The sequence below is a fragment of the Brassica napus genome, chromosome C1 (genome assembly GCF_020379485.1).
Source record: "Brassica napus cultivar Da-Ae chromosome C1, Da-Ae, whole genome shotgun sequence".
Lineage (NCBI taxonomy): Eukaryota > Viridiplantae > Streptophyta > Magnoliopsida > Brassicales > Brassicaceae > Brassica > Brassica napus.
The window spans coordinates 37,072,628-37,216,806 of NC_063444.1; the positions used below are offsets into that span (position 1 = coordinate 37,072,628).

General features: G+C 35.6%; 7 protein-coding genes, 1 long non-coding RNA gene and 1 other non-coding gene across 12 annotated transcripts in view; 4 read left to right on the top strand and 5 right to left on the bottom strand.

Annotated features, from left to right (window-relative positions):
- Positions 1–673, bottom strand: part of LOC106453499 (auxin-responsive protein IAA7) — a 2,152-nt gene extending 1,479 nt beyond the window's left edge. For both annotated transcript variants that reach the window (XM_013895747.3, XM_013895749.3), the window contains exon 1: positions 334–673. In XM_013895747.3, the coding sequence (XP_013751201.2) occupies positions 334–569 (236 nt within the window). In that variant the 5' untranslated portion in view covers positions 570–673. The remainder of the gene's footprint in view (positions 1–333) is intronic.
- A 5,412-nt stretch (positions 674–6,085) lies between these two features.
- LOC125580199 lies at positions 6,086–10,540 on the top strand. Its single transcript, XM_048744384.1, has one exon. It carries the CDS (start codon positions 6,086–6,088, stop codon positions 9,764–9,766), a length of 3,681 nt encoding a protein of 1,226 aa, XP_048600341.1. The 3' UTR covers positions 9,767–10,540.
- Positions 10,541–10,584: 44 nt separating this feature from the next.
- LOC125580198 lies at positions 10,585–14,176 on the bottom strand. Of its 3 annotated transcripts, XM_048744381.1 has the most exons (4): positions 13,431–14,176; positions 12,371–12,544; positions 11,723–12,294; positions 10,585–11,642 (listed from the first exon to the last, which is right to left on the bottom strand). In XM_048744381.1, the coding sequence occupies exons 3-4, from the start codon at positions 12,215–12,217 to the stop codon at positions 10,824–10,826; spliced, it is 1,314 nt and encodes a 437-aa protein (XP_048600338.1). In that variant the 5' UTR covers positions 12,218–12,294; positions 12,371–12,544; positions 13,431–14,176; the 3' UTR covers positions 10,585–10,823. The 3 variants fall into 3 exon arrangements, with proteins under 3 accessions (XP_048600338.1, XP_048600340.1, XP_048600339.1); XM_048744383.1 differs by lacking the exons at positions 12,371–12,544; positions 13,431–14,176 and having other exon boundaries at positions 10,585–10,915; positions 11,003–11,642; positions 11,723–12,219; XM_048744382.1 differs by lacking the exons at positions 12,371–12,544; positions 13,431–14,176 and having other exon boundaries at positions 10,585–10,921; positions 11,003–11,642; positions 11,723–12,219.
- An 11,418-nt stretch (positions 14,177–25,594) lies between these two features.
- LOC106453511 lies at positions 25,595–39,105 on the bottom strand. The gene is made up of 2 exons (XR_007317940.1): positions 39,076–39,105; positions 25,595–38,486 (listed from the first exon to the last, which is right to left on the bottom strand). It is a non-coding gene; the product is annotated as an uncharacterized LOC106453511 (long non-coding RNA).
- Positions 39,106–51,624: 12,519 nt separating this feature from the next.
- LOC125579981 lies at positions 51,625–52,839 on the top strand. The gene has a single exon (XM_048743907.1). The coding sequence runs from the start codon at positions 51,625–51,627 to the stop codon at positions 52,837–52,839; it is 1,215 nt and encodes a 404-aa protein (XP_048599864.1).
- A 1,899-nt stretch (positions 52,840–54,738) lies between these two features.
- LOC106453515 (auxin-responsive protein IAA2-like) lies at positions 54,739–55,869 on the top strand. The gene is made up of 2 exons (XM_013895760.3): positions 54,739–55,146; positions 55,231–55,869. The coding sequence occupies exons 1-2, from the start codon at positions 54,983–54,985 to the stop codon at positions 55,580–55,582; spliced, it is 516 nt and encodes a 171-aa protein (XP_013751214.1). The 5' UTR covers positions 54,739–54,982; the 3' UTR covers positions 55,583–55,869.
- Positions 55,870–76,265: 20,396 nt separating this feature from the next.
- On the bottom strand, positions 76,266–76,372 carry LOC125581009. The gene has a single exon (XR_007318720.1). It is a non-coding gene; the product is annotated as a small nucleolar RNA R71 (small nucleolar RNA).
- An 11,980-nt stretch (positions 76,373–88,352) lies between these two features.
- Positions 88,353–93,784, top strand: LOC111202623. Its single transcript, XM_022695467.2, has 2 exons — positions 88,353–91,544; positions 91,585–93,784. Exons 1-2 carry the CDS (start codon positions 90,924–90,926, stop codon positions 92,326–92,328), a joined length of 1,365 nt encoding a protein of 454 aa, XP_022551188.2. The 5' UTR covers positions 88,353–90,923; the 3' UTR covers positions 92,329–93,784.
- A 398-nt stretch (positions 93,785–94,182) lies between these two features.
- LOC106453673 (CBL-interacting serine/threonine-protein kinase 7) lies at positions 94,183–95,427 on the bottom strand. The gene is given in 1 exon segment (NM_001316087.1): positions 94,183–95,427. A coding segment is annotated over 1 exon segment (1,245 nt).
- Between the last annotated feature and the right edge of the window lie 48,752 nt (positions 95,428–144,179).

Genomic DNA, 144,179 nt, shown 5'->3' on the forward strand with positions numbered 1-144,179 from the left:
ACAATAGATGTAATGCTTTTGCGTATTTATAAATTAGTGTTTAAGAATCAACCACGCTAAATTGTTTTTTTTTTGTAATGGTTTTGTTTATAATTATGCCAGAAAACATATCTAACTTCAAAGTTATGGATAAATTGAAAGATATGTATATAGTATATATATATATATATATATATATATATATGTGTGTGTGTGTGTGTGTGTGTTACCAATTTCAAGATATGTTTTTTTTATAGGTTCACTGCATTAGTCACAATTGATAAAATAGTGGTTAAGCTTGTGGATACGTAATCCAAGAACTTATAGATATAGAGATGTATATGTATAGCTTACTTAGCAGGAGGTTTAACAGGGTCTTTGAGAAGAGCCTTCTGTTTAGAAGCTGTGGCGTTGTTAAGATCGATGGCCCTTTCTTTGTTGGACTGAAGATTGAGCATGAGATCAACGGTCTCGGAAAAGCCTCTCTTGTTCCCCACCGCCGATTTGGCTGGAGTATCGAGGGTTTCAGCGCCCCCGGGGAGGCTGAGACAAAGCTCTGTCGCCTTGAGGTTCATAAGCTGTCCGATCATGTTGTAGTAGATTAGAGATGTTGATTTGGTAAGAGGGGAAGAAGTAGGGAGAGGAAGGGGGGTTGATAATTATAAGGAGAGAGGATGGTGGTGGGGTGTATGAATTGGATGTGCATGTCCTTTACTCTTTTTTCTTCATGTGTTAGTGTGGAGTTTTTGACACGTGAGACTGATTAGATGTTAATAGATTACTTTTACTACAACAGCTGGGATTCTTTGTTTAATAATGGAAAATAATCTTTTCAGGTAAACAAATTTTGATTGGTGTTGGCAAGAGATAATCTTTTAGTAAGAAAAGAAAAAGTGGTGGAATTAAAATTTGCAACAGGTTTATACAATAACCAGCAGTTTAAAACTATTGGAGTCTTTTATCCTACAGATGTTTCTTAATTACCAAAAAATGGAAGTTGTGCTCCATAGTCTCTCAGTTGATCAAAAAAAAAAGAGTGGTCCATAGTCTCCCTAACCTTAGAATCAACATTTCGTAATACTAACTAGAATTTTACGTGCACATCAGCCCGAAATATTTTCATTTATAAATCTGAATCTAACTTTATATGAAAATACGAATGTAGTATATATATTGTGTAAGAAATAAGAGTATTCATTTGTTTGTTGGACTATATATTACACTACAAGAAAACGTGCCTATAACAACGAATATTTACGACGAAAATATTTCGTCGTAAATTTACATGGTGTTTACAACGCAGTTACGAGGAATCCAACTTTCGTCGTAAACGCCATGTAAATTTACGACGAATTGTTTTCGTCGTAAAATCCATGTAAGTTTACGACGAATTTACGTGGAATGAGAAATACGTCGTAATCATTACATCGACATTACAACGAAACATGTTACCGTTTTATTTAGGTGAAAACGTGTATTCAATGTGCTTTAACTTACCTAATTTCGTCGTAAAGTCGTTGTAAATATTATGTTAAAACGATGTAAATTCCATGTAAAATATTCCTTGTAAATTCGTAGTTATATTTCAACTACCCAACTCGAAAATTTCTCTATATATATGTCATTTCCCACAACTCTCTTCTTCACAACACACAAACGGAAAAAAAAAATCCGAAAAAAAAAATAAAAAAAAAAAGATATGAAAAAAAAATCTAAGAAAAAAATGGCCGGTGGCGGTAGTATTTACGAGTTACGGAGTTGGATGTATTTGCACAAAGATTCCGACGGGAGGGTGACGAACGCATTTCTGAGCGGGCTAGAGACATTCATGCACCAGGCGGGCTGTACACCGATCACACAAGAAAGCGGTAAGATGTTCTGCCCCTGTCGGAAATGCAAGAATTCAAAATTTGCACGTAGTGAAACTGTATGGAAGCATTTAGTAAACAAAGGATTTACACCACAGTACTAAATTTGGTATCAACCTGGAGAGGGTTATGGGGGAAATGAAGCTAGTAGTAGTAATAATAATTTTGAGGATGGTCATCATAGTGAAGAACCGAATCATTTGCATAATGAATATAATTATCATCAAGATCATGAGCAGATGGTAGATCATGATAGGGTTCAAGATATGATTAGTGATGCATTTTTAGAAACAACTACAACAATAGCTGATGGAACTGGAAATGTAGAAGAACCTAATTTGGATGCAAAAAGATTTTATGAAATGCTAGATGCTGCAAATCAACCAATCTACACTGGTTGTAGAGAAGGTCTCTCTAAATTGTCTTTAGCAGCTAGGATGATGAATATTAAAACGGATCATAATTTACCTGAGAATTGCATGGATGCATGGGCGGAGTTATTTAAAGAGTATTTGCCAGAAGACAACGTGTCTGCTGAATCTTATTATGAGATTCAGAAATTGGTTTATAGTCTTGGGTTGCCTTCGGAGATGATTGATGTTTGCATCGACAACTGCATGATCTACTGGAAAGCAGATGACAAGTTAGAAGAGTGTCGATTCTGCAAAAAAACCACGATTCAAACCGCAAGGACATAGGAGGAATAGGGTACCGTACCAAATGATGTGGTACCTACCAATTACAGACAGATTGAAAAGATTATATCAATCTGAGAGGACTGCTGCGTCGATGAGGTGGCATACGGAACATGTCCAGAGAGATGGTGAGGTTGCACATCCATCAGACGCAAGAGCTTGGAAACATTACAACAAGGTACACGCAGATTTTGCTACAAATATTCGGAATGTCTATCTTGGGTTATGCACCGATGGATTTAGTCCATTTGGAATGTCTGGTAGACAATATTCTTTGTGGCCAGTCATTCTTACGCCGTACAATTTACCGCCGGATATGTGCATGGTGTTGGACCCGAATATGACCCTCAGGTGAGGTACCGATAAGCGTGAGCTAGCATGTGGGTTGCGATAAGCCCATCATAACAAAGGGAGCTGAAAGCCGAGCTGACGACTGGACCTGGGAGACATCATAGCAGAGGTCACGACAGAAAGTGAGCTAACACCTTAAGAGACTCGGTCAAGAGGAGCCTAAAGCGAGCTCCGTAATTGAAGCCAAATATCTAGGAGAACAGTTGAAGGGTTGCCAACGAAACCTAGACTATATAAAGATGGAGAAGATAAAAGACAAGGCAGATCTCTTTTTTTTGATAGATGAACTTTTGTACTAGATTAAAAGCATTACGTATTCTTTAATCATCACAAGATATATTCCTTTGTATTCATCATCTTTCAACTCATCAATAAAATCATATTCATTCTTCAAGTTTATTTACGGGATTCAGCCCACGATTCTCATTCATCTCTCTTGACCTAACCTAAATCAAAGAGGTGAGACCTTGTCTCTCACAATTGGCGCCGTCTGTGGGGGCAAATAATCGAATCCCTTTCTCTAAAGCTTAAAGGATGAATCCATTAGATGGAACGAATCCATCTAACCCCGATCAATCGAACCAGAGCAATAGCTCACCGAACCGCACTGCTCCGGGGGCAAATAACCCGAGAGCCTCCGGAGGGACCAACTTTGGGTCCTCAGCCCTCAATAACCCATCGCATCAATCCGCTCCGAACCAAACGGAAGATCAGCTTTCTGAGATCCGTCGGATGATGCTCCAGTTAGTGGACAAAGCTCAAGAGACCGAGCGAACGGTGCAACAGTTAGCCGAACGGCAGCAACAGTTCGAAGAGATAACCAGATCTCAATCCGCAACGACCCAACCGTCCGTCCACCAGGGAAGAGGAGTCACTTTCCATGAACGGTTAGCCGACCCTTCCTTCCCTAGAGAGCGCCTGAACTTCTCCCCTGATAGCCCAGGTGCAGAAGGGCAGGAACCTGCTTTCCGAACGCCTCGCGCTAGGACAGCTCCTGCGTTTACCCCTCCTATCACCAGCACCATGGGGAGCAATGTAGCTACAACTAGCTCCATGCCTGATCGAAACACCGGTGGGAGCACCCGTTTGCCTCCACCGCCACCTCCTTCCGGGTCTGGAGCAGGAACCAACATACCGTCCGGGGCCAGAACATCAGCTTCAGTGTTTCAAGCTAGGGTTTCAACCCCAAGCACAGACGAATACCAAAGAACGGATGCTGATCCTGCAGCTCTCCGCACTAACCTCGCTCGGAGCCTAAGGACCAATGAGCGACCTATTTCGCCAGCTAGCTGGGAAGACGACCGAGCTCGGTCTCACCAGGAACCTGCTCGCCGAGTATCTGATAATGACCCAAATGTCCTTCCCTTCGAGGGACCTGACGCAATTCGCAGGTACATGGAGCGAACCCACGCAGCTCTCCAGAAATTGGGAGCTCAAGTTCACAAGGTAACGAGCTCAGCTCCCGAAATCGAGAGCTTAATTGAGGAGACTCGTGGAACTCCGTTCACCGATAGAATTGCCAACTCTTACATAAGAGATACTCGAAAAATTAAAATTCCTGAATACGATGGGAACGCAGACCCAAAGGCCTATTTAAGAGCCTTCCGATTAGCTATCGTTAAAGCTCACTTCACAAAGGAAGAGTGTGATGCAGGATATTGCAGAACATTTGCCGAAAACCTGATCGGAACAGCCCTCGAATGGTTCTCCAGCCTCGAGCCGAACTCTATAGACAGTTTCGATCAATTGGCTAACGCCTTTATGAAGCAATATTCAACTCACATCCTGAAACAAGCGTCTGAGGCTGACCTCTGGAAGATCAGACAAGGACTGGAAGACTCACTGCGAGTCTACATCGAAAAGTTCAGAGCAGTAAGAACTAAACTCTCGAATCCCAACGATCAGGTAGCCATTGAGGCTCTTAGGAGAGGTCTCTGGTATAAATCAGGTTTCTTCTCGGAGCTAACGCTAAATCCCCCTCCAACCATCGATGACGCCCTCCATAAGGCCTCTAGATACATTACCTTGGAGGAGGAAATGGCAGCATTAGATAAGCTCCACAGAAAACCCCAGAGTCACCCGAAAGGCGAAGCCTCCGATGGAAAGGGACCTCACAAAAGAGGTAGCTCCCGAAATAATCAGACCCAGGGAGAACATTCTTACGTAGTCGAGGAAGACAAGGAAGAAAAACCTGTCGCCGCGACAGCTAAAGCCCCCTGGTCCAAAGGTTATGACGAGAGCAAACATTGCTCTTACCACGATCGAAAGGGACATTCAACCGAAGAATGTTGGGACCTCCAACGACAACTGGCTGCTAAATTCGCAGCCGGAGAAATAAAAGATGTGGACCTCAAAAAGCCACAACCTTATCAGAAGAGAGGTCCCAGAGATAGCTCTCCGAAACGCGAGAGGTCACCTGAAAAAGAAACAGACTCACCACCCCCAGCTCCCAAAAAGAGAGTCGAGATGATCCTTGGAAAGTTTCCACAAGGAAAAAGCCTACAAATCGAGGCCCTCTTGAGTAAACCACCTCCCCAATCGAGCCCTGGCTCAAGGATCGATTACATCCTTGGAGGGTCCGGTGTGTGTCAAGACTCCGTTAACTCTATTAAAAGTCACGTACGGAAAGCTGTGTCAAACACTCAGTCCAAACCGACCAAGCCTGAGTCTAACACTAAGATCTCTTTCTGGGAGAGCGAGACATTAGACCTCGATAGACCTCACGACGATGCCCTTGTCATAACATTAAATATAGCAGGGTACGAGGTACCTAAGCTCATGATCGACACCGGAAGCTCCGTCGATCTTATTTTCTACAACGCACTAAAGGGAATGGAAATAGACGACTACGAAATTGTCGACCAGAAATCCAACCTCGTAGGTTTCTCAGGTGAAACAGCCACCTCATTGGGAACAATTAAGCTCCCAATTATAGCTGGCGGAGTCATGAAAATGACCAACTTCATAATTGTCGACAAACCATCCCCTTTCCACGCAATCCTCGGAAGGCCTTGGATTCATAAGATGAAAGCAGTAGCTTCAACTTATCACCAATGCGTGAAATTTCCAACAACCAACGGAATAGCTACCATACACGGTAGCCAAAAGATTTCAAGGATCTGTTACCTGGGAGGATTCGAAATCATAAAAGAATCCCCCCAATAGCAATTACAGATCCAGGAGAGTCGCGAAATGCAACGAAATATCCGAGGTCCCCCTAAGAACCTCACCGAAAAAGTTAGCATCGACGACTCAAACCCTGAGAAACAGGTGAGCATCGGATCCGAGCTACCTCTCGAAACCAAAAAGGAGCTCGTCGAATTCCTAAAACAGAATATCAAAACTTTCGCATGGACCACCAGCGACATGAAAGGCATAGATGCAAATGTCACCACTCATAAGCTCAATGTAGACCCTACTTTTAAACCGATCAAACAGAAACGTCGTAAGCTAGGTCTAGAAAAAGCCCAAGCTGTCAACGACGAGGTCGATCGACTAACAAAGGCCGGGTCCATCCGAGAGGTACAATACCCCGATTGGCTAGCTAACCCAGTGGTAGTAAAAAAGAAGAATGGGAAATGGAGAATCTGTGTAGACTTCACCGATTTAAACAAAGCCTGTCCTAAGGACAGCTTCCCGTTACCTCATATCGATCGTTTGGTCGAAGCAACGGCTGGACACCAGCTCTTGTCCTTTATGGATGCCTTTTCAGGATATAACCAGATTATGATGGATCCTGAGGATCAAGAGAAAACCGCATTCATAACTGAACGAGGAACCTATTGTTACAAGGTCATGCCGTTTGGTTTGAAAAACGCGGGAGCTACCTATCAAAGGTTAGTAAATAAAATGTTCGCTGGACAACTCGGAAAAACCATGGAAGTCTACATCGACGACATGTTAGTCAAATCCTCAAAGGGGGAGGACCACATCTCCCATCTAAGAGAATGTTTCGAAATCCTCAACAAATACGACATGAAGCTAAACCCAGCTAAGTGTACCTTCGGAGTACCTTCCGGCGAATTCCTAGGTTACCTCGTAACCGAAAGAGGCATCGAAGCCAACCCGAAACAAATAGCGACATTCCTGGAAATGCCATCACCTAAAACGACCAGAGAGGTACAAAGATTGACCGGACGGATCGCAGCACTAAATCGATTCATCTCCAGGTCCACCGATAAATGCCTTCCATTCTATAAACTTCTGAAAAATAATAAGAAGTTCTTATGGGATGAAAAGTGCGAAGAAGCCTTCAAACAGCTGAAGGCTTACCTCTCGGAACCTCCGATACTATCCAAACCTGTAGTAGGAGAACCACTGTACCTGTACCTCGCCGTGTCGGCAGCTGCAGTCAGCGGAGTGCTAGTACGAGAGGAACAAAACGAACAGAGACCTGTCTATTATACTAGCAAAAGCTTAATAGACGCCGAGACGAGATATCCCACCATGGAAAAACTAGCCCTAGCAGTCGTGACAGCCGCCAGGAAGCTGCGACCTTATTTCCAATCGCACTCGATCATCGTAATGACCTCACAACCATTACGGACGATTCTGCATAGCCCTAGCCAATCCGGACGATTAGCAAAATGGGCTATAGAGCTCAGCGAGTACGACATCGAGTACAGACCCCGAGCAGCAGCAAAAGCTCAGGTCCTCGCCGATTTCGTTATTGAGCTAGCATCCGGACATCTAGACCAGGAAACAGAGGCTCCGAAATGGAGCCTATACGTGGACGGAGCCTCGTCAAGGCAAGGCTCCGGTGTCGGTTTAAGACTAACCTCCTCAGCCGGAGAAACCATCGAACAATCCTATAGACTTGGATTTAACGCTTCCAACAACGAGGCCGAGTACGAAGCACTAATCGCTGGATTAAAGCTCGCCCTGAGCCTCGGAATTCGGGAGCTAAACGCCTACAGCGACTCGCAGCTGGTAGCTAGCCAGTTTCACGGGGAATACGAAACAAGGGACGAAAGAATGGGGGCATACCTCGAGGTCGTCCTAAACCTCACAAAGCAGTTTGACAAGTTCGAGCTAACGAGGATCCCACGAGGGGAGAACTCCTCAGCAGACGCGCTCGCCGCATTAGCTTCCACATCCGACCCTCTCGTAAAACGAATTATACCCGTGGAAGGAATCGAGAAGCCAAGTATCGACATAGCTACCAAGGCTGAGATGGATAGCAAACCAAAGGAAAAAATAGAGGATAACAGCCTCCCGACGGTAGCTACCCAAGTTTTCACGACATTCTGGTTCCCGAAAACTAGAACACGCAGCTTCAGAAAGCACACCTCCAGGAAAGCAACCCAGAACCCGGAAAACAACGACAAAAGTGAAGGTACTCACCGAAGTTCAGACTCCCTAGAGCCTAACTCTACGAGTACCTCCGGGGGCACCATCCAGACCTCGGAGCCACTTGTCTATAAAGTCCAAACAAGAAGCCGCACCGCTCTTAAAAACGCATCTAGGAACGCTACACAAACCACAGGGGATAACGAGGAAATTGGAGATATTCCTCAGAACCCAGAACCTACTCCAACAAATATCTCCGGGGGCACCACGGCACCAGGTCCCGAACAGGAATCTCCCTCCTCTCTTCACAACAAAGTTGTAGGAAGAGAAGACTGGAGAATACCGATCATGGATTACATCCTAGAGGGAAAAATTCCACCCAACAAGTGGGAGGCTCGAAAACTCAAAGCTTTAGCAGCAAGATACTGTATAATCGAGTCAGCCCTCCACAAACGAAGTGTCTCCGGACCTTACCTAAAATGCGTTCACGGCCTAGTAGCTATGAAACTCATGAAGGAAATGCACGACGGTTCCTGTGGAAACCATTCCGGAGGCAGAGCCTTAGCCATCCGAATAAAAAGGCAAGGCTACTTCTGGCCTACCATTATCGCAGATTGTGAGGTCTACTCCTCATCGTGCGACAAATGCCAAAGGCATGCACCGATCATACACCAACCAGCGGAAAAGCTGTCTAACATATCAGCTCCCTACCCATTCATGAGGTGGTCTATGGACATTATAGGTCCATTAGTACCTTCAGGGAAAGGAAAGAAGTTACTAAACCTCCTGGTCCTAACCGACTACTTCACGAAATGGATTGAAGCTGAAGCTTTCCAACAAATAAACAGATTCGAGGTCGAAGGATTTGTTTGGAAAAACATCGTATGCAGGCATGGCGTCCCATACGAAATCGTAACCGACAATGGAGGACAGTTCATATCCCACGACTTCAAAAGTTTCTGCGATAAATGGAACATCCGCCTCACCTTCTCATCACCTCGGCGACCTCAAGGGAACGGACAGGCGGAGGCTGCCAACAAATCAGTTTTAGCAAACCTCAAGAAACGCCTAGGAGCCCAAAAGGAGCTTTGGTCGGAAAAACTACCCGAAGTACTATGGGCCTGCCGAACCACCCCACGAAAAGCTACAGAGGAAACTCCCTTCTCCTTAGCTTATGGGATGGAAGCTGTCGTCCCAGCAGAAACCACCGCAGGTAGCCTCAGACGGGAGCTCTGCACCTCAAATCCCGCAGCTAATAACCAGCTCCTGATGGATAGCCTCGACTTGATCGAGGAAAGACGAGACCAAGCCTTGCTTCGCATTCAAAATTATCAGCAAGCAATGGCACGACACTACAATTCCAAAGTAAGGCCCCGACAGTTCGCCGTAGGGGACCTAGTGCTTAGGAAAGTGTTCGAAGGAACAAAGGAACCGGGAGCTGGAAAGTTAGGAACCAACTGGGAAGGACCCTACCGAATTATCCACATAGTACGACCCGGAGTTTACAAACTCCAGAAGGTACGAACCGGGGTACCTGAAATCCGATCGTGGAATGCCACGAACCTCAAAAGATACTATCATTAGGTACCTAAAACCCCTGAACTACGTTTGGCTTGATCCCTTGACTGGGTACGTAGGCAGCTCCGTCATGAGTGCAGCCCCAACCTCTTCTCACCAACCTCCTCACCTAAGCCAAAGGGGCAGGTGTTACCAAGAACACTTAGCCTAAAAATAGTTACTGTGTAAATAATCTGAATCATGTATTCTCTGATATCTGATATTAATAAAACGATTGATTCAGTTTCATAAACATCAAAGGTCTTAAAACCCTCCAAGAAAATTTAGGTCCCCCTAAATCGGGACCTAAGCTCAACAATCTCGAATACATTCAGGTCCCTGAAAACCTGAACCTAAGGTCTTAAAATCCTTAATACACCCAGAGGTCTTAAAATCCTTAACATAAACTAAGGTCTTAAAATCCTTAACAATCAGCAAGGTCTTAAAATCCTTAACAATCAGCAAGGTCCTAAAATCCTTAACAATCAACCAGGTCCTAAAATCCTAATCAAAACCAGAAGGTCTTGAAACCCTTATCAAAATCGAAAAGTCTTAAAATCCTAAAGAATCAGGAAAATCCCGAAATTCCTCAATTCCATCCGTTAAACTTCAAAGGCCTCGAAGTCCTTCGAATTAACTCAGGTCCCTATGAATCTAAATAAAGGTTCCTACGAACCTGAACAACCAGGTCCCAGAACCTTACGAATCGGACTCAGGTCCCCGAGCTAAAATCAAGAACTCCTCTTTAAGGTTATCACGACCGAATATCCATTAAGCTAAATGCTTATCATAAATAAAGACTAAAGGTCCTAATCCGACTCAACGATGACGGCACACAACTCATCTGAGATTCGCAATCACTATGATTAAATGAAACGAGGTTAAGTTCAAAAACTTAAAACAGAAATAATAGCCACGATTTAAACATAAGAAAGGGTTTAAAAACCTCCCCAGGCTATTGAAATCCAGCAAGCGTTAAGGTTTAAAGGCCTCCTCAGGCACTAAGTCACAAAACATAACGAAACAAAGCCCTTAGGCCGAAGTCTTAAAAACACAAAACATAAAGTTAAAAGAGCCGTAGCTCTCAATCTTCCTTCTCTTCCTGAATCGGATCACCAGCACCGGCAGGAACTCCCTCATCGACCACATTGCCGTCACCTCCTATTGCTGCCTCGACTGGAGCTAAGTCAGGAGCCATCAAACCCAAATTAGAGCCATACTCCCCAGAAAAGGATGGATTAAACATGTTAATCTCGAAAGTACCTGAACTCTCCGAGATCTGGGGAAGAGGAAGCTTGCTGACCGAGAAGTCAGAGACTTGAGCCTTCTCATACGCAGTTGTCGCTTCTGGTAATAAGGCCACCAATTGGTTGTACTCCTCTTCAACGCTTTGGATCTTGTTGTTCAGCATATCCTTCAAGAGGTCGGCATTAGCTTGGAGCTCCTGAGCGTACACCAAAGCGTCGACCTCATCTTTCTTCCTAGCAAACTTCTCCTTAACACAGACCAGGATCTTGCCGTAAGCTTCGGCGACTTCTTTCTTCCCTTCCCTGACAGCCAGCTTGACTTCAGCTTCCTTGTTCTTCTGGCTATCCCGGGATGAGGCAATGAGCTCACGTACTTGATGCTCAGCTATCTTTCGAGCAGCCTCTAAATCATTGATCCTCCTGCTCTTCACCTGGATATCGAGCTTTTGACTCTCGATCTCTCCTTGCTGAGCATCGGCCTTCGAGCCTAGCCTCGTCACTTCGGCTTCGAGTTCAGAAATTCGAACCCGGGCTTGGTCAAGATCGGTTTTGGCTGCCTTAACCATCTCGGTAACCTCAGCAAGTTCACCAGCATTGGGGGCAGCACACAGAGCATTCTCAAACCTGAGCTGGGCCCTGTTAACAGCCCCAGCCAACTGCAATAAATCCAAAGAAAATATATATATATATCATCGTCTCCAAAAATGTAAACAAATAACAGATAGAGATCACGTACCTGACCCATACAGTGGGCAATATCGAGATACTCATCTCGGTTAGTCAGGTCCTTGAGCGCTGGAAGGGGACATCCCACGCTCTTCAGGTGCCTCATTATCGCAGCTAGGCCCCAAGAGTCATCCAGGATCGACCCAGGCTTCGAATGGGTAAAGCTCCACCCAACAGTCCCTCCTCTAGAGGACGAGGAAGAAGAACGGATGGAAGCTCCGCCCTGATCGATCCTGGGCCTCTTGTGTCTCGACGGCTCGATCTCAGAGGTACCCTTCGGAGCCTGGTAGTCAGCCTCCGGCACCTGGACCTCAGGGAGAGGAGCAGCATCCTGAGCTACAACCTCAGTTGGAGTAGTCTCGACAACAGGTTTGGATCCTCCGTCGTCCAAAACTTCCTTCATTGAGATAAGGAACGATCCTCCTTGGTTCCTGTCGCTTCCACGAGAAGCACTGGCAGCTTTAGAGGGGTTACCCCTAGAACGGAATGACGGTCGCAGAGTCATGTCACCTGGCTGAGACTTTTCAGTTCCCGAAGCACTAGCACCAGTTGAGATCGATACAACCGAATCGCCTGCCGAAACTGGAACAATGGAAATCCTTAAGTTTAAAAACTTCAAAGCGATAAAATCATTGAAAAGGTTCGGACAAGAACTCACTCTCAAGGTTCTCAGCAGGAATGGGATCTTGGAAAGAGGCGTTGTAGGTATCTGGGAATCTGGCTGCACTTATTCGAGAAGTGGTGTAGGCCACCCAGGTACAGGGACTCTGTTGCAACTTGCGGTATAGAGCCCTGGTGAGCTTGGTAGAGAGCTTCGGGGGATCTTCGATTTCTGCAAGTAAATCAGAGCAAAAGGTTACTCGGCCATAAATGAATAAAACGAAAAAGCATATCCCTAGAATTCCTAACCAGATGGATTAGTCCAAGTGACCCTAAGGTTCCGACCCACAGGAACCGTCGAAGGATCAACTTTAACGTAAAAATACTTCTTCCTCCAGTCATCATCACTACTAGAGAATCTGAAGATAACATGATTGGGACGACTAGGGAGGTAGTAGGTCCCGGTACCACCCTCCTTAGAGGCGCTTTCCTTCAGGGAAAAGAGGCTCATAAGTTCGGTAAGACCGACGCTAACCCCCTCCTCTTTGGACCTAGTGATAAAGCCGTTTATCACCCGGATAACCGAGGGACAGAGTTGGGAAAGGGCTAACTGATAATGATCTAGTAGATCAAGCAGTAGGGTCGGAAGAGGAAATCTCAAGTGAGACTTGGAGATGTACTTCTCATGGCAACAGAACCAACCCTCCGGAGCGGTCTCGGGGGTTTCGTCAGAATTACAGGCACGGCCAAGCTCCTTTTGGGCGAGAGCTTGAACCATGAGGTTAACCACGTCTTGATTTTTCAGCAACGAAGGCGAGTGAGGACTGCTCCCACTAGAATCGTCTTTCTTCTTCCGTTTAGAAACTCTGGTCGCGATTGCCTCCCTGGCTGTCTTTTTCCCCTTCCTCATCTTGGCTCCGATTTCTTGCTTAACTTTCAGTAGTTTAGCTCCAGAAGCAGAGGGAGGCATCCCGGATTCCCCGGAACCTTCTTTCGGATGATCCATAGTATGGGAAGGTTAAGGAGAAAATCGATTGCAAGGTTTGGGAGAGAATTTGCAGAGAAAAGTAACGAGGAAGATAAAAAAAATCGCAGTAAAATAAAGAGAGAGAAGTTACCTTGAAAACCGAACGGAGGCGTGGAGAAAGTGGAAGGCTAGCAGTTAATGTTCACCGCTTTATATCCCATCACCTCTCGAGATTCGGAAAAGTCATTTCAAACCCTCTCCATCTGAACCATAGATTCTGCCAAACGTAATAAAGACCGTTAGATCGAGTAAGCTGAATCTAAATAGGATAAGAACTAATCATTATCTTAACGAAAAGATAAGATCGATAGCTAGATTCTAGCTTCCGAGACAAAGGATTTTATTCGGAAGCTGGGGGCAACTGTTGGACCCGAATATGACCCTCAGGTGAGGTACCGATAAGCGTGAGCTAGCATGTGGGTTGCGATAAGCCCATCATAACAAAGGGAGCTGAAAGCCGAGCTGACGACTGGACCTGGGAGACATCATAGCAGAGGTCACGACAGAAAGTGAGCTAACACCTTAAGAGACTCGGTCAAGAGGAGCCTAAAGCGAGCTCCGTAATTGAAGCCAAATATCTAGGAGAACAGTTGAAGGGTTGCCAACGAAACCTAGACTATATAAAGATGGAGAAGATAAAAGACAAGGCAGATCTCTTTTTTTTGATAGATGAACTTTTGTACTAGATTAAAAGCATTACGTATTCTTTAATCATCACAAGATATATTCCTTTGTATTCATCATCTTTCAACTCATCAATAAAATCATATTCATTCTTCAAGTTTATTTACGGGATTCAGCCCACGATTCTCATTCATCTCTCTTGACCTAACCTAAATCTAAGAAGTGAAACCTTGTCTCTCACACATGGAACAAGAATTTCTATTTTTGACCATATTAATCCCTGGGCCGAAGCATCCAAAATGGTCTCTTGATGTTTTTCTTCAACCATTGATAGAAGAGCTAAAGCAATTGTGGTCAGAAGGGGTGAGGAAGTACGATTGTTCCTTGAAAAAAAATTTTACGATGCGAGCAGTTCTGCTGTGGACGATAAGTGATTTTCTTGCTTATGGGATGTTGTCTGGCTGGACAACACATGGAAGATTATCTTGTCCATATTGTCTTGGATCGACGGATGCTTTTCAACTGAAGAATGGTAGGAAGAGTTGTTGGTTTGATTGTCATCGTCGCTTTCTTCCACTTGCCCATCTGTACAGAAGAAATAAGACATTGTTACGGCACAAAAAAATTGTCAGAGACGGTCCTCCTCCATATCTCACCGGCCAGCAGATCGAAGCAGACATTGATTATTACGGAGCTTAGGAAACAGTTAAAGTTGGAGGAAATTGGCATGTTCCTGGAAATATGCCTGATGGGTATGGTGTGTCTCACAATTGGAATAAGAAGAGTATATTTTGGGAGCTACCCTATTGGAAGGATCTTCTCTTACGCCACAATCTGGATGTCATGCATATTGAGAAGAACTTTTTTGAGAACATCATGAATACATTACTTAACGTCCCTGGGAAGACAAAAGATAACAAAAAGTCAAGGATGGACTTACCTGATATTTGCTCAAGAAGTGAGTTACATATCAAGAGCAATAGAAACGTTCCTGTTCCCATCTTCCGGTTGTCATCAGAAGCCAAAACAACCTTGTTTGACTGGGTTGCATCAGAAGTTAAGTTTCCTGATGGTTATGTTTCAAATCTGTCAAGATGTGTTGAACGAGGTCAAAAGTTCTCCGGAATGAAGAGTCATGATTGTCATGTGTTTATGCAACGACTACTTCCATTTGCTTTTGCCGAGCTCCTTCCAGCAAATGTCCATGAAGCACTTGCAGGTAATTATAATTTTATAATATATATACATATGTTATGAAATGTTATTAATTTGATTACTTTTGCAATATACAGCCATCGGCGCTTTTTTCAGAGATCTTAGCACGCGTACGTTCAAGGAAGAAGTCATCGAACAACTTCATCGTAACATTCCGATCATATTGTGCAACCTGGAGAAGATATTTCCTCCTTCATTTTTTGACGTCATGGAGCATCTAGTTGTCCACCTACCGTATGAAGCATTGCTTCGTGGACCTGTTCACAACGGATGGATGTATCCGTATGAGCGACTGATGAAACATTTGAAGGGGAAAGCAAGAAATCTTGCAAAGGTGGAAGGTTCAATAGTTGCGGGGAGTTTGACAGCCGAAACATCTAACTTCACATCATACTACTTTGCTCCTACTGTTCGTACGAGAAAAAGAGTTCCTAGAAGATATGATGATGGTGGAGTACCGACATCATATCCAATTGATGGTGTTCCTGACATTTTCTGCGAAATTGCACGGTTTGGTGGTAAAACGAAAGAAGTATGGTGGTCATGTGAAGAAGAAAAACATAGTGCTCACACTTATATTCTGCTCAACTGCGAGGATGCAGTGACCCGTTACTTTGAAAGGTAAATATTTTTGTGAATGTTAATTATATGAATTGAAGTTAATTATGTATGACTTGATTATTTGTTTAATTTGCAGCATGTTTGTATCTCAAGTTGAAGAAGCAATACCAGGAATATCTGCAACTGATGTGGACACACGTAAAGATAAGCACTTTGTCAAGTGGTTAAAATCACAGGTACGTAATATATCTCATACATTGATTAATTAAGTAAGTGTTTTGATACTTCAATATTAATTAAGAATAACTGCTTTTTGTAGGTTGATTATGACGATCCTTATTATCCCGTATGGTTTCACGAATTTGTTCAAGGTCCAGTTGCAAAGGTCACCACATCACCTATGTATTTCACACGAGGATTTACCTTTCACACATACGAGTATGGGAGACATCGGGCAACGAGTAACTATGGAATATGTGTGAAAGGTGAAACGGACTTTTACGGGATCTTGCAGGAGATTATTGAAGTGGAACTTTCCGGGGTTATTGAAGCTAAAATGCGTCCTCTTCAAATGTGAATGGTTCGATCCTGTTGTGAACCGAGGGATTCGGTATAACAAATTTGGTGTTGTGGATGTCAATTTTGGGAGAAGATACAACAAATTTGAGCCTTTCATTTTAGCTTCACAAGCCGAGCAAGTTAGCTTCCTTCTTTATCCTTGGCTTCGAACTTCCGGGATAAACTGGTTAGCTGCTATCAAAATTACACCTCGTGGACGCATTGTCGCTGGAGAAGAACCGCCCTTGCAAGAAGAAGACGCTATCAATGAAGTTGAGGTACCAGAACAACCAACTGATGAAATCCTTTTGATCGACCCGCAAAACTTTCAATATGAAGATATTCCCGAAGATGCGACAGATGAAGCACGTGAAGACGAGTTCGAGAGAAGCGACGATGATGATTGTAATGATAATGATGAGAACGAAAACGATTTAGAGTGATGTAATATTGATGAGAACGAAAACGATTTAGAGTGATGTAATATATGTAACAAATGTTGTATTTCTCTATTGTAACGTATGTTTAAAGAAATATTGTTTTTTTACCATCCTAATGTATGTGTAACAAATGTTGTGTTTATATAATATGTATTTCTTTAGTTTTTAAAAAAATATTTGGAGTTTTAGGGTTTTAGAGTTTAAGTTGGAGAAAGAGCACAAAGTAGTAGAGAAGAGATATAATGTTAGATGATATGTGACTTTGGGGTTTAGGGATTTCATTCTCGGTGTTTAGGGTTAACCGTTGTAAAATCGTCGTAAATGTATCTGTTCCACGTAATTTCGTCGTAAATGGAAAAATGCGGGCCTGGTAACTTCGTCGTAAATGGAAAAAAGCGGGCCTGGTAACTTCGTCGTAAACAAGGGTCTGGTAAATTCGTCATAAACCGACGTTTCGACGTAATTTCGTTGTAAACCGAAAAACGCGGGCCTGGTAACTTCGTCGTAAATGAAAAAACGCGGGCCTGGTAACTTCGTCGTAATATTACGTCGCGTTTACGACGAATCCTTTTCTATATATTGAGACGCCGAGACGAGGCTTCCTCGTTCATTCCTCCCTAACTCCTCTCCTCTCCCTCTAAGGTACACTCTCTTTCCTCCTTTTTTTTTTTAAGTTAGTTTAGGTGATTAGTTAGATAATTAGTTTAGGTGATTAGTTAGATGACGGAATACTATAGTTTAGGTGATTAGTTAGGTAACGGAATAATTTTTTAATTATGTCGTTATAATTGATTAAATTTATTTAAATTTTTTTTAGATGGCTCCTAAAAGGAAACCAGCAGCACCTACTTATGCCCAGTTGTTTGGCGATGGTTCCGGTACATCTTCTTCCGGTCCATCGTCTTCCGATGCAGTTCCAGACTCTCAGACTTCTCAGAGAGTTTTTTCGAGTCTTCCTCTTCCACCGCAGATGCCTCCACCTCCTCCTCCAGCGGCTGCACCTAAGCCTGTCCCAGAAGGTGCAGTTCATCCGGATTTGCGTGTGCCTTCATATGCTCCCTTCGCGAGATATACGGTGGAGGATTTGCTTGCCCAGCCTGGACGGGAGGGTTTGAATGTTCTAGACCCCGATAGACCCCGAGGAACTTATTGGTAAGTTATTAATTTTTATTACATTAAAATTTAATTAATTTTTATTTTCTAACGGTTAAATTGTTTTTTTTTCAGGTTTGGGGCTAACAACCGTGTTAGCCGGAGCGTTTCGGCGACGATTAAGGGTTACTACGACGGGGCATACCCGAACTGGAGCAAGACACCAAATCACGTTAAGATCACGTGGTTTAAATGTTTTACGGTTAGATTTTTAAATTTAATTAAATTTTCACTTTTAAATATATATATATATATTTTAATATTTATTATTAATTGTAATTTTTTCAAATTTTTTATGTTTCAGCAAAAGTGGCATTGGTCTTTGGGAATCACCGAGAGGGTGAATGCGGAATTCGTTGCAAAGGCAAAGATACGCCTCTGCAACACAGTCTCTGATTGGAAGGACAAGTGGGAGATCTACGGGTATGAGGGAAAGCCCACTGAGCTCACGACGGATGTGTGGGATGGCCTCATCGCCTATTGGGAGCACCCCTCTTCGATCAAAAAGGCCAATTCGTGCTCGGCTTCTCGAAGGACGAAGGATAAAGATGGTCATTTGCCCATGCTTCACAGAACCGGACAAAAACCTCATGCAGGAGTCCGTCTAGAAGCTGTAAGTTTTGTTTTAAATATATATTTTAAAATATTCAATTAATATAATTTATAATATTTAATTTAATTTTTTTTTTTGTAGTTCGAGAAGACGGGAGTCTTACCTTCTCTGTCTGACCTATTCAAGATGACTCATGCCACATCCGACGGAGTTTTTGTGGATCCTGCATCTGAGAAACTCTTCCAAACAGTGGCTGGTCGGATTGAAGAACGGGAGACGCAACTAACCCAGGAGTCTCCCGATGGATTACCAGTCACATTGTCCACCGAAGAGGTCGACAGAATCTTCGAAGAGGTACAACTTAAAATTTTTGTTTACATTATTTTAAATATTTTAACATAATTAACTATATTAATATATGTTTTGATTTTATAGGTGACTCCTAAAAAGAAGGGACGGATAGTCGGTATAGGCTCTGTTAACGAAGTTGCAAGGGCAACTTCGTCATACACTTCGAGACGTGATGAAGAGACTGCTCAGATGAAGGCTCGAATGGATAGCCAGCAGGTTCGTTTAGACTCTCTTGAGGATCTGCTAGACGTGATGGCCGTGGAAAACCCGGTTATGCAGAGAATGTTGAGTGAGAGACGAGCCGCTCTTGGAATGCCACCACGAGATCCCCAAGAGTCTGATCCAACCCGTCAACAGCCGAGCAACCCCACCAACTACTTCGAGAATATGTAGTTTTTTTTATTTTTCTGTTTGTAATATGAATTTAAATATTATTGTATGACTTTTTAAAATATGTTTTTCAATTTCATATTTCGTTTTAAAATTTAAATTATTTTAAATTCTGAATATTAAATATAAATTAAAATTTATTATAATTAATAATAATATAATAAGAAACGATGTTAACTCCTCGTAAACATTACATGGAGTTTACATCGAATGATTACGAGTGATTAACATCGAAATATTTACTAGGGTTTTACATCGAAAAGTTTACGAGTGATTTACAACGAAAGTATTTACGTGTGCTTTACATCGAAACAATTACGTGTGCTTTACGACGAAAGCTTACGTGTCGTTTACGACGAATCCTTTCCCTCCGCTTTACGAGGAATATATTTCGTCGTAAACGTAACGAGTCATTTACGACGAAACCTCCGTTACGACGGACGTTTAACAACGAAACGTCTTTCGACGTTAATTCGTCGTAACACCCCGTTTACGACGAGTTTACAACGAATACTGCCCTAGTAAAAAATATGTTTTCTTGTAGTGTTATTATGCATATCTTATTGTTATATTGCGTTTTTAACTTTAAAAGAATTTTTTTACTATTCTATAAAAATGTATATGTGAAGAGAATTATTAAATGATTTTTACATGTTTAGTATCCTATACTATTATATATTAAAAGAAAAATCACTTAATTAAATTTTGTTTCCATATCGCTCATAGGTGTACTTTCAGAATTTTTTTTAAATTTGATTGCATGAAATATTTTTTATTTATTTTAATCAAGAGAAAAAATAGTACAAAAACCAATATATAATAACACTTAGTGATTTATAGTAACTATTTATAAATTATGGAAAATGTATATAATCTCTCATCAATTCCTTTTAGCAATCAAATATTTATAACTCTACAAATATTAAAATAATAATTTATAGCAACTGATGTAATGACTTAAAATTTTTACATACATTATTGTAATATCTATTAACTTTTTAAAAAATCATCCATAATTCCTTCTTAATTTACCAGCTCTTATATGAAAACTAATTAACACTTAACTATTAATGTCCTATTTATCAAGATACAATAGTTAAAAAAAAAATATTTTCTTATTTTTTAGACTATGTGTTCATTTCATTGGTTTTGATGAAGTATATTTGATTCTATTGATATCAATTACTTGATTGATAAGAGCTAATATATATATATATATATATATATATATATTTAAATTTTACCTTTTGTGTATTTATATATTTACGTTTAAACATTTGATATTAAACAATTTTATTATTTTCATATTTAATCAAATGAAGGATGTCGGTGAGCTTACAACCGTTAACCAATTCCTATGTGAAACTTACACGAAAACAGTTATTATTCAAAATCTGTGATTTGTGCGGAAGAAATACATATTGCAGAGTAACTGAGATTTGTATAAAATAAGTGGTTTTAAAAAACATGTGAATCGTAACAAAGTAACATGCTTTGCGGGACAAATTTTTGAATGGTAAAAATACATTAAACGTAAATAATATATTTATATTTTAAAAACTAAATGTCAGTGACACTAATATAATTTTTTTAAATATGTATTTTTTAAAAATATTTTTTATATCTGAAATATGAAAATTAATATTCTATTACTGAAATTTTATAACCAATATCTTATTTTGTTTTTAAAATTATAATTGCGCTAATTGTTTTCATAAAAATAAATTTAATTTTTCATTTAAAAATAAAAAATGTTAAACTGATATCAAAATTTTACTATTGGATATTTATCATGTATTTATTATAAATACCAAAGAAATAAATAAAATTTGGATTTTTCAAAAGATGGTTTACTTATTGTTGAATAATTTTGATAGAGTTTTTTATATGCATTATAAGAAGGCATGAACTAAATACACATGTAGAAATATACATCTGTAACGTAATTATAATTTTATTATTTTAGTATAAACATTAAACTGGCAAAATTTCAAAGTACAAAAAAAGAAAATACATTTAAGAAAATAAGTATACAATAATTAATAACCAAAAAGGTAAACCGAATAATAACATAACTTTATCCCAAGTGTTTTCTCTTGTGTATTGTATTGATAAAAATATTAGTTTATGTATTTTGTTTTTTCTTATATTTTTTATAATCATAACATAATAAAAATAAATTTATCTACAATACCATATTATTTAACCACACCATTGTATCTTTCTTCCACTCGTAGGTGCGGTCCAAGAAGAAATTGATACCGCACTTCATTTTTACCTTTTTCATGTTTTAATTTAAAAAAAAAAAGAAGTTTAGTTTTTGTCCCAAAAAAAAAAAGAAAATAAGTTGAATGTATCTGGCGATACATTTAACGTCTCGTAAGCTAAGTCGTCTCGTGCCCCCTCTTTGTGGTGACATAATCTCGTGGACCTCTCAAATCTCTTATATCCTTATTATTTTAATAAAATATGAATATCCGATTTTATCTTTTTACATTTTCGAAATTATTAATTTAAATCATAAAAAAATTGAAATTCGAATTTTCAAATTTTCAGATTTTCAAATTTCGGACACTACATTATATTGTATAGTTTTACTGGGTTATACTTTGTTCTACTGGGTAATATTGATGTTAAGTTATATTAAGTTATACTGAGTACTACTGAGTATAGTTATACCAAGTTATATTGAATTATACTGAGTACTACTGAGTATATTTATACCGAGTTATACTGAATTATACTGAGTACTACCGAGTGTAGTTATACCAGATTATAATTAGTTATACTGAGTACTACCGAGTATAGTTTTATCGAGTTATACTGAGTTATACTATGTCATGCCAAGCTATACTAAGTTATACTCAGTTATACCAAGTTACACTGAGTTATACTCAGTCATACCGTATACATGAATTATACTGCGTAATACTAAGTACTAGTGAGTTAAACTGAATCTAGATCTAAAGATGAAATAAATACAAACACGAAAAATACTGTAAAAAAAGAATAATAAGAACAATAAGAATCCTAAATCATAGAAAACTTAGAATCTTACTAAATCGAAATCATCCTGAACAAAAATAAATTCTAAATCGAAACAAACACACAGAATTTCTCACCAAATCAGGCAGAGTCGTCGTTGTTCTGAATAGATCTGAATCGCGAAAAGAAGAAATCGCCATTGCTGCCGTTTTCGTCACCTTCAACCGTTGCTGCTACTGTTTTCATCATTTGCAGAGTTGTTGATTACGGTTTCCATCACTGCCTGAGTTCCATCGCCTGCGACAAATGGTAGAGAAGAAAGAGAGAGAAAAAAAGAAAGGAGAAGAGAGATCGCAGAAAACAGAGAGAGAAAAAAAAAAGAGAACGAAGAAAGTTCACAAAATTAACTTGCGGCGTTTCTTTTTAGTATTAAGGTAAAGTGTAAAGATGTAAATGACTTAATTTTTTAACTAAAAATAATTCAAAACAATATTAAAAATAGATTGGGTCTTTGGGGAGCCAACTCTCTGTCGCCCCCACTTGTGGTAGAGCCAATCTCCTATGGTCCTCTCAAATCTCATATACCCCTATTGCTTTAATGAAACATGAATATCTGATTTTGCCCTTTTGCATTTTCGAAATTATTAATTTAAATCATAAAAAATTCGAAATTCAAATTTCAAATTTTCAAAATTTTAAATTTTCAAATTTTCAAATTTTCAAAAATTTAAATTTCGGATACTACATTATACTGTATAGTTTTACTTAGTTTTACTGGGTTATACTTCGTTCTAGTGGGTAATATTGATGTTAAGTTATACTTGAGTTATACTAAGTACTACTGAATGTAATTATACCGAGTTATACTGAGTTATACTTAGTACTACTGAGTGTAGTTATACCAGATTATAATTAGTTATACTGAGTACTTCCGAGTGTAGTTATACCGAGTTATACTGAGTTATACTATGTCATGCCAAGTTATACTAAGTTATACTCAGTCATGCCGAGTTATACTAAATTATACTCAGTCATACCGAGTTACACATGAATTATACTGCGTAATACTATGTACTACGGAGTTAGTTGCACCGAGTTCGACTGAGTTAATAACACCGAGTTAAACTGAATCTAAATCTGAAGATGAAATAAATACAACCACGAAAAATACTGTAAAAGAAGGAGAATAAGAACAATAAGAACCCTAAATCATAGAAAACCTAAAATCTTATTCAAAACACTAAATCAAAATCATCAAGAACAAAAATAAACTCTAGATCGAAACAAACACACAGTATTCCTCATAAAACGAAACCCTAATCTGAAATCACAGATCCATGACTATAAATGTAAATAGACTTCGAGCTTTTTTTTTCCTTCAATTCCTTCATGTTCTTCGCCGTTTTCTTCAATTCCTTCATTAGATTGAGTGGCTATGGATAAGTTTCACGAAGGATTGAAGAAGAAAAAAGAAACAGAAGAACAGTTTGTAGATAGAAAGGAGTCGGGAAAAGAGAGAGATGCCGCTGCAGAGAAAAGAGAAAGCAAAGAAGAGAATAAGAAAATCAGAGTCGATTGTTGTATATAGTAGGATTAAGGGCATTAAGGTAATTAGTTTAATTTTTTGCAATAAAAAAATTCAAAAATAAAATAATTAGGGATCCTTTAAAGATTACACGATGAAATGTAGGAGTAGGGAAGGTGTTCCCTCGTCTTTGGAAGATTGACTCATGAGATATGGGGATAATAGAGGAGATGTTTCTCCTGAAATTAGAAAGATTCTTCAGGAAATTTCTAATCATTTAAAGCCACATGAAAAAATTCCTTAGTCCAACGGAAAAAGCGGATTACCGAAAATATTTATTTTCATTTTCTAATTGTAGTTTTGGTTTTGTAAGAGAATTTTAGTAACACTCAGTTTCATCCGCTTGTTTTCAAGTTTTTGTCAGTGTTTTTAAGATAAACTGGAGATTGATCTGTACATCTGGGCGTGTATTGATTTTTACTTTTTACGTTGATATTTGTTTTTCATAATTAATATCATATATTTAGATATGTCGTAATATAACTAATTGTAATCAAAAGACCTGGACCGAATCGGATAGTATGTTTATTTTTTGCTTTCAGATATATTTGTTATTTAGATATTTTTAAGTTCATATATATCAAAACCGGCCTCATCAAGACACAGAATGACCCTACACAAAACTCATACATAAATTTATAATATTCATGGGGGCCTAACTTCATAAAAAAAACCCGAAAAGAACAATCAATACATAAATGAATAGTCAATATGTCTAACTGATTTTATAAACTAATACAAAAAACTATTTCTATGTGTCTGGCTAAATTAAGTAAGTGGAAAGAATTTTTTTATTTAGTAAAATAATTATATGGAGTGAAAAATTAAGTGACAATAAATGTAATATATTTTTATTGTTTTGATTTAAGTTTTTTTTTTATTTATAAAAACATGTCTTTTGATTATGTTTTTGGCTACGTAAGTTTCCACCTATTGAAACTAAAATTAAAAAGAAAAATTTAGTAAAACAAACTAAACCAAACGTTTGACCATATGCAAAATACAGTTATTTTTTATTTTATAATTGGTACAAAATTAATGTTTATTAACTAATAAATAAAAATCTACCCTATTATTATTGTGATCTTATAATTGATGATGTGATATATTGTTAAGATAATATAATTAATGAAATTGTCAAACTAAGTGAAATATAAAAAACAATTAATATGATTATATTAATAAAATTACTTAAAATACACTATATTTAGTTTTTATTATTATTATCTATATTTCCAAATAATTCTCTTTTATATCGTTATCCATGTTTATAAACGGTATCAAAAGATACTTCAATTATAGATCATTGAATATAATTATAGTATCAAACAAGAGAAACGCTGAGACAAAATAAATGTGCCATTTAAAATTAACAAAATATTAATGGCACATGAGTTAATAAATAGGTAACGTCTTTTAAACTAACTATTCCTATGGTTTTGCGGTATTTGACTAGATCGGAAATATGAAGTCTAGTCAGCGCTTAATATCCAAAACCTTATAAAATCGCATGCTCGACTACAATCATACATAAAAGTAAAACTAGTTCACTATGTTTCTTTTTTGTTTTCAAACTGCTAATTTCGGAAATATGAAGTCTAGTCAGCGCTTAGTATCCAAAACCTTATAAAATCGCATGCTTGACTACAATCATACATAAAAGTAAAACTAGTTCACTATGTTTTTTTTTGTTTTCAAACTGCTAGTTCACTATGTTCCATGATATAAAAAAGATCAGTGTATATTACTATAAGTACCCTTAGGTATTTCCATTGCAGATCAGTATATATTACGATAAGTATCCTTAAGTATATCCATTGCAGATAAATTGTACAATCATATCATGATAAACTTGTTTTTGGTTATACCAATTTTTAAATTTGTGACAGATATTACATAGTAAACAAATAACGGAATGCAGAAAATGAAACTAAACAACATAACTAAACGGAATGAAACGAACACGAAGGTAGAGGGACAAAGACTAAGAACCAGGTTAGTTACGAGCCAAGCGCGGACCTTACAAACCGAGACCAGTCTATAATGAGAGCCGGGCGCGCTACCGAGAGAAATGTGCCCTTAAACCTTGAAGCTACGGCTATTACAGCTTCAGACCGCTCTGTCGAAACCAGAGCCGACAAAGAATCGGAACACGACCCGAAACACCCGGAAACGATGCCGTCGTTCATCGAGTCGTCCCAAAAATTGTCGTCTCCACTCCAACTCGTTGTGACCGTTTACACCCATTGAACTGGAACCCCATATAGAGATAGCGGATAGAAAGGTATCTAACCCTCCAGAAGCACAACCGCAGTAAGACGAGCCGCCCGGTAGACCAACAACTGCACAAGAACAAGGTCCAACCACCGTACGAGCTCATCCAAGAGCCGCAATACTTTATTCGAGAGAGTTGAGGCGTGGAGGCCTCGGGACACGGCATAGACCATATCCCCATTTCCACCATCTTGCCCTCCATATCCCCAATTTTCTCCATTATTTTCTTTTCTTCTTTCTTGAAAGTATTTCTCGATTATGAGTTAGAAATTAGTAGATTTAAATAAGACTTCTATTAGGTTTTAAGAGCATGCACATATTTGGTTATGTGTACTTTTTTAGGAAATACAACTTTTAGAATGCACATGGTCACTATCGTCCTGTTATATCTTTACAATGAGCAAAAGGATAAGGGCTTCATGGATTCTTGTCACAAAAGTGCAACTGCAAAAATATCTTTATCGGAAAAAGAACTTTTTATGTATTCACATATCCATGTAAATGCCAACTTGGACATAGAGATGCTTTGAATCGTCAACAAAGTTTAAAATATGGCACTGTTTTAGTCAATTTACGATATATTAGAGCATCATCGTAAAAACTACTAACTTTTAAGATGTTTGTCCCAAAAGACAACCATTAATAGAAAATAAAAATTTGTATTATGCATTAAGATGCTTACTATCAAAAATAAATAATTAAAATCATGAAATTTGTATTAATAACTGCAATCAAAATTATATACATCATTGTTCGTTAATTTAAAATTTTAGTTTCAAACTGAGCCAGTTGAAAATATAACACAATTTAATAAACAATAAAATGATATTTTTTTTAACAAAATATACAAATATATGATTCTATTAATAGGATAAAAGGAGCAGTACTTTATAATAACAAAATTTTAACTTTCTTATAGTAAAACTAAGCATATTTATTTTTAGTTATTTATTATTTTTATATTTAAATTACAATTTTTACCCATTTATTTTTTTCAAAAACTAAATAGTCTTTATTTTTATCATTTTCTATGTCATAATATAATTATTAAGTAATAAAACTAAAATTTATAATATTTTGACTGTAAAATAAATATATATATGTAAATTAAAAATACTTTTATAAGGTAATGGTTCTAAAATAAAGAACTCTGAAAGTCACTCCAAATTTTAAGTAACCTTCAGATTTTGTTTTGGATTGAGATATGGATTATCAAACAACATCTACCGGAAAATGTTATAATAAATTAATAAATTAAGAAATATTATAATTGCAAAACTATACTTCATTAAAATTATAGACTAAAGTATATATTAAATAAGCCCAAAAATATTAGTCTACAAGATGTTACATTACAATATAAAATTACACACACACACACATACACACACACACAGACACATATATATATATATAACTATGGTACACATAAATTTATTTTTAAATTTTTTTAATATATTATAATTATTATTCTGTATATTTTGTAATATTATTATGTAAAGTTGGTTTTAAAAGTCGCCAATTCTAAAAGCCAATCAAATTTAACACATAAAATATTTTGTACTAAGATTAATTTACAAAAAGGACAAATATTTTTATTTTTTTTTATTAGTTAAAAATAAAAATAGGTATATTTAAAACTAACTTACGAAGAGGTCTTTTCTTATAAAGTCAAACATTTTCAATTTCAAAATTATCCTACTCAGGTTTCCTGCGACATTTTGGAGATTTTGTGAAATAGTAAAAAATCCTTTTCAGAAATCTACTCACAGTAAATTTTTCCATAATTCTTCTATGAAAAATATTTTTTTGTAAAATTTTGGCTAATTACAAAATTAACATGATTATTAGAGAAAAATTCTAAAGATGTCTGCTCTGGTAAAATAAAAAAATTATCCAAATTCAAAAATTACCCAATAAATTAAAATAAAATATTTCTTAAGAAATATGCTAATTGAGCAGATTTCTTGAGAAGTATTCTTTCATTACTTTGTAACTGAATAAATAACATTAAAGTACACTTCTTGAGAAGTATTCTTTCATTACTTTGTAACTGTAAACTTACCTTTTTTCCAACTTTTAAATAAACTTTGAATATTTTCTTTGTTTATTCATGTGTATTTATTAATTTTAGACCTCCTAATCGAATTTTATAATATTATTGAATATAATGATGAGGTTAACCCCTTGAGAAATGTGCTCTGGTTTTTTTTGTTGTCAATAACTTATACATAGTCTTTGAACCACATCGGGAGAACTGTATCCATGTGAATGACGAAAGACGATTGCTTCTTTACACTGCGTGCTATGCTATCTGTTTTTTTATCAGAGAAGTGTGGTCTGATAAAAAGTTTGAAGATGATGATTTATATTTGCTAATGTGTTTTAATGTCATTTTTGCAGAATGGTTCAGTTTAAAAAGTTTAAAATATAAGTTTGACACATAAATATTTTGTTAAAATTTGCGATGTCAGATGTTTAAACTTACGTAAACACAAAAAAGTAATACGTCAGTTTAAACATATGTCATATTATAATGTGATATGTTTGACTTTGTTATATTGAACTTGTGTCGTGTCGTGTCAAAAGTAATACGTCAGTTTAAACATATGTGATATTATAATGTGATCATTTGAAGGAATTTGTTAAGTAGTAAATACATAACTTCTAATAGATTGAAGACAAAGTAGACATATTGTTTATAATATTATAAAAACATCAAAACAAAATCATCTCTTTACATTTTTTCTTACTATACAACCAATGGCTGAAAGTGAAATATGATTAAGAACACTATTGTCCAAATTATTCGAAAGCATCTCTTATAAAAGATTTCTTCGAAAAGTTTCGTAATGCATTATAGGTTAGAAAACTTCTTGAAGAAGTCTCCTAACCCTAAACGGGAAATTAAAATTTTCAATGAAATTTGATCCCAAATTAGTAGGCTTCTCCAGAAATCTTCTAATTTGCGATCAAATTTCATTAATTTTTTTAATTCCTGCTTAAATATTAGTTTATCAGACTTTTTTGGTGAAGTCTTCTCAAAAAATGTGTTAATGAAGTAAGATATAGTCTTCAGATCTGAAAAACATCATATCCGAAAATGTTTAAAATGGTTTCAAAGTAGAAAAAAACTTTGAAAAATAAAACTTTTAGAATTAAATAAGAAGAAAACAATTACAATAATTTTAATATATAATTATTTGAATCTAACATACAAAACCAAAAATATACTTCTTTTGTTTGAAACTATAACTTTTACAACAAAAATAATAAAATATATGATTACAATGAATTTGTATTTTATTTGATTTTAACATATTAAACACACACACTATATATATAGATATATATATCTATATATAATTTTTAAGATATGTATCTTAATTTATATTAATGTTTGACCCCAAAAAAAAAGTATCTTAATTTATACTAAAGGGACAACCATGCCCAATTTTGTTCCGTTTTGGTATCAAAAAAAATTTTGTCCACTTTTTCTCCTTTTTACCTTTTCCAATTCTAAAAGTTAATAAAATAAATAGTTTTAGTGAATAAAAAATTGTAAAAAAATGGAAATAATTGATAAAACACCCATATACACAAACTGATATTTTTTTTGTTGAAAAACTTGATAAATTAAATTTTAAAATTACCTTCTACTAAAAGTAGAATTCATCTTCTATAGAAAATGGGTTAGTAGATTAAACAAGTTCGTCTATTTTTTTAAGAACGAACAATCTAATTTTATTTAAAATTCTAATTAGAGGGAATGTGAATTCTACTAATTGTAAAGATAGCTACTCTTCAGTAGAATGCATCTTCTACTTTTATTACGTATTCTCCAATTCCCGGAATGTGAAATCTAAACATTACTTTGACGGTTACATGAGGTAGAATCTATTTATAGAATTTTTGTCTTCGCTCTACGCAGTGTAGAAAATGCATTATACAGATAAGAATATCTGATTTTTGCGAAAATTAAAGAATTTTCAGATAAGAAAATATTCTAAAAATATTTGAAATATTCTAACTTCCTAAAAGGTGTATATTTGGTCGCAAAAATATTCTAAACATAATTGTAATCTTTGTGCATGCCTAAAACGTTATAACCAAATATTTTTGATTTTTGATATGTTTACAAACATATATATATATATATATATTCAATGTTTTTGAAATATTTACAAACATATATAGACTAAAAATTATATATGTATATATTTTTTTATTAATATTTTTATTTATAGAATTATCTGAAATTCAATTGTGTATATCACGGGAATATATAACTGTTATTGTCCATGCTATGCATGATAATATTTTATTTTTAATTAACATTATATATTAAAAGTAATAATTGAATTTAAGTATATAAGTATCGAAAAAATATTAGTATTATTTTTTTGCCAGTAAAAATATTAGTATATAAGTGTTACTTATTATAACTGTTTAAAGTATAAAATTATTTATCAAATATGATTAAACATTTAAAATATTTAATAAAATTTTAAGATATTTAAATAATTTATAAAATAGTTAACATACACTAAATATTGTGGAATATCGTATAAAAACTTTTTGTCGATATTTTGGAAATATCTGTAAATTTAAATGTACAGTTTATAAAAAAATATTAAATTTTTTTTTGGGTTCTCTTTATGTTAATTAATTTTTATCTATATATTCATTTCTTTTTATTAATTAATTAATATATATAATTATTTTGAATTAAATTGTTTATATCAAAAAAATTATATTAATATAAAAACGTTAAATATATTATATTATTAGTTTTATTAATATATTCTATAATATTGACTTAAAATTATTTATAAATATATATTTTTTATTAATTTTTTATTTTTATTTCGTTTTTTAATATTTAAATACTATTAAAATGTATTTATTTGACTAATTTGATTAATCAAAGGTTACGTCAGTTTACGTCAGTTTGGGCAATGGAATGTATGAGGAATTTACGTCAGTTTCACCTTACGTTTGCAACGGATTGTTCTCAATTGGTGAAGATGGTTTCGGAACCAGATGAATGACCAGCTTTTGCAAATTACTTGGAGGATGTCAAGACCCTAAAAGAGAGCTTCACCAGATCAGAGATCATCTATGTATCAAGGACGCAAAATACAATGGCGGATAGACTAGCACGCAGTGCTAGGAAGCAACCGTCTTTTGTCGTTCACATGGATGCAGATCACCCGGTTTAGTTTACAGAGTCCGTATGAGTATGTAATAGTTGACGACAAAAAAAAAAAAAAGATTAATCAAAGGTTAGTTTTGGGATTATGAAAAAAATACATTAAAGAGAACAACCATGCTGAATTTTTGTTCCGTTTTGGCAATTTTTCCTAATTTTATTTAGTTTAACATACAAAACAATTGGTGAAAAATAAAATCTGACATATTTTGGCAGTTTGCATAACATGATTCTAATAATAAATTCTTATAAAAAAGTCTGAAGTATGATATATTGTTCTCAAATCGGAAAACTTGCAAATTCAAAAACATTAAAAATAGCTTCAAAAAAAAAGAACTTCAAAAAATTAAAATTTTATGCTTAACTAATAAACAAAACAATAACATTGGGATGAATCTATATTTTTATTAGAGTCTAACACGTAAAACACACCAAAATACATATTTAAAATTTATAAATTTACCTTTTCAGGAGGGGGAATGGAAATCATGGAATGAACAACTTGCAAAAGAAAAAGAAGAAGAAGATATATGGGTGAGAAAGACATTAAACAAAGAGACGAGATATTGATATAAAGTTTGGTGTTAAGAGATTAGAGAAAAATTAAAGAATTTTAGAGAAAGAAACTTTACACTTTTGTTACAACCATTTGAGAGAAAGTGAGGAAATGTGTAAAAAAAAAATTATATAAAAAGAAAAAAATTCCAATTATGTTAAAAAGTTGGGTGTAGAAAACTTCTCGAGAAGTCCGGTAATGCATTACAATTTACCAGCCTTCTCAAGAAATCTGCTAATGCATCACATGATAGTAGACTTCTCAAGAAGTCTATTCAACTCTAAATTTACCTTACGTTCCATAAAATTTCTAAAGAAGTTTTGTATAAGTTCTTGGCATACTTCTTAAGAAATCTTCTACTTTAAACTCTAAAATCAAATAGTTTAATTAGATAGAAATAACCACTTTATTAAGTATAAAATCAACTGATGAAATTTTTAATATATAAAAAACTAAACACTTACATCAAATTTTAATTTCAAATATATATATTTAAAATTAAAAAATCTAACCCTAAAATTTTCAACATTACTTGAACATTAGTTGCAATATATATTCACTTATCTATGTGAAAACAATTCAATTTTATTAAATTTAAAATTTACATGATATATAATTGTTTATATTTACATGATTTGAATTTATTTTTAATCAATAATTTTCTTAAAAAATTATAAATTAATTTTAACATTAAATACAAGAGTAATCTTCTTGAGAAGTCTTCTTGTAGAAGCTTTCATTGTCTCAAGAAGTATTTTTAGGGTTATAACAGTAAAAAAATGTATACAGTTCTTTTGTTTGGTCATAAGAGCATAATTGTATTCTTTCTATCTTTTAAGTTACTTTTTCATTTATTTTATTTTAGGGTATAGATTTGCATTCAAATTCAAATTTTGAGTCAAGTTCTGACAAATTGCCTTTTTGTCATTATCAATATTTCTATTTTAGTCTTAATTCATAATTTTTATTTTATTTTATAAAATAACAAAAAGGAAAAATAAAATATTTGAGATTCTTTTTATGAATCATGCTTAAGTTATTTTTTTCAAAACTCAATAATATAGGTTTATTTGATTAGTAATAATTATTTTGTGATGTGTAAAAAGTTTAATTCCTTAAACACTAGATTGCAAGCTCAATCAAGTCATTGTAGCGTGTAGGGAGTCAATCTAATCTAGGAAGATCACAAGCAAAAAGAATACAAACAATGACTTAATATAAACAATAAAGGTGATGTTTAGTAACTAAGTAACAATCCTACGGAATTTAAACAAATGTGATCTCAAATTCAAATACGAAAGAATAAAATTAAGTTTCAATCAAATGATAAAGGTGGATCCATAGGACAAATTAATCGATATATGATGATCAAGGTTCAATATGAGATGACAAACAAAATAATCAACAAGTTTTATAGGTTTAGATTGATGTATTGTGTTTTTGCATGTTCTCAACCATCATTTAGGGATCTTTAACATCATTTTGGACATCACTTTGATGAATTTAGAGAATTTTGCATTGCATTGGCCGTTATTAGGTGTTGTAGAGGCTAATTGGTGAATTTGGAGGTGAATAGAGTACTTTGAGTCAAAAGAGTAAATAATGAGGCGTAAACAGATTTATGGACTAAATATCAAAGCAACAAGACTTCAGGTGGTCGCTATCTAACAAGCAGAATCCACAGTGGCCACACGTAGCTACATGGTATGGTCGCTACGAGAAGGGAGCCTAGAAAAGACTAAGTGTCGTAGCGACCAGAGCGTAGCGGTCTGGAGTTGCTAAGTATTAATACAATTAGAGTTGCATAAGCCAATATATACAATAATATTCGAAAACTGATACACATATTTAAATATTCATATAGTAACTAAATCGTAATAACTGATTAATATTACTCTTTCATTTGTTTAGAAATTTTAAAATGCTTATAAAATTTATATCTATGAAAAATAAATAAAATTTTATTTAATTGTATATATTGTTATCATAGTTAGACATATAATTTTAGGTGTAAGAATTCAAACCAGTTTGATTATTTATTTTAACATATTGAATTATGATGAAGGACTTTTCAAGGGTTCAAGATCAAATCAATGTAGTATAAAAGATGTTAAACCAGTTCTAAGTGATTCTAAAGTAAAGGGAATGCAAGATCATGCTTAATCTAAGTGCTATCAATTGGTGAGATGATTTTGAACTAGAAAACTACTAAAATGCAATAAAAAATAAAACTTTCTTTTCTTATGGAATGGAAGAACTCATGGGCTAAGGGAATTGACCTTGGGTGATCAAGTTTCAATCTAAAGGTGATACTTTTCAATCAATCTATCAACCTTAGACCTAGACACAATCCTAAACAAACTCTATTTCTAGATGAATGCTCATTCACTAAGATAACTCAAGCATCAAATCTCTTTGGTTGAATATTATATAAGCAATCATTAAGTTCAAGTCTATTAGTCATCTTAACATCTTTAACATCAAATCTCTTTGGTAAAGAATGTTAAAAGCATAGTAGAGTTGGTTCATGCATTTCATCGAACACCTTTCGGGTGTGAAATGCTTAAAGCTCAACTTTAGAGAGGCCAACTCTAAAATTGCATTAAAAGCACTCTACTAGCAAAGAACAAGATGGATCTATACTAAAACACCTTAGATCTAGCTTAATCATTCTTAGTCTCCCTAATCCATGAATCTAAAGATGACTACTCACTAATTGTCATGATAAACCCAAGAATCAATAATGATTTGGTGTTAATCATAATTAGTGATCAATATAATCTAAGCAATCACAAAAGATAATGATCAAGATTAGATCTTTCGACTCAAAATTCTTTGTGATTAGATAGAAAATAAGATGATCTCCCCTCTTCGGATTACAAAAGTATTTATATGGCTTTGGTAAATCTAATTGTTTCTATTAAAAAAAATCTAAAAAGCCCTTTAAAAACATTAAAATTCGACTAAGGCAAAGATTCGACCCGGGTTGAAATCTCCAACTCCCACCCGAGCCACTCTCCCGCGTTGGACCGTCGTTGAAACTCTTTTGTCATGCGCGCGGGTAGGCGAACCCGCGTGCCCCAACCCGCTTTAGGCCGTCGATCGCTCCTCTTCGTGCGCGCGGTAAGGCTGTCCCGCGTGCCTTCAACCCGAGTCGAGACGTCGACGCATCTTCCTCTTCGTGCGCGTGGGTTCACGATCCCGCGAGCCTTCAACCTGCGTCGTCGAGCTTCATATCCTCCGTCATGGCGGAGACTTCAATCGTTGTCACGACGCGCCTCCACGATTCATGCCGTCATCATCATCATTCTGTGGCTGTGCTCAGAATCACCGTCTTGGTCTCAGATCGAGCCGTGACAGCTTGTCCTGAAGCCCTGGAGTGCTTCTCCTTCGTCGCAACGTCGCTGGAGCCAGCCATAGCCGTTGGCGCTCGTGGAGGTCTTATCTTCAGGCTTCGTCGTCACTGGCTCACGGCCTCTCTATCTCCACGTCTTCGTCGTGCTCTCAGCCACGCCGTCGCCTACAGATCGACCAAGAGAAAGCTCGTTCTCTCCAATGGTGATTTCTTCAGTAATTGCAAAACAGGTCCCCGGAATCTTGATTATTTACACATTCGCCCCAAACTCTTATAGTTGCATAAAGGACCTCTCGAATTGGCCCCGAATCTTTTGATTGTGAAAAATAACCCAAGCGAGTATTCTAAATTTGCAGAGATGGACCTTGAACTTCTGGATGTTTTCAATTCGGACCCAAACTTTGTAAATAGCAAGAATAACCCACGGTTTAGCCCCAAACTTCTCAAACGAGCATTCCAAACCTTATGATATGCAAATGAGTATGCATATGCAACACAAAGACCTAAATGCAACCTAAAATGATCATAATAAGGTAAAAGATGAATCTAAAACTTATTAAAATCATGAGATATCAAATTACAACAGTTACTCTAAATTGAATTAGCTAGTTTTTTAGATCTAGTTAGGCTAAAATATGGATTTTTTTTTTTCATTAGGTTTTTGATATACCATTGATTTTACCCATTTTTAGCCATGGTATATAGGTATTTTAGGAACTATTTATTATGTTTTGAAGTCTTTTTAACACATGTACATGTTCATGAGTGTTTTGTAAAAAGCGATGATTTGGATGCATTTTAGAGATAAAATGAGAGGAAGCTCGTAGCTGACCATCGAACATGTCTGAATGTAGACGATCAGAGACAAACATTGATCGACGCACACCCTGTACCGTCGATCGACAGCGAAACCGCGCAAAACTCAGCTAGGTTTCCAGCAAGCTAAAATCCCAAGTCACGACATGTTTAAAGAAATACCCCTTTCCGACTTTTAACCTAATATTTATGTGCTCTGTCATTGTTCTAGGCAAAACACGCTTTTTTACTTTCTACTTTTCACATCAAACAACACTTAGGGTTTTTAGTAGATTTGGAGAGAATATCCAAGACTCCTTCAGAGATTTGTATTGGAACTCCTGTATTTCTAACTTTAATCTGTTTATGCATTTTATTCAGTTTATGCTTATGAATTGTTTTGCTATGTATGAGTAATTCACTTGCTAGATTTAGGGTCCAAATCGGTTAAGAGGGATTAGCCCAAAATATAGAATTGCTAAGGTGATAAATATCCTTCAAAGAATTATGGTTAATTAATAGAACCTTGAACTTAGGATTGTGGACAACTACGACGGTAGGTTCTGCTACGTCGGTAGGTTCTGCACCAAAACTAATTCATTTGAGCTATTATTGCTAGAAACAAGCGGAAGCTGATTTAGATAATACTAGTGACCTATCGATCAACTCGCTAACGCACGTCTAAGAGAACATCGATCGACATTCTTACCATAACATCGATCGACGTTCAGTTCGTATCAACAAGCGGCATCTAAGATATTGGACTTAGTCAAAACATAAGACTCACATGCAAAAGCTGGATATCTTTACACTATAAGTCGAGTTCTAGGATTGACATTTAAGTATTATATACCTCTATAATGCCAACTACCTAAATAGAAACCCTAGATCTAATGCTTTCTAATAATTGTTTACAAAACCTTAAACCAATCAACTGAACAACTACCTTGTTCGCTTACTTGCAATTTACTATTTTCATAATTTACCTAGCTTAATCATAAACTGTTTAGATCTATTGTGTGTCCTAGTTCCTTGTGGATTAGATCCATAAATACAACAGTTGAACCTCTTATTTGAGAGAGTAAATCACTCCTTAGAGTAATTGAGTGATATCAATTTGATTTGTCTTCTTACATTTCTAAATACATATTTTAAAATTTCTATACAATGATATATGTTGTTTTACGCTGTTTAGATGTGTATTTAGGTGTCTACATTGCTTATATGTGTCCATTTTCTTTGATATAAAATAAAAAGGACAATGTGCAAATTAAAGAAATTTAGGGTCAACATGAAAATAGCTAAAATTCCAGGTACCTGTTCTGAAAATATCCAGAAAGTTGGTTGGAAACGAGCCGACCAACCAGATCGATCAATCCTGGTTCTGTTCGAGACAAAGGACAAAAGATGCGGTCTGACGTTGAGGGTGTTGGGATTTATTAAGCTCATGTCTAATTCTTTATTGTCTGATTAGTACGATATTTTCCACTTTGGGCATAAGAGACAAGTCCGCATGAATTTACTTTTGGGATCTTTCCCAAAAGGCATTCGTACTAATTAGAGTTTGACATCTCTTTGTATATCAGACACTCTTTGTCTAAATTTCCAATATGGGACCACACTCATCTTATGTCCCACAATTGAATTTCCAGGATCTTGTGACTTGATCTCTGCCATATACCTCTCATTCATATCTTGACGCGATATACTTCTTCATTTTCTTTAATCTCTAGAACTTCAGTGTCTGGCATGTCACCCCCTTTGAAATATGAGTTTCCATGTGTGGAATCATCAGCTCGTCCCTCATTCATTATCTCTTTTCTTCTTTGTCGCGCAGAATATTGTGGTTGCGAATATACATCATGTAATGCAAAATACCGTACCATTACATCCCAAAATTTTGGTGTCTCTCGGTTGAACGATTTTGTTATTTTACATCCATATAAAAGATATATATATATATATATATATATATATATATATATATATATATATATAATTTCAATTTAGTTATATGTGTCTTAATAGTTGATAATATAAATATAATATTTATTAATTATTACCGCCTCGTGATTATCCCACCACTCCGGAGATGCGTAAATCATAGATGTTTCAGGATCCACCGAAATGCCGGTGGATTTCATCAGAAACTTCTACATCTTGTATGATTTTTTGAACTCATCAAGCTTATTTTTGAAAAATGCGTAAGTTATATTCATGTTAAATGCAAGATTGAATTTTCAACCATATACTCTGCCATGAGCCTTAGGATCTTTGAGACTATAATTTGACATGGAAATTGCCTCATCAAACAATTCAATCAATTTTTTCTCTTGTTCGTACGTCCATTTAAATCTCTCTGTAGTCTACAAATTACAATATATATATATATATATATATATTAATTAATTGCATCTTTTGCATCTATATCATTAAGTAAAATATTTAACTTTCAAACTTACTCTAGTTCTAGTTTCATTAGAAGCATTCCGACCTCTTTGTCCCGAAGCACTTGCGTTCCCTCGACAATTAGACGTCATTCTGCATTATTATCATAATATTAATAATACTAAATTGAAAATTTAAATCAGAATTACACAATATTTTTATTCCTAATTATATTAGTATTAAAATTACTTTTCTCTCTCTTTTAAACCTACATATTCCTAAATGTTTATTTATCCAACATTATCTATGATAAAAATTATTTATTATGTGAACAGTATCATATTTTTAACAATAATTAATTTGATTAAAAAAATTAAAGACATTTGATAAACTAACTTATAAACATATATAATTTTCTTAACACATAAAATCTATGATTTGTTAAATTTTTCAAAGATATAATTTATAAGTAGAAATTAACATTTTTTACATTATATATTGTGCACAACTAATTTTTTTTCTTATATTTCTAACTTAAATAATTAAGTCTGAACGTATATATTAGTTTACATTGTCTATATTAAATTTATTTTATAAACTCTAAAATAATTTTTTTCTGCTTCATCAATGCAAATTAGATTAAATATAGTGTAAACATAATTATTTATATTTAATAACTTTTAAAAAAATGAAATGACAAAAAAAAATTGAAATGGAAAAACAAAATTGGATAAATACGTACCTTGAAATGTGTCAACAACTTCGTATGCATCAAATGAAAATGCAACAGCCTTATATAGAAGTTTTCAATTAAAAAAAATATCTCACCAACTTGCAATCAACACCCACTTACCCACCTCCCCACACCAACTTAGCTACTAGTGCATTTCAAACGTGTTTCTGAAACACACATATATTTTTAATTTTTTCTTTTATTTTTAAAATTATAACCACCTATGTGTTTTCTTTGTGTTTTGTAATAAATAGATGAGTTTAATTGTAACCGCATGCGCTTAAGTGTATACGCACGTAATATTCATAACCTTAGTCTTTATTATGTGTGTTCTTTCTATCTAAACGCGTTTTCAAACTTCTAAGCTAATCCTATTTAGAACAACTTCTAAGCTAATCTTTTACACTAAAAATCATTTTTATTCCAGTGCTTTAACCAAAAAAAAAAGTAATTAATCTTTTTTGTCATTAAATTAAACATACTCAACAATTAATTAATTAATTTTTTTGCACCAGAAAAATTGGGATTCAATCCAAAAAGAGGTGATTTCTGTAAATTTAATAATATGTTTATAAATATTTTTTTAGTGTAATGGAAGTAAAACCACTCTCCGTCATTATATGATGCAAATAGATTACAGTTATCTTGATTTTTAAAAAATTATTTATGATAAAATAATAATATATTTTTACGTCAAAAAAATCTTTTAGTCTATAAATCTTTAGTGATATTTTTTGAATATTTTTTATAAAATCCATATTTATTACAGAAAATATGAGAACATATAGGTGATGATTCATAAACTAACCGAATATAAGGATTTCCGCAAGAAATTACCGTCGCAAAGATACATGTATTTTCTTAAATTTTCATCAAGTATATTTTTTTGGATCAAGTATTTAAGATGTTTAGTACAGAGGTTTTAAGTATCACACGTGCATGTGCTAACGTACGGTATGGGTAACATGAATTGGTTTTTTTGTTTCTCTCCTCTGCGGTTGGCCTTGGCTTAACTCGTCACGTACGTCAGATGTTTGGGCCATATACATTCGCAACATTCCAAGATTTGTCGGGAGTCACACGAGTGTGTACTCGATACATATACATACATGCACACTAATAAATTCCAATAATATTCTGTTATTAGTTAGAACATTTGATGGGTACATCCGAGATATTGTGGAACAGATTATATTATATTATCAGTAAATGCAGTAAAACCTTTCAAGAGAAAACGTTCTACTTATATGGTGTCCTAGGTTGCACGGGTACGCCAACTTGGTGACGTCTCACGTACCGGGTTCGTTGGGGGGGGGGACGGGTACGGCTCGGGTACGCCTGGGAAACGTCCCCAACACATGTATGGTACCCGGGACGGCCTGACTCAACGGGGACGGGCTTGGTCAGAGATTAGAGACGTCTCAGAAACGTTTCCAAGCAAAATAGACGATTCCGATTGATTTTTTGTGTTACGAAGTCTAACGTTAAACCATATTTGTTTATTCTATTGAGTCTGAAAAGATTAAAAGATATAATTAAAACTTTTAGAGGGGTAGATGCCAATAGTTTAGAGGTGTAGATGCTAACACATAGTCAAATTTGTTCGTAAACTTGAAAACCAAGTTATTTTCAAATTTCTAACAGATAAAAGCTGTCGAAGAAAGAAAACATAATTTAGGTTTAAAGAAGAAGAAGATGACCTCATGTCATGTGACTTATACATGCTTTCACTAGCGTCTTTAATATCACACTTCTTGAAATTTTGATTTAGTGGTTATTATTCAGAATATTCAAAACGATAGAATAATGACATCAACTAAAAACCAGTTAAAACTTAAAACAGAACAAAACAATGTTTAGAATTAAACTTTTTTAAAATTTTGTATTACTTATAGATTTAATTTATGATTTGTATATAATATATGTTATATATAGAAATATTTTATTGCAGTATCCCAGCCGTACCCGTATTTTAAATTTTTGGTTTTCCCGTTTCCCGTGCCCGTTCCCGTACCCGTTTCCAGTCCCTGTACCTGTATCAGGGCTGCTTAGATGGTGTCAGAGCATTTACATTTATGAATCATTTAATCTCTTTCTTCTTCATCTTTTTTTTTTCTTCTTCTCTCTTAATCGCTTCCAATGGCTGCTGCTCCGAAACCAGCTTGAATGTGCATCCGGTGTTACCTACATCAAATCCCACATTTTCATTTTCTCAATATTGACAATCATAACTACGACTCTTAGACTGAACTCTTCTTTACACACTATCAGAGTTTTGATGTTTCCGATGAATTTGATGGTACATTGTTTCCGTCGAACGCAACTTACGAGGCGTGGATCAAAAGAGCTGGTCTTGTCAAGCTTTGGCTCTATAAAACACCGTCCAAAAACCTGTTTTGGAGTACTTTCTAGACAAAAAGAACATCACAAGATACTTGGGTCATAACTGATTTTTTTTCTATGACAACAAAGACGCCAGAACCATCAAACTAGATCACTCCCTAAAGACCAAGACAATCGGTGATCTCTCCATTCACACCTACTACCAAAAACTGAAATCAATTTCGGACTTGTTGACCAATGTTGATTCATCTGTTACAGAACGCACCTTGGTTACTTATATGTTAAAGGGACCAACAACCTTTTTCCAAATTTGTAGAGGACATATCAATTCTTATTCTTGAAGAAGATGGACTCAATTGAGGCACCAAAACCTCTCTAACACACAAGGATTCTTCTTCCTCTGAAAAAGTGTTACTCACATCTACTTCAAATACTGATCGGAGAAACACATAGCTAAATCAACAATGCTTTAATAGTAACATAGGAAGAAAGAATAACAATTGGTCGTGGAAAAGGCTTCTACAATCAATCGCGCCCACAGTTTCTAAATGGAATGCGCCTTTCGGGATAAATGGTTATGCGATGTGGCTATCTCAACAAATGCAACAATAGAGTCAACAACATAAACTGAAAGCTCCCCAACAAGTTCTTCTAGGCCCTCGTCCTAACATGTCTTCAGTTTCATCATTCTCTCATGCTCATGGACATCATGTTGAAAAATAGAAACTGGACCTTACTATGGACTTTGGCTTTGCCTTCAACACAATGACCCTCATTGATCCGTCTGACTCGCAACAATACATGGATATGGGCACAACATTACACCTTGCAAACTCTGCAGGTAACATGAAATCATTTTTTAACTATGACACTGGGAAATATGTTACTACTGCCAATGGCGCTTGCATTCCAATACATTCTTCTGGTTCCTTCTCTTTCCCTTCATTATCTCAACCTTTAAAGCTAAACATTATTTTTGTAACTCCATCAATCATAAAAAAACCTTGTATCAATGCGTCGTTTCACTAAAGATAACTCTTGTTCCATTGAGTTTGACCCTCTTGGTTAATTGCGAAGGATCTTCACACACGGAGGACTCTTCTCCGCAATGACAACAATAGAGATCTCTATCATGTTTACCTTTCTTCAAATAAGACTCAACGTTTCCTCTGTGAAGGATCTTCACACATGGAGGGCTTTTCTCCTTAGTGACAACAATGAAGATCTCTATCCTGTTTTTCCTTTTTCAAATAAAGACTCAACGCTTTCTTCCTCTTTTATGGCTACGTCTTCAAACAATTGGCCCATATGTCTAACTCATCCTAGCAATGAAACTCTTAATTCTCTATGATCTTCAACTGCTTTGCCTTGCAATAAAAAGGATTTAACTCCTCTCTGTAACGCATGTCAACTTGGCAAACAAATAAAGAAGCATTTTTTTCCTTCTGCCTCGACTGTTCATCTCCATTTGATATATTAAACTATGATTTTTGATATGTTGTGTTTTCAGTGATTTAATCATCCATCTAGCTTGCATATTGACCATTTTTATTAGCATATAGGCATCATTAGGTTGCATTTCCATGCATAAGTTCTTATCAGGTGTTGGAGTATCTTTGTGGAGCTTTTTGAGGAGTTTAAAGCCACGTTAAGCCAAAAGGGAATGTAAATTGTGCTTTGGTCGGAGCAGATTATCCAAGCTATAAAGCGAGTGGTGTAGAGTGAGGTGAAGTGATCGCTGCAGGTCATACGAGCACCAGAGAGATTATATGGACCGGATGGCAGAACCCGATTTGCTCAGGGCCTCATCGTCCAGCTCCGAATAAAACCATCAAGGGTTATAGTGGGTAATAGGCAGCTTGATGGAGAGCTCAGTGTGAACCTAGCGCATACTAGAGCTGGTACGTGAAGCGGGACATCGAGGCCATTCTATAACCCTCATTCTCGAAGATCAGTTGAAAACGAGTCAAGTAGCAGAGTGACTCAGAGGTCGCGGGTGAGCACGAGCGCTGCATCATGGTCTAACATCGGAGGGGGTGCATGTTACGGGTTAGTTACGTTGCACTGCACAAGACACCATCGTTTAAACCTCAGATCGTCACAAGTATTGGAGCGTGCAGGTTGGGGCGAGCTGTCAAAACCGCTGCAACTCAGACGGGCATTGGAGGGACGGACCACAGCGAGGTACGCAAACTGCTCCATGACTTGATCTCAGCACATCAAAGACCAAGCACCGGAGTGACCTTTCAGAGTGGAGAAGCAAGTAAACTATGGACCTTACGACTACTAAAACGAGTGTGTGGAGCGGGTTCATGAGACTACTCCTAGACTGTAGACATTTTGAACTTTATTTAGTATATGGATTTGTCCAGATATGTAGGGTTGGCCACTAGTTTTTAGAGACCTATAAATACTCTTTTAGGTCAAACTTTGGTGAAAGTTTGAATCTTTAGTAGTATAATCTTTCTTTCTTTCTTGAGTAAATCTGAGTTTATTTCATCTTCTTAAAATGATTGATCTTGAATCTATCATGGGTTTAAGGTTTATCACGAAGATTAGTAAGTAGACTCTTTTTGGATTCATGGGTGAAGGTGATTAGAGTGAATAACTGAAGATCTAGGATGTTTAGGGTTAAGATCTATGTGTTTCCTTTCTTATCAATTATTCTTAATACTAGGTTAGTTTTGATATCCCTAATCTAGATCTCTGGACACTTCATGCCTGGAAGGTATTTGATGAAATGTCTGAATCAAATTGATCTTCCTCTTTGTTTGCTTAACCAAGGTGAATTGATATTAGGGATGCTTAGATAGTTATTAGACATGTTCTTAATGATTGCTTGATTGAATTGAACCAATGAAAATTGATGTTTGATGTTTTGATGTTTGATCATTGATTGCAAATGAACACTCATCTTGGGAAATAACTTGTTTATAATTGTGATCTAGACTTAAGGAAACATATTGATTGATAGCTTGCCCCTCTAGATTGGATCTTAGTCACTAGAAGTCAAATGCCGATGCTCATGAGTCTTATTTCTCTTATTGATTGAAAGTTTCAGTTATTTCTCTTGTTTAGCTCTTGTTACTTGTTTCTCACAATCACTATACTGTTTGGACTTAGATTATAGAATGATTTGTATTCTCATTGCTTGAATAGACTTAGGATTGGATTGACACTCTTTATACTACTTTGATACTTGGATTGAGTGATTAGTCCTTATCAAAGGACATCCTTTGTCACAAGCCTCAGTGCCATCAAATATTATTGCCTTTTTTTTTACCAATTCTCTCGTTTTCTATGGGTTTACCTCTTAAGAGTCAAAAAGCGAAATACTTCCCAAATTTTAGCACTTTGCAAACAGTGTCAAACACACAATTCAAAACAAAGATCAAATCCTCCAATGTAATAATGGAAGTAAATTCAACAGTAGACAAGTCCATGATCTTTTTGCTTTAAGCGGAACAACTTTCCTGTTTTCATGTTCTTATACGTCCCAGCAAAATGGGCATTCTGAGAGGATGATACGTACTATAAATAATGACAGTACGAAGCCTTTTGTTTCAAGTTAATCTACCAATTAGTTTCTGGGTAAAAGCACTCCGCGCAGATGTATGTGTTCTTAACCTCCTCCCATCAAATTCTATCCAAAAAATCTCATTCACCATTGTGTTTCACAAACTAGTATCTTACTTTCACTTCAAACTCTTTGGGTGTCTTTGTTACCCCAATCAAAACCACTCTCACAACCCAAAACTCTATCTCTCTCTGTTTTGCTAAATGCATATTTTTAAGTAATCATAGGTTTACGCAGTGCAAAAGCGATGCAAGCCTATTTGGTTTCATGAAAGGGGTCCATCGTGCTTATATCAAGATGTATGTCAATGACATTATAATCATTGCATCCAACAAGTTCTTAAGGATGTCATCATTGCAACTTTAAAAAGAAAGAAATCTACATGATTAATTCATGCCAAATCGTCTCCTTCTTTGGCATGTCTGCAAATTTAATGATTGGGGTCTCTTCCTTAGTTAGGTTTGCGATGTCAAAGACATTTTTGAACGATCATGAATGGAGGACTGTAAGCCATGTATAACCCCCTCCCCTAGTTGACTTGGAATCTAAACTTGCAGGAAAAGAGGAAAAACATATTGATAATCCAGCAGCGTGTTGCAATTCTGCAGGTGCTTTGTAATACCTAACATTTACTAGGTCAAACATATCTTATGTAGTGCAACAAATATGTTTGTTTATGCATGACCCTCATGAGTCACATCTTCAATCTTTGAAGAGAATAATCAGTTACATACAAGGAAGCAAGTCACATGGTCTGCAACTCTTACATAATCAAAAGATGATAACGACTGCATATTAAGACGATGGTTGTACATTGACGAGAAGATCAACATCCGGCTACTGCATCTACTTAGGACACAATCTAGTTTCTTGGTCAGTGAAAGGTAACCAAGAGTTTCTCGCTCAAGCGATGAACCTGAGTATAAACGTTTCGCTAATTGTTGTTGTTGAAACATGCTGGCTTTGGAACTTACTACTAGAGATGTACGGGAAAAGTGCTAATTTCGACCCCAACAATTTAGGTCGTGCCAAATACGACCCGTACAATTGTTCAGTGCCAAATATGACCTCAACTCAATTATAATTTGAAAAAAAACTACTCAAACTTCTTAAAACGTGCTTAAATCTACATTGACTCTAACAAAAGTTAGTCAATCGTTAACGAGATAAAACAACGTTGTTTTGATATACGAGAAAATGTGTCAATTTCGACCACAACACTCTCAGTCGTGCCAAATAGGACCCGAACAAATGGTCAATGCCAAAATCGACCTCAACTTAATTATAATTTAAGAAAAACTACCTGAACTTCTTAAAATGTGCATAAATCTACATTGATTCTAACAAAAGTTAGTCAACCGTTAACAAGATAAGACGACGTCGTTTTGACATATATATATATATATATATATATATATATATATTTAAAAAAAATATATATGTTCATTCCGGAACTCAACCGTGCTGTGATACCTTTTAAAGAGGCACACTAACAACTATATAAAAGTAACTTTTTGAAATATTATTAAAAATTTGATATTATATAAACTATTATTCTTCTTCATCTTATCCAATTTAAAATTTTGGTGATAACTTTTTCTGATTTATATAAATACATTAACATGTTTTTTATTTTCATATCTTTAATAAACTTATATCTTACTAAAATATAAATAATAAAATATTTATTATCATACGATCTTAAATATACTTAAAACTTTGAATTTCTTGATAAAATTTTCTTATATAAATTATTTTTAATTTAAGTGGAAATTTTTTTATTTTTCAAAGTTAATATTATATATTTTTGATATTTTGTTCAAAAATACTAAGAGGCCTTTTTACCTTTCTTTAACTAAGATATCTTGTACAAAATATTAGACATATTAAACAATAACTAAAATATATAGAAGCAATCACCAAAGTTTTAAATTTGATAAGACGAAGAAGAATATTAGTTTATATAACGGGGAATTTCAGTTTGTAATAACATTTCAAAAAAGTTACTTTAGTCTAGTTGTTAGTGTGCCCCTTTAAAAGGATATCCCGGCACGGGTTTGAGTCCCGGAATGAACATATTTAAAAAAAAAAAAATATATATATATATATATCAAAACGACGTCGTCTTATCTCGTTAACGGTTGACTAACTTTTGTTAGAATCAATAAAGATTTATGCACGTTTTAAGAAGTTCAGATAGTTTTTCTTAAATTATAATTAAGTTGAGGTCGGTTTTGGCACTGACCGTTTGTTCGGGCCCTATTTGGCACGATTGAGAGTGTTGGGGTCGAAATTGGCATTTTTCCTCGTATATCAAAATGACGTCGTTTTATCTTGTTAACAGTTGACTAATTCTGGTAGAGTCAATGTAGATTTAGGCACGTTTTAAGAAGTTAAAGTAGTTTTTTTAAATTATAATTGAGTTGAGATCTTATTTGGCATTGATCAATTGTTCGGGTCATATTTGGCACGACTAAAATCGTTGGGGTCGAAATTGACACTTTTGTCCTGTCAAGCAAGCTACATTAGTCTATTGTAATAACGTTAGCGTTGTATACTTGTCCGTAATACCAACGGATAAAACACATTGAAATTGACATCCACTTTGTTAGGAAAAAGGTGAAAATGGGACAAGTTTGGTTCATCACATCTCTGCTTCATTGATTTACGTAGACATCTCTACTAAAGGGTTTATATATTCTTTATTTCTAAGTTTTGGTACCAGTTTAGGTGTGTTAAACCTCAACCTAGAACTGCGAAAATGTAATAGACTCCAATAATATTTTTTAGTAATTAGAGCATTCGATTAGTATATCCCAAATATTGTGGAACAAATTGTATTATTTATTTTCAGTAAATATAGTAAAACCTTTCAAAAGAAAAAAATTTATGGGGTGATTGATTAGGTTGTAAATACTTTTTTTAGTCTACATCCTTTAGAATAGCAATTATACTTTGAATTAATTTCTAAAGCTACAACCAAAAAATAAAATGGTTATAATCCCCTATTTACTAAAGTAATATTTTATATATTGTAAGAAAAATATACAGCTATAGCAGATATATCTACAACAGACATTATACATACAAAATTTTACAATACACAATTTAAATCTACATCTCAACACCCCCTACTTTCACACAAACAAATTTTACATCTAAGCATTTATGTGATTTGGATAATATGTCACGTACATATCATGATTCATTTAATATAAATGTTCTATCTAAGACTTGGCACATAGACTTTGAGACACTCTTTGCTTAGGCTAAGATTTTGATTCATAGAGGTATGGTTCGATTGGATTTTTTTCGTATTCACTTTAAAACACTTTCCAAATGATAATTAATTTCAGTAAGGAGAGAAAAACATTACAGTGAGGTGAAAACATATTCACTTAAACAAATCCACAAAGCACCGAAGAGAATAACATTACAGCAAGGAGAGGCAAGCTACAAGCGTGTGAATTTCAAGTTCATAAATGATTCAGACCACTTACATGTTTCTTGTTTGCCCAACGACTTCCAAGTCCCCACTCTTTCTCGTTTCCTTGCTCCATCCCATTTACTTTCCAGTTTATACGATCTTCGGTTTCATATTATACACGAAAATTCAAATTAAATTTTGTTGAATGTTAATTTTGATCTATACATTGAGTTATCATTTATACCCATAACAAGTTAAAACTAAACTTTTGTAGGTTAACCAAAAAAAAGAAGACTACACTTTGTAGATATCATCATGACAGGTAAATCTAGGAAGATCTAGTAAGGAACCATTCAGAACCAAACCGGTCAGAAACCGTGTCTCTCTCATGATGCACATTCATCAAGAATCTGAAAAAAAAAGAGATAAATATCAAAATCGATTAAATTGAGTCAGAAGATAACCAACACAAGATCATGATCGGCTATATTTCGTGCCACGATCACTGATACTCTGTCCACAAGTTTCCTTCTTTTAGATTTTAATTAGCTGTCGACAATACTTCGAAGTTGGTTCGATGTTGCTGTCCGAATGTATTGGCCCCGTCCCTACGTTGCCTTTCGAACAGCTTATGTATGATTAATGCTTCAACGAAAAGACAGTGAGACATATCCAGCAAATTAGGGTTGCTCTTGTTTGAGTGGTTTAAGCCCCACGAATATGTAATTAGAACACAAAAATATAACCAGAATCTCGTGAGATTCGGAGTAACTGTGAATTTAAAACGAGTCATGTCAATATTTCAAATCACTCGACATTTTGTGGGTTTTCAGTTTTGTTTGCACTAAATGAACTTGAAAACAACATTTTAGTTCTATTACATACAACTGAGTTTTCTTTTGGAGACCTGATGTCTGAAACAATGCTAAAGAAATTAGAAAGTAAGATGTTACGTCCATAGTTTATAAAAATCATGTACATATGATATAAATAAAAGAGAGAAGGTGGAGATAAGACTAAGATAGTGATGAGTCGAAAAGGGAACAAAGACTTTAATAATTTAAAGACCCAACTTTTTTGAGACACCCACGAATGCGATTTGCAAAAGACATGACTCTTTGGAGTCTAGCTTGTGTTTGCATCACAAGACAAGTTGTATGTTCAACACCATTCCTCTTCTCATTTTTAACTAACTAATTTTCTACTAAACATAGCATTTTTAAATATACGTATCTCTATAATATTATTTGAGAAGTCAGTTTCATATTAATTATCGCGATGGTTGATTACACTGATATCCTTAATCAATTAAAAATACTAAATACTATTATTTATTTTTTTATTTAGTTTCCTTTAAAAAAATTTCAAAAAACATATACATATAATAAAAAAGGAAAATTTTTATAGTTAAAAAAACGAATTGAAAACGAAATATATGTATATATTATATGATTTCATAAGAAAAAGGAAAGTTCACAGAATAGTAATATTACATTTAAAAAATATTTTTAAATAACATAAAATATACTTTTGAAGTAATAAAATACTTTCTTTATATCTATATTTTCTTAGATGAAAAATATAAATTTGTATATAATGTGATTTCATTAAAAACAATTTACACAGATAATCTTGATATTAGAAAAAGAAATAATATTTATTTTAAACATAATTTTAAACAATGCAAAAAAGTTCAAAATAATATAAATATTTTTATATATCTATATGTTTTCTTAGATGATTACATAAAATAATTAAGTAACATAAAGTGATATATGTTTAACTATCTAAAAATAGTTTATAATTAGTATTATTGAAGTGTTTTATTTATTTTTCATATATTTTGTTGACTATAATATCTTCCAATTACAGCAAAAAAATATTGATAAATTATATTTTATTATATAGTATTATTTTCAAATAAAATTACAATTTTGTTTACTGCTTATTTTACAGAGATATTAAAAAAAAAATTGTTTGATCAAATAGTTACAAAATAGTTTAATGAGGTAGATATATTATATTTTATCATTATTAAAGTTATTTGTTTTCTTAATATTAAATTTTCTCTTAAATTTTATGTTTTTATGTTTGTGGAACTTAATATAACCATAATCAAAATATCAAAGCAAATCTGAATTCTCATTTTTAAAATTATTTAAAATAAATTTCAGTTTCCATTCAATCAATCAAAGGCATAAAGTTATTTAGAATTTATAAAATATTTTAATTATTGTAAATATTAATATGTGTTCATGAGCTTCCAAAAATGTATCATCTACTTATGTATGTAACTTCCTATTGAGCATCGCTTTATTTTATAATATATTTTAAAAAACATCAACATATAATTTGATAAATATTATGAAAATACGTGCACATTTAAACGATAAATAAAATTGATTTGATTTGCTTAGTTATAACAAAAATTAATTATACTTCATTTTGAATTTGAAAGAATATATATAACTCAATATACTCACAACATGAGTGACTCGACTAATCTAACTTATATCTAAAATCATAGATTTAACTACGATAAGAATATATAATTTTATAAGAATGGTAATTTATTTTATAAATTTAAATCATAGGACAATTCAAGACATATTAAAATGAAAATAAAATATTAACCAAATGTTACAATTTAATTATTTCCTAAAATTTATATATACGCATGATACTTCAGAATATTATTGTTATATTAATTTATGTAATTTGGAATCAGACACTTTAGTCTATTTTTTTTATTCTAAGCACACTATATCTTAAGTTATACATAATCATCGTAAAATATGTTCACATATTTAAGACAACAACCACCTAAATTCAAATAAGAAATTAATCAAAATTTTAATATATTTAGAATAAAAAAAATTATAGTTGAATTTAGAGATGCAATCCAAATTACCCAAATGATAACTAAATCGACTGTAAAAACAACAAAATCGATTAGATATAACATATATAAAATCATATGTATTATTAAAATAATATAATATTATAAATATAATTGATGCATACAAAATTATAAATTAATTTAAAATTAAAAGTAAATAGCAATCAATTATTATAGTATATTTACTTCAGAAATATTTATATCCGAGCACGAGCACGGAAAAATCACCTAGTATCCGGTTTCCTTGGGCTGCAAGATTGAGTCCAGAATCTCGCAATCTGTACCGGGCTGCTTCACCCACATACAGACTAGATGGGACGCCTGAGGTATCAATCCCATCAAAAGTTCTTAAACAAGGATGAGTATATCATAGGAAAGTTTCATAAGTGCTCTTTACCTCCGGGTGGATTGGTTCATGCTGTTGCTAATAGGATTTGGGGAAGAAGCTGTAAGATCTCTTGCAAGAAGCTGAGTGATTCATCCTACATGTTTCATATCCCGCATCAACCTACTCGTCATTGGGTAATCCAAAGAGGAATTTGGCATATCGATGATTGTTTGCTCTTTGTTTTGCCATGGATTCCGGAGGGGTCTTTTAAAATACCTGAAGTTTCAACACTACCGGTGTGGGTTACTCTAAAAGAAATTCCAGATTGCTGCTATTCAAGACTAGGAATTAGTCATGTTGCTTCTGGCCTTGGAGAGCCTATCTTAACTCATAAGCCTCGCTTGGATCCTTCAAACATGGGGGAAGCTAAAGTGCTAGTTGAAATGGAGTTGGAGAGAAATTTTCCGCAACTTATAGCTCTGGATGATAAGCAAGGCCATATTTATCTGGTTAAAGTAGAATACACTTGGATACCTTCAACTTGTGAGAGATGTGGCGGCTTAGGTCATAAAGCGAAGAGGTGTCTTTTGCTTTCAAAACCTCTAGATTCTTCTGGTTCCTCAGCAAATCCAGAGGGTGTGAGTGTTGACATTCCCGTTGTTGACATAGACAAAAACTTGCAGGAAAATAATGATGAAACAATCTCAGGAAGCCTTCATAAAACGTCTGCTACTGTGCCTCAGGTACCAAATGATTCTTCACTTCCTCCTTTGGAATGCCATTTTATTAAAGACGTACCAGAGGAATGCCAAGCTTCAAATACCCCACAGGTCCAACATGATAACCAACTAGCACAGCAAACTTTGACCAAGACTTTATCACCATTAGTAGATATTGCATCTACTCCCATCTCAGCTTATACTATGGAATTTTCTCCATCAAACATTATCAACAGGGAGGTCCAAAAAGCCTCTATGGTTGATCCCTTAAACACATCGGCTCAGGTAAGTGAATTTCAGAGTCCTTCTCGGTTTGCTGTCCTTGGTGATGTGGACATGGCCCCTGATGAAACAACGAGCTCGCTCGGGTTTACTAGGGGGAGGGAATCAAGACCTCCAATCAAGTTCCAAGATCTAGTATGGAAGACAACACAAGGGAGAGGTAAGCATGGCCGTCGCGGCCGTGGTAATACTCGCTAGTTGCTTGATCTCATTTCTCCTCTTGGTTTCACTCTCTGAACGTTTGAATGTTTCATAGCATTCAGATGATGTCATCATGATTTGTATTCATGCAAACTTTTTCTAACTATAAGGTTTCGTACCTTATCATGTAAACGTTTTTATTTATAATTGAAAGCCCTTTTTCAAAAAAAAAAAAGAGAGACTACGTATCTTGCATCTACGTATTTAATTATCTAAACTTTGGGATACTGGAGGAGTCAAGAACATAGAAGGAATCTTAATATCAAAAGTAGGAAACACATATATTTAATATTGGTAAATTCATTGAATGAAGCCTAACATAAACATCAAAAGCATGCATGCATGCATGCGGATTAGAAGCTAAATGAACATAGTTACGCGTAAACTATGGAGGAAATTAAAATTACCACCTTGGTTCATACTTTTAGGTTCTACGATTCAATGTATATATAGAACGTGGAGCCTCTCCCCATAACCCAGTTTTAAGGAAAATCATTTATGAATAAAAGAGACAAATGTATAAGAAAGCACATGGCTTTACCATTCCTCTATCAATTACCAGCCCATTTCCCTTATCCACATGGGTCTCTCTCCTTATTCTCCTTTTATCTAAATTATCAACATTTTCCAAGTCACACTATACAAACGGCGGTGCAAATTATGATAGAGGATAATTTTCCCATGATACTAAAACTAAACACCCAAAAATAATGTAATATGAATAATATCGGTACAATCTTAGATTTTAGACATAAAGTGAGAGCATTATATATATATAAAGTAAAAGATATCAATACGCGCAATTGATAAATGTGAACGATCGACATCAGCAACAACTGCACTTGTATGCAACTTCAAAAAGTTGATGATCTAGAAGAGGACTTGGAAAATCCCATCCTGGAATTATGGTTCAGTGGCATTATTTTCTCTCTCTTTTGTTTTAGTAGAAGTGTCAATGTTACATTTTCCACATGAATTAAAAAGTTGTAAATACTCTATTATACCCTTTCAAAATAACCTTAAATTTTAATTTTAAAAAAAACAACATTAAATTGTATTATATGGTACATTTTTATTTGTTTATATGATAATAGGGAAATTACAACAAAACTTTTTTCAAACAATTTTTTTTTATTGAACTTCTAGGAAGAAAATGGTTTTAGCCCAATTATACTCCAAAATAGCGTAAAAGTAACATTTTACTCTAATTCCTACTTTTTTCTTTCCTCCGTCTATATTTAGGAACAACCAACTATCTTGAATATTTCAAAACAACACTAACTAATACAAATCAGCCTACTGATTATCAACACTCGTAAAAACTATATAAACTTTTAAAAGATGCAAACACACAAGAAACACTTAATAAAGTAATATCATAATACTTTTTTAGAGTAATATCATAATATTTTTTTTTAGACCGGGTGATTGTGGTCGAGTGGTAAGGAGACGGGACTGAGACACCAACACGTTTCAGGTTCGATCCACCTGCTGCGCGAAACTAAGTCACAATTATCCTGATCACCCAACACAGATATGGGCCTATGCTTTAGGACCTATTTGAATACCCTGAGAGAGAGTCTATCCGTGGGCTGCACCTCCCCTTGGGAATTAGTCCGGGCCTCTCCATAGGCCTGGGATACCCCAGGTTAACAAAAAAAAAAAAAAAAAAATAATAATAATACTTTTTTATGTTTGCTTTATTTCCGGGTCGGCCAATAGACATCCAATTCGCATTCATCATTTTTTTAATCTCCTTTCTTTGGTCCTTTATAATAATAGTATATCCTTTGTAAAAGAAGTGTAAAGACATCGACGGCAAGAGAGGTAGCGTAAGCAAAGTTGGCGGAGGCAAATAAGGAGCGTGGAATAAAGAAAGAGTCGAGTCCACATGGGCGGCCATAGCGTTTGTGTCCCACCTTTGTCCCCTTGCCTCTTTCTTGCCTTTCATGCTCCCGACAACATCTCTCTTCTTTAAACCCTAACTTCTATGCATCTTCTCCCTCCTGTATATATCTCTCTTTCTCTAAACCCATGATCAACCAAACTCACAAACAAGAACAAGAAGAAGAACAAGGATTCTGCTTTGGATATATTACACAGAGACATATAGAGAGAGGTGTCTTGATCTTGAAAAAAAATGGCTTACGAGAAAGTCAATGAGCTTAACCTTAAGGACACAGAGCTTCGTCTTGGATTACCCGGAATAGAGCAAGATAAGGAAGAACAAGAGGTTTCTTGCGTTAGAAGCAACAAGCGTCAACTACAAAGCGATAACGAGGAAGAATCTACACTTCCTACGAAGTAAGTAAAGATTTGAGTTTCAATCTATTGTTTCAAATTATCTATGAATTGTTGTACTAATGATGATTCTTTGCTAATTTACAGAACTCAAATCGTTGGTTGGCCTCCGGTGAGATCTTACCGTAAGAACAACAACAGTGTGAGCTATGTGAAAGTGAGTATGGATGGAGCTCCATACCTTAGGAAAATAGATCTCAAGACATACAAAAACTATCCAGAGCTTCTCAAGGCATTAGAGAACCTGTTCAAGTTCACGATCGGTGAATACAGCGAAAGAGATGGATACAAAGGATCTGGAGTTGTACCAACGTACGAGGATAAAGATGGAGATTGGATGTTGGTTGGTGATGTTCCATGGGATATGTTCTCTTCCTCTTGTAAGAGACTCAGGATCATGAAAGGATCTGATGCTCTTGCTTTGGACTCGGCCTTATGATGATGATTATGATGATGATGATGATGAAAGCTTTTGATGGATGAAACTCTTTTTGATTTGATTCTGATCGGAGTTTGAGTAGTTGACCACACCAAAAACAGAACATGTCAGGGTTTTGTTCGATGAGATAGATCCATCTTCAAGGGGTTTTCTTTTTGTTTTGTTGGATCCTTGTTTTTAGATTTGCAGTTTGATGTAAAGATAGATGAAATTTTTGTACAATACGGACATATACACAATATAGATGCGTATGTAGCAATATTTTGACGAAAAAGTCTTTAATTTCATAGTGATAACTACAATAATTTACAATAAAGAACCTCGTAGTATTCTTTAGGAGAGGGCAAAATAAGGTTGGATTCGATCAGAAAATTTTGGATATTTGTAACTCCAACCAAAAAAAACACTTACATTCAATTATAGTTAAAAACTGAACAAATTATATTTACTAAAATTTTAGAAGATGTGTGTGTTTATTATATTTATATGAAAGTTTTATATATTTTCCCTAAATTATTTATTTAGTTATTAGAATTTTTAAAATTAAACAACATTTTATTTCGTAATAAACATTATTATAATATGTCAAATTTCGAATTTTTTAATAAAAAATATTTTTACATTTAAAAAAAATATTAATCAAGAAACAGGCCTGATAAGAGTTTCCAAACCCCAACTGACTTGAGTTCATTGATTTTGGTTATGTTCTATGTGGTTGCGAGGTGTTCCACCTGCGATGATCAGATAAGCGAAGAAGGTGAAATCTACATAAAGCTTGAATGAATTGGTACATGTGATATAGCAACGAAATTATATATAGTATTAGTTTAACCTCGTGTATATTATTTGAGAATCATTACAACTTTTTTTTTTACCAACGTGTCATCACTAAAATGATTATTAGAATAATTAAAAAAATAGGTTGGTCCATCTAAGTATATAATAAGCTTTTTATTAAACTAACCATAAATACATTATTAACGTGCTTCATTATTTCTTTAAATAAAATTACGGAATTGCCTAATGTAGCTAAAGTATATATGACAATTAATGATTTTAAATATTAAAGATTTGATAAAAATAAGTGTATCTTATGATATATTTGTTTAATTTTAAACTGTTAAAATAAATTCAACAACCATATTAACCATATAATAAAAAATAAAAACTTTCTTTATATGTTATATTTTAAATTTATAAAAACGAGTATAAATTACTAAAATTGTTAAAAATTTCACATTCAAATTTTGTGATCCATGGTTTAAAATTTTTGTTATGACATGATACAAATGATTAAAAATCATATAAGTCGAAAGTCTCATTTAATATGTATTAAAAATAAAAGATTTATAAATATATATATATATATATATATTACTTAAATATCTTAATTTTAAAATTTACTTTGAACAATTTTTTGATAAAAATTTTGAAAAAATATTGACAACTTCATTTTTAAAAATATTATAAATTACTTAAGCTATTAATCCTATAGTGAAAATTTTGTTATCGGTAACTTATTTTTTTTGCTATAATAGATACAAATGATTAAAAAAAACATAAGAGTAGAAAACATCATTTAATAAATAATAATATTAAAATATACTATATATATGTTACTATCATTTAAATTTAATTATATATCATATCAAATAGAAAAAATATTGTTTAGATTAATAAAATTTATTTATATGTTCACACCAATTTAATTATATAAATAATGGTTACTAGCTTTTTAATTATTTAATATATATTTATTATTTCATAATATGTTAGAAACATATAATATATAAAATCATTTATATATAATGTTCATCCCGCGTAAGGCGCAGATCTTAACGTAGTTTATTTTACTTCGTAAGACAAGCTAGGCAAGATTGTTTTGCGTGAAATTTGGACACGAAGACACAAAGTAATTGTATTTGTTTCCAGTTAATTGGGAAATTATGAAAAATTAGGATAAGATTTACGCCGTACGCAAGGTGAATTTATATAAAAATTACTTAAGAAATATCACATAGAAAAATAAATTTATATTCTTGATCGAATTAATATTTTTGGCCCTTCAACAAATTTTTTTTAAAAAATTGTTAATTACATAATTTGTTTACTGATGAGTTGATCCCATTTTTTAAAATATTTTAAGTCAAAAGAATCACTTATCGCATAAGAACCTAATATTTAGGCCGAAGAATCTTAGGCCTACTATATGGTTACAATGAAACTATATCAGCTCGGTTTTATATCATGATTTAGCAATTTAAAATTTAATTATGGTTACGAGAAGTTTACGTTCACGTGCCCATCCTATGTATGTTCAATATTTTTTTCATTTTTGTGTCTTTTTTTTCATTTTGGTTATTGCTCGATATAAATATTGATTTTTGAGTTTATTCTCATTTCGTTATTTTGTTTTGGTCCGAAATTTGGAAAATGTTTAAGATTTAAAATTATTAAAGAGATACATACTTAGGTTAAGATCCGGGCCTTGTGCAGAATAAATATTTTATATTTTATATTTTATGTTTTTCTGCATATTATGAAATGATAAAATAATAATTATATATTAAATAACTAAGAAATCAGTTACTATTATGTAATAAATTGGCGTGCGTATATAAATCAAATGACCGCTCTTGTTTATTCGCAATAATTTTAAGGTAAATAAATCAAAACAATCAATCTTATCTATCGTATAAGATATATAATTAAATTTAAATGATATTAGCATAGATATATAGTATACTTTTAATATGGATATTTATTAAATGAGGTTTCTACTCATATGATTTTATGATTACTTGCATATTTGTGTAACAAAATTTTACACCAACAATTTTTTTTAATGCGGAATGTTTAGTGGTTTCAATAATTTATAATCATTTAAAAAAAACAATGAAGATTTCAAAACTAAAATATTAACTTTTCAATATATGTTCAACGCAGATATCAAAATATAAGTATATATTTTTATATGATGTATAGCTTAATTTAAACGATATGAAATATATATATATATATATATATATATTAACATAAACACCTATTAAAATAAAATTATTTATTCAAATGATTTTATAATCATTTTATCTTATTATAGAAAAAAAACTAAACATTGATCATAAAAGTTTATGTGAGACTATTAACAGTTTTAGTAATTTATACTCGTTTTGAAAAATTCAAAATACAACATATACAAAAAAAATATAAATTTTTATTATATGATTAATGTAGTTTTGTAATTTATTTTAATAAGAAATAATTAAACAAAAATGATAGAAAGTATACAGATTGTGAACAAATCTTTATTACTAGAGGTTTGCCGACGCGTAGCGCCGGTTTTGTTTATATTGATATAGTTTGATTATGATTTTATATTCTAGAACATTTTTCAACAGTATTTTAGAAAACAAAATATGCATCAATCATATGGAGATATATAAATTTGATTGCAGTCTCTGCATAGTTATCTTACATAAAAAAAAAGTTGGCTTTTTTTCATAGGGCAAAACAATTATGCTGGGTCATAGTGGGTTTTACAAATCTGTATGCTGGGCGACTTGGGTTTTACAATTTGAGGCTCATTCATACTATAGGCTTCTTCGTCGTTTAGGGTCTGAGATTTGTACACCGGCCGCCGATTTTTTACAGAAGAGAAATGATGAAGAGCTCTGAGGAACGTTACAACGTTTCGTCTAGATCTCCTTTACTCCCCGTTTAGTTCACAAGGGGAGCTGAACTAAAAATGATTTCGTCTGACATTGTGTAGAGTTTTATCTTTTCATTAAGGGTTTTTTTTGTCATACGTGGCATATCAACAATTTCAGGTCTTAACCTTCGTTGGTCCTTTTTCCATTTGTTTTATTTAATTTGGGTTTGGATTTTTATTTTCGGTCTTAACCTTCGTTGGTCCTTTTTCCATTTGTTTTATTTAATTTGGGTTTGGATTTTTGCATATCATTTAGTTTGAGCCTAATAAGGTTAAGGGTTCCATCGTCTTCTCACCTTTGAGCTTCGTTATTGTCAGCCAAATTCTCCATCTATCAAGTGACCGAACGTCTCAATACGAACTTTAATCTTATCTTTACCTTGATTACCCCACTCCTCTTACTCTGAACAATCAGAAAAAATTAAGACCAATCTAATCAGAAAAAGTAAAATTTTCTCTCGTTATCGATTTTGTGTGCTTCCGATCTAATTTGAAATTTCAGTACTTTTTACTACGTTTGGACTTTGTTTGTTTCTTTGTTGGCACGTAAAAAATTTTGGGGGCTTAAGCAACACTTTATACAATCTTTCAAAATGGTCTCTTATGATTTTCTTAAATTGGTATGTTTTACAAAAAAAGATTACAGCACCTAAAAAAACTGTTTATAATGAAAAATATAAAAGTAAAAGTCCAAGTAAAAATGTAAAGAAGATATACATAACCAATATGCATGAAAGGACCGGCTTTAATTTATGATGGACCTATTCAAAATATTAAACTGAACCTTAATTTTTTGAAGTTTTCATATTTAAGTGAAAAAGTTCTTATGATATATTTTAATCGAATTTTTCAATACTAACCAAATATCTATATATATAAAGAAGAGTTTTTTTCACTCCTAGGCCATCTACATAAGATGTCACGTCAGAAAGTCGAAGGTTATCGTCGCGCCACATGTCCATGTATTCAAAACACATCACTTTATTAAATGAATATATTTCTTCGCATTTCCATACATACAAGTAGTATGTAACTGACATACAAGTAGTATGTAACTGAGACTTTAATGCACATCAATAAACGTTTATATGTATATAGAGAGATCCATCATAGCCACTACATATCCTCACAATACTATAACATCTTTTTAAAACAACTTTTAGTTATGGTCAAGAGATAAAACAGAGGAAAGGTTGGAGTTGCAGGCAGATAGTGGAGTAACATAAGACGTTGTCATCTTTGCTCAGTCACGACCGCATCTAACATTACCAACGCCGCATGACTTCGGGTTCGTTCTGCTTATGTATCTTTAAAACATCCAAAAGTTGTTTTTTTTTTGGATCATTGAAAAGTATTCTTGTTCAGAGATTATATGTTTGTTAGTATTGATTGTATAGGATGTTTAGGCATATATATTAAACAAGTATGTTTACAGATACAAAATAGTACTCAATTTATGTTACATATTGTAATAGTGGATTAGACTAAAAAGGAAAAAAATGTGCTTATAATATGTCTTAGTTTTCAGTCCGAGGGAAAAAAAATAATAATAATAAATAGATGTAGTGTATTATACGGGAATTATTATGATTTTGAAACTAAAACAAATATATATATGAAAATTGCACATTTTGGAGGCGAGTGTAATTCATATTAACCGGGTTTAGTATAGAGTGCAATATTATCCTCAAAAATATATTTAGATATTATATTTATATCCACAAACCAGATAATTTTAGTTTTATAAAAAAAAATTGTGTACATTAATTATTTTACTTAATTTTTTAAAAGTTATGTTTTGAACTTCAGAAATATTATTATCACTATTTTATAATATATTCTTAATTTTAATATTTAAAGATTAGATGAAATAATTTATAAGAAAAGTCTTCTTTTACAATCAATTTGAGATGTTAATATATGCATATTTTATATTAACAAAGAATTTTAATACAAATATCAAAAAGTATATACAGTTATTCTATTAACCAACATGTACTATAGCGTAATAAAATAATTTTAAAATAATAGTTAGTTTAATATGTATTTTGCTGATTGATAATATTTTTGTACAGAATAATATATTGTCGTATAAGTTCTGTTTGTGCATAACATTATAGCCAGTTTAAAATTTTATGTAAGTATAAATATATAATCATCAAATCATACTATTCATCCGTTTGTTTGGTGTGTTTTACATTTGCTTTAGTTTATCTCTAGGAAATTACTAACATAATATAAAGCAAAAATAAATCCTCAAATATAACATAAATATAAAAAAACAACAACAAGTACTAATAGTAACAATGACATTGTCTTAAACAATTACAAATATATTTTTAGTGACTAAGATTATCTCAAAGTTAAAACTTTATTTTTTACAGTATTAAATACTCTGACATAAAAAAAGAATTACGGTATTGAAAAATCAATCTCTTTCTCTTAACAAAATCACACTTGCAACCAACTGAACATAGAATAAAATTTACACAAAATTATATATTTCGTAAAAACCGATATATTGAATTTCGCGCTAGCATGCCCTGGTGTAAGAAAATATTAGACTCTTGAGTTGCATCTTGGTCACATGTGTAAAGTCAGTGCCTATGCTAGTAAATGCTCGTAACACTTGGAAACTAATGAATCGTAAATAAAAATCATAACATTTACTATAAAATAATGTATTATACACATAAGTGGAGCCTTAAAAAATTTATTGAAGTGCAGGCCTGAGGCTCCTGCCTTTTTCTCGCAACGGTGGGCGTGCTCCTGCGTTGACAGCACGATGCATCATAGATCGAGTGAGAAAGAAACTACAAAAAAATATTAAACAAACAAATTAATAATGCCAGCGTAACCCTGCCAAATATTTTTAATTCATTTTTTTTTGGCTCAACTTCAACTTTATATTAACCAAAGAGTAGTACATGATTTTAAACCACAAGGATTCAACACACATTTACAAACAAAGTGATCTAATATCACCTAAGAACACATAGATGGATCCTACGCTACTCGAATCGATACTTTGTTGTAATTCTACCTGATGAGAACAAATCCCCTCCACACCGGAGAGAACCGTCTTTTAGACCCCTACAATTTGACCACACAAGTGAACGAAACATGAAACTCGAGATTAAACTAAACCTAATCAAGATTAACCTTCAAGACCAAGCATTGGTCGCCAAATCATTAGAATGCAGCACTCGGACCAATACGTCAACACTAGACAGTGCATCTCCAGACAAGATTCAGTATCATCGGACTCAGTTCCTCACTTCTTAGCCAGAAAGACGGCATTAGAACCGTATTGAAAGGCGGACATGACGACAGCAGAACGCGAACGGAATAGCATCTCCAAGTTTCAAATGGCGTGAAACCTTACCACCAACATAACTGCAGAGCTGTCGCCGGTACTGGGAAATAAGGCTCCACTGTGTACCTCCACCAGGCTTCCTCCACCGGTTGAATACACCGACGTTGAAGAGCCCAACCACACGTTGTCTCCGGGAACCTAAGAAACAAACCATTTTCCACCGCTTTTCAAACCTCCTCTCCGTTTGTCACACCGCCGCACCAGGAAGTAGTTCCAAGACAGAGGAGGGCTCCCACTGGGTTCACGCACCGTCGTCGCGGAGAAGTCGCCACAGATCTGAAAGACGGAAAACTAGATCTGAGAACCTCTTCAATCCTAAACGCCGACCTCCCCTATATCCGTCACTCCACAGTCTCACCACTTTTCCATAACCACCATCGAGTCTCCTTCAACCACTTTAGGTTTCCAGTGAACAAAGAGTGACCCAGAATCGCCGGTATATCGAACTGGGATTGAACAAGATAACAAGAGAGGCAAATAAAAAAGAGATTTAAGGAAGGGAGGAGTACATCCGGTACCGGACGGAGCCGGACCGGAGAGAAGCTTTTAGCGCCGGTGAAGTTTGGGAGAGTTTGTCGAAAGGAAAGAGAGAATATTTTAAATTCATTTAGTTATTTGTAGTATGCAATTCCAACTGTCTTCGTCTTTACTAAACGAAAAAGAAAAAGAAAAGTAAATAATATTTTTTTTTTGTCGAGCCACAATTAACTTGAGATCGTATCGAAGAAGAAGAGAAAGAATCGCGGAATCGTAACATAAGATTGGGTCTTTAATCATGAGTGAGCAAGAGAATCACAATGGCAGCCGGATCTCTACCTCCGCCACATCAGAGACCAAGGCTCCTCACTCACTCCTCTGACTATGCTCCTTACCCTAGGCTCAATCCTAACGACACTACTCCTCCTATGCATGCTCCCATCTCCGGCGCTACCGCCACCGTATGCTGCCTGAGTTCTAGCCTTACGGTTCTCCTTCCCCTGCCCCCAAGAGTGAGTTATTTAACATTCTTATCACTGAAGTGTAGAAATGGTAATGATTTGAGAGGTTTGAGCTGATGAGTTTCAAGGAATGAAAGTTACCTATTTATAATTGAAGATTGACAAAATAAAATTATGGGAGATGCATTTAATTAAAAATCGTGTGAGGAGTGCGGAATCTTTCTTAATGAGTACATTGAAGTGCTTTCTTCAATTCATCCGTCTTCTGTAACGTTTCCAGGTTTCATTCGCTGGTAAGAAAAAATCTCTAAGAAGACACCGGAGCTGGATTTCAAGAGGATGTGGTCTGTGTAGGAGATGGATTACATCCCTCCACAAGGCCCATCAAATAACAAGGTCTAGCCCAATAAGCAGGAGATCTACTCGGCTCGGCGAGTAGAGTCATCGGCTCGGCCCCAGAGTGCTTTTTAGCAAACGGCGAAGTCGACTAAAAGCACTCGGCTCGGAGGAGTTCCCCAAAGGTCCATGTACTCGGCCTCCTCGAGTTAAGGCCAAAAAGAAGACTCAGATTAGGGCATACGAGGACATAGAGCCTATAAAAGGGAAGGAGGCAACAACGAAAAGGGGATCGACACTTTACACACACACACACTGAGCGGCTAGATCTAGGGTTTTAGTCTCTCTTTACCTCCGATCGCTCTGTACCCTTCCGGGTAGCTCCTCGAGCACCGGCTTGTCTCCTTGATTTCCTGTCACTCTTCTAACCCTTTTGATCAGATCTAATAAAACGTCTTTATTCATCCCACCTTCGAGTTCTTTCAACCTAGTCGACTGAATCCCGTACAAACAATTGGCGCCCACCGTGGAGCTAGAATAAAGTAACGTTCTAGATCTACATGGCTCAAGATGACGCCACCTTCGGCGCTTCAGGCGGAGAACCAACTCCTACGCCTAAAGCCGCGCCGCCACTCCCCGCAGATTTCATGAGCTCTGTCATGGCTCGACAAGACGAAGTTCAAAAAATGACCAACGAACAGCTATTTGCTTTGGTCGCAGCACTCACAGCTCCTGACGGCCAGACGAGCTGTCCCCAACTGATACGCTGTCGCCTCTTCAACACAAATCTTACGGCGACGGGCGGCGACCACGTCTCAGACGACTCGGAGCCTAACGAACCCCTCCCCGCCGATGCTCCCCAGACATGGCCACATCTCGCGACCATACGCGATATCGCCGAGCTCAAACTCAGCTTTCAGCAAATGAGCTCGAAGATCCATCAAGCAACTAGTGCAGCCCCCGAAATCGAGAGCATACTCGCCGCAACCTCACGAACCCCTTTCACCAGCACACTAACCAACGTACAGCTCAGAAAGATAGAGAAGTTGCACCTACCGGAGTACAAACCAGGCGGAGACCCCGTCGAACACATGACAGCTTTCAACATTGCGATGGCACAGGCTCGTCTCTCCGATGAAGAAAGGGACGCTGGCGACTGTCAACTGTTCGCCGAGACTCTCCACGAGCAAGCCCTGGCCAGGTTCTCCCAACTCGAAGAGAACTCGATCAGCAGTTTCCGTGACCTATCAGCGGCATTCCTCAAGACATACATTATGTTCACAAAGCGCACCGCTACTGCTTCCAGTCTATGGAACCTGTCCAAAACTAAAGATCAGAGCCTCCGCGACTACATGGAAAAGTTCAAAGCAATGGTCTCAAGGGTCGCGAGCCCAGACGACATCGCCATCGATGCCCTGATGAACACCTTGTGGTTCCGCTCCAAGTTCCGTGAGGACTTATACTAGAATCCAACCACCTAGCTCCAAGACGCTATCGCTCGCTCTCACAGCTTCATCCGAATGGAAGAAGATACAAATGCAATCATCAGAAAGATGAACGCGGCAAAAAATTCCGCGACTAAAAACGCCGACACTTGGGCAGAACCGCGTCAGAATGCCTCTAGTAACAAAATAGCCGAAAAGACGGTTACATGTACATCGTCAACGAAAACAACGTACCGATTTCGACCATGGTGGTCCGAGGAGAAGGGTGGAACAAATGGGTCAGAGAGCTCGACTCGCCTGACGAACCAACTAACGCTCTCTGTACGACTCAACCTGTAGTAGCATCAGGTCCAACGGCGGGCCCTTCCAGAACCGTCGATTTCTCCAAGCACTGCAAGTATCATGACGTCAAAGGGCACGATACAACAGATTGTAAATCACTCTATGCACACTATCTCCCGTCTCTCGCCAGCGGCGACTTCAAATTTGAGCCCCTAAAAGCTAAGCCCAAAAACGGCAAAAGTTGGAGCAAAAATAAAGAAAGAAGAGCCCAGCGCAAGGCGACCGGCAAAGGCCGACAAAACGAGACGCAGAAACAAGACGAGGATAAGGCTCCAAACGATGACGCTAACGACGATCTTCTGCTGACGAAGAACAGCCGACTAACCGCAAGCACATAGAAGTTATACTCTCTCAACAAACCCTACCGTCAGACGACGAGAACGATGACGCACCTGCACCCAGAGATTTGAGAGATGTCCTCAAGCGAAAGCTCGAGCCTGAGGACAGTAACAGTTCCGATGATACTGATCTACGGCTAACGCTGAACGCACGAAAGTCCCAACGCGTCCTGACCAGTGGTCATGTCCTCAAAGAGCGTCCGAAACGTTCTTGCAGCAATCTTCGAGACAAACTCAACGCCAACATGTGCGATTTACGCGTTCTCCTAATTCGCTCGAAGCCCACAGATCTTCGGCGACAGTTGGAACGAACTAAGACGCCAGGCAATTCTACGCTACCGCAAAACGACGACGATGCACCCATTGACCTGCACGCCTTCTTAAACTCCAAGCGAGTAAATTCAAGACCACGACTAACGCTATTATGGGCACCTCTCCTCCCTGCGTAATTATGTTCACTCTGTCAAGGATTACCGCCGGCAGGCCGCGACCTCGCAGAAGTGGCCAACTAGGTCACCAAACCAACCTCCGATAACCTTCTCGCCTGACGACACCGCCGGGATTCACATCCCTCATAACGACCCCCTTCTTGTCGTTCTAGAGATTAGGGAGTACGACATCATGAAAGTACTCATCGATACGTCTTCAACGGATCTTCTGAAACAATACTGGGGACGATACGTCTTCCAGTACGTGCCTGTGGAGTTACTCGAACGGTCAAATTCGCCGTCGTAAGCACGAAGGTGCCTTATCATGCGATTCTTAGGACCCCGTGGATACACTCGATGCAAGCGATCCTGTCCACCTATCACCAGTGCATCAAGTTCCCCAGAACAGAATGAGTATTTAAAACATTACGAGGAGATCAGAAGGCCGCTCGAGACCTATTGATTGCCACTGTTAAGCTCCAACGTTCTTCTCTGCCCGTCAACTCTGTCTCTCCTCCGATCTCCAAATTTTTCCCCAAGAAGGACGAAGTTCTCGAGCTACCCATCGACGACACGGACCCAAGCCGGACTGCACGTATCGCCGGATATCTATCTGAGGATATGCAATAGTCAATCCTCGACTTCCTCAAGAAAAACGTATCTATGTTCGCATGGTCCATGTCCGACATTAAAGGAATCGATCCAGCAATAATGACGCACGAACTTAACATCGACCCAACCTTCAAGCCCATCTGATAAAAGAGACGTAGGCTAGGTCCTGACAGGTTGAAGGCTGTGAACGAAGAAGTCGAACGGTTACTCGGTGCCGACTCAATCGCTGAGGTACGCTACCCTGAATGGTTAGCAAACCCAGTGGTGGTCAAGAAGAAAAACGGGAAGTGGCGCATCTGCGTCGACTTCACCGACCTATATAAAGCCTGCCCAAAGGACAGCTACCATCTTCCCAATATCGACCGCCTAGTTGAGTCCACAGCCGGGAACGAGATGCTCGCGTTCATGGATGTGTTCTCCGGATACAACCAGATCATGATGCATCCTGACGACCGCGAGAAAACGGTCTTTATCACAGATAGGGGAACCTACTGTCATAAGCTCATGCCATTCGGCCTAAAGAACGCGGGAGCGACTTACCAACGACTTGTGAATCGGATGTTCACGGATAAGCTAGGAGACACCATGGAAGTATACATTGATGACATGCTTGTCAAGTCGCTACACGCCGCCGATCACCTCCGACATCTACGAGATTGCCTCGAGACTCTCAACAACTACGACATGAAACTAAACCCGGCAAAGTGAACATTCGGAGTTTCCTCAGGAGAATTACTTGGTTACATTGTAACACAACGAGGAATTGAAGCCAACACGAAGCAGATCTCGGCGGTCCTAGACCTTCCAAGTCCAAAAAATAGCAGAGAAGTCCAACGGCTAACGGGCCGGATTGCTGCACTCAATCGATTCATCTCTCGATCTAATGACAAGCGTCTACCATTCTACGACCTCTTACGCGGGAACAAGAAGTTCATCTGGGATGAGAAGTACGAAGAAGCATTTACTCAACTCAAACAATATCTAACTACGCCGCATGTACTAGCCAAGCCGGACGTCGGGGATGTCTTATCTCTTTACTTCGCGGTGTCTCCCACAGCAGTCAGTAGCGTTCTTATAAAGGAAGACCGCGGCGAGCAAAAACCGATCGTCTACACAAGCAGGCGTATGACAGGACCAGAAACGCGATACCTGACACTAGAGAAGATGGCCCTGGCCGTCGTCGAAGCGGCACGAAAGCTCCACCCGTACTTCCAGTCACATTCAGTAGAGGTACTAACCGACCAGCCTCTCCGAACAATACTGTAGAACAAAAACACGTCGGGAAGACTAACAAAATGGGCTATAGAACTCGGTGAGCTCGACATCACTTACAAGAACCGTACGGCGGCAAAGTCCCAAGTCCTCGCGGATTTCTTAGTTGAGTTGGCTCCGGAACTTGAACAAGACCTCGCACTCCCAAACCCAAACTGGAGCATTCATGTCGACGGGTCATCAACCAACAAAGGTCATCAACCAACAAAGGTTCGGGGGCCGGAGTCCAATGCCCAATCAGCGAGTTGATCAGACAGTCTTTTAGTTTCGGTTTCCCAGCATCGAACAACGAGGCTGAATCGTCAATCCCTTGACTCCGCTTAGTAAAAGCCGTCAAAGCTAAACGCCTAAGCCCCTACTGCGACTCGCAGTTAGTCGCCAGCCAATTCAGCGGCGACTATAATGTTCGTAACGATCGAATGGACGCCTACCTCAAGCTAGTCTAGGGCTTAGCAGCAGAGTTCGAATTCTTAGAACTCACCAAAGTTCCCAGAGGAGAGAACGTCTGCGCCGATGCCCTTGCGGCCCTTGGTAGTAAGCTCCGCAACCAGGTTAAACGAACCATCACCATACACCGCATTAAGAAGCCAATTATCGAAAGTCCACCCGACCAAACGGTCATCGTGGCCCCGGTCACCGACCATGGGACTGGTCACGAGGCCACTGTACCGGATACCGAAGGGTTCGACCCCGACCGAAGAACGAAATTCATCGATTACCTCAGCAACGGAAAACTCCCAGCCGAGAAATGGGCGGCACGCCGACTAAAAACTTGCAGTGCCCATTACGTCGTCTTAGACGACAAACTCCAACGATGGACCGCGAGCAAAGTACTCCTCAAATGCATTCACGGCGACGAAACCGTGAGAGCTATGGCCGAAACGCACGAAGGCCCTGAAGGAAATCATTCAGGCAGTCGAGCCTTGGCAATCAAAGTAAGAAGCCTGGGATTCATCTGGCCAACGATGAACGTAGACTGTGTCCTACGCCAGGCGTTGCAACAAATGCCAACGACACGCACCAAGTATCCACTGTCTGACTGAAATGCTGAGCACAACGACAGCGCCATATCCATTCATACGATGGGCAATGGATATCATAGGCCCGCTTCCCAGTTCTCGACAACGTCGTTTCGTTCTAGTCCTCACCGACTACTTCACAAAGTGGATCGAGGCTGAAGCCTTCGCTCAAGTAACGGACAAAGAAGTCTGCAGTTTCGTTTGGAAGAACATCATCTGCCGCCACGGCCTGCCTTACGAATTTGTTACTGATAACGGATCGCAGTCCATGTCAGGCAACTTCAAGGAATTCTGCAGCAAGTGGGACATCCGATTAAGCCCATCCACCCCCCCGCTACCCGCAAGAAAACGGTCAGGCGGAATCCTCCAACAAGCTTATCATTGACGGCATCAAGAAACGCCTAGACCAGAAGAAGGGACACTGGGCCGATGAACTCGACGGAGTCCTGTGGAGTCACCGCACGACACCAAGAGGAGCGACGAAATCAACGCCTTTCTCCCTTGCATACGGTGTCGAGGCTATGGCCCCCGCAGAGGTCAACGTTAAAAGCCTCCGACGCTCGAAGATGCCCCAGTACATTGAGCTCAACAAAGACATGTTGCTTGACGTCCTCGACGAGATCGAAGAATGAAGGGACCAAGCTTTGCTCCGGATCCAAAACTATCAGCACCAAATAAAGAGCTACTATAACAAAAAGGTTCGGGCCATACCGCTCGAACTCGGCGACCTCGTCATGCCCAAAGTGTTCGAAAACACTAAGGAACTAAACGCCGGCAAGCTTGGGGCCAGGTGGGAAGAACCTTACAAGATCGTCAAAGTCGTCAAACCAGGCGTCTACCGACTTGAAACATCGCGCGGAGAAGAAGTGCCTCGAGCATGGAAAAGACGAATCTAAAATATCGCAAGGACCTATCGTTTCTAAGCAAACACGCTACAAAAACTTTCAGGCGAATTGAGACTTAATTAAGACATTGCAAATATAGATAAAAAAAAAAAAGCAACGTGGCGATAAGGTGCAAAAATGTTTAGTCATACAACAAAAGGGTCCACCAAGACCACAGAGCGTTTCCTCATAAAACACAAAAGGAAGCTAAGTAATACAACAACAACAGAGGATCAGGCGACAGAACCTTGGACGTTCCCATCCCCGGTCAGTACGTTCGGAACAGGAGGATCCTGGGCGTCTTCAGCCACGGGAATAGTCGGGCCCTCTACACTGGTAGGGACAAGAGCGAGGTGACCCGCATCAGAGGGCGGGATGCTCGAGGCGCTCCCTTTCTTAATCTCGCTTGTTGCCTCCTCCTCGTTTGGTTTCGGCGACGGCGTCTTCTCAACTCGATCGCCTTCCTCCTCCTCATCCACTCGTCCCTCGGAAGAAGTATCGGAAACTAGAACAGGGTCTTCGGGACCCACGTCCTCAGTTCCATCTTCCCGGGCCAAGATATTATCTTTCTCATGGTTATCTTTCTCGGGGATCCCCTCCCCCGAAGCCGCAGTCTGTTTTACGGGGGGCTGACGTGACGTCTACTGCTGGCTCTCCAGACTGATCGTCGACGACCTCGCGTGAAGTAAGAAGCTGAGAAGCCGTTTCTGGCCCAATCAGATCCACATTCGACCCATACGGGTCAAACGACGTCCTGAACCTTTCATCGACAAAGCGAGAAGGGAGAAGAAGCGGAGAAAGAGCAAGATCACCGTCAGATAGTGGATTGACACGAAGTTTAGTGGCTTCAGCCTCATGTAGCTTCTCCTGCTCGGGCAAAACGTCTATCATCTCTTGCGGGATCGCCATCCCGCTATCCTTTGTCATCTCGAGGCATTTCCTTGTTCCCGAAGCTTGCACGTATAAGTTCTTTGCCTTCCCCAAGGCATCGAGACGAACAAGGTAGTCGCGGACGCGACCAAAACAGCGATTCGCCCTATCAGTCATAGCAGCCTGAACCCTTTCCCTTTCGCGAGTAACCTCTAGGCTTTGCGAATCCTTCAGGAGCTGCCTCTCCTTGATCAACTTTTCCACCGCGGCATCCCTCTCTTCACGAAGCTTGGCCTTCTCCTTCTCGAGAGCCGCAGTGGCCCGCTCTAGGCGAGCTTTTTCTCGGGCAAGCTCTTTCTTCGAAGCTCTGTCAGACTTGAGCTTACCTTCAAGCTCTTCGAATTTTGCTCGAAGGACTTCTTTCTCTTCAGCAGCTTTGTCGTTGGCTTTCTTATGCTCAGCCCTCACTCTCTCGATTGCTTTTAACCTTGCCTGAGTAAGTTTCTCCGAAGCCCCCAATTGAACCATAGTTTGCTTCAGGGTGCTGTCGTACTTCTCGACAAGGAAGTTCATGCTACCGTCCCTCTGCAGAACAACAAGATAGAATTATTCAAAGTAATTCAAATTACTTATTCGACAAAAGAAGAAGGATAAAAGGAGAGCACATTACCCGTTTTCTCGCGAAGGCGGCATCAATGTACTCGTCCTTGAAATAAAGGTCTCCTATCGGCGGCAGCTCCCTCGTCCCACCACGAATCTGGCGCATCAGCTCCGCGCACTGAAGAGGGTTAAAAATTAAAGGGGTCTTCTCGTCGTAAGCAAACTGCACACGATCGGGAAACTCGATCCCCCCTCACTTCGCAACAGAACCTTCAGACCGAGCACCTCTTCTCGTAATTGAATCAGGAGCAGACCTCTCGCTCGCAGCGGACTCGCTCCTAGAATCGCTCGCTGAAACCTTTCTTCTCTTCTCTCCTGGCGACATCAACAGGAGTAGACCCAACAACAGATGGTCACGGCTCCGTCTCGGCGGACTTCTTCTTCGCTTTCTTTTTAGGGCGATCCTCAGACACCGCCTCGACCGAGTCCGCCTCAACAAGGCCTTCCGCAGCATCTTCTCGCCCTTCCGCCGGTACCTCATCTTGATCGTCGGAGGAGGTAGTCCCTTCCCGAGGCCTCTTCTTCTCTTCTTTCTTCTTCTTCGTCTTTGAGCCCTTCGAAGCATCATCGAGAGAAACGGCCTCTCCGAGAGGAGCATTCGAGTCGAGAGTCTCGTCAGTAACTTTTCTTTTCGACTTCTTGCTTTTCTTCTTCTTTTTTGGACTCAAAGCAGAAGGCTCTGCATCAACGCCCTCATCAACTAAGCTGGAGGCCCTTTCCTTAGAAGTCCCGACGTCTTCAGATCTGGACGACTCCAACGCACCAGCAGAAGTCGACTTCTTCGAAAGCAACGCAGCTTCCCTTTTAGAAGAGCGCTCAAATCCGGAACTCCTTCCATCTCTCTAGCTTTGTTTAGGAGTTTCTGTTGTTTCCGAGTAAACAGAGAAAGGCGCGACTTACGAGGACCAAGAACACAAGGAAGCCTAGACTCCCAATCAACTGCAAAGAAAGATCGAAATATAGGTTCAACGCGGGTCATCGACAAATCATGACAACTAGACTTATAGGGGATCCCCGCGACAAGCTTACCTCTGGAAATTCTAGCCTGTTGACGACGTATCCACTCTTTACTGAGATTCGCCCAACGAAGGTGGCTGTGTGTTGCAATTTCCTGAGCACTCTCAAAGAACTTCTTTGGGTATGCGATCGTGTTTGGGTGGCAAACTGCAAATACAAAGAGAAAACGGTTAGAATCAGCGAGTAGAACACAACTCCAACAGGTAATTTCTACCAAGTTCTTTATTCCACATAACGCGGTAGTCTTCCCCGGGTGGCTCTTCGAAAGCATGCTCGTCAGACTTGACATAGAAGTACGCGCGCTGCCAATCTTGCGTCTTGTTCGGATGCCCAGTCAAGACATTGTAATTTGCGCGCATCTTCACCGAGAAAATCCCGTTTGGCTCAGCCTTCGTGAAAGTCAGCTCCTCAAACACCCTCACACACTCATCTAGATATCTATCTCCACTGCCATAACCATCTACATGACAGCTATGCGCAACGACCCATTCAGCAGTTGAGAGATCGCGATATCTCGACGAAACGCGTACGATGTCACCAACCGAGGGATTGGAAACTAAAGCTTCGTATGATCCCCGAAGTAGGACTCATACACGCATTGATAACCAACTGAAGGCGACAAAGGCCGTTGATCCGGAGAGGGGATGATGTACGTAACACCGGCGCCACCGCTCTCCCTAAGCAAATCTTTCACAGTCTTGTGAGAGGAACAAGAACCAAATACATTACCCCATGACTTCCCTTCAGCTCGCGGGTCACGTAACGACTCAGGCGGAAGCGGAGAAAGCTCCTCAAAGATCCCACCGGGATGATAGACCGTAGGATGATAATCTATCTGAGCGAAGGGAACCCTCCGACGAGCTCGTCTCAAAGGCCTCAGAACCTGCCTCGACGCTTCAGAACGATCGCGCTCTGAATTTATCGAGCCACCACTTCGATCCTCTCCGCTTTCGTTCCCACTATACCTGCTACTCGCACCACCATCATCGCTGGTTTCAACACGACCAGCGGCTTCCTCGCGAATTTGTCTATGGGCATCAGCGACTAGAAAACGCAGAGATAGGCTCATGTTTTCCGTATCTAGCATAGTGTCACGATGGATCAAGTCAAACTCATCCAGTGCACTACCATTCGCTGTCACATCTCTAGTCGGACTCGGAGAATTAGCGATGTCCTTTCCCTTCTCCTCACTGATATCTTGCATATTTACATTGTCTTATCCATTCACCCATGTGCATTTTGATCATATAGACTAGGATTTAGCCATGTTTAGGTTGCGTTTTGCATACATGAGTCTTTATCAGGTATTAGAGTACCACATGGAGTTCCTGGAGGCATTAGGGTGCATTTGGAGCTCAAAAGAAGTGTTTAAAACGATCAACGGACGAGCAGCACACCAGAGCGACCTCACCGGAGCGACGCCGTGAAGTCGCTGTGACACGCTGCTCGTAGCGATCCAGCCAGAGCGACATGGAGAGGTCGCTCGTGTTTCTATCGTGAGACACCCCTCTCAGAGCGACTTGCCAGAGCGACGCTCCGAGGTCGCTCGCGTTTCCATGGCGAGAAGACACAAAATGAAGCCCGGAGCGACCTCTCAGAGCGACCCACTGAGGTCGCTCCCGAAGTCCGGAGCGACTTGTTGGAGCGACACACCAAGGTCGCTCGCGTCCTCTCGTCCGGAGACACCAAAGTCGAGCATCCTGGAGCGACCCCTCAGAGCGACCTACCAAGGTCGCTCCCAGCCAGAGCAACCAGCTCAAGTCGCTCGCGTTTTGACGGGGCGAGACACGAAGAAAGCGTCGGGAGCGACCTCCTGGGAGTGACTATGCTAGGTCGCTCCGCGTGTTTGATTGGACGATTTTTATGTTATTTCAGGGGCCTTTTGGTCATTTGTTTTATTGTTTTTAGATTGCAAAAACCTAAGTTAAGTACTCTTGGTAGCCACCAGGCAGATTTTGATCTTTTGGATCTATTGAAAAATACACAAAAACTCTCTGGAGAAGTTCATCTCTTGGATTTTGATTGTTATGTTCTTGTGTTATTGTTGATTTCTTATCTATTTCTCTACATGATTAATCTGAGATCCAATATGGGTTTAAGAGGAATCATGGAGATTAGTGAGTAATCACATTTTGAATTCATGGGTTAGGGAGATCAAGGGTGATTAGGTTAGTTCTAGGATGTTTTAGTGTAGATCTTTCTTGTTCCTTGCTAGTAGAGTATTCATAATGCATCTTCTGAGTTGACCACTCAAAAGTTGATCAATAGGCATTTCCCACCCGAAAGGTGTTTGATGAAATGCCTGAGAGAACTCTCCTAGGCTTTTAGTATACTTTGCCAAAGACATTTGTTGTTAAAGGTGCTAAGATAGCTAATAGACTTGTTAGTAATGATTGCTTTCATATTATTCAACCAAAGACATTTGATGTTTGAGATATGTTAGCAAATGAGCATTCATCTAGACATAGAGCTTGCTTAGAATTGTGTCTAGGCTTAAGGTTGATAGTTTGATTGATCATTTGCCATCCTTAGTTCGATACTTGATCACCCAAGGTCTAATCCCTATGCCCATGAGTTCTCTTTTCCCTTAGTCAAGAAAGTATCATTCTGTTATTGCTTTCTAGTTTTAGTCATAGCTTAAAACCCATCTAAATCATTGGTTGCACTTAGATTAAGTGAGTACTTGCATTCTCATTGCTTTGATATCCCTCAGAACTGGTTCGACAATCACTATACTACAACATTTGTCTTAGGAGCCTTGAAAACTCCTAACATCAAATTGGCGCCGTTGCCAAATTCTGAGTAGATTTAAACATTGAGATTTAGTCACTTGCTTGAGACTAAGTCATTTTAATTTTGTTTTGTTACTGATTCTTCTTCTTCACTTACCTTTCACTTTCAGGTGTATGAACTTGAGGAGCAGGGGTCCATCAAACCTAGTTCCAATAGTAGCAGACATCAGAGCTTTTGAGAGGGAGTGTGCTAGAGCTAGAAGAGAAGAAGAACACCAGGCCCACTTGGATATTGATATGGCAGATCCACCGCAAGGGGCAGAACACCAACCGCGGGCAGCTCGACCCATTGGCACTTATGACCGCCCCAACATACATGGTCATAGATTCGGACTCCGAGCACCAGCTGTGGCAGCCAACAACTTTGAGGTCAAGTCGGGACTCCTTAACGTGATCGAGAACAACAAGTATCATGGCTTGGCTCTGGAGGATCCATTTGATCACTTGGATAGGTTCGACAGCTACTGTCGGTTGTCAAAAACCAATGGTGTGTCTGAGGACGCCTTGAAGCTGAAGTTATTCCCTTTCTCTTTAGGGGATAAGGCATGTCAGTGGGAGAAGTCTCTACCCAGCGACTCTATCACTACTTGGGATGAGTGCAAGAGAGCATTCTTGGAGAAGTTCTTCTCTACTTCAAGAACTGCTAAGCTGAGAAATGAGATTTCCAGCTTTCAACAGAAGAACTTAGAAGGCTTCAGTGAAGCCTGGGAGAGATTCAAGGGCTACCAAGTTCAATGCCCACACCATGGATTCTCTAAGGAGAGCTTGCTGAGCACATTCTACCGTGGCGCTCTTCCCAAGTACAGGGCCAGACTGGATATAGCTAGCAATGGTTTCTTCTTGGGGAGAACTGAGGAAGATGCAGAGGAGCTGGTTGACAACATGGTAAAGAGTGATGCAGTCTACAGTGGAGACCACGACAGAAGCAGTCGAACAGATGATAAGCAGACGAGGAAAGAGTTGAAAACTCTACAGGATAAGATAGACATCCTCCTTGCTGATAAAGCCACACAAGAGCAGCTGCACTTTGTTTGTAACCCAAGCCAAGAGACACCACCTGTTGTCCATGAGGTTGAGGGTTTGGAAGGTCAGGAAGAGCTGTGTTTCATCAACAACGATGGTAGCTGGTACAAAAAAGAGCCAAACTTTCAGTACAACAACTACCAACAGAAATCCTATCCCAACAACCAACAGAGTGGTTATCCGCCTCGAAACAACCAGCAAGGCAGCTATCAACCTCAGCAAAACCCCTCATCTGGTTCCTCTGCTCCTCAAGAGAGCAGCACTGACACCCTGCTGAAACAAATCTTGGAGTCTCAGACTAGAAGTGAGAAGCATGTTGGTTATGAGTTGAAAAACCTTCATTCCAAGATTGATGGGAGCTACAATGAGCTCAACAACAAGTTCTCACATCTTGCTTCTACAGTCAAGAATTTAGAGAATCAGTTTGCTTCCATGAACACTCACCAGACTCGCCAGCAAGGATCTCTACCTGGAAAATCTGACCAAAACCCCAAGGAGGCCAAAGCTATCACCCTTAGGAGTGGTAAGCAGTTACCTCCTACAACCCTCACCAGGGATGCTGAGAAACTAGGTGAGGAGGTGGCCATCAACTTAGATGATGAAGTGGTGATTGTTGATGAGAAAATCAATGATGAAATCTTGGAGAAGATTGTGGAAGCCAAGGGTAAAGGAAAGGTTGGGGAAGAGAAGAAAACAGTGAAAGATGGTGAAGTTCTTGCTCCAGCAAGTGAGAATTCTTTTGTTCCTCCTCCCTATGAACCCAAACTACCATTCCCTGGTAGATTCAAGAGGCAGCTGCTAGAGAAGTACAAGGCTTTGTTTGACAAGCAAATGAGTGAAGCTCAGGTTGCAATGCCCATCATCGATGCTTTCATGTTGATTCCTCAATACAACAAGTTCCTGAAAGATGTTGTAGCTGCAAAGAAAAAGGAAATGGAAAGCATGATGATTCTTACCCATGAGTGCAGTGCCATCATCCAAAGGCTCGATGTTCCAGAGAAGTTAGAGGATCCAGGATGCTTTACACTACCTTGTGCTCTTGGACCTATGGTATTTGAGAAATGTCTCTGCGATTTGGGAGCTAGTGTCAGCGTGATGCATTTGTCTGTTGCAAAGAAGCTTGGATTCACTCAGTACAAGAAGTGTAAACTCTCTCTGGTGTTAGCTGATCGTTCAGTGAAGTACCCTGTGGGCATCCTAGAGGACCTACCTGTGAAGATTGGAAGGTATGAGATACCTACAGATTTTGTGGTGCTTGAGATGGGTGAGGAGGCTCAGGACCCATTGATTCTTGGAAGGCCATTCTTAGCTACAGCAGGAGCAATTGTTAAGGTGAAAGAGGGCACGATTGATCTCCATTTGGGTAAAGGGCATGTTCTCCACTTTGACATCAAGGAGAAAATGAAGAAACCAACTGTGTTTGGATAAGCCTTTTACATTGAAGAGATGGGCACTCTTGCTGATGAGCACCTTGAAGAGTTACCACCTGAGGACGAGGAGGAGGAAGCATCTCCCTCTACTCATTCTCCATAGAAGGTAACCCACTACTTTCCCTTGTATATACCATTTCGTTTTTGCATATTAGTTTTCTCTTTTTGGGTATCTCTCTCTCCTTGACAACACAGAGACTGTGTCATTTAAGTTTGGGGGAGGTACCAAGTATTTGATCACGTTTGCTTTGATGATTTTGAGTCTCATGCATTGCATTATACATATATATTTGCATAAAAAAAAATGCATTTAGTTTGCATCATTTTGCATTTCTAGGAGAGTCTAGAGCATATAGGTTGCATTTACTTGCATTGGGAGCAATGATTTGAAATGCCTTGTAAAGAACATTAGTTTGCACCTGAGTAGCTTATGCACCTCTCAAAAACACTTGTATGCTTCGAGCCTTGAAGACTCTTCCTGAAACTTGTTGATTGCTGAAACTCGGTCTTTGAAGCCAACTACAACCTTATTTGAACTGAACGAACTTAATGCTTCTTGCTCATGGTCCCTTGTGTACTGAGTCATGGCTATACACACTTGAGTTGTCACATCCTTTATGCCAATCTTATTTTGACAAACTCTAGTGGTAGACCACTCCCAAAACATTTCCCTTCTTTTAAGCTTTCATTGTTTGATGAGTGAGGCCTTCTTCGGAAAGTCTTACATGTGCATAATGTTGAGAGTATCGGGAACGACAATGCTTGATCTTCATTCTTGCTAGATTGGGCACTCTATTGTCTAGCTATAGGTGGGGGGTGAGAGTTGTGATTATGATTTGGGAGCAATGAAAAAGGAAAAGAAATGACTCTTTGTGTTTAAGTGAATTGTCTTATTGGGATAAGTAGAAAAACCTCTAGCTCAAGTTATGAAAAGTCTTGGCCCCCATCTAAAAAAAAAAAAAAAAAAAAAAAAAAGAAAAAGGGGGCTAGCAAGGTTGTTAGGAGCTAAGAAATGTTTTGAGGTTGTGAAAAATCCCTTGTAGATTTCAAAGAGAAAGAGTTGATGTTCTTAGGATCTTTTGGTGAGATGTGTGAGTTGGTTTTGACATTGGGAAATGATTGTGTGATTTGTATGTTTGAGAAAATGGTAGAACAATGGAGATTGAGCATTGTATTCATGAGTTGATCCATTTCTTAGATATATTATGTGCAATGTCAAGGCTACTTGTTTCGAGAGTAAACCACCTTAAAGATCATATGTTTTGAACCTCTTGAATCACTTGAATAAAAGCCTTCCCTTACTCAACCAAATGATTTGGACCAATTGACCATTTGCAAGAATTCACTTGATGCTATGCTTAATGAACTTGAGAGTTGGCTGATTTGCATGTGTGAATGCATGATGATGAGTGTAGGGATGAAAAGAGTTCAGATAGACCTAGAGAAACTAGAGTATAATAAGAGATGGTGTACTAATGCTGGATTTTAATGTTGATTTGAGTGCTTTGTGTGTTTCTTTTGGCTATGAGTTCCCACCTTCAAACCTCTCTCCCTATGAGTTCTAGAAAGTTCACTTGATGACAAGTAAAAGAATAAGTTTGGGGGAGTTGATATCTTGCATATTTACATTGTCTTATCCATTCACCCATGTGCATTTTGATCATATAGACTAGGATTTAGCCATGTTTAGGTTGCATTTTGCATACATGAGTCTTTATCAGGTATTGGAGTACCACATGGAGTTCCTGGAGGCATTTGGGTGCATTTGGAGCTCAAAAGAAGTGTTTAAAGCGATCAACGGACGAGCAGCGCACCAGAGCGACCTCACCGGAGCGACGCCGTGAAGTCGCTGTGACACGCTGCTCGTAGCGATCCAGCCAGAGCGACATGGAGAGGTCGCTCGCGTTTCTATCGTGAGACACCCCTCTCAGAGCGACTTGCCAGAGCGACGCTCCGAGGTCGCTCGCGTTTCCATAGCGAGAAGACACAAAACGAAGCCCGGAGCGACCTCTCAGAGCGACCCACTGAGGTCGCTCCCGAAGTCCGGAGCGACTTGTTGGAGCGACACACCAAGGTCGCTCGCGTCCTCTCGTCCGGAGACACCAAAGTCGAGCATCCTGGAGCGACCCCTCAGAGCGACCTACCAAGGTCGCTCCCAGCCAGAGCGACCAGCTCAAGTCGCTCGCGTTTTGACGGGGCGAGACACGAAGAAAGCGTCGGGAGCGACCTCCTGGGAGCGACTATGCTAGGTCGCTCCGCGTGTTTGATTGGACGATTTTTATGTTATTTCAGGGGCCTTTTGGTCATTTGTTTTATTGTTTTTAGATTGCAAAAACCTAAGTTAAGTACTCTTGGTAGCCACCAGGCAGATTTTGATCTTTTGGATCTATTGAGAAATACACAAAAACTCTCTGGAGAAGTTCATCTCTTGGATTTTGATTGTTATGTTCTTGTGTTATTGTTGATTTCTTATCTATTTCTCTACATGATTAATCTGAAATCCAATATGGGTTTAAGAGGAATCATGGAGATTAGTGAGCAATCACCTTTTGAATTCATGGGTTAGGGAGATCAAGGGTGATTAGGTTAGTTCTAGGATGTTTTAGTGTAGATCTTTCTTGTTCCTTGCTAGTAGAGTATTCATAATGCATCTTCTGAGTTGGCCACTCAAAAGTTGATCAATAGGCATTTCCCACCCGAAAGGTGTTTGATGAAATGCCTGAGACAACTCTCCTAGGCTTTTAGTATACTTTGCCAAAGACATTTGTTGTTAAAGGTGCTAAGATAGCTAATAGACTTGTTAGTAATGATTGCTTTCATATTATTCAACCAAAGACATTTGATGTTTGAGATATGTTAGCAAATGAGCATTCATCTAGACATAGAGCTTGCTTAGAATTGTGTTTAGGCTTAAGGTTGATAGTTTGATTGATCATTTGCCATCCTTAGTTTAATACTTGATCACTCAAGGTCTAATCCCTATGCCCATGAGTTCTCTTTTCCCTTAGTCAAGAAAGTATCATTATGTTATTGCTTTCTAGTTTTAGTCATAGCTTAAAACCCATCTAAATCATTGGTTGCACTTAGATTAAGTGAGTACTTGCATTCTCATTGCTTTGATATCCCTCAGAACTGGTTCGACAATCACTATACTACAACATTTGTCTTAGGAGCCTTGAAAACTCCTAACATCACTCACGCGATAGTCGACTCTTTGGAGGCATACTTCCTGATTCTGGGGACGACTAGACCAGCCAATCCAAGCGCCAACTCACCAAAAACGTATCTAGAGAGAGAAATAAAAGTAGAGAGAAGGGAGAGAAAGTTGGATACCTGAGTCTGCAGAGGAGAATGACGAAAGCGAAGGAAAGAGGCCTATTTATAGCAAAGACGGAGGCACACTTCCCAAACGCAATCATTAGGTCTAGAAAGGACTAAATGGGCCTCAAGGGCCGCCTACATGCCCAAGAACCTACTCGCGACGGTTCGGTTTCTCGTCCAAACCGGTTTCCGGTTAGCAGCCAAACCAAAATCAATCTTCGGTTTACACGTAGACCGGGTTTCACCATTAGATGGTTCGCGAGTAACCTCTGGGCCGACTAAAACCTGTCCTCTGTCGTGAAAACGATGAGAGCGGAGCGGGCGAACTTCGACAAAACTTAAACTTTACTCAAGCGACTAAACGCGTCTAACGGTGATTAGGATTTAAAAAACGCGTCTAATGCACCTCCGCGGTCACTTCGAGTAGAAAAGACAGGCGACTAAACGTGCTTAACGACAACTTGGAGGGCCGAGAAAAATGTGTTCTCAACCAAGGATTGAAACTCACGAAAGGAAGACCTCTGCGATCTTTCTACTCGGTCGACTAACAATGGCACGTCTCTCGCGCTAGAACTTTTTATCCGAACAAACCTGACCCACAAATTCACTGAGACCGCTGCGCTGCTCACAAGTGAACTGGGAGGGGCTTATTCCAGGAGATGGATTACATCCCTCCACAAGGCCCATCAAATAACAAGGTCTAGCCCAATAAGTAGGAGATTTACTCGGCTCGGCGAGTAGAGTCATCGGGTCGGCCCCAGAGTGCTTTTTAGCCAACGGCGAAGTCGACTAAAAGCACTCGGCTCGGAGGAGTTCCCCGAAGGCCCATGTACTCGGCCTCCTCGAGTTAAGGCCCAAAATAAGACTCAGATTAGGGCATACGAGGACATAGAGCCTATAAAAGGGAAGGAGCCAACAACGAAAAGGGGATTGACACTTTACACACATACACTGAGCGGCTAGATCTAGGGTTTTAGTCTCTCTTTACCTCTGATCGCTCTGTACCCTTCCGGTTAGCTCCTCGAGCATCGGCTTGTCTCCTTGATTCCTTGTTACTCTTGTAACCCTCTTGATCAGATCTAATAAAACATCTTTATTCATCCCACTTTCGAGTTCTTTCAACCTAGTCGAGTGAACCCCGTACAAACAGTCTGGTAACTGTTGGTTAACGAAGCATCTACTGAGCTTCAACGGCGGTAGGATGAATACGGTAACCAACTCGATGGTGACAACGATGACAGGAGTCTCCAAATGAATTCATAACCACATATGTAAAATGGCTCGGCCCAGCGTACTGTTTCATTTAAGGCCCATTCAAAACCAATCTATTTTCTAAACCATCACGATATTTAGTTCAGAAGTTGCAGCTCACATTAAAAATCTACACGGAAGAGTCGCTTGCAAAGTCAAAGTGAGAGTACACGTGTCTTTTTTTCCCCAATGAGAGAGAAAAACCAACTTTATTATATAAGATTTAAAATTATTAATTGCCATATATGTCTTAATCACATTAGGCAATTCCATACGTTTTATTTAAATAAAAAATATATAATAATTTCATTTTGATAAATGAATTATCCATAATGGACATACTATATAATATAACATTTTCCTAAGCGATTTAATTTTGGACTAACAAAATTTTCAATTGATTCTCAAGCAGCCACGTAAGCAAAATTAACTTTCTAATTACATGACAACTCAGCATATCACTTTTTTAATTAGTACAAACTACATGTTATAACTTTTTAAATGTTTCTCAATTAATATATAGAGGATTTATACTCAACATTTTTAACGAGGGTTCATACAAATTTATAATATATTTTTTCTTTATTGCTATCTTAGCTTAAGTGGTCATGCATGTTTCGTATGTTCTTGATGCTAGTACATTCAAGTCTAGTTTTGTATAATCTAAATCTGTAATCTAATTTTCAACAGTGGCTATTGGAGTACGGTTTAGAATATAGTGTAATTAGTTTGGTTATCTCTGGTTTCCTTTCGCGGGTTTATCTAATCTAATTTGTACACATGTATTTACTAGTATATACGCTGCCACAATCGAATGTTATATCGATGTAGTACTTTAGGATCGAATCCACAAAAAACTAGTGATCTATAACACTAAAAATACACAAACTTTCCTAATCTAAGCAAATAAGAAGATGGATGATTTGTAACAATCTAAAATCCTAGAAATATAAACAAGAAGATCTCAAATCCAATCAAAGAATAAGTGCAAGAACTTTCAATCAAATGCTAAGGATGAATTCATGGGTAAGGATAATTGACATAAGGTGATCAAGGTTCAATCTAGGATGTTCAAACAAAACAATCAACAAGTCTATAGGTCTAGATCTCATTGAATATGGATTGATCCACTGTCGTGGCAAAAACCCCTATGATAATCATGAATTAAACATCAAATGTTTATTGGCCTAACGCAATCAATCATATATGAATCACAAGTCTACTAACCACTAAATATCTTGGGCATCAACTGTTGTTGGCAAAATATGTAAAAAATAATATTAAGTTCAGTCAAGCATTTTAACAAACATATTTTGGGCATAAAATAGTTTAATATCGAGATGAGAGTGATGAAGTCAAATCAAGCATTAAGAACACCTAACAAGCATAGAGCAATGTTAATCAAACAAGAAATATCTTAAATATCCACCTAATTACCATAATCTGTCTAATCCATGAATCACAAGGTGACTACTTACTAATCACCATGAGAAATCTTAAATCTATATAAAATTCAAAGCTAATCATGTTAATGAGCAAGAGAAACACAATACAAGATGAAATACTTTCTTAAATTGATAAAAAAAGTTTAAGCTTTTACAAGATTAGAAGTCTTGAGAGAAAATTAGATAAAACTAAGATTTATAGGTCTAAATCTATTTATAGGAGAGTAAAACTCAAGCTTGTTTGATAGAATTAAACCGGATCAAACCGGATTAAACTGGTCAACATTTTGAACTCACGTCTTTGTCTTCTCCATGTCGCTTCACGTACCCGCTCTACTACTTGCTTCGATGTTGCGTTTTCGTTGGCTGATGTGAGCGGATGGTGATCTCGCTACAAACTCCCGCTCTATGGTTCGCTTAGCATGCAGGCATGCAGGCATGCAGCGGTCACGAATACCCGCATCCTCAAGGTCGCGCTTGTCTTCAACTTGTCTTCGATAATCTAGAGTTGTGGAGTGGCCTTGTCTTCTCACTTCACACACCCGCTATCAAGCTCGTCCCGATTGCAGCGGTAGTCTCATCTCCATCAATTACCCGCTCCAACGCTCCATGAATTGTGATCGAGTGTGGTGTCCTGTCTCCAGCGACCACAACACATCGAAACCATGACTGCCGTTGCCGCTCCTCCGCCATCGTCTGCAACTCGCGGAGTTCTTCGCTTCAAGCTTCGTATTCGGTGGCTCACGACCCCTTTATCTCCTCCGTCGTGTCTCAAAGATCCACTGGTTGTCCTCGCTTGAAATCTCCGCTTGCCACCACGAACTCCGCCGCGGATCATCATGTTCAGCCAGCTCAGATCCTCCTTCGTGCTCTGCTCCGGTGAGGCTCGTCGTCGCTTCAAGCATCGCCGTCGCGGATCGAAGAGGAGCTCCATCGAAGATCAACAATGGTGACTTTTAGATAATGTTCACAATGGGTCCCTTGACTGTTGCATAGTCTCATTTTGGTCCCAAAGTCTTGGATTTGCCCAAAGTACCTCTCGAATTGACCCTGAATCTTTCAATGGTGCAATTTAGCCATCCGTGTAATTGCAGGATTGGTTCCTCAGTTGTTGATTATTTCATTCTAGCCCCAAAGTCATAAAACGTACAAATTGACCCTTGATCTCGTCCAAAACTTCTCAATATTGCAATCCAAACCCTATGATATACAAATGAACACTCCAATGCAATATATACACCTAATATGCAATCTAATGATCAAAATGCATTAAAATGAAATGTTAAATGCCTGTAAAAACATGAGATATCACATATTAGTGAAAATGAAAGTCTTTCAATCAATTATATATATATGATATATATATATATATATATATATATATATATATATATGTAATAAAACCAAACAAATCCTTTTATATTACTTGACAAGCATTACAACATTTTAGTTCTGACACGTGTCATTAGTAGGTTGCTTCTTAAAGTCCTTAAAAGAATTTGTTGGTTTATCTAAACATATATTATACTTTTTATTAAAGTAGCCATCAAATTAATTAATAATCTATAATTTTTTTCTTTTTTCTTTAAATAAAAAGTACGAAATTACCTAAAGTAGTTAAAATAAATTTATGACAATTATTGATTTTAATAGTAAGGTGATAACAATTTGTGTATGATCCATTATTTTTGTTTAATATTATATTAATAAACTAAATTAAATAATCAATTAACTATATAATGAAAAATTAGATTTTTCGTATATGTTATATTTTGAATTTTTGAAAACAACTATACATTAATAAAACTTTTAAAAGTCTCATACATAAAATTTTGTGTCAATGGTTTAAATTTTTTTTATAACAAGAAACAATGATCAAGGTCAGCTTATAAACTTCGATAAGTCCTCGATTCAATTTGGGCACATAATTGAGGAATCAGTAAGACATGAGTTAAGAGATATATTGGGAATCCAGAATCTTGGACGCATGGGATCCTATCTAGGTCTTCCAGAAAATCTGGAGGGATCCAAGATACAAGCTTTTAGCTTTGTGCAGGACCGGCTAAATAATAGAGTTAATGGTTGGACCTTCAAGTTTTTCACAAAGGGAGGAAAGGAAGTGATTATTAAATCTGTGGTTACGGCATTACCAAACCATGTGATGTCTTGCTATTGTCTGCCTAAGGCAACCGCCAAAAAACTGACGACCGCGGTCGCACAATTATGGTGGAGTCCAGGGAGAAGGACAAGAGGCATGCACTGGAAATCATGGGATAAAGTATGCCTTGATAAGGAGGATGGAGGACTAGGTTTTAAGGATATTACGGATTTCAACACAACAATGCTTGGTAAACAGTTGTGGCGCCTGATTGAGAAGCCAAATACTTTATTTTCCCGAGTGTTCAAGGGACGGTATTACAGGAATGCATTTCCCCTGGAACCGATTCGCTCTTATTCTCCGTCATATGGCTGGCGGAGTATCGTTTCTGCTAGATCTCTGGTAAGCAAAGGACTAATCAAAAGAGTGGGATCAGGATCATCTATATCTGTATGGAACGATCCATGGCTCCCAACCACTCGCCCGAGACCAGCAAATAAAAATCAACACAATTTCGACCCAGAACTAACAGTGGATTCTCTTATTGATTCTACTTCGCGAACATGAAATTCGCAAGCACTCAGGGTTTTGATGGATCCCCAGGATGTGAAAATTATAGAAAGTATACCACTGAGTAAAACCCAGATGGTGGACAGGGATGGATGGCATTTCACAAACAATTGGAAGTATACGGTTAAATCAGGGTATCAGATAGAACGAGTTTATCCAGATAGGGAAAGACCACCTTGAATGTTTGGACCCACAGTTGATGCTTTGAAGGCGTTCTGCTGGAAAATAGGGTGCCCCCCCAAAGTTAAAACATTTTCTATGGCAATTGGTTACAGGTTGTATAACAGTCAAGAAGAATCTGAAAGCGCGAGGAATACAAGGAGACATATGTTGTGCATGTTGTGGAGCGGATGAGGAATCGATCAACCATGTGTTTTGAATGTCCTCCAGCACTTCAGGTTTGGGCTCTCTCCAAGATACCATCAAACCCAACTATTTTCCCAACGAGCTCTTTCTTTACAAACATGGATCATCTCTTTTGGAGAGTCTCCCCACCGATGGAGGATCATCCATTTGCGTGGATACTTTGGTATATTTGGAAAGGAAGGAACAATAAAGTTTTTAGTAATCTGGACAGGGACCCAAGGGACACGCTCAAATTGGCAGAAACATAGTCAATACTTTGGGCTGACGCACAGGTATTGACCGGAAATAAGATAGTATCGCAAGTCGAGGTTATGACTCTCCCATCAATTCCGGGGAGATGGTGTTTTACAGATGGTTCCTGGAAGGAGAATGATATTTACTCCGGGCAAGGTTTGCTGAGTACTTTAGAAGGTTTTGATGGGTTGTTGGGAGCAAGGAATGTCCGGGCTTGTCTATCTCCTCTACATGCGGAGATAGAAGCACTACTCTGGGCCATGAAATGCATGAAAAACTTACGCCAATTTCAGGTTACGTTTGCAACGGATTGTTCTCAGTCGGTGAAGATGGTTTCGGAACCAGAAGAATTGCCAGCATTTGCAAATGATTTGGAAGATATTAAGACCCTGAAAGAAGGTTTCACACGATCAGAGATTATCTATGTACCAAGGACGCAAAATTCAAGAGCGGATAACCTAGCACGCAGTGTCAAGAAGCAACCGTCGTTTGTCGTTTACATGGATCAAGATATTTCGGAGTGGTTCACAGAGTCAGTATGAGTCTGTAGTTTGACGTCAAAAAAAAAAAAACAAGAAACAATGATCATAAAATCATAAGAGTAAAAATCTCATTTAATAGATATTCAGATGCTGCCAAAAAAATAGATATTCAGATTAATATTTATACATATTAAACTATATACCATATAAAATACATAAATATTATAATTTAAAATTTTGCATTGAACAAGTATTGAATAATTAATATTTTATTTCAAAATTTTCTTTGATTTTATGAACGTTTATAAATGATTATAACCATTATAACTCCCACATTGAAAATTTTATAATCAATGGTTTGGAATTTATTATAAAAAAATACAAATGATCATAAAACTATATAATTAGAAAATTTCATAGTGAACGCCCATTTGGTTTCGTAGTTTGACTAAGGTTTATTAATGCTTCTACACGAGGAGATCTTGATTTCGAGTCCCAGTGAAGACGGAATTATGCGAATTAATGGAGAAAGGCTTACAAGAGATCAGTAGAATGACGCAATGAATATCCTCATAAGGCAGACCGAATTGTCTAAAATCGTCTGTAATATTTCTCAAAATTTGTAATAGCATAACTATCCAGTGTTAAAAAAAATTAGGAAATTTCATTTAATAGCTAACCATATTAAAAGTATATTATATATATGTTACTATCAATTAAACTTAATTATATATGTAATTATTGGATTAATAAAATTGATTTATATGTTCGCACCAATTTAATTATATATGTAATAGTTACTGACTTTTAATTATTTAATGTATATTTATTATTTCATAATATGTAAAAACATATAATACATAAAATAATTTATATATATAATGTTTATTCCGTGCAAGGCACGGATCTTAATCTAGTAAGTTATTAATTTTCCAATATCCAAACACTAGTTTAAGATTCACGGTTCATGCAAGATAAACATTGTCTATACAAATTATTTTTACATATTATTAATCATCACGGCTATAAAAAAAGTCGTAATGTTTCTCAATTAATATATAGGAGATTTATGGTATTTTAAGCAATTTCTTCTATTATTATGTGTGGTGTATTTCAAAAGTATAGATCGGCAATGGGATAATCAAGGAAGAAGAAATATGTGAATGATACCTTTTATGGAAAGAAAAATATATATTTTTTTCCGGGGAACTATCTAATGTTATATATTTCTCTTTTTAGCTACATCCAAAACCATTTCAAAAACAAAGTCCAATTATTTATGCACAACTTTATTTACCTTGCCGTCAAATATTTACTTTTCATAGTAGACCACATTTTTAACTATTATAAATTCTTTGATATTTAAAAGAATAAATACAGTATCGATTTCAGAAAAGGCGATAAACCAAAAATTACAATAACAAAATCTAGCATTCCTAATGTTAAAAAAAATAATAATCTAGCATTCCTTTTTTGGTCGTTTTATCAGTGAAATATAAAATAACACGGGTAGATTGTCATTAAAACCACAAATGTGTACATAGTGTACACACACAAAGTGGTTAACAGAATTTAATACCACCAAAAGTTCTTCTTTTTTTTAACGAAAATTTCATTCATAATAATACTATTCGATTCTCTGATATCCCATATATATTAAAAGAGGAGCATTACAACTTAACTTATGAGGTAGCCATATGTCATCACCACAATGATTTTTAAAATCTTTAGAGAAATATGTTGGTCCATGTAAATATATAATAAGTTTTTTATTAAACTAAAGATAAATTAATTATTAAAGTTTTCAATTCTTTCCTTAAATAGAAAATACGGAATTTCCTAATGTTGGTAAAGTATATAAGACAATTAATGATTTCAAATAATTAAGATTTGATACAAATTAATGCACCCTCTATCATTTTTTTTAACTTTAATTTATTAAAATAAATTAAAAAATCACATTGAACATATAATAAAACTTTAGATTTTTTATTATATATTATATTTTAAATTTCTTTTAAAGTCTCACATTAAAATTTTATGAACCATGGTTTAATTTTTTTATGACAAAAAATAATTACAAAATCATATAATTAGGAAGTCTCATTTAATAAATATCAAGATTAAATATATATATATATATATATTAATATCTTTTAAATTAAACTATATACCATTAAAAATACATAAATATTTTTGTTTTGAAATTTACTTTAAACATTTTTTTTGGTAGAAGGTCTGAACAAATACTGACAACTTAATATTTAAATTTTAAAATTTTCATTCAATGTTTCTAAAGATTATAAATTACCAAAACTTTTAAACATCACACGATGAAAATTTTGTTATCAATGATTTTAAAGTTTTTATTATAAAAATATACAAATCATCAAAAAACCAAATGAGTAGAATACATTATTTAACATATATCAAGATTAAAAATATACTATGTATCTATGTATATATGTATATATTCTTTAAATTTAATTATATACAATATAAAATATAAAAGGTAATTGTTTGGATTAAAAAAATTATTTACGTATTCGCACCAATTTAATTATATAAGTAATAATTATTGACTTTTTATATATCATATATATCATATATATATACATATATAATTTTATAATATAAAAATGAACATATAATATATAAAAATAATTTAAATATACAATGTTTATTCCGTGCAAGGCGCGAGTCTTAAACTAGTATTATTTTAAAGGAAAAACAGATATCGTATTAACACCTGAAATTACATCAAGATGGTAGACAGAAAAATATTCAGAAAAATATTATACTAAAAACGATTCAGAAAAATAAAAAATAATAACATATAAAGAGAAAAAAAATTATGGAAATATAGTTCTGCGCGTGAGACTGGATTTTGATCCCAGAAAATTTGTTAAACACAATATTCTGGAAATTTTAATTTTGCATTTACCAGCTGTTTCTTTCTCACTAATTTTCCATTTTTATAGCTTCTTTTCTCCAACACATAACTTTCTTCAACAACGTTTTCTATTAAACCCTAAAACACTGTCGGAGGTTTTGTGTTACTTTGCTTACTTCTCTGCCACGTAATGGATCCGTGCACTTTCGTACGTATTACTGTCGGAAACTTGGTTGTTAGGGCATCGCCATCTGTTTCGGACGCAGCACCTGGTAACTGGTTCTGTAAGATCAAATTCAAGAGTTTCCCACGCCAGGTCGTTGCTGTTCCCGTTCTGTTTCGAACCGAATCAGAATCCCAGTCCCGGTTGTGCTCCGGTGATGTGCCAACCGTTTCTGCTTGCTTCACTCTAAGCAAGGCTCAGATCGAATGGTCTCTTATGAAGCCTGAACGGAATGTCCTCACTGTCGAGGTTTATTCCTCTGTTCCGTCGTGTGGACTCGTCCCTTCTTTGGGTGAGAAGCTGATTGGTCGCTTTAAGGTTTCGCTGGACTTGAAGATGGCGGAGACAAGGACGTGTTTGGCTCACCACGGCTGGATTGAGTTGGGCACTGATAACAAGTCAAAGAAGAAGAAGAATCCGGACCTCCACGTTACCGTACGGGTTGAACCCGACCCGAGATTTATGTTTCAGTTCGACCGCGAGCCCGAGTGTAGTCCCAAAATTTTTCTGGTACAAGGAAACAAGAAAGAAGCTGTTTTCACATGCAAGTTTGGAATCAGAAACTCCCCGAATCTTACTAGGTCAGTAATATTTTTCATATGCTTTTGGGTTATATGCTTCTAATTACATGATAATCTCACCAACCACATTAAATTTTTGCAGATTATCGTCCATGACCACTGGAAGGAAACAGACATGGAGGGCGAGAAAAGGTTGGTCGATAACGATCCATGATCTCTGTGGCTCCCCAGTAGCTATGGCTTCGATTGCCACACCTTTCGTACCATCACCCGGTTCCAAGCGCTTGTCTAAATCAAGCCCCGGCGCGTGGCTCATCCTCCGGCCTGATGGCTACATAATGAAGCCATGGGGTCGTCTTGAGGCATGGCGTGAGCCTGGCTTCTCTGACATTCTCGGTTACCGGTTCCATTTATTTCAAGATGACATGGCTACTGAAATCTCCTCATCGTCTTCGATCAGGACGAAAACAGGAGGGAGCTTTGTCATGGACGGAACCATCGCTGCCGCGGACACCAACACGGCTGCTTCTTTGACACTGTCGGATGGAAGCTTTGATCTGTCTTCCCGGTTGAGTACTGGATCATCAAAAAACCGTTCAGGATGCGGGTCGGATTTCGGGTTTCTTCTACCGCAAGCGCAACAAAACTTGGGGTTTGTGATGTCGACCACGGTGGAAGGAGTTGAGAAACAGAGCAAGCCTAAGGTGGAAGTAGGGGTGAAGTATGTGAAATGCGTGGAGGATGCGGCGGCGCACGTGGCTTTAGCAGCGGCAGTGGATTTAAGCATGGATGCTTGTAGACTGTTCTCTCACAAGATAAGAAAAGAGCTGAGACAGCCAAGAGTTGTTTAAGGTTTTATTGCTTTTATGATTACTTGTTTTCTCCACTGAAGTGATTTTGTTTGTTGTGGAAAAGTTTTAAGAGAATATTTTTGAATTTGATGTTACATGTTAGAATTTGAACTTGTAAAGTCCAAAGATTAATCATGTCTCCAATTATTTTCAAACAAGTTCCTTACTTCATAGTTTAACCTTGACGACAAACATTTCCTCTAATTGTTGCCAGAAGAATATCAAAACAGAGTATAACTCACTTATTGTTGCATTCCCTAATTTGGTTTTAGAATGGTGGAAAACGATTTGATTGATGGATCTTTATGATTTTGATCATCAGTTTGGAGGCGATCAACTCGTAAGGTGGTTATCAAAACCGAAAGAGTGAGAAAATATGATCAGTTGAAAAACTACCACTAAGTTTGTGAGATTACACTGCTCGGTGACAATCTTTGAATCTCTTCGACTGGTTCTTTTTAGAGAGAGGATACAAGAGAAGAAACTATTTTGAAACTCCTTCACAGACTGAGATGAAAGAGAAACACAGACAGAACTTTTTAAAAGTGTGAAAGAAAATCTTCTGAGAATTTAGATAGCGTATAAGATTTGATATGTTTATATTCATATTGTTTTAGATATGGGTAGGTGTAGAGTAGCAATATGGGCAGCAGAGTTATTAAATTTGTGGAACAGTGTCCCCGCAATGAACTTTAGTATATTCCTAATTACCAAGAGTTGTCTTTACTGCTTTAGCCTCATCCAACTGAAATAACTTGAAAGATGTAATCATCACTACCCTTTTTAAGAATACTCAAGCTTAAACTCTGACCTGTTTCTGCTGATTTCCATGCCAAGTTTTTTATAAGCACAACCTAGATTTTTCATCTGAGAAGCTTCATTCAGTAAACCATCAGCTAGTTTCTTCACACATACACATCTATCAAGCTTACTATTGTGAATTGAATCCCTTGCAAAAGTTTTGATTCCACAATCTTGGACTTTACTCCATGTTATAGAAAGACTTCTTGAGTAAACAAAACCAGTCTTCCTTTCCTTTAACCGTAGGCCCTTCAGGCACACCATGTGCAACTATCTTCAGAAAATCTCATGTTCTCAACAACATAATCAATGTCTTCTTTCTGAGAGAAGTTTTTGTAACAAATTTTGCCTTCAAATGTGACATCCTTTTTTGTAGACTCATATTCAGTCAGTGATCCAAGTCCGGTTCTTATCCAGAGAAACCTGCGTAGAGAGTATTTTATCTGCTGCCAGGAAGTGAGTGAATAAGAGAACAATTATCAAGTACTCCACAATGTAATGATCAAAGCTTATGCAATTGGTAGGAGCTGCGAAAAGGCTTTGTGAATTATTTGAGATGAGTTATAGCGTCACACTGGATAAATGTACATTACAACACTCTCATCTACAACCTTGCGAGCTCTGACATGCCTCATAAAGCCATATCTTACCGGGGGAAAATGAGAGAGACATAATATACAAGCGACTGCATACCTTACAGTGTTGTGATATCAAACTTTGTGGAACTGGGTCAGCTAAATATGGCAGGGGAAGTGTATAAAGAGATGCTTGAGTTCAATATCGAACCAGATGTTAGTGTTGATTTATAACGTTGTCTTGATCAATGCTTCTGCGGAAGCGGGAAACGTTCGAAAAGCCATGAGAAACTATATACAGAGAGTTTCTTGAATCGTGTAACAAGACGCGACGTATATACATCAAACTGTATGATCAACATGTACAACGAAAGATCGATGGTGACAAGATTCTGAAGCAGTTTCTGAAATTCTTTATGACGTCATTCTTATACAAAATTGGAACGAAAAGCAAAAGGAAAACTATGTCACAAAATATTTACATGACGTCATTGTGCCACGAGAGAACTATAACTTCAAGCTCTGTTATCAAATCGGACCACCGTGAATCACCTTCTTCTCTGTCAACAACTTTCACTTCAACCACCACAACACCCACAGCTAACTCCACCGCCTCCACAGCTATCGCCGTTCTTCCACTTCCTAATACAACTTCTTTCTTCGTCTTCCTCACTGTATAACCTAATCTCTCCCCAATCGCCTTCGCTTTCTCCTCAACCTCCACGGCGGAAACCTTCGCCGTGAACCTCCTCTCTTTCTTCTTCTTACTCTCAAACAAACCGGAGAGATCTAGCCCAGACGAAAGCGAGATCAGATCAAAAGCAGTGATCGAACTCGATTTCTCCAAAACCGGTTCGGATTCGAAATTGAATTGGGAAGTCTCTAGAGATTTCTTGAACCAGGTGGTTTTCATAACCGTCTCTATCCCCATCCTCGTCGCGGGATTCGGATCAAGCATCTGATAGATAATCGATTTAGCTTGTTTCGAGATCCAGCTCGGGAACTTATAATCTCTCCTTTGAATCTTCCGATACATTGAAGCAATGTTCGAATCGTCGAAAGGAACTTCTCCGACGAGAAGAACGAACAGAATCACACCGCAAGACCACGCGTCAGCCTTCGCTCCGTCGTATCCTCGCCGCGATATAACCTCCGGAGCCGTGTAAGCCGGCGTACCGCACGCCGTGTGGAGCAATCCGTTTCGGAGATGCTCCGGCAAGGCGGATAAGCCGAAGTCGGAGACCTTGAGGTTCCCTTCCTTGTCCAGGAGGAGATTCTGCGGCTTCACGTCGCGGTGAGCCACGCCGTCTCGGTGAGAGAACTGAAGCGCGGAGGCGAGCTGCTGGAAGTAGCGACGCGCTGTTGATTCGGGGAGACGACCGCGACGGAGGAGTTTGGAGAAGAGCTCGCCGCCGGAGGCGAGTTCCATGACGATGTAGATCTTCGATTTGGTCGCCATGACTTCGTGGATCTTGAGGATGTTGCGATGGTCACGGAGACGGCGCATCGCGTCGATCTCACGGATTATCCTGGGCTCCATGTAGGAGTCGATGGTCTTCTTCTTGTCAATGATTTTAATGGCGACGAGCTCGTTGGTTTCGATGGAGCGAGCCAAATGGACTTTGGCGAAGCTTCCGCTGCCGAGACGGCGACCGAGTTCGTATTTCCCGAGGAGTATTTTCGCCGGAGATGACTGGTTTTGCGGCTGAGGAAGAGAGTCCATGGCGGCGAGAGGAAGTGGTGCCTGAGCTCTTGAGGGATTTCAGGGACGAGTTGTTTGGTGAGTTGATGTTTGTTTTTATAGGGAAAATAAGCCATTAATTATACCGAAAATACCCTTGGAAAATAATTATTATGCTTTCCCTTAATAGAATTTGTTTTACGTGTTAAACGGGAATCGAATAATATGATGTTTAATAGAATCATTAATAAATAAGATGAATAATGTGTCAAATGGAAATTTAGTCAACAGTTTATGTTTTAGTCTAAAATAAAGGTCAACAATTTATCTTTACACAAAATACTTATTTAAAATGAACGTCAGTTTTTATGTAAAATTTACAAATAACTATTTAAGTAGGCAAAATGTAAGGGGAACTTTTTTTTGCTAAACACAGCTGTGAAGTGTTAATAGATATGTATCTAAAGTCAATTAACTAAAAGAGAAAGTATATTTTACAAAAACATTTAAACTTTGATCTTTAACATTTTTGGTTAGTAAAAGAGGCTATTACACAAGTTCATTAGATACTAGGGTCGGCCCGACTTACGGGAGGGATATAATTTACTTGTAATCAGAATTATTATTTTTATATGATTTGTGGTTTGCGTTTTAGTTTTACATTTGCAAGAGATGTATATGAGATATACTATTTTCTTAAATTTAAAATTAACCAAAAAAATTAATTTTTACTATTAACATAATCTCTAATTTTACTATTAGCATAATCTCTCTCTCTCCCTCTCTCTCTCTCGAATATTTTTAAAATTTATGTCTTTGATATTATATTATTAATTATGTGCTAAAATATTATTTTAGGTTGATGTCCAATGAAACATTATTTTCATATATATTTGAAACTATTGTTTTTCATATCGTATTAGTTCTAGTTGTTTTTATCCAAAATAGAAGGTGCGGTTGGACGAATTTTCTTTCAAATGTGTCAAAGCTGTGATTATTTTTTTATTAGGTTAGCATATGTCATTTGTCGAGAACAGAGTACATATGTTATGTGAAGTGAGTTCTAAATAAGGCATAAGTTAGTGTTTGGACAAAACTACAACGCTTCAATTTCATGTAAGAACATGTTTAGTATTCCACATTTGGCTCATTCGTCCACCGTCCTCATTTTATTGTGATATATGCAGACTCAAACTTGGAAATATAAAAAGAAAAATGTATATATCAAAACTCAGCCAATTTTGGAGACACAAAAGCAGCCAAGTTAAATAGAATTCACAATCCATTAGTCGGTATGGGAAAGATGTAATTGAAATATACTCACAAATCACAATCATGCATACTCACACATGATTATATAACCATAAGTGTCTACACTAACTGTTGTATCCTTGAGATCGGGGCCAACAATCTTTTAGGGAGCCACAGTAATGAAAAATCAACACCAAGATGTTGCAAATTATTATGAGCTAAAAATAAATAGATCTTTTAAAAAAAGGTTCACTAAAAAAAGCTATCTCCCCTCTTCTATCGTCTTCCTCTTTTCTCTTCTTCTCTGTTTATTCTGTTTTTCATCTCATTTTTTCTGTTTTTTTATCACTTTTCTGTCACAATCCGTCAAGTATGACGATGAGCTTAACAAATTTTTTTTCATCACCTTTTTGTGTTGTTTATTAAGAGAAATGAACTGATGGTTTTCTTGGAAGAAAACCTTCGTATTTATAATGGAGGATTAACACAAAGGAATGAATGAGGAGATTCATTGAATGTAAGAGAGTAGAGAATAGGTATTAATGTGAATGTTAATGAAGATCCATGAACCAAGTTAATTTTCGTAACGGCTCCAGATTAAAAAAGTCTATTCGGCTTCCGACTGACATTGATCGGAATCGTTCGTCACCGGTGAAACCGTTGAATTTCTATTGACAGTTGACTGAACGGAAATTGTTGCTCGATAGCCACTTTCCCTAAGTTTCGCATACCGTTTTTTTAGAGAAGATGTATTTGGACCGTAGTAAACACATAAAACTCCATTAAATTCAAGAATCAATGAAACATTGACTTTTGATTGACCGTGATACGTGTCGGCTTCTCAAGACTCGAATTAGTGACGTGTCTGCCTACGTGGACAGCTTAGGAGTGAAGGAAACTCTCCTTTATATATATAGAAGATAGATAGACTAGATGTTTTTCTGCACCTTGTGCAGTAAGAAATTTTTTAAATCTAACTTATATTTAAAAATAAATTTTATTAAATATTATAGATCTTACTATTTTTTTACTAATATTTAATATAGATTTGATATATATTAAATCAGTTTGTATAAAACAAATAAAATGATATAAAATTGTATAATTATCAAAAATTTAGCCTAAACAATATTTATAAAATTTGTAGATATATAAGAAACTAATGTTCTTACGATTAGATATATAAATTTTTAAAAAATTGTAAATTTTTTTGAAAGTTTTAGTAATACAAATTGTATAATTATACAAAAATAATAATATTTCGAAATTTAAAATGTTATATATGAATATATTTATTTTATAGATGGTGTATGAGCTATTACCATATTTACAAAAAGTTTACCAAAAAAAAATATCAATATTAAATATAATATATGAATTATTACCATATTCTAATAAATTTGTCAAAAATATAAATCAATATTAAATGAAATTATTCATGTCATAATTTTCCCGGAAGCCATGTCATCAATTTCAGTAGCCATGTCATATTTTTTTTGTGAAATTGATTGTAAAGAGAATATGTGACAAAATCACTTCTGAAATATAGTCTAGAGGATTGTTTGGGTGAATTTTTTTTTTGTAAAAGCTAACCAATCATAGCATGACCTATTCTGCAATTTGCCTAATATTTAAACTAGATCATAATTCGCATTTATTTTAAAATGATTAAATTAATTTATAAATTAATTAAATATTTTTTAATTAATTGAATGTTATTTGGTGTCGAGAGATTTTAGTTTCATAATATTTATTTAATTTAATATTTTTAGTGTTAAGAGAGAGTCTAGTTACATAATATTTATTTTATATGGCTTAACTATCAGTATTATAATTGTTTTATGTAATTTATCTTACTAATAATTAGATATATATTATAATCAGTTTAAATTTGCTATTTATAATTGGTGTTAAGCATTTATCTTCAGATAATATATATTTTGAAAATTTTCCTAACTATTTTTGTTATTATATTTATTGTACTGTGTAGTTATTTTCAATGTATCTTGAGATAATAATATATGTATAAGATATTATTTAATTTAATTTTAATTATTTCAAATATTTTGTTATCATTTTTTAAATAAATATTTTTAATTTATTTGATTAATTGTGTGATATATTTTGATAAAATTTTAATTATAAAATTTAGTTGATGTTAATATGTTGCATTTTATGTATACAACTAGATTATATAATATTTAATTTATTATGGAAGTTTATTTAAATTTAAATGAATGTAATTTTTATTTATGAAAATATAAATATAATGATGTTGGACATGTTTCAAAAAAAGATGTTTATCTAATTTAAAAAGAAATTAAAAAAGTTTGTAAAACTAACAAGTACACAGTTCTATACAATTGCTAAGAATATTTTAATTAATAAAGATCAAAGGTTGGACACGTTTCAAAAAAAAATTAAAAGAATTAAAAAATGCAAACGTGGACAATAATATAAACAACTAGATTCTGAGATCTCCTTACAACGGGCAGATATATTTGTTGTTTTACATTTTTTTATAAATTTAACTTTTATATTTATGTTACTTTGTAATTATATTTGTGTTTTTTTGTATAAATTTTAATCAAAATCTATTATATAAATGATAGTAATTTAAAAGTTGACCCGACATACGTTTGTTTCTTCGTAATCATATGCTCGTATGCCTGTTTTTCGTAAACATATGCTTATATGCTCGTTTCTTTGTAACATTTTCTGTAATTTGTTATTATAAGTTAAATAAATTTAATTTATATGTTAAATTTGTGTTCATGATATATATTAATTTTTGTTTTCAATAGGCTAAAAAACATGTTTATACTCACTCACTATATTCATATTTTTAAATTTCCTTTTGTAATTTAAATAAGAAATAATTAGTTATATGTGTTGCGGATTTTATTATAGTCATTAATTAAATTACAGTATAGGTCACAGTATATATGCATATATATATATATATATATAGTTAATGTTAGATTTAATGATTATGCAACATTTTCAAAATAAAATGTGGCAAATTGTCTTACGTTCGCTCTGCATTTCAACCCTATAGAGTTAATACTCTAGTGCAACATTTTCAGCTCAATATCTAAACTCAGTAGCTCTTTAATTTAATTCATAGGAGATGATTCTAAATGTGTATAAGGCTTCAAATAATTTATGAAATTGTTACCGAAAGTTTAAAAACAAAAAAGAGATGCATCTTATCATATACTCCCTCCGGATACGAATGTATTCTATCTTTTTATTTTATATACAAATGTATGATGTTTTGAGATATTATTAATGTATTTATTTTAAAAATTTAAACATAAATTAAAAAGTAAAATTATGAGTGGTGAAATTTTATTGATATAACAAAAAGTAACAATTAAAATAGTGTATTTATTGTTTCTTAATATAAGTGTAAAACCTTAAACATCATACGTTTAAATCCAGAGGGAGTAAAATCTAAACCTTCATATGCCAGTTAATATATGTAGGTGAGAGAACTTGGATCCCACCAATATTAGAATTTTTATGAAAAATAAAAGGATATGGTTATACACTTATACCAGGTTCCTTTAGATGCAATTACATTTTTAAGTTTGACTAAACCTATATCATCTGGTCACGTTTTTAATTTAATAGAATAATAACTATTCATAAACAAATGTATATGATGTTGTAATACTTTGTTTTAATAGATTAGATTTTATTGAGTATAAATTTTAGGAACAATGCAAATGAATATTCTTTAAGCATATACTGATTTTAAGATTAGTTTGTTACTAGATTTGAAATATTATTAGATATATCGTTATTTGAAATTTCTTAAATTCAAAAACGAACAAATTTTGATTAAACTACACGTATGTCCATTATGTTTTTGAATGGTTAGTTTATGAAAGAGTCTAAAATTTTATTTCAGTGATAGAATAAATATTCGTCTATTCTCCATGGATACCGAGTTTGCATTCTGTCTTAATTTATACCTTAAAAGAAGTTATGGTGGGTGTAAATGACATCAAGTTAGGAGAAACATTGACTATCGTGTGTGTTAAGGAGAACTTGATGAGTAAAAATAAGTAAGTAGACCAATTACCATTGAAAAACGTCAGCTAATACATAGATTAGTTGATTAGATAACAGATTCATACCGTATGATTAAATTAATTTTCGTGGGGACTTGCTGACTATATAAGGTAAATATTATGTAACGTGTTTTTAGGTAAGTCACTTGTGTGGTAAGCAATGTTTCTAAACCCGATCCGGACACTGAACCAGATGACTTACCGAGTTACTGGATCATTGGGTTGACCATAGATGAACCACATGTTAATAAATGAATTAATTTTATTATATAATAATATATCAGCTATCTAAATAAAAATATAGAAACTAAATTTTAATATTTTCTAAATATTTTTATAAAACATAAAAATAATATTTTATGTCTAAAAACATTTAGAAAATACTTAATTTTAGTTTTTATATTTTTATTTTCATTTGACATACAAAATATCAAAAAAAATAGTTTAGACTATTTAAAATTTTCTCTAACAAGGTAAGAGTTATGACATCTAAAAAAAAATAAAGACATAAAATTTATAAATATTTAAATGTCAAATGTGAATAATAAATTAAATTTCAAATACAAAATAAACCAAAAGTAAAAAATTATCATTAACGGAAATAAAATAACACCAAGTTACATCAACTAATTTTGGTTATCTCTACCATCGTTCACTTCATTTTCTTCAAGTGGCATAGTAAAATCTTCATCAAAATCTAAAAATCACAAATAGAAAACTGAAAAGAAAAACCTAACTTCTTTTCTTTTGTCAGCACCTAACTTCTTAATTGAAAACTTAGAATGTAAAACATAATTTTAAAACATAATTAAAAACTAAAAAAAGAAGTAAAAGTTATTTATTGGTTCAACCGATCTCGGGTTCTGGGTTTTACCGGATTTTTGTGGGTTTTTACGGGTTTCTAAATATTGGGTTTTTCACAAAATCCAAAACGGATTTTTTCTTGGTCACCGGGTTTACCGGTTCAACCACGGGTTCGGGTAGAGTTTCAAAACACTGGGATTAAGGCTAGAGAAATGAATAGGTCCAAAAACTAATAACAATTTTTAATTGTAGATAAAAAAACATGACCCTAAATTAATAGATTAGATGAAATCCTAATACAAGTTAACTCAAGTTCTAAACATGCAATTTTTTTAATGTTTATTTAGTATATTATTTGTCCATTTTACAAAGAGTATAACAAAAACTATATATAACTCGATTCTATAATACATAGCAACTCAACAAAACTAATTCGTGAATAGGCACATTTTCGATTAATGCCCATAACTCAAACTAAATCATTGGTAAATCATGCTATCTAGGGATAGGCGTTCAGGTATCCATTCAGCTTTGATTTGGGCATATTCAAGTTTCAGATTTTCGGAGTTAAAGATTTTGGCATTATTCGGATATCTATAAATTTTGGTTCAGATTTGGTTCGGGTTTAGATAACCCATTCAAATTAGTGTTAAATTTTTAATTCATTATATACTTCAAATTTTTCAAAATTTAAAAATAAAATAATACTACATATAAATTTAAATAATGTATGTCTAAATACCTAAACTTAACATATAAATTGATTCGGCTTGAATATTTAGACAGAGAATTAACAGATAGTTCAAATATTCTTGGTGTTTTGAGTATTGTTTAACTATTTAGACATTTATTTTTGACTATTTGAATATATTTTTAAGTATTTTAGATAATTTCAAAATATCTCATATAATTTTATTTAATATGTAAAATCTAAAAACAATTAATATATTTAGGTATATAGATCTGTTTCGGATGCATTCGGGTACCACAAACACAAAGATTTTGGTTTGGGTAGGATTCGGTTTCGGTTCTCTAAATACCAAAATTTTAAATCCGTTTGAATATTTAACCAATTTTAATTCGGGTTTCTACTATTTTTTTGGATTGAATTCGGTTTAGTTTTTCGGATTTTTTTTCCCAACCCTTTACCAATAAAGGCCATAAACTTATTTATTTTATTTTTTTAAGCCATAAACTTATTATGCATAAAAACATTCAAATTTGGATTTCCACAGTGTTACGTCAACTGAAGATACTAAACGATGTCAAAAAGAAGATACTAAATATATCATAAAAAATATTTTAACAAATATGTACTCCCTGTGTTTTTAAAAGAAGTGTGTGAAACCTCTCAGTTCTGACAAATTTTTAAAAAATTTATATTATTTTTAATCTTAATATTATTTATTTATCAGAGTTTTAATGTTCTTACGTATGTAAGAATAATTTTATACAATATATATATGATACAAATGTAACTATCAAAATATTTCATAGTTATAAACTTATCATGCATAAACACATCAATTTAGTATTTTAACTACTCCATAGTTTTATCGATTGAAGTACTAAACATATTTTTTTTAAACAAATTATCTTTTAACAGACATATAAAATTGACTATATTTATAAGACGATGAATAATTTTCAGTAAATAATTTATGAAAATTTGTAGATTAGTATTGATAATATACAGTGCAATCAATTTGCGAAAATATGAAAACATAAAAAGATACTAGTATATAACGTATCTTTTTGGATACAAATTTTTGGTCCACTTTCTTTACAAATTTAAGTTCCAAATTTATATCATATTTTCTAAAAGGCTTTCAAAGTTATAAAAGATTCCAAAATCATTATTTCATCTTTTATTTTATATTTCAATTTCTGCACGTGAACATTTTTTGTAAGAGCATCTCCAATGCATTACTCCAATTTTTACTCCAAAAATGAGTTGAGTTTTACTCCAATGTATTACTTCATTTTTTACTGCAAAAAAAATATTCACAAATGATTCCCCTTTTCTTTAGTTAATAATTTTTAGTAGTACCTTCAACTTATAAAAAATTAACAATTAACCCAACTATTTTATATTTACAAAATTTTCATAAAAATATATTTTATTTAAATTAAATATTTATTAATGAAAATACGGTTAGAGGTTTTCTTCCAACTTCAATTGGTGTAATTTCCATCATATACCAAATTTCCTAGTTTAAAAATAAAATAGGCATTAAAAGAACATAGATGAGAAAACAAAGTTTTGTTTTGTAATTTAAATTATGTACTTCATCCAAATGTTTTTGCATATATTAAGCTTAACAAGTACAAATGTTATCAATCGAGACCCACAAGATAAACAAAATCATCTTATTATGTTTGAACGATACATTACAGATTCCAAAAACAGCTTACAGAATGATTAAATGACTTATTTGTATTATATTATATTATATTGTAAAATATTTATGTTTAGTTTTTATTTTTATTAAGTTTATGAATCTTTTATGCAAAAATATTAAATAATATTTTGTGGAGTATTATATTTTTTCATGTTATTGTATTATTTTAAATATTATTTAAGTATGAAATAAAAATATTCAAGATTAAAAGAACTATTTAATAATTTAAAAAATTCAACTCCATTTTGGAGTTGAATATGGAGTGGGATTGGAGAAGATTTTACTTTAAACTGAAGTTTGTAGTAAAAAATGAAGTAGGGTTGGAGACACATTTACGTATCAATTAGGCTACTGAAGAACTGCCAGGATTCGATCTCAATTATTCTATTGAATTATACATTTTCCTTTGCAAATCAATTGAGTTGGAAAAGTATTCGTTATATATGCAATGCTCCAAAAGTTATGATATTTGGGATTTTGAGTTTTAGATCTAGCTAATAGAATCACATGTCTTGTGATTTATAAACTTATATGAATCATATAGTGTATGTGTTGGCCAAAATGATATCGCCTGGCAAACTTTATTATTATCTTTTGGACAAAGCGAAAATATTATTTATTTGTTTAGTCTCTTGTTATAATCGCATTCAACTTTACAAACCACCATATTCTTCTACAAAATATCTTATGGTTGATAGCACCATAATTATGCCACTAGCTAGTGCTTAAAAGCTAATCATAAAAAGTAGGAGTAATCACTATTCCATGTAGAGAATATAATCTTGGTGTTCATCATTGTCTTTGTATCTATTGGACACTTGATTCTGGAGTTAAAATTTGTATTTAATTAATTAAATATCTTCCTCTTTTTTTTCAATGGTCCATACGTTTCCATCTTACTCTTGCTAGATTTTCTCATTCTTTGTTATAATCAAGATTTTGTTGTAATTAAAGAGTTTAGAAACTGAATATTTCTGTGTTCATATTAATGATCAAGAGGATTCCTTTATATAAGGATTACAAGATAAAGATAAAAGAAAAGTGTACATATCCTTATTCAAGAGAAAATAGGAAAACTACTAAAACATAGGAAAATGAAACTATCTATATCCTAAGTCGGCTAAGGCTTTGGCCGACTCTCTCTCCTCCTTGCGGCCACGGTTGGGCTTGATGTGGCCGACAGACTTTCTCCTCTTGTCTTGGTTAATGGCAATCCACTCCATGATTTATAACACTCCCCCTTGGATGTCATAACCATACAGGTTCTGTAGTACGTTTCATGTTGCCTCATTAAAACCTTATCAGGAAAACCCAGTGGGACAAAACCACGATGAAGGAAAAAGAGTACAACATGCACTACTCCCCCTGATGTGAACCTCAGTGTAGGTTCTACATTTTACGCATCTTGGTGCGTGATATTTCCTGTATGTATAGGATGGGAGTAATCGGCCAAGTTCATTACTAAGCCGTATCTAGACCACTTTGACCTCTTAGGTCGTTTCTCATGTCCTTTGACATTGAGTGTCCCGGTAAAGCATGTGTGCTAAGCAATGTGAATCACATTGTCCTCGGAGATCACTATTGCAAATCGTGTTTGCATATGTCCATAGTCTAGACGTGATCGTCTACTCTTAACTCTTTACTATGGTCGGATAAACCAAGTACTCATGGACAATGTACTTAACATGGTTATCATGAACCTATGTCTCGGTGTATCTTCTATACACAGATGTATATCAATGGCTTTATAATTTTACCATATTATGGCTTATTGGCCAAAACATATTCATGATCCATACATATGGTCATCGATCTTTCTTGCTTTAGGCAATACCATATGTATTTATCTCAGACATTGCAGTCCTTTATCCATCCCTTGATGGTGTCTCATGACCTCTGTTGCTGTGGATTATATCACACACTGAAATATATATTATTAGGTCATAGATATCGGCTCTCACAAGCTTATGGATTACAATACATTTGTATCCGGTTGATCTTTTGTCTCTACTGGCCCGTGATCAAGAAGAAGGGCCAGATGCCTTTTAGTCTTAAAAGCCGGACGCGTCTAGCAGAAGAGCCAGACGTTCTTTGCTTAAGAGCCGGACGCCCTTAGATGGACAGAGTCGAACATCTTTAGTTTTGAAGGGCCGGGGCCGGACGCTTTTGGTCGGACACCCACATAGATTTATTATATGCCTACTAACCTCTTTTAGGTTTAGTATAATAACAAGGAATTTCAAATATATGGACAGTATTGGATTGTCTTTTTTACAACTCCAAGATCAATGATCATGCGTGATCAATTTCTTTTACATACTATATGCACCTGATTTATGTTTCAGTCCATGAATCAGCTTAGGAACGAAGCTGTTCTTTCATCTTATCCAGTGATCCATATGCTGCTTACTACATCATTTGTATCTAATTTCTTTCTTATGACCAGGCCATTTTCAATTTCGAAAATCTGTAGCAGCATCCACCACATAGGAGTTTATCTCCTTATAATTTGTTCCTTTAATCTCTGTGAGTATCTTGTGTAACAAGCTATGATCTAATGCTGTTATTAGGAAACATGAACACTCTAGACCTCGTGATCATGTGCCTTTTCTCACTGTTTCTTTATCTCACAAGATCCATCTATTTTACTGGTTTTATCAGATGGCGTTTCTGTATATGTATATGGCCAATACGCCCATCTCTCTTTTAGATACTTTGAACCTCCACGTTTATCTTTCTGATTGTATGATCTTTATGATTGTATGAGTACTCATTCGTGGGTTCATGATCCTTGTCCATCTCTTTATGTTCAAGTGCTATAACTTTATGTATCTTTATACAAATGTGTGTGTGTGTCGACACTTTTATGTGGTTCCATTATGTTCCAGACATGATCTGATCACTTTGAGATCTCATTATCCAGGTCCTTTGTTACCTAGTTGCTTGGCGTCCCAAGCCACATGGTTTGGTACCTTAGATGTGTAGCTGCGCAGCCTTTTCTCAATGTCTGGTATGGTTTCTCTTATAATCTCGGATCTGTATTCTATGCACCATTTTTCTATCCGAGATTCCTTTTTCTTATGGAACACTTGGTCTATCTTGTATATACTCTATAGCAACTTGATTATGTCTCTTCTAGGACATTCATTTGGTGCTAACCTGGTTAGTCATTTCTCGGGTCAGTGTCTGGCATTTCGATTAGCTTCTCAATTAGCTAGCTTTATATAATCTTTCTTTGGACGTCTTAAATTATAATCTCTAGTCTGAGGATCTTTGCCAAGACAATGATGGTTAAAACTATTCTTATCATTCTTTTACTTTTTAATCTTTCTTTGTCCAGCTTATAATCTTTCTCCTTTAATATTCGGATTCATTTGTTTCATGCAATCCGTACCTGGCCACTATTTTAATCACCCATGTTTTGGCTCACCGTCCTTTGAATTCGTGGAGAAGATCTTATTCTTATATATTCTCAATCCTCTTCTGAGGTTCCATCTTAGACGGCACATATATGTATGTGGTGGTTTATTCAAAATCTCTTAAGATGGTGTATGTCTGGTTTTATGATCTATGCTCACTTATATGGCCTGATGCATATTATCATTCTATACATGTAAATTCATAATGTCCCCAAGCTTATAGACTTTAGAATCTTAGTCTTATAGATAATGGCTTACATGACCGAACCTTTTATAGATAATGGCCTCTTTGGCCGGTTATGTCCCTTGCGGCCAACCTGTTCATAACATGGTCTCTTTGGCCGAGTAATGGCCTTATGGTTTGGCCGTTTTAAATCATGGCCTCTACGGCCGAGGAATGGCCTTTTATGGCCGAGCCATTTATAACATGGTCTTTAGACCATAATGGTACACGAACTTGTAGTATTGATCATGGGTTTATCCTCTCTCCTCCTCATGACCATACTATAAGGTCGTGGTGCTTGGGACAATTAAGCCTAATGAGTTTCCCTTTGTGTACATGTTTCACAACGTGAGATCTTTTACGGGATAACTCTGTGCCTTTTCAATCTTTGCATCAAGTTTAGACTTTAGGATGGCTAATCCTATCATGCTATGTAGTGTAAAATTTCGTGGGATATATCAGTATAGTCACCACTTCTCTTGCCTCTTATCATACTGATCTTGTAGCATAGTTTAAAATCAGTAGAGATCATAAGGTATAGTTTTGACCACTTTCTTTCAAGGTCTTAGGCGTTTATTTTTCTTTCTTTGAATCCGAAGGAACTTGTTTCCTTCTGTTTGCCCATTGTTTCTATTTAGAAACCATATTATCATAACTCAATGGGTCACATTTTATTGGGTGTGTATATTGGCTTTAGCCATAGTTTCTTTACTAGGCTTACTATACTTCTTTCACGATTTCTTACTTGGGTATTATGCCCTTTAGACAACTCTTTAAAATCATTTATATGCTCAAGTAAGATCAGGCAAGATAATGAATTCAAAATCAATTCTTATTATATATATAAAATCGTGAAACATCAAAGCAAATCATAAAGCAATAAGACAAGTTGTATCGAAATTTAGTCCTTGAGACAATCAGAAGTCTCAAAGTCCATCTGGTCATCTTTAGCAATGTCGGAATCATTATCGGCCCCATATCCGGAATCGTGAACCATGTGAGCCTCCGGGTTCTTGTTCTTTAGACTTTCTTGGTAGAGCTCACATAAGTGCTTAGGGGTTCTACAGTTCTTGGCCCAATGGTTTCCCATTCCACATCTGTGACAAACGGATTTGGTCGAGTAAGACGGTTTGGATATGCCGCCTCGACCACGGCCATAACTACCTTGGCCACGGTCATAATTGGAACCACGACCACGGTTATTGTGGTTTCCTTTCTGGTCGGTCGAGTAGTTGTCTCGGCTGTTCGAGTAATTGTCACTGCCACGCCCCTTGTAACCACCACGGCCATTGCCGTGTGATCTCTTATTGTTTTGGACGTAATTGCACTCGTTGGGTTGTTTCTTTTCAACCTCATTAGCTTCCGGTAATGGTACTGTTCCAGCAGGTCTAGCTTCACTATTCTTCATCAGGAGCTCATTGTTTGCCTCGGCCAGAAGCAGGCACGAGATCAGATCAATATATGTGGCGAAGCCTTTCATTTTGTACTGTTGTTGCAGTATCACATTCGATGAATGGAATGTAGAGTAAGTCTTCTCAAGTAACTCTTCTTCGGTTACTACTTCACCACAAAGTCTCAGCATCGAGACCGTCTTAAATAAGACTGAATTGTACTCATCTACCGAATTATAATCCAAGAATCTACGATTCTTCCAGTTGTTTCTAGCCTTTGGAAGTAACATCATTTTCTGGTGATCATATCTATGCTGTAAAGCATCCCAAAGTTCTAGTGGATTTTCCATCGTCATGTACTGATCTTTTAGACCTTCAATGAGGTGATGGCGTATAATACTTATAGCCATGTACCGATTTTTATCGGTCTCATTGTTGCCCTTGATGAAAGTATCACCAAGTTCCTTTGACCTTAGACTGATCTTTGTATCTAGCGCCCACTGCAAGTAGCTATCTCCGAAGAGATTAAGGGCTGCATAGTCTCTGTTTGAGATTTTCGACATCTGAATCACATCATCATTCAAAATTGAGTCTCACAATGTGATCATGTGGCCGCAAGATAATCGACAAGCCCGGCCACAAACATGTCTTACGCATTTATGAAAATCAAGCAATCTAATCGACCATGGTGCGAAACAATCATCAAGCCACACGGCCATGTAGTTCTACTTAAGGCAAACGGTTTCAAGATTTTATAAACTACATGCTGGTCGATTCCTTTTAAACAGTATGAATGCAATCCATATTCAGATTAATATGTATGCAAATAATCTTAATCAATTTTAGGGTTTCAGTTTAAACATTAGTAGGATTCGATTTTAAGATTAAGGTTTTAAAGCCTTTAGGAATATGAATCGAGATTAAGTGTTTTTAAACATTTAAACGTTCAAGCAATGCCTTACGGCCAAGATGAGCCACACGGCTATTTTAGTTCAATTCATCATCACTGGAATTAGATCTAAGTTCAATTGCAATCAATCAGTAGTGATCAAATTCGAGTATGAAGGCAATAAGGCCACACGGCCACGAGATGATATAATCAAGGGCTTATCAAGTTTTTTTAGTTTAAACAAGTCAAGCAATTCAGATTCGAGTTTAAACAATCCTAGCATTCTTTCTAGGTGATCAAATAAAACAATCAAGTTTCAAATCAAACAATTAAAACCGATTTTCCAATTTAGGGTTTTAGGGTTTTCGAAACTTTGATCTTTGATCAAGGGAATTTGATTTGAGATTCAAAATCATTAAGACTTTGATTTTAATTGATCAATGGATCAATCTCGAATTATGGTTTAGGAGATCAGACTTATTCGAGCTCCGATTTACTCTTTAGGATCTGATCTATTTTTCCTATGGCTTTCATCTTTAGAGTTCTGATTTTAGGGTTTCAATCTTTACAAAACAACCAGGTTCGATTCATGTTCTCAAAATTTAGGATTACCCTTGTTTTCCAAAGATCAGAGACGAACTGAGACGAACGGGCGCGAGACGGCTCCTATCAGGTCGCATTGACGAGGGCTATCGCGAGCTTGTTTCTTCTCGCGGATGGTTGCGTTTGGTCGGGGATTTGGTCTGAGCTGGACGCAAGCTGTGCTGAGGCTGAGGACGTTGATCACGGACAGGGAACATCTGGAGCTGAGCTTGATCGGAGTTGAGCTTGATCGGAGTTTGCAAGCCGGAACACAAGCAAGAACAATTTAGGGTTTTTCGGGATTAGGGTTCCAAAAGACCAAGACAGTGTCGCGTATTGTTTCTGCGAGTGAGGGCGCGTCTGAGATCGGATCGACGAACGGTTTGCGCTGATGGATTTTTCTCGTCAAGAGCTTCAATTTGATATGTGGCTCGTCGTTTGGTTCCTCAGGGTTGTAGATATAGATCGATTTTAAGTTGCGCCTGATTTAGGGTTTATGTGTGACGGATTTTAGGTTAGGTTTTGTCTCAGGGTTTTAGAGTCTATTGTGCTGATAACGTGTTGTAATTAGAGAGTTTAGGGACTGAATATTTCTGTGTTCTTATTAATGATCAAAGGGGTTCTTTTATATAATGATTACAAGATAAAGATAAAAGGAAACTGTACATATCCTTATCCAAGAGAAAATAGGAAAAGTATTAAAACACAGGAAAAAGAAACTATCTATATCTTAAGTCGGCTAAGGCTTTGGCTGACTCTCTCTCCTCCTTATGGCCACGGTTGGGCTTGATGTGGCCGACGGACTTTCTCCTCTTGTCTTGGTTAATGGCAATCTACTCCATGATTTATAACAGATTTTAATTAATCGCGAATAACTGTGGCTTATTTAAATCACAGATTAAATGGAATACTGAACTAAGGGTAGATAAGTCATTTACGCAACGAGCAAACTGATCAGTGGAGGCTCTTGCGCCCACTAACCGTCAAGAATCTTTGCTTTTTTCAACTGACAGGTGGACGGCTCTTCTTCTGCCATGTCAGCAAAGACTTGAACTCCATGTGGGTCCACAGGATGGTGGTCAAAATTGATGCTTTTTAAAAATAATTTGGTATTAAAAATTGAATTTGTTTTGTCAAGATTCATAGGATTAGAAAACATACAAAAAGCTTCAATTTCTGTTATTTTATTCTTCATGAGATTTGGACTTTGCCAGTCCACAATCGCATATTCGTCACACACTAGAACTCACTAGCATAAGTCCATAATAAAAGATTATATTAAAATGGAAAAATTTACGCATATGCATATGACGATGATATCATATTAACTAGTCCATTTTTCTACGTATCTTAGAAAATTATTTATATCTTTGGAGTATTTGATGTGGTGGACTAGTATATGAATATGTTTTAATCTTGTGCAGTTAGTATTTATAATAGTACTCAGTGCTCTGGCCATGTTGCAATGTATATTTTTTTTGAAAGAAAAAAACCAAAAGCATGCATAACTTGTAGGAAAATGGGTTGGGCAGATTTCAGGGGAAGTGTTTATTTATTTTAACTACTCTCTTAGTTATTGTCGCGAGTTTATGATTAAAGTATATGCAGATGATTGGCAAAAATAAAATAAACTATGAAACTGAATGGAGCTAAAGTTTCAAAAAGAAAATGGAAAAATTGCATTTTAAATTATCAAGTTAGCAAAAATTTATATTTTAAATTTTTAAGCTCTACTCTTAACACTTTAAATAATAAAATTAGTTTCAATAACATATTAAATATTAAAACTAATTTACTTGTTTATCACGTTAAAATTATTACTGATACTGTTTATTATTTTCTTCGTTTTAGATTTCGGCACACAAATTAAGAAAACATTTAATTTTGTATATTTACTATATAAAAACATCATTTTCAATACACCTAACCACATTTCAACCAATTAAAAATAAATTAAAATATAAAATCAATAAATTTTGCATTGAAATTATAAAACGATATTTATTTTGAAACAAAAATTTTACTATATAACGACAAGTAATCTGAAACGGAGATAACATATATAAAAATAGGTAATGTGGCAGTTTAAATTGAGCTACCGTAGTAGTTGTCTTAAGTAGACTCAAGATGGCTTATTGGGAAGTAAAATAGGGATGCGATAGGACCATTAAGCTTTCTAAGAGACGTGATACAATTAGCTGCCATGAAATCATATGTCGAATTAGTTTACAAAAAAAAAAAATCACATGTCGAATTACGTGAGACGTACAATAACTTACAATTCAAAAAAAAAATTATAACTTTTGTCACATTTTTCAAGTTTTAAATTTTGATTATGTGCTATGTGGTTGTGAGGTGTTCCATCTAGGCCTGAGACCTATTATCCGAGATGGATTCGATCAGAGATCCGCTCCGGATCCGAGATCCGCTCCGGATCCGCTCCGAAAATAGGATATCCGGGGTGTCCGGATCCGAATCCGGATAGTAAAATCTTGGATCCGTCCAAACCGAATCCGAATCCGGATATCTTAATTTTTAGGTCCAGATATCCGGATCCGGATATCCGGATCCGGATCCGTATTTTTAAAACACATTAAATTTTTAAATTTCATTAATAATTATATTTGATATATTAATATTTATACATGAATTAATCTTATAATATTATATTTTAGTTTTTACAATATTATAGACATATATAAATATATTTATAAATATTTTATTTATATATTATATTAAAAGAATTAGTATTTTTTTAAAAAATATTATTTTTAATTATTTTTACGGATCCGGATCCGGATTCGGATATCCGCGGGTAATACAATATCGGGACGGATATCCGGAAACTACGAATCTAGATCCAGATATTAAATTCACGGATCCGACGGATCCGGATCCGGGTACCCCGAATTTCCCGGATATCCGGATCCGTCCCAGACCTAGGTCCATCTGTGATCAGATAGGTGGAGAAGGTGAGACATACATAATGCTCGACGGCTCGAATGAATTTGGTACATTTTGACATAAGCAACGAAATTATATATAACATTATTTTATTTTATTTTTAATTAGTAGGACAAGTTAGGCAAGATTGTTTTGCATGAAACTTCGACACGAAGACGAAGACTAATTGTACTTGTTTCCAGTTAATTGGGAAATAATTAATAATTCATATTTTTAATGAGGGTTCGTACATATTTATAGCTATATTGTTTTCTTTATTGATATCTTAGCTTAACTAGTCATGCATGTTTCGTATGGTCTCGATGCTAATAGATACAAGTCTAGTTTTGTATAATTAAAATCTGTAATCGAATTTTCAATATTGGCCATATAGTTTTTTTTTTTAAAGACCAGTGGCGATATAGTTCAACAACCAAATAGAGTAATTAACATATACTAATGGGAGTCGTTAAATAAATAAAAAAAACATATACTAATGGGAAGATTCGAGTCCGCACAATTAAGAAATTAATGAACGCATATTTATGGGAAGATTAGAGCACGAATAATTAAGAATGAAAATTTATACTAAGCAGAATGCGCTGAAACATGTTTTGAACGAATTTGTTCTTGCGATTTATAACATCCTGGGGCGTCTTTTTCTTTATACAAATAATATAAGTACCAAAATAATATTCATAAAAGAAATTGCCAAGATCCATCATCAAGTGGAAGACGACATGATTTTGAACCAGAGATGAAAACGACCCAATGAAATAAATAAAAATATTTGAAAATAACAAGGAACCACCAATTATAGATCTTAATGATAAAATATTATTATTATTATTTTATAAAAATAGTCTAGCTCGTCGGTATGTTTGCCATGTGTGTCGATATATATATATAATATAACTAAAACTAGATTTTGATGGCGCTTTTCAAAGCACGGAATAATTTTCACTGAAAATTTTATATAAGCGTATTTTATTTAGGTCTGAGCACAAAATCCATAACCCGTAGTCTAAATTGAACCCAAACTAAAAAAACTCGATAAATACCATCTAAAATGTAAGAAATACAAGAATAAGTCTTGTCAAGGTGGTATACAATATATCAAATTCTGAAGTGTTATTACCCGAAGCTGTATGGCTAGCCCAAACAAATGAAAAACCCGGAAAATTTGAAAACTGATCCAAATGTCCAAATTAATTACAAGTATAATTATTTGAAATATAAATTTGTACTTCAAATATTCAGTTCTATATTTATTTTGAAATGATATCTAAAAATAAATATTTAAACTTTAAATAAGTGTCTTAAATATCCAATTCTATATAAATAATTATTTACTTCTTATGTTTTGTTTTTAAATTTTGGATTTAATTATGGATATATCCGAACCGAACTAATAAAATCCGAAGCTGAAAGATATATGATTACTTTATGGGTTTTAAGATGTGATACAAAATAAAACCAAAATCGATGTGTTATATATCCTCGCGTGATATGTACTTATAATATAAATTTATTTTTTATTTGTTCTATTTCTCAAAATTTATTTTATTATAATATTAATTAAATATCAATTATAATATAAATTAGTTATATGACGTTCAACTCTTCTCATACTTGATAAATGTTTATATTTCTATGAAATAAACAGCAAGAAACTGTAATTGTAAATCACAATATACAATTCAATATACCATATAATCAAATAATATTAATGTCAACTAAATTTAGTATTGTATTTTATCATATTCAAATATATTAAATTATATTTTAATTTAGATATTATATTAAAATAATTTAGATATTATATTAAAATATAAAATTATTTATTATTTTAAATATCTTATTTGAATATTTTGCATTAATAAATTGAAGTTTGTTGTAAACTGTATGAATCCCTATATTTTACTATGTATATGTAATTCTTTTAATTTATAATTTGTAAACCAGTTAGTAAATAGATTAAGTTATTATATATAATAATATATATTAAAACAGTTAGTATTAATTATACAAGTTTCTTAAAGGTTAATGTCAAGTTAATAATATTTTCGTTGGGTAATATATATTAGATATGAATATGAAATGTGATTAGAAATTCCAAATGGACCGGATTTTCATTCTTGTGCTTTAGTATAATCGTATGCATGTGTTAAATAGTAATGACAGGTTATCATTTTATGCAAATATCTTGTTACGTGATTATTTTCTGATGTTTGAAAGGTTGTTACATGTTAATAGGTTGCCATTTTAAATATTCTTCTGTAGATTTTGGAAATATTATTAAGGCAGTAATATTTATTTGAATTATCAAATTATATGGATTTAATAATTTCATTATAATTATTTAAACAACTTTCTAAGGAATAGTCCATTTTAAAATGAAGTTCTGATTTTTATTTTGATAGAATAGATAGATTAATCTTTTACGAAATAAAAACCTAAAAATAAATGAAAAGGCTTTTCTAACTCACATTTTGAATTATTTGAGATTTCAGTGTTAAATGGCGAAATACGTAACATATTTAGAATAATTAAAGCTAGGGTTTTACTATAAGGTGGGTCGACTTGCAGTAACTAAGGGACATCAATGCTGATACGAATTATTCCAACGTAATGTAAAAAAAAGTGCCTTCTAAACGTTTGCAATACTCATTAGGACCGACTTGATAAGCTGTAAGCAACCTGTCACTGGCAAAAATCTGTTCGTCTAAAGGCTTATACGCTTTTTAATTTTTTAATAAGTGGCTGATAGTCATTCCTTCCCATTTTTTTAGTTAGGAGAGGAAGTCCAAAGTATCAAATAGGGAGCAAACCAACTGCCAATCTATATTGATCTTTGATTTCTTGTCGCGTCGTAAACCCCAACACAAAAAAATGTAGACTTCCCAACACTCATCAGTAACCCCGAGATGGCTGCAAAGTTACTAAAGACCTCCAGAATGCTTTCGATGGACTGAGAGTTACCATCAGAAAACACTAGAATGTCATCAGCAAAACTCAGGTGGGTGAGAGTTAGATTCTTACACTTCAGGTGGTAGCCCATCTTATGATCAGCTGCTGATTTATCCAACATCTTCGATGAAACATGCGTACTAATCACAAATAAGTAAGGTGATAAAGCACAACTTTTCCTTAGTCCTCTCTCACTCCTAAAGAAACCAGCCAGCTCTACATTCACTTGGACTGAGACTGATGTTGTTGTTACACAGAAAGATCCAATGTATGATTTTTTCTGGGAAAACCCAGCAGTTAAGATATTGAGAAGAAAAGACCACGGAACCGCGTCGAATGCCTTAAAATATCTATTTTCATCGCGCATCAACGAGAGACTGAGTCCTTGTTATAGTCATTTACAAGTTCTGTTGTCAGGAGTAGGTTTTCAATGAGAAAACAAGCCCTTGGCAAAAGCTGATTGGTTCAAACTAATGAAGTCAGGTAGAAGCTTCTTTAGGAGATTTTCTATTATCTTGGAGATTACTTTGTAAAGGACGTTGCAACAAGAGGTGGGTCGGTAATATTTCATCCTCTTTGCACCAGTGATCTTCGGTATTGTTGTGTTAATCCCTTTTGGTAAGAACCACTTCTCAAATAATGCTCGGACAACAGTAACAAATTCCCATCCTACTATTGTCCAGGCAAACTTATAAAATTCGATAGTGTAACCATCTGGTACAAGCGATTAATTTATCACTTGGTATTGCAAATAGAACTTTCATGACCTCCTCAGCTGTAACATCCTAATCTTATTGTCTCTATCCAAGTTAGAACACCGGTATTATAAAATTTCCTGCAACTCCAACACTTCAATACAAGTGAAGTATGCAGGTTATGCTGCAAAAACTCTCTGAAATGTTTCTCAGCTTCTTTTTTTTTCTTTTTTCTGTAGGCCGCCACCACCTCCACATCAGCACATTCTATCTCTTTGATGGAATTGACAATTTCTCTTGCTGTTGCACCTTAGTGAAAAGCTTTATTATTTTTATCGCTCACGTCTAGCCATTGCATCTTTGACTTCTTTTTTTAGAAACTTATCCTCAAGCCCTGAAACAAAGTCTCATGTCTTATACGCTTCACTTTCAGCTTCCATATTTTGCTCTGTTGGGTTTCTCATCGTAGAATCTTGTTTTAATCAGAGCTCATCAAGAGAAGCCTTTGATTTTACTGAAAAATTTCCCCTCCTTTTCCTCCCTAAATCCCGTATGATAGGTTTAAAACCCTTTAACTTCTTTGAGAATCTGAAAAGCGATGATGTTGACGAAAATATTGGCTCAGTAGTATCCCAATATTTCCTCACACTTGGCAGAAATTCTTCCAGATCTGTTATAGCATTTACAAACTCAAAGGCCGTTTTGGAGGAGAGAGTTCTGAATGATGATTAATGTGGCAGCGGAGATGATCTGAACATCCTCCACTTTCAAAAACTTATTGCGGATAGGCAGCTAACCAATGATCATTAAACCGAACACGATCAATCTTCTTAGAGATAAGAACTTCTGATCGCTTGTTACACTAAGTAAAGCGAGGGTCCATGTGAGCCTAGGTCCATTAAGAAACAATACTGCACAACCTCCCCAAAATGTCGCATTGCTGGAGTTATCATAGGTGAGACTTCATGAGATGAGTGGTCCTCCATATCTAGAGTCTCGTTAAAATCGCCAACAAAACCAGAGTTTATTGTGAACAATAGGTGAATCCTGGTGAAGTTTCAAATCCTTCCATAACTCTTTTTTTCCATTGTATTTAGAGCATAGATAATGGAGTAAAAAAACTCATGAACCTCTTCTGTACATATAGAAATAGTGAGTAGTTGTCCACTTTTAAAAAATAGTGTTACTTAATATCCGGTCTCCACACCAACCAGATTCTCCCCAGTGTGTTGTACTCATAGTGTGAGATCATACTCTAGCCTCGGAAGACTGTCGATAAGATTCTCTCACTCTTTCCCTCCTTAACTCTTGTTTCCAGCAACCCTCCAAACATGAAATCTTTTTCCCTAACCCATTCTGTACAACCAAATGCTTTTTCTTTTTATTGAAACCTCGTATATTCCAAAAGAAACCCGACATAATTAAAATTTCTTTGCAGTACGCTTTTTCCCCATTGAACTCGCCAAATTGCTAGTACCTTGAGTCTTGTTCTCAGCTACAGACTTAGTCAAGCCTTTGGAATGTCGCGTAGATGTCCTCTGTGTCATTCCATCCACCACTTCCTGTTTCTGTTTCTTCTTCCGTCTCCGATCTTCAAAACTTTCATTTGTTTGATCCTCCACAATCTCTCCCTCTTCACTCTCTTTATCTTCCTCTTGTAAAGTATTACCACTCTCCTCTTGATCCTCACTCAATATGGCAAAGCGGGACAGTGAGCTAATGATACTAGAGTCCCCATTCTTTTTTGATGGAAGGTCTCTGCTTTGAAGGTGACACATCAGAACATTTTCCCTTATCTGCATCAAGGATCTTCAAACTGCTATCCTCAACTGCGACATCACCAACTAATTGGTTATGCACCTCTTTTTCCTTCTCCACTTCCTTCCTCACCCCCCCCCCCCCCCCCCCCATCCTCCGTTACCTCCTCACTATCAACCCTCTCCTCATCTCTACCAACTTTGTCCACCTCTCTACCATCGGTAACCTCATCCTCCTCTGGTATCGCTACCAAACCCACAACTTCATTCACCAATGAGCTAAATTCTTCCTGTTGATGCCATGTAGATGAAGAGTCGACATCAGCAACATTTGCTTCTTCATTCACCACCTCTTTCCTCTTAAGGATCCTTATTTTTTTTCCTTTCCCTCCACATGCTGCCACCGCATGTCCCCATCTAGAACACAGAATTCACTTTGATGGCAACGAAGGATATTCGAATTGAACATCTGATGCGACACCGAGTTTTGACTTAAAATGATGAGACTTTGGTAATTCTTATGTCAAATCTGCCTCACAAAGACCTAGGTCTCCTCAAAACTTTTACATATTATCATATCATAGTGTAGTCTTTTGGGTTTATCAATTGCACTAGCAATAAATCCCAAACCCTCCCAGGAAAACATTCTTTTTGGTACATTTTTTTAAGTTACCCACATAGGTATCATGGTGATCTCCACTTTCTCTTCCTTTTCCTCTTTCGGTGATCACTTTTATACAACTATTGGAATATTTGCGATATTACACATGCCCCAACGTAAGATTTGTGCTCGTGTATTGGCGTCTCTGATTCTGAACTTGACAGTAGTCTTGTCCACTTCAAAAACCTCAATTCTTATTGACTGGAATTTTCCAAAGGCCAAATCTTGTTAATAATTGCGTGAATCTTCGCAACATGTGGAACAATGTCCATGAACTTCCCTTCAACAAGGTCATCACATAAAGGGACTGTGTTCTGGATTACGACATCCGAAACATCTATAAATTCTTTACCCTCCTCTGATCCATAGGATACCACGTGCTTCGTCAAAACAGAACCACCTGAGTCACCGTGACCCAAGATGATTTCTTAACATCCTTCACCTCAATACTCCCTTTATCCTTATCCACCACTATTGGGAAATCAGATAAATCTGGCGCCGGCTGCGGCCCGGCCATCGTTAACGTGAAAAGAAATAAATAAAAAACTTAGTCTGCCAAAAAACCACCCTTGCCACGTCAACGATTCAATTCGGAAGGCATTTTACAGCAAGAAAATTATGTAATGAATTATGTGAAACCAAAACAAATATATCTATATAATTCATTAGCAGTGATGTTCAGAACTTTGAATTATAGCCAATTCACTAGATATGAAATTTATGTATATGTATATACATATCTATATATAATATAATGGAATCATAAACTAATTAACGCTATAACTTGCTAATAAACTTAGATATCCTTTGCTTTCTCCATATTGATTGAATTTTTTTGAAATAATGTTTAAATATCAAAAGATTGTTAAGCCAAATACCAAAAATAAAGTAAAAATAAACGAAGAAAAGTATAAGTAAAGCTCAAAAAAATAAAAAAAGAGAACATATTTGATTATTTCTTTTGTGAATAAACCAGGAAGGATTAGCAGATTCTCTAGACATAGAGAAGCCATGGCCTTGAACGCAAATACTCAAATATGTTAGTCACAGTTGAGGTATTTAGATTTTAAATTTGTACTAAAAACGAATAGCTAGTTCATGTAAAAGAAAAAGCAATTAACTAGTTACTATATATATTGTATATTCATATATACATAATGTATTATACCTCCAGTGATTTTCTGGTTCTCATATACAAGCATACAATATAAAAAAAAATTAAAATCTTGTTATTTTTCTAGGAGTCACCAACTTCATTGTTTCACTGAAAAAGATGTACGTATTCTGAAAACTACATTGTCATGGAGACGTTGCGTTTCATGATGTTGTGGGACATGGATGCTCCACTACCAATAAGCCAAATTTCATTTAAAATTATCCCTTTTATTTTGTTATAAAAACATTCTTTTAAAAAATAGTTCAATTATTATTTTTTGATTAAATTAAATACGTCTCAGCGATTTGGTGTTTCAATGCTCTTTGCTGGTCGTGATGATCTACATAAACCATGCTTGTACTTTACCGAGTGTTTCAGAGAGTATTAGGCTCTGCCGCTGTAAAGCAATTGTAGATGGTTTCCAATTGGCTGATGATTTTCTTGAGCGCTACTCGAGGGAGTAGAACATGAAAAACATTCAATTGAAGATGCAGAGACATTAGCATTGAGTGTCCTCATGCTCTTTGTGAAAGCGGAGAAGGTGATTTCAACCAATTTCAACTTTTGCAAGGTGTTTGAACAAATCATGCTCCTAAAAATAATTAAATTTTATTTATTCTTTTTTTTTTTCTGGCTAACTATTAAATTTTATTTATTCATTATATAACGAGTATAGAAAGCGATTAACGTCAAAATAGAAAGGGTATAGTCGTATAGAGTATGAATAATATCATTATCATGGCAGTTTGGTCGTTGCTTTCAGGTTTCTACCCGAAGCAATAATAATATAAGTGCACACTACAAGAAAACACATGCTTAGCGAGAAAATTTAACGAGGAAAAACAATCCTCGTAAATTTACGTCGATTTTACGAGGAACTTACGTGGAAAACTAAAGTCATCGTTATTTCCTCGTAACGTAACGACAAAAGTGTTTCGTCGTAAAGTGGATGTAATTTAACGAGTATTTTACGAGGAAAAACTATTTCCTCGTAAATACGACGTAAACTTTTCGTGTTATTTACGAGGAAATAGTTTACGTGTATTTAGCGAGGAAATTTTGAATCCACCAACTTTGTAGGTGTTACACGTTTTTTTTTTTAAGGTCACCACATCACATATGCAGATTATCCTAAGTGGTTACACGAAGTAATTCAATCTCCACTTGTAAAGGTCACCACATCACAGATGTATTTCACACGAGGCTTTACTTTTCATACATATGAGTATGGTAAACAGCGGGCGACCAGTAACTATGGAATATGTGTGAAAGGGGAAACAGATTTCTACGGGATCTTGACGGAGATTATTGGAGTCGAATTTCCAGGGATACTGAAGTTGAAATGCGTCCTCTTCAAATGTGAATGGTTCGACCCCGTCGTCAACAGAGGTGTTCGGTCTAACAAATTCGGTGTAGTTGATGTCAACGGTGGACGAAGGTACAACAAATTCGAGCCTTTCATCTTAGCTTCACAAGCAGGCCAAGTTAGCTTCCTTCCATACCCTCGGATGAGAGATTCAGGTATAAATTGGTTAGCAGTGATCAAAGTTACACCTCGAGGACGAATCATCAGTGGAGAAGAACCACAATTGCAAGAAGAACAGATAAATGAAGTCGAGGAACCTGAACAAGAAATTGATGACATCCTTCTCATTGATCCGCATAATCACGAGTACGAAGATCTTACCGATGATACCACAGACGAAGCTGTTGAAGACGAGTTTAATGAAAATGATGATGTTTCTAGTGATGACGAGAATGTCGATGTATCCGATTGATGTATTTGTTTTATGAATAAGATGAGAGAGTTTGTTTTATGAATAAGATAATGTGGGGTTTGTTTTATGAATAAGGTAATGTGGGAGCTTGTTTTATGAATAAGCAAATGTGGGAATTGTGGTTTGGAATAGAAATAAAGATGGGGTTTGGAATATATGAAGTAGAAAATAAGGAATATGGGGTTTGGGGTTTGGGGTTTCGGATTCTAGGGATTTAAACATAACACTCGTTAATTCCACGTAAGCCAACGAGGAAATAACGACGAAATATTAAAATAAAGAACGCAGGCTCTTTAATTCCACGTAAGCACAAATCGTCGTAAAGACCACGTATAAGAAATCGTCATAAATTCCACGTAGGCAGAAATCGTCGTAAAGACCACGTATAAGAAATCGTCGTAAATTCCAAGTAGGCAGAAATCGTCGTAAATACCTCGTAAGCCAACGAGGAAATAACGACGAAATTTAAAAATAAAGATGGAGTTTGAAATATATGAAAATAAGGAATATGGAGTTTTGGGTTTGGAATATGGGGTTTGGGGTTTCAAGTTTCGGGTTTAGAGGTTTCGGGGTTTGAGGTTTAGGGTTTGGGGTTTCAGGTTTGGGGTTTGGGGTTTGGGGTTTGGGGTTTAGGGTTTGGAGGTTTCGGGGTTTGAGGTTTGGGGTTTGGGGTTTCAGGTTTGGGGTTTGGGGTTTCAGGTTTGGGGTTTGGAGGTTTCGGATTTTAGGGATTTAAACATAATACTCGTTAATTCCACGTAAGCACAAATTGTCGTAAAGACCACGTATAAGAAATCGTCGTAAATTCCACGTAGGCAGAAATCGTCGTAAAGACCACGTATAAGAAATCGTCGTAAATTCCACGTAGGCAGAAATCGTCGTAAATACCTCGTAAGCACACGAGGAAATAACGACGAATTTTAAAAATAAAGATGGAGTTTGGAATATATGAAAATAAGAAAAATAAAGTTTTGGGTTTGGAATATGGGGTTTGGGGTTTGGGGTTTCGGGTTTGGGGTTTAGAGGTTTCGGGGTTTGAGGTTTGGGGTTTGGGGTTTCAGGTTTGGGGTTTGGGGTTTGGGGTTTGGGGTATGGGGTTTGGAGGTTTCGGGGTTTGAGGTTTGGGGTTTAGGGTTTCAGGTTTGGGGTTTGGGGTTTGGGTTTTGGAGGTTTCGGATTTTAGGGATTTAAACATAATACTCGTTAATTCCACGTAAGCACAAATCGTCGTAAAGACCACGTATAAGAAATCGTCGTAAATTCCACGTAGGCAGAAATCGTCGTAAAGACCACGTATAAGAAATCGTCGTAAATTCCACGTAGGCAGAAATCGTCGTAAATACCTCGTAAGCCAACGAGGAAATAACGATGAAATTTAAAAATAAAGATGGAGTTTGGAATATATGAAAATAAGGAATATGGAGTTTGGGGTTTGGAATATGGGGTTTGGGGTTTCGGGTTTGGGGTTTAGAGGTTTCGGGGTTTGAGGTTTGGGGTTTGGGGTTTGGGGTTTGGGGTTTGGGGTTTGGGGTTTGGGGTTTGGGGTTTGGGGTTTGGGGTTTGGGGTTTGGGGTTTGGGGTTTGGGGTTTGGAGGTTTCGTGGTTTGAGGTTTGGGGTTTTGGGTTTCAGGTTTGGGGTTTGGGGTTTGGGGTTTGGGGTTTGGGGTTTGGGGTTTGGGGTTTCGGATTTTAGGGATTTAAACATAATACTCGTTAATTCCACGTAAGCAGAAATCGTCGTAAACACCACGTAAAAGGATTTAAACAAAACACTCGTTAATTCCACGTAAGCATAAATCGTCGTAAAGACCACGTTGGATGAAATCGTCGTAAATACCACGTAAAAGGATTTAAACATAACACTCGTTAATTCCACGTAAGTAGAAATCGTCGTAAATACCTCGTAGTGTAAAAACTAGAAAAAAAAAGGGAAAAGGATAAAAATACCAGATTAACATGTGGCAAGACTTCCAGCAATTATAATACGTAAGTCTCGCCCACATGAATTCTAATATCCTATCCTTTTCCTATTTTTTCAAATATTTATAATTTGAATAGGATTTTACTGAGGAATGTGATTTCAGATAGGGTGTGATTTGGGAGTTTGTGTGTGGTTTGAGAATGAGAGTTGTGGGTATATTTATAGGAAAGCAAGGCTCGTTAATTCCACGTAAGCAAAATCGTCGTTAATACCTCGTATATAAAAACACGGGCCTTTGCGATTCCTCGTAATTTCCTCGTATTAAAAAACACGGGCCTTTGTAACTGCTCGCTATTTCGTCGTAACCTTACGACGAATTTACGACGATATGTAATCTTATATATACCCCCGAGCCCTCACTCTTTCTTTCCTCTCTACTTCCTCTCCACCTCCTCTCCATTTCGTAGCAATGGTAAGTCTCTCTAATTTCTCTCTAATTTGGTTAGTTTATGATAGATTAGGTGGTTAGTATAGGGAATTTAGATAGGTTTACGGATTTTATGTTATTTAGTGTTCATTAGGTGGATAATGTTGGGAAATATACTGTTGATGTTAATTTTAAAATTTTAATTTTTTTCTCAGGTTCGAAAATAAAGACTTACTGCCCATTACAGAGAGATCTTTGGTGAGTCGAGGGCTTCTTGGACGTTATAGCGGCCACAAATCCGGAATGGAAGTCCATGTTGAGGAACATGCGACAACAACATCCCATTCGAGGCGAGTCATCCGACGTACATAACGAGGCGAATGTTACGAGGAGGAGTGATGAATTCTACCAGGCGATGAACGACTCTTAGTTTTTTTTTCCGGTTGTTGTATTATAAATTCAAAACTTATTTATATATAAAATATTTTCATATTGATTTATTTTTATTTTAAATTTCAATTTTATTAATAAATTAAATAATTTTAATTATTTTTTAATTATATTTTTAAATTCTGTAAAATAATAAAAACGAAGTAAATTCGTAGCTAAGGTACGACCTATTTACGTGGAAACCTTACGAGGAAATGACGAGAAATAATAAACGAGTATTTTACGAGAAACCATTTACGAGGAAATAACGATGAAAGATAAACGAGTATTTTACGAGGAAACACTTTCAAGGTATTTACGTGTAGTTTACGAGGAACTTGTTTCGAGGTATTTACGAGGAAATATAGCGACCTCCTTACGTGGAATGTTGACGTGGTCTTTACGACGAAATGATCTACTTCGTCTTTACGATGAAATATATTCCTCGCTACGTTACGACGAATTGGCGAGGAAATATGTGTTACGACAGATGAGTAACGACCAAACGTGGTTCCTCGCTAATTCGTCGTAAAGCCTCTTTTACGACGAACTCACGAGGAAAACCGCCCTCGTTAAGATTATGTTTTCTTGTAGTGGCAGTTCCTAAGATTCTAATAAGCTGACTTTTGTAGCATTGCACGCTTCTGCAGCCAAGTATTGATCTCCTCTCATTATTACTTAATACATATTATTAAATATTTTTCATTGTTTTAAATTTGTTGTACGTTATTTCGTGAGTTATAAAACACACGGTGTTAACAAAATTTATCATATATACAAATATACAATCATAATCGGTCCAGAGATTTTAAAGACTACAAGCGAGATGAAAGAAATTAGCTGTTTGTATATGTGCATGATAAAAGTTCTTTAGAAAACAAATAACAAAATTGATGTACAAAAACTAAGTTAAGTAACACTAAAGAGAGGTTGGCCTCAAATGCTGCCTCTAAACCAAAAATTTGATTATAAAATTGGCTATTGGAAAAACATGAGGTTAGCCTCAAATGCCGACTCTGCTTACAGTCGTGTCTAGCGTTTTGAAAACTTAAAAAAAGAAAAAGAAAATGGTTATGTAATACTTTTTTTTTGGGAAAGCTGGTATGTATGATTTTGTTAAAAAAATAGTTGTAAGAATTTGGCAGAGGGTATGTATGATTTTTAGTATCGTTTAGTAGCATTATAAATATCAAAGACAGTATAACTATTAAATTAATCTTAAAACAATATTATTTTTGTTATTTTTGAAAAATCGTTTATGAATCAGGGCATAATTTATTTTTCTAAGAGATGATCATACATAGATTTTCAATAATTTTAAGTCATTCATCTATAAATCATAAGGATAATATACTTTGTATAAAACAATTTAAAAATTAAAACAAAAACCCATAAAATCAATTTGGTTCTTATATATTTAATTAAATTTCAAAATTTAACAAGTATTCCATCTTCATAAAAAGATTAGATTTAAATTTACATGTTTAACGTGTTTAAGAATAAATCTACAAGATTTTTTTTTTCAAAAAAAAAGAATAAATCTACAAGACAAAATAAAAAGATCCAATTAAATGAATAATTGAACTCAAGCAAACGAACAAAATAGATTCAAGAAAAAAACACAATGGATCATGTTATATGGATAAAATAATTAAAAATTACTATCCAGGACTTTAAAATTTAGATAATATCATAGAAGATAAAACATATGTATTATTTGCAAGTAGTATAATTTCATTATTTTCACTATTGCGAAGAAAAAAAATTGTATTTTAGATTTAGATTTTATAGATTAAAAAAAATTATTGAAAATTTCTTAATTTATATTGGTTAAAAATCATAGAAAATGATAGGGTATAAACTATTCATGCATTTTTCATTGAACAATTAACTTCTAAATATGTCTGAATTTTTTTTAAAAAAAACAATCTCGTAAAAATAGAATAAGTAATCAGTGACTTAAAAATGGTAGAGCCTTTACCACTAAATAAAGATTACCAACAAACCTAAAATGTTTTCAAGTTTAAATTTGGACTACACTCCCTACTTATAAACTACTCTTGGATTGACACGAGTCATCCTATAGGAACTTGTAATTTATGGAATTCTTCTTGGACCAATGAAGAGCAAGCAAAAGCTTCAAAGAATTAATTGGTTTTATTCTATTCTGATTGAAAACGAAAAAAAAACGACATTTATTTGGAGACAAGATAATGAAATTTACTTGGACCGAAAAACTACACCGGCTAATAATCTCTTTTAGTTTTAGATAGTGTAGATTTTGTAGACTTCAGACGCTAAAAATGTTTAGGAAAATTGCCAAAGATACCACATTCATAATATCATCTGTAAAGTTGATGACAAAAAAAAAACAATGTTTACATTAACCATTTAAATTCTCATTTTTAAATAGTGAAAAAACATTTATAACTCTGAGGCTAACTAATATAAACTTAAAGTTTAGAGCTGAAGGAGGAATTAGGTTTTTGGAATGTGGGGTTTATGATCTTAATAAATATATAAATAAATATTTGAAAAGTTTTTAAAAAAATTAAAAGAATAATTCAAAGATAATTTTGGAATTTCAAAAAGAAAATTTGAAAAAAGCAAACTGAAAAAAATATTAGAAAAACAGTCGAATTTGAAAAAAGTATAATTCGAAAACATAAAAAACATTATTCTTTTATATTTTTAAAAATGATTATTTATTATATATATAGAAATCAAGAGTACGAGAGTCTTTTACCTCTTAATGAATAAAATATTTTTGAAAATGTCTCTCGAGTGGTGGTAAACATGAATAATGATATCAACAACGCGGTAAACACGAAAATTCACCGAATGTTTACCCAATAGCCAATTATAAAACACTGATCAAAACAGGACATGTGTAGATTCTTCATTATACGACTTGTTGAATGAGACTGGCTTCAGAATTCTGTTTGGTTACACAACCGCACAAATCAAAATCTCGAGGTCCACCTTGTGGGTCGGACACATGCGAGCCAAAGGAAGAGAGAGCATCAATGGACCACACAATGGCCTAAGCGACGATGTCTTTACACCCACATATTAAACATTGCATAGTATTAGTAGATTTTAGTTATTAACTTATTATAATTGAAACTTGCAATTATTTTATTGACACGTTACATCATAAGGGTTAGATAAAGAGGCGCATTTGGGTTCGCCAAACTAGGGAAAAAGTGGGACCCTCTTCAAGCCCCGTTATAATTTGAGAATTAGATTTTGTTTCTTCCCCAACCACCCAATTTTGTTTTTGGGAGAAAAAAAATCTCCCTCTCAGAGAGAAAGAACTTCGACCTTACTCATTCTATAATGGATCCATATTAGTTTTGTCAAAAAAAAAAAAAGCAAAACATTATTATTTTACTCTATTTTGTAGAGAAAATGAAGTATTACATTGGAGATGCTCTAATTCATCATTTATATGAAGTAAAAGCGAAAATTAAGTAAAAATGAATATAGAGTAAAAATGGTTCAATTCAACTCTATTTCTTACTCTATAAAGAAGTGATGAACAAAAAAAAAATAGATTACTTTATTTATAGAGTAAACTCTAGTATATAATGAGATATAAAGTTGAGTTGGAACATTATTTACTGCATATATAATCATTTTTACTCTATTTTAGGAAAAAAAATAGGAAAAAAAATAGAGTGGGGTTGGAGATACCTTTAATGCAATAAGAGCTAAAAATATTCTTCTTTTTCAATGATATTTCTTTCACCGGAAAACTTTTAGAGTACAAACGTGTATAATGAGAAAGTTACAAGTTTTTGAATAACTTAGTTCTAGAGACAAGAGTTCATGGTTGATTATTGCTTGCACCTCTGAAATGGATCGTCTCTAAATATATGTGTTTTAAAAAGCAACGGTTCATTATTCTTTCAACTCCATAATATAACAAAAGAGAAGGTTGTCGAAATATTGATGAACTCATTACAAACGTAAAACAACATACTATATGCACTTCAGTTTGGTATAAGTGCAATAATTCGCGTTGTGGTCACAGTTATGGGTAATTAGGTGTTATGATTATTTAAATATCCAAAATTCATAAAACAATTCTTAACATTAAAACCAAAACACATTCATAATACAATGACTATATATGCTAACCAAATCCAAATAAAAATATGCAAGAAAAGAGAATGTTTTAAAGCAAAAAAAAGAAAAGAGAATGTCCCCTCGTTAATAAGAAAAGACGTTTTTTGATTTTCTAGAAAGAATATTATCAAAAATGTAAAGACAGTAGATTTTGACCCCATCTCCAAAACGGCAAATTTATATGTTACACAGAATAAGTTTCATAAATAATGCTAGAATAAAAATATAGTATGGTACACAGTTACGTTGTATATATTTGGCTTAATTATTTTTATTAATACTCAAATGTTGATGAAGTAGGCCGACAGATCGGGTATCCAGACAATTTTAAGGTATCCGGATCCAGATCCTTATCCGGTGGATCCATAATTTTACTATCCTTATCCGGATCCGGGGTTCTTGGATATCCGGATGTCAGATATCTTTCTAAAAATTGTAATATTCGGCGGATATCCGGATCCGGATTTGGATCCTTAAAATAAATAAAAAATAATATTAATATATATATATAAAATATTAACAATAATTAAAAAATAAAAATATATATAATGTCTTTAATTATTTATATGTATAATATTACAAAATTTACATAAAATTTATATATACTATTATAAAAATGAAAATATATAAAATAAAATTAATTTATATATATATATTACTATTTTTGAAATATTTATTAATAAAACTTACGGATCCGGATATCCGGACTTAAAAATTAAGATATCCGGATCCGGATCAGGCTTTGACGGATCCAACATTGTACTATCCGGATCCGGATTCGGCCCCTCCGGATATCCAGGTCGGATCCGGATCGAATCCAGATCTTGGATCGGATCCGGATCGAATCTCGGATCGGATCCGGATCTCGGATAAAATTCCCAGGCCTATGGTGAACAATACACTATCTCAATTATTATACCGTGAAATACTATGTCTTCTGATTATCTGGCATACTTCTCGAAGAGCTCCAGCCCCACTTCAAAAGAGCTGATATAATTTTCCGACTGCACAAGTATTAGACTTGTCTGGATCCCTATCCACGAAAGTCCATAACATAAACCATCACTTTCCTCTAGTAAAACTGGCTCCTATCAAGTTATACTGATTCCACTTTGAAATAAGCGTCAGATAATTCTCGCATAGCAAACTTATTTTATCTTCTCCGAGATTTCTTGATTATGTAATTATGATAAGTTTAAGTTTCAAAAAAAAGTAATTATGATAAGAAGGCAAAGTTTCACCAGACATTGGCAGCAGTCTAGCTTGATTTACTCCAGAATTGACCTACTAGTGCTTGTTGGAGATTTCAGTCCAGTTATCGTTCCTCAATGACAACCGAAATCAACTAACAAAGCATGATGAACAAATTCAAATTCAGCTAAGACAACGTGATGAAAAATAACTATAACGACAAATTACAAAATCTACACCGAAAATCTTCCTAATGATTTCCAATAGATTTTCTAAATAAATAATGGACGTTGCTTATTCTTCTCTAAAGTAAATATAACCAACATAACCCTAAATTTATTTAACCTATGAAATGACTAAAACTCATCATCAATGTAACTAAAATAAGACTCCATTGTTTTTTTTTTTTTTTGAAATATAAAATAAGACTCCATTGTTATTTAACCTAAGTTGTAGTAGTGAAGACTCCATTGTTATTTTTTAAACAAAGGAAAAGGCAGATTTTGTTTGTGTAAGAAATCATTTGTGTTAATTATTGTTCTTGTTCCAAACTATTATCAGACACAAAGCTTAATAAAATCAAACATATTTTCATGGAAATCATTTGTGTTTATTGTTCTTGTTCCAGACTATGATCATAATCAAGGCTTAATAAAATCGATCACAATTTCATGGAAAAAAATATGGTTAAAACCAAAGAATAATAGAAAAATCCCTCTCCAGGTATGAATTTGGAACACTAATGTTCAACATATTAGTGACTAAAGTCATGTTCTTTGGAGTTATCATAGCTGCATAGTCCAAAACTATACGAAACTCTTTCTATATGTTCTCATTCCTTAAACCAAATTTACATTCAATCAAGAAATCATTTTTCTATAACATCCACAACTATATCTTTCTTAACACTAATTAAAACGAAGCAGTTTAGTATAATTCAGAATTACATTTTTTATTTTTAGTCGTACATAACTCTTGTAATCAAATCCACTTCATCTACTATCAAGCAAAAATGATATGTACAGATTGACATTCTAAAAATGGATGTTCCACTAAAATTTACACTAAAATTACACCCAAAACATATCGAGGGATAATCCATAATTTCATAAAACATGGACTCAAATTTCTTCAAGTCTTCCTCGTACATTGAGCGTGGTTTTAGTCCAGTATGTAAATTTTATGTTTTTTTTCATTCTCTTGCTTCAACACAAAGAAATTTATTTCTGGTCATAGAGAATTCGAAGAATTTGTCAGCACCAATTGCTGTATTTCCTAGGTCTTTAATGATAGCAATCAAATATCTTCCATCTATTAGTGATTAGAACTTCACCAATGTGGACTCTTTGGACGAACTGGATTTGACTTTTGTGTTTACATATTATTATATGTCACAATGCTCCTCATATGATCGATCATGTATAAATGTTAAAACATTTCCTTTTATATATCTACTATTTGGTCAACAACCTCAAAAGACTGATTCATAGCTTAGATTGTCTAACTTTTCTCTTTTGATAAAAAATTCTAATTGTGATAATATATTTAATAACTGCAAGATAAATGTCAAATTAGAATATACAATTAAAAGATTAACAATTCGAATGTCTACTTACTATTTTTAGGGGTGTGATATTTTTTTTATCTGAGTGTTAACCATAGAGAGGTTCATGTTGGTGGTTGAAATCTTTCTTTGTAGTTAAAATATCTTAACATAACCTTCTTGTCGACCCTCCTGCTTGTTCTCTTCATTTAAGGTCAATACTCACCAATGAACCTTCATTGGACACATTGAAATTCTACAGAAAGAAGAAGACTGCTAAATGAAAATGAAACATATAAGATGAGCTTCTCAAAATGTATAATATCAATATTTTTATATATTAACGTAACCAAATAGTATTATTTAATTTTTTTTAAAAAGCTAAATCAATATGAGTAAGCCATTTGGATTAATGGGTCTTTCACTTTTTTTTCTAGAGTCTCTCAAAAAAAAGAATTTTCCTTCCTCTAGTCTCTCATTTTCTCGTTTTATATATTTTTATTATTTTAATGATGAAAGATTATGTGAGAAACCTCCAATACTGATACACTAAAAACTCTTTCACAATCTATACTAATGCAAAATCACTAATAGGATTATGCCCTTAATTTTTAATTTATTTACAGAAAAAATGTCACTGCTTTTATTGGAATTCGAATAATGATTTTCTCCACCTATTAATTCAACCAATCAGAAACTGAGACGTTTTATACCAATAATTGTCAACCAAAGTCAAAACCCATTAGGAGAGTTTCCAGAAATATTTAAAGAATTTTTTTTTCACTTTACTTTTTTGTGGTTTTTTTTTGAAGCCGATAATTTTAGTTGGGCCGGGTTTTTGTAATATTTTCTACTCATATTTTGATTCACGAGGCACAAACATGGCATTTTTGACAAAACATATTTTGGTTGTTAACTAAATATAAATAGCAATCATTTATCTGTTATATATTTTAAAATTTTATAAAATATAAGAATAATAGGAGAACTATATGAATATTTTATCACAAAATAATAGCTAAAGTCAATTAAAAATTAATAAAGTAGATATATAAAAAAAAAAAAATTTCAAAATTATATAAGGATAAATTTTGAAACTTTAAAATCATTCTCAACATCTAATAATATTTTTAAAACATAAAAAATCAACAAAAATATAACCATATTAGATAATCAAAAATTAAAACACATACTCTTATAATTAGAAAATATTTTTCCAAATTAAAATAATATTTCAATAGGGAAAAATACCGCGATTTAAAAGTGCGGGTCAAAGTCTAATATCATATTAAATCATCATTCTACTTTAATAAAGTAGACACCATTTTTTCCGCCAATGCATGCAAGAAGTGTTTATAGTCATCAATCTACAATTCAACATGGTCTAAACTAAAACAAGCAAGCATTAAAGAACATAATATTTGTTATGAAAGTAAAAAAAGGAGGAGCCGATTATGTTAAAAATATAAAAGATGTGGGGCTCGCTGTCACTATTTGCACAGTAAATTTATGCTTATATATACGAGCGAAAACGTTCAATTGTAATCACACCTAAAAACACTTCTCTTCTCCCTAATAAAAAACTCTCTCTCTATCAGTGTTATTATTTCTACGGGTATAAAATTTCGCCCTTATTTAAATTCCTGCGATACAATAAAATTCCAGTTCTTTTTATAACACGTTATCAGCACGATCGTTCTCCAAATTGGTAAAATTTATTTGTATCATTTATACTCTGCTATAATGGTCGATATACCGCCTCTACTATTATTTATATCATATTATATTGGTCGGAATACCGCATATATTATTTATTAGTAATTTAATTAATTTATTGGTCGGCCGAGCCGCCTTATATTCTGTTTATTATTTATTGGTCGGCCGAGTCGCCTTATATTCTGTTCATTATTAATTGGTCGGCCGAGCCGCCGTATAATTTATTTATTACTCTGCATTGACTGGCTGAGCTGTCGCATGATTTGTTGTCATAATATAAATATTCCATTGTCATAATTTTTTTTACTTTTATTAATTTTTATGAAATTTTATAGATTTGATTGACTGTTTAATACGATATTTTCAGACTGATTTTTGGTGCACTCGATTTAACCCCAACGGTCACAAAGAAAAATTTTCAAAAATTTTCTCTTTCTCCAACGGTCATGAACAGTGATTTTCATCTATAAATACAACTCATTTTCACTCCATTTCCTCATCCAAAACATTTCATCTTCTCTCAAATATTTCCAAATCGCTCTTCTCCGATTTTTCATTTCAAGAAAGATGATTCGCGCATTTTTGATTTTATGTGCAATTTTTATTTGTGTTTCTATTTACGGTTTATTCGTTGGAGAATTTACTTCGGGTGAATTTAAAATGAATATCAGTTTATTTTTCCTTACATTGTCTCTCCTTGTAATTGCTTGCATGATTAATGTAAATGGTTCCTTTTAATATTAATAATATTCTAATAATTTTTATTTATGTGCTTTAGAAATACAAATGACAAAAATCGAGAAACTTCAGTTTCCGGCCTTGGAAGTAACTGGGACAAACTACACGGCATGGGTTACAAACATGGAGCTTCATCTAGATTCTGAGAAAATACTCGAAACAATAAAAGAAGGAAATATATCAACCTCTTATGAAAAGGCTAAGACCGTGATATTTCTGAGAAGGCATCTAGATGAAAATCTTACGCATGATTATGCGAGAACCAAAGATCCCTTAGATCTTTGGAAAGCTCTGAAGGAGAGGTTTGATAACCAAAAGAAAATTACTCTCCCCCATGCACTCGATGAGTGGAAAAATCTACGATTTCAAGATTTTGAAAAGGTGGAAACGTACAATTCCGCTATATTGAGGATAGCGGCGCAATTAGAGTATTGCGGTAAGCTTGTGTCGGAAGCAGAAATGCTCGAGAAAACTTACCAAACGTTCCACAAAAATCATTATGTTCTACAAGAACAATATAGAAATTGTGGGTATACGAGGTTCTCTAACTCGCTGTGGCGCTTATAATAGCGGAGAGAAATAATGAACTCCTCATTAAAAATCACAATGCCTGACCCACGGGAACCAAAGCATTTCCTGAGGTAAATGCAACGGATATAAAAAATCCGGAAAAAGGAAATTATTCCTATCGTGGGCGTGGTCGTGGCCGTGGTCACAATCGTGGTTTTGGTCGTGGTCGTGGTCGTGGTTATCGATTTAACCGCAACCATGAAAGGAGTAACAACCCAAGAAGAAGGGGATCCAACACATGGAATCGATCTGATCGGGTAAGAGGGAAAGAAATCCAAGAAAACCCTACTCATAAAAATGAGAACGTCTGTTACAGATGTAGATCGAAGGGACACTGGTCTCAAGTGTGTCGAACTCCTCGGCATCTATGCCAATTGTACCATGAATCTATTAAAGGCAAGGCAAAGGAAGTAAATCTCAATGAACACCTTGTGGGTACAACATCGACATACCTCGAATCCTCTGACTTTATAGGAGATTTCGACGAGGCCACTCATCAAAATAATTGAAATGCTTGTACCGATCAAGCTTAATAATGCCCAGTGATGCCATAAAATGTTATGTATTTCACTTTCATAATAATGTTGTATTTCAGAATAACTAATGTATAATTATTGTGTACTTATTATTGATGCATAATATGTTTACTTATGAAAGTTTATTTTCTTTATTGATATTAACTGTGTGTTACAGAAATGGATAAGAAAGCAAATGGAACAACAACTAAGCAAATTGGTAGAGAAGTTTGCATACCAGATAGTGGCACAACGCACACTATACTGAAAGATAAGATATATTTCTCTACTTTAAAGTCAGTGAAAATGACTGTAAACACAATATCAGGTCCTACAGACCTGATCGAAGGAATTGGCAAAGCAGACTTTATGTTGCCTAATGGAACAAAGTTTTCTATAGATAATGCCTTATATTCTCCAAATTCTAAGAGAAATTTGTTGAGTTTCAAAGATATATACCGTCAAGGGTATAACACTCAGTCTGCAACTGAGAATGAAAAGAAGTATTTGTATATAACTTCTGAAAAATCAGGCAAAGGCCTTGTACTGGAAAAATTTCCAGAACTTCCTTCTGGATTGCATCACACTTATATTGATGCTATAGAATCACATCTTGTGATCAAAAGAAATCCAGAAGATGTTACATTATGGCATGATCGTCTTGGTCACCCATGCACTACAATGATGCGAAAAATCATTGAAAGCTCACATGGTCATTCAATAAAAACCCAAGATATATACCAAAGTAATAAAATGACATGTGATGCGTGTGCTCTTGGGAAATTAATCATAAGACCATCACCAACCAAAATTAACAAAGAATCACCAAAGTTTTTGGAAAGAATCCAAGGTGATATTTGTGGACCAATACATCCATCGTGTGGACCATTCTACTACTTTATGGTATTAATCGATGAATCGAGTAGATGGTCACATGTTTGTTTGTTATCATCTCAAAATATGGCATTTGCGAGATTTCTAACTCAGATAATCAAATTAAGAGCACAGTTCTCAGATTATCCAATTAAAAGAGTTAGATTAGATAACGCTAGTGAATTCACATCCCAAGCTTTTAATGATTATTGTATGGTATCAGGGATTGAAGTAGAACATTCTGTTGCTCATGTTCATACACAAAATGGTTTGGCAGAATCATTAATTAAACGGCTGCAACTAATTGCAAGGCCATTGATCATGAGATCAAAACTCCCAACCTCTGTATGGGGACATGCTATTTTGCATGCAGAAGCACTAATTCGGATAAGACCAAGTGCATACCATAGATATTCCCCTTTACATTTAGCATTTGGAAAAGAACCAAATATCTCTCATCTAAAAAGCTTTGGTTGTGCGGTTTATATTCCAATAGCACCACCGCAACGTACAAAGATGGGACTGCAAAGAAGGTTGGGAATATATATTGGCTATGATTCTCCATCAATAATAAGATACCTAGAACCACAAACTGGTGATGTGTTTACGGCACGATTTGCCGATTGTCATTTCAATGAGAAAGAATTCCCAACTCTAGGGGGAGATAATAACAAATAGGAAAAGAAATCAAATGGACCATCGTTATTACACCTTGATCCTCCTACGAAACAGTCAGAACTAGAAGTTCGACGTATCATGCATTTACAAAATATAGCAAATCAGCTACCTGATGCATTTGCTGATACCAAAATGGTAACTAAATCACATATACATGCTGCAAATACTCCTGCTCGTATTAAAATACCACAAAACGGTGGAACGGCAGTTGATACACGTGAATCAGGAACACGTTTAAAGCGCGGTAGACCTATTGGTTCAAAGGATAAACTTCCTAGAAAACATAAGGAATGTGAAAAGCTTGATACTCCCAAAATAACAGAAAATATTTTGGACGAAGAAAATTGTGAATCTAACGACAATATAGAGCATCATGAATCTGAAGGAAATCACGAGATTTCTATCAATTACATCCATAATGGAAAGATATGGAAACGAAATGAGATGGATGATATTGATGACGTTTTCTAATACCTTTTAGCAAAGGAAATAAATGAAGAAAACGAAGATCCAGAACCAAAGTCTGTATATGAATGTCAAAAGAGACATGACTGGATAAAATGGAAAGATGCAATTCAAGTCGAATTAGATTCGCTTAACAAATGAAATGTATTCGGACCTATTGTGCTCACACCAAAAGATGTAAAACCTATTGGGTACAAATGGGTGTTTGTCTGAAAAAGAAATGAGAAAAACGAGATTACAAGATACAAAGCTCGTCTCGTAGCCCGATGTTTCTCTCAAAGGCTAGGAATTGATTATGAGAAAACTTATTCTCCTATTATGGACGCAATCACATTTAGATTCTTGATGAGCCTAGCGGCCAATGAAAATTTAGAAATGGTCTCATGGATGTCGTTACGGCATATTTATATGGATCATTAGATATTGATATCTATATGAGAATCCAAGATGGATTTAAAATGCCAGAAACGTTAAATTCCAAACCTAAAGGGTTATGTGCAATAAAATTACAAATCATTATATGGGTTAAAACAATCTGGACGAATGTGGTATAATCGTCTCAGCGTACACTTAACAAAAGAAGAATACATGAATGGTCCTATATGCCCTTGTGTTTTCATAAAGAAAACAACATCCGGATTTGTGATAATCGTGGTATAGGTTGATGATCTTAATATTATTGGAACTCAAAACAAAATCCAAAAGGTATCAAACTATCTGAAAGGAGAATTTGAGATGAAAGATCTCGGGCAGACAAAATATTGTCTACGATTACAAATTGAGCATTCTCAAAAGGGTATATTTGTACACCAGTCTACATATACCAAACGAGTATTGAAGCGCTTTAACATGGATAAAGCAACTCCTCTTAGCACCCCAATGGTCGTTAGATCACTTAATGTTGAAAATGATCCGTTTCGACCATCTGAGGAGAATGAAGAAATACTTGGTCCTGAAACTCCATATTTAAGTGCAATTGGAGCTCTTATGTATCTTGCAAATTGTATTCGACTTGACATATCTTTTGCCGTTAATCTTTTAACGAGATTCAGTTCGTCTCCTAAGCGAAGACATTGGAATGGAATTAAACACGTCTTTCGTTACCTTTTCAAGGAACAACTGATTTAGGCTTGTTTTATCCTAAAAATTCAGAAGGTCAAATGATTGGTTTTGCAGATGCAGGTTATTTGTCAGATCCACACAAAGCTCGATCCCAGACATGATATGTTTTTACAATTGGAGGCACCGCCATATCTTGGCGTTCTCAGAAGCAGACACTTGTTGCTACTTCTTCAAATCACGCTGAGATCATTGCACTCCATGAAGCAAGAGAAGAATGTGTATGGCTAAGATCAATAAGCCGACACATCTGTTCAAGCAGTGGGATTGACGAAAATACAGAGCCAACTATTCTATATGAAGATAATGCGGCATGTGTTGCTCAAACGAAGGAAGGATATATCAAAAGCGATAGAACCAATCATATACCTCCGAAGTTCTTCTCATACACTCAAGAGCTCGAGAAGAATAAAGAGATCGAAGTAAGATATGTTCGATCATGCGACAATGCAGCCGACTTCTTCACACTACCTACCTCGGTATTCAGAAAACACATCCATAACATTGGAATGCGTCATCAGAAGGATCTATGACTGCTTATTCGAGGGGGAGCTTACGTGGTTGTACTCTTTTTACCTTACTATGGTTTTTCCCATTGGGTTTTACGAGAAATGTTTTTAACGAGGCAACAAAGACGTTAAGCGAGAGCGGATAGTGACACCGACCCCCAAGGGGGAGTGTTATGAAAGTCAAAAAAGGAGGAGCCGATTATGTTGAAAATATAAAAAATGTGCGGCCCGCTGTCACTATTTGCACAGTAAATTTATGCTTATATATACGAGTGAAAACACTCAATTGTAATCACACCTAAAAACACTTCTCTTCTCCCTAATAAGAAACTCTCTCTCTCTCTATATCAGTGTTATTATTTCTACGGATATAAAATTTCCCCTAATTCCTGCGATACAATAAAATTCCAGTTCTTTTTATAACAATATTCACAAATTGAAATAAATTCAATTGTTGTTGGCTAAAGATACTTTTCCCACCTAAGATAGATCCATCGACTCAATAGGACTTTGGGTGCCACGATGAGACCGATTTAGGGCAGAAAAATGGTTAGAATACATGATCAATCCCATGTGATTCTCAGTAACAACCTATATTAATTTCACCTTTGAAATCTCACACTAGAAATTCAAAGACGTCTTTACGTCCTTTCTTTCCTTGATGCTCAAATGCTCCATTTCCACTCAAGAAAGCCTTACTTTGACTCCAGTAAGAACCTGTAAATAAGATAAAAGGCCACAAACATACCGAAAACTATCATCTTGATCTTACAGAAAAGACACCAAATCTCGATATAAACCGACTCTAAAACTCGACACAAATCAACTGATGTCTTTGTTTAAGATTTCTGCAGTAGCAAGAAGTTCAGAAAGAAAGAGAAAAAAATCAGAAAGAAGTTTCCAGCAGAAATGTTTTATCTTATGTGCAGTCTAATTGACTCTCCATTAACATTCGTTTCAGACTGAGAGGCTAAATATTTGTTCACCTCACGATGAGTGGCAAGCCAATATGCAGACTTCACTGAATGATTCTCATTCTTTGTACAATCGTCATTGACTTAACATCTATTTTTATTGTTTAATTTTGTACTAGAAGTGTTTCAAATTTTTTTATTAGTAACTAAGATTGACCTTTGGATAATAAAAAAACTTTGATCGGCCTAATGTTAATTTTACTTTGACCGGCCTAATATTAATTTTCCTTCAAATAATGTATATATTGGATTATGGTAGATGTTCTAACTTCTAATATCTTACATTTAATAATTAGAAATGCATCTGACGTTGTATATAACTAATATCGATTGGTTTAAAATGAAATTTTGTGATTCACATAACAGATTATTTCAGGTTTACAGTAATTCATTTGAATATATATATATATATATATATATCTTCACCTAATTAAATGTTATATATTTGTGAATATCTATAAAACATTTAGTCTTAACAATATTTTAAATAGAATGTAATAACGTTTGTTGCAATATTTTATGAATTAAATAGATAGAAAATCCATGTATTCATCTGTAATGAATCGTATCTAATCAAAATTATGGTATTGTAGCGCTCCCAAAATTTATATATTAATAAAATAAAATAAAATATTAAATCTTAAAATATATTAAATTTAAATCTTATCGGAAAGACAAATCTAATAAATATTATGCGGCTGCTGGTCATCCTATATGGTGGACAATTTCTTTGTCGGTGAAATGATTAGCTCTGTTTAACTTGGGTGATTATGAAAGTTTAGGAGGTATAGTGGGGGGTTTTTGTGAAGTTTATGGTGGCGCTAAGAGCACGTTTATAGGTAACTCTTAACCTCGTGTCTTAGGTTAATTAATTAAAAAAAAAGAGGAAAACACGGAGTAAAACAAAGGGGCGTCCCTTAATTAAGCGTTTGAAGACACGTTCCTTGGTGCGACGTGTCACAGCTGTATTGGGTAGAGGAACGGTGAAGTCGTTCCCGTTTCTTTCTCTCTTCTCGTTTTCGTTTGCTCCGCAAAGGCGACGAAAATGGCGATTGTTTCGCCCTCTTGGTGGAGCTCGTTGACGTCTACAGGGGTTTCTCTCGTCGGTGCTAGACAATGGCGATTTCTCTCTCTCGGTGCTTTCCTCGACGAAGGAAACGGCGTTTGCTCTCTAACGGTGCTCTCCTCAAGGAAACGGGGATTCCTCTCCCTTTCGGTGGCTCTCGTCGAGGAAAGAAGACGGTGAACTCTCAATCGGTGGCTATCTCCCTCTCCTGGTGCGTCTCTGAAACGGCGATTGTTTCTGAAGGGAATCGAAAGGTAGTGTCTCTTTGATTCTTTTTTTCTCTGCATGTTTTAATTCTTGTTTGTTTTCTCAACGGGATCGAAAGGTAAATCGTTTCTAATTTTCCTTTCATTTGTTTTCTGTGTTTGTGTCGCTTCACATATGGATCAAGATGCATGATCCAGGATTGAGCTAGAGGCGTGAAGTGGGCACAAAACCTGTCTCTTTGGCAGACAAAACCGCAAATCGCAAAGATACTTTATCTTTGATCTTTCTAGTTGTGTAAACGTTTATCTTTGCTCTGATGAAGTGGATTGCGAATGTGAATGTGATTTTAATTATAGTTTGGAATGTGATTGTGATTTATGTTGCAGAGGATTACATATAATTCTTTGTAATGGTTTTGATTTAGTTTCTGTTTTTGTTTTGTCTTGAAGTTGTTTGATCAAGATGCTTGATCCAGTTGGTGAGACAAAAACGAAGAAGCCTACCATCGTTCATACAGGTAAATCACTCTCTTTACTCTGCGCAATTGGATAAAGTATTAGTTAGGAGTGAATTAACTCGTGAGTCAGTGTTTGGTTAGGTAATAAATTGATGTTTGTCGTGGTTAGATAGAAATTATATTATGGTTGGCATAGGTAATAAATTCTTTTTATGGTTAGATAGAAATGAATGGATTACATTAATGAAATTGTGGATAAAAGTCTTATCGTTCTTCTCTTCAATGCGTTGAAGCATCTCTTTAATGCGCTGAAGCTTCCCTTCCCACTTTCTCATCTATTAAAGTCTGTCCTTATCCTTTATCTTCAATACATTTCTCACCGTGTTCTTCCCTTTCCACTTTCTCATCTCTCGTATTATCTTTCTCTCTTCCTTGAGCTTGCTTCCTAAATGGATTCTTATCCATCTTCCCAAACCTCAAAATTTGTTGACATACTTAATAGCCAATAAAATGTTTCCTGTTAAATGTTTAAGTTTCTGTTCTGTTATAAATGTGCTTGTTTATGGTAAAATGTGTCTTGAAGTTTCATATTTTGTTGAGGTTTATGTACTCTTATAAATGTTCTTCTTCATCTCCATTCTCGGTTTAAAAAATTTCTCTCTCTTCTTTCATATATCTCTTCTCATCATTCTCTCCATTCTCATTTAAAAAAAAAATTCAAACCAAGATTATCATCTCAGTGCGTCTCGAATCAAACCAAAAATCAAACCTTTTTCTATCTTGTAATCAAAACTCAAACCATCACTCAAACCAATCATCTCATGGCATCTTCATCTGAAGACACTTATGGTCATCAACAAGCTTTTGAGGATAATGAGGATTCGTTTGATGAAGCTTTCGATCAAGCATTTGAGAATGTGTGCAATACTTATGGTCATCAAGAAGGGCAAAAAAAAAAACAAGAAAAATACGAGAATTTATCGAACGAAACCGTGAAGAAGACCATCTCCGGTTATGGAATAATTATTTCAGTGACACTCCCACATATCTTGAAAATCTATTCAGACGACGATTTAGAATGAACAAGCCATTGTTCATGCGTATTGTTGATCGCCTCTCCAATAAAGTTCCATTCTTTCGCCAAAAGCAAGACGTTACCGGAAGACTTGGTCTATCTGCACTTCAAAAGTGTACATCAGCTATTCGTGTGTTGGCATATGGTTCTGCGCTCGATACGGTCGACGAATACCTCCGGCTCGTTGCAACCACTGCTCGGTTATGTGTGGAAAACTTTGTGGAAGCAATAATAGATTTGTTCGGCGATGAGTACCTAAGGAGACCAACGCCGGATGATCTTCAACGTCTACTTCATATTGGAGAGCTTCGCGTATTTTCCGGGATGATAGGAAGTATCGATTGTATGCATTGGGAGTGGAAGAATTGTCCCACCGCTTGGAAATGACAATATTCTCGTGGTTCGGGAAAACCCACAATCGTTTTAGAGGTGGTTGCTTCATATGATCTCTGGATATGGCATGTGTTTTTCGGACCTCCAGGTACCTTAAATGATATCAATGTTCTTGATCGCTCACCTGTTTTTGATGACATGATAAATGGTCAAGCTCCGGAAGTGAATTTCTCGGTGAACGGAAATTCTTATTCAATGGCTTACTATCTCACCGATGATATTTATCCGAAATGGGAAACTTTTATCCAATCTATTTCACTACCACAAGGTCCGAAAGCGGTTTTATTTGCTCAATGTCAAGAAGCTGTCAGAAAAGATGTCGAGCGTGCTTTCGAAGTCTTGCAAGCTCGATTTGCTATTGTTAAAAATCCAGCACTTTGTTGGGATAAAGTCAAGATCGGGAAGATTATGAGAGTATGTATCATACTCCATAATATGATAGTAGAAAACGAATGAGATCAACACAGTCAATACGATGTTTCGGATTTCCAGCAAGGAGAAGGCACCACAAGTTCACATGTCGATCTCACATATTCAACAGATACCCCTACAAATATCGCCAATCAAGTGGGTGTTCGAGTAAGAATTTGTGATAAACAAGCACATCAACAACTGAAACGTGATTTGATTGAACATATATGGTGTAAATTTGGACGTGATCAAGACAACAATTGAACTTGGATGCCGGTTTCAAATTATTATCGTTTATTTTAGTTATCTTTATTTTCATGTTTTTATGTTTTTTTTTTTTAAATCTATGTTTAAAATGTTATGTTTGACTTTGTTTTATTTAATAA

Coding starts and splice junctions, on each gene's coding strand:
- LOC125579981 (XM_048743907.1), top strand. CDS start 51,625: ATGGGACGCCTGAGGTATCAATCCCATCAAAAGTTCTTAAACAAGGAT.
- LOC111202623 (XM_022695467.2), top strand. CDS start 90,924: ATGGATCCGTGCACTTTCGTACGTATTACTGTCGGAAACTTGGTTGTT. Junction 91,545..91,584: donor CGAATCTTACTAGGTCAGTA/ATATTTTTCATA, acceptor GCTTCTAATTAC/ATGATAATCTCACCAACCAC.
- LOC125580199 (XM_048744384.1), top strand. CDS start 6,086: ATGCAACGAAATATCCGAGGTCCCCCTAAGAACCTCACCGAAAAAGTT.
- LOC106453515 (XM_013895760.3), top strand. CDS start 54,983: ATGGCTTACGAGAAAGTCAATGAGCTTAACCTTAAGGACACAGAGCTT. Junction 55,147..55,230: donor GAATCTACACTTCCTACGAA/GTAAGTAAAGAT, acceptor GCTAATTTACAG/AACTCAAATCGTTGGTTGGC.
- LOC125580198 (XM_048744381.1), bottom strand. CDS start 12,217: ATGACTCTGCGACCGTCATTCCGTTCTAGGGGTAACCCCTCTAAAGCT. Junction 11,643..11,722: donor TTGCCCACTGTATGGGTCAG/GTACGTGATCTC, acceptor GATTTATTGCAG/TTGGCTGGGGCTGTTAACAG.